The following is a 143,082-nucleotide window of genomic DNA, read 5'->3' as shown; positions in this document are numbered from 1 at the left end:
TTGGAAATCATTAATCCATCCCAAAAAGAAGAAGAAATTTCAGATCCAGCAGCAGCAGCAATATAGCTTAATCAATAATATAATTTAATCAGAACAATTTCACAGTTAGAAGAATAGTTCTATGTTAGAGCACCTGTCCAGCATACACAGTGCCCTGGTTCCAATCTCCAGTACCACAGTAACATAAAATAAAATGGTTTACCTAAGACATTTCAATGGGCTCCCAGGGTAAAAGCCCCCAGCCTTGCACAATATCTCCTGGACCCATGTCAAATCCCTGCATCCTTGTACAATAAATAGGTCTGCTTTGAGATCCCTTCATGTACATAATTAGGTGATGTGTGTTGTTAGTGCACTCATACTAGTTTCGTTTGTCTTTTTCAGACAGAGTCTCACTGCACTTCTAACTTGAACTCACAAAAATCCTCCTGCCTCAGCTGGGATTACAGGCAGAAACTACCAAGCCTAGCTTAATACTCTTTAAAAATTCCCCAAATTCTTGCTTCTGTTGTATTCAACGTATTTATCAGTGATTTGGAATGAAGAAATAATATCAAACTATTAAAGACTCAGAACTTGGAGGAAGAATTAAAATATTAGATTATCTCAGTATGTTTTAGGGATTTCTGGGATAGAATAAATCAAATCAGACATGGAATGGCTTGTCATGTCCAGTGATTGGTCCTGCAAACGTGCCTGGGATGACTTGGGAATAAAGAAGAGATAGGAATATATGCAGAAAAGCTGGGATTGGGTGGACTGTACTTGTTCTGGTGGAGGGCACCTACTATTCAACCTGGAAACTCAGCAGCTAGTATGCTCAGCACAAAGAGGTGGGTTAGCTAGTCTCAGTGTGAGGACTCTGGAGGAGAGCCATCCTAGGCTGTAAACATCTGGGAGGAGGAAGCTGAGACTCACATTTTCTGCATACATGGTCAACATCCACATGGACCAGTAGAAGACTTTGCCATTCCCATGACTCTGGGGAACGGGTTTCCTGACATGGCTGTGCTCCTGTCAGTAACACAATTCACTCAGGACTTCCTCTGCTCCCCACAGCTTATGCTGGATTTGCATAATGAATTCTTTGTCCTCTAAATTGACAGCCCGCCTATCCCTCCCTCTAGGAAGCTGATCTGCCCACTTGTCGCTAATGACTCATTTGACCTGCTCCTCCAACTCTCCTGTTCTTCCTACCCCTGGGCAAGACAAGGACGGTCTTCAGTAATTGGAAAAGGAAATCAAGGGGACCTAGGCAATAAAAATCTGAATGGAAAAGGAAGGAAGGAAGGAAGGAAGGAAGGAAGGAAGGAAGGAAGGAAGGAAGGAAGGAAGGAAGGAAGGGCGGGCGGTGCACTCATCTGGGGGTCCAGGGTCCCTCAGTTTTTCTTTCTCTTTTTTTCTTTTTCTTTTCTTTTTCTCCCCTCACCATAAAAGGCCCCTTTGCCCTCAGCCATGGTTTTGTCCTTTGAGTACCTGAAGGCGCATCATGATGACTCATGGCAATCATCTTTTTTTAGAGGGAAAATGGACACAAAGTATGTCATCAAAAGGAAAACAGACTTGGAGCACTTGCGAAACTATATAGTTATTGTTAGTTCCCGCTGCAGGGGCCAGGCTGCCTCAGCTGCCAAGGTGGTTACCTCAGCACCTGTTGCCAGGTGCCTTCCCACCATCCACTATGAGACATGTGCACCCCTTAAAAGTGTCTATCAGTCACGGTACTCTCTCCTGCTCCTGTCTCTCGTCTGTTCCCTCTGTCTGTCTCCCTCTCCCCTGATAGCCTCTTGCACTAACTCAGCTGTGCATGGCGCGTTCTCCTAGTGGCATTCCTTGGCAGTGCCCAGTGAAGGTACCCACTTCACCTCGTCTTATCCTTTCACTTATCCGGAGTCCTGGGGTCCATGTGCTTGAGTTTCTCTCTTGTGTATACCCCGAAGGGAAATTACTTGGCTAGAGAGTGGAAACATCTTAGACATTAATGATGATACCAGACAATTCTCCAAAGTTACACCAGGTTATATTCCTACCAGCAATGTTAAGTGTCCCATGCCCTAGAGCTGTATCAGTGCTGGGCCTTGTCAGAGCAATGGGATTGCTTATTCTTTTCACTAGTGAGAATAGTAAAGCAGCCATTCTCCAACTGTCCCCCTCTCTTATTTCCTTTTTGGTGATGGAGGCAGGACTCAGGCCTGTTGCCACATTCAAAAATCTACAGTCAATGTGATGAGAACTAACCTGCTGAATGTCAAATAAAGTTGGAGAACTGTCTTCAGAGAAAAAGAAGAAAAAAAAGAAGAAGAAGAAGAAGAAGAAGAAGAAGAAGAAGAAGAAGAGGAGGAGGAGGAGGAGGAGGAGGAGGAGGAGGAGGAGGAGGAGGAGGAGGAGGAGGAGGAGGGGAGGAGGAGGAGGAGGAGGAGGAGGAGGGGAGGAGGAGGAGGAGGAGGAGGAGGGGAGGAGGAGGAGAAGGAGAAGAAGAAGAAGCAGCAGCAGCAGCAGCAGCTTTGGGCCAGTGAGAAGGCTTGGTGGATAAGGGCACTTGCCATGATGCAAGTCTAAAGACCTGGGTTCAATCCCCAGAACCCACATAAAGGTCAATGGAGAAAATTGCCTCCATCATTTTGTCTGTGCTTTGTAGCCTATATTAGCCTCCATCAGGAACATACATAATAATAATTATAACATAGACAAGAGCTGGGCAGTGGTGGTGAACACCTTTAATCCCAGCACTTGGGAAGCAAAGACAGGCAGATCTCTGTGAATTCAAGGCCAACCTGGTCTACAGAAGCTAGTTCCAGGACAGGCTCCAAAGCTACAGAGAAACCCTGTCTCGAAAAACCAAAAAATAAAAAATTAAAAAAAAGGGAGAAAGAGATTGAGCTCATGATGAGGAGAAGACCATTGGGTCTTGAACTAGAGATTACTCATGTTATATTCTGGAAAAATTTTGTCTCTGTCCTGAACATTTTGAAATAGGCTGCATTAAGAAAGAATGAGATAGCTCAGTGGTTAAGAGCACTGGCTGCTCTTCCAGAGGACCCATGTTTAATATCCAACACCCACATGGCAGCTCACAACTGACTGTAATTCCAGTTCCAGAGGATCTGACACCTTTACACCAATGCACATAAAATAAATTTAAATAAATTTTAAAGAAATAAAGAAGAGACTAATTACTTTGGCAGAGTAATTTCAAGGCAGCATGGCATTCAGACTGTTGAATGATTCATTTTTATTTATTTTTTAAAATTTTTTTTTTCTGAGATGAGAATTTCGAGCAGAAAGTGGAACAGAAAGATTTGAAAAATGTGCAGTTTGGCCATGAAAGGTGAGTTTAAATTTGTAGACAACAAACCGGTTCAGATGCAGCTGCTTGCTATAGTGCTAAAGAAATCAGTGCTGTGAACTTTGCCCTGGGACAAAGGAAAATGGTTTTGACAGCAAGACCACACCTGCTCGTGGCTGCAGGGTGTGTAAAACTAAACACTCACTTGGAAGACATTACTTTATAATAGTCTCCTGGTACGTGGAAAAGGCCATCTGGGAAGTATCTTTCTGGCTGCAGCTGTATACCTCCGAAGCCTCTGTGGCTGTACTCCAAGATAGCCCAGTTAGTACTTGAGAACCCAGTAAGAACTTGGTGTTTACCACTTGTTGTTGGTTTTGAGGTTTACAGATTACAGAAATTGCAGAATTATGAAGAACTCAACCTGAACTTTTAAGGACTAGCTAGGAGCATCAGGGATATGCAAATTAAAACTGCTTTGAAGCCAGGTATGGTGGCACACACTGAGGACAGAGAGGCTGGCAGACCTCTGTGAATTGTAGACCAGCCTTGTCTTGAAACATGGTGAGTTCCAAGCCAGGACAACACAGAAAGATATTGTCTCAAAAGAACGAAATAAAAAACCCCAAAAATCTCACTTTGAAATTTCATCTTAACCCAGTTAGAATGACCGAGATAATAAAACAAAAGACAGATCATGCCGGAGAGGATGTAGGAAGGGTGTGGAGTCTTAAACCTGTTGCCACACCCATTGTGCCCTCGAATGTCCCAGTTGTCAAACGTGGAGCTCTAGGATTTAATGCTTGCTCTGCCAAGTCTTGGGCTTGGTCTTACTTTGATCCAGGCCCTCATTACTCTCCAGTTCCAGTTTTGGAACTGGGATGCTCACTCTCTACTACTGTGTATTGGAACGACATAATTTTCTTTGTGAACTAACTGAGGCTCACAGGATATTTTGTCTGTTTTGGTTGGTTGGTTTTGGGGACTTTGTTGTTGGTTGCTTGTTTTTTTTGTTTGTTTTGGTTTTGGTTTTTCTTTCTTTTTAATTGATATTTATTGAGCTCTACATTTTTCTCTGCTCCCCTCCATATCTCTCCTCTCCCCCCTTCAATCTTCCCCCAAGGTCCCTATGTTCCCAGTTTACTCAGGAGATCTTGTCTTTTTATACTTTCTACTTACCATGTAGATTATATCTATATAAGTTTCTCTTAGTGTCTGCATTGTTGTCTAAGTTCTCTGGGATTGTGGTTTGTAGGCTGGCTTTCTTTGCTTTATGTTTAAAAACCATCTGTGAGTGAGTACATGTGATAATTGTCTTTCTGTGTCTGGGTCACCTCACTCAAAATAATGTTTTCTAGAAAATTTTCCTGCAAAATTGAAGCTGTTAATATTTTTTTCTGCTGTGTATACTCTATTGTGTAGATGTACCATATTTTCCTTATCCATTTGTCAACTGAGGGGCATTTAGGTTGTTTCTAGGTTCTGGCTGTGACAAACAAAGCTGCTATGAACATAGTTGAGCACATGTCCTTGTGGAATGATTGAGCATCCTTTGGATATGTACTCAAAAGTGTTATTGCTGGGTCTCGAGGAAAGTTGTTTCCTAATTTTTTGAGAAATCGCCATACTGATTTCCAAAGGGACTGTACCAGTTTTAACTCCCACCTTGGTGGGCTGGCGGTGAGTGGTTATCTTCCCCGACTATGCAGTGTATGTGGCCCCTCTTTGCCCAGTTCAATTGCCCAGGTTTTTTCTCTCTCTCTTTCTCTTTCTTTCTTTCTTTCTTTCTTTCTTTCTTTCTTTCTTTCTTTCTTCTTCCTTCCTTCCTTTTTTTTTTTTTGATTTTTTTGAGATAGGGTTTCTCTGTGGCATTTTGAGCCTATTCTAGAACTAGCTCCTTTGGACCAGGCTGGCCATTTATGAATACTTATTCCCCAGCTTGTGGCCCTGCTTTGGGAGACTGTAGAACATCAGGAGATGGGTCTAGCTGACAGAAGCAGGTCACTAAGGACAATCTCCTTTGATGTGATATTCACCTCTTGATTTGGCCTCTCACCAAACGCTGCTTCTCAGACTACCATATAAGGAGCCCCCGACACTTATTTTGCTACTGTAAACATGGTCAAGCCTTTCCTGTCATGATGGTCTGAAATCATGAGTCAAAACAGCCCCTTTTTTTCCTTCTATTTTTAAAAACATTCCATTTATTTATTTATTTATTTATTTATTATGTATATTGGGTTTTGCCTGCATCTATGTCTGCATGCCAGAAGAGGGCACAAGATCTCATTATGGATGGTTGTGAGCCACCATGTGGTTGCTAGGAATTGAACTCACAACCCCTGGAAGAGCAGGCAGTACTGTTAACCTCTGAGCTATCTCTCCAGCCCAAAACAGTCCTTTCTTTCTTCAGGTTGTTTCTGCCAGGCAGTTTGGTCATAGGAACTCAAAGTAACTAATACATACGTGTATTCTAAATGGTGTTCAGAGTCATCTCCGTCCACCATGGTGTTAGGTCCAAAGCAGGCCACCAAAATGGCAGTACTGGTGATAATGTCCTAAACAAAGAGAATCTAGCCAAGAAACCTGAATTGTCTTGATGCATTGCATTGTAGAGTCAGGGTGCAAACACACTGAGAAGATGAGATGGGAGAGACAAACAGCTGAGTGAAATAAAGCTTGACAAGCAAAATCTTCCTTGCAAATAGGGTTCTAGGCAGCAAAGCACAGGGTCTGGTCTGGAATTTGTACCAATGTTTTACAAGATTCTTTTCCGGATTTGCTTGCGAAACACTCTGTGCTTTCCCTCTTCTTAGTATCTAAGTTTACACGCAAGAAACTAGAGGATCCTAAGTACTCACTAAAGAAAAGCCACCAGTTCTCCAACAAAAACACTGTCTGCTTTTTGTCTATTAATACCTAAAGGGATGGCGTTCTGTGGAACGCAACACGGGAAACACTGGCCTGGGTTTTGATTTATGGTCTGAGTATGAAAAGGACAATACCAGCTTTGAAGCACACCAAGAACGTAGCGGTGTCCAGCGCATGCAGGAAGCTGCACCTGCCCCTACCATGTTGACCTCATAGACACTGACTGAGGGGCGTGGAGAGACTGAGGATTTCCTGGGAGGGCGAATGCACACTGAAGCTGTCCTGGTGCGAAAGCTGACACAGAAAAGGCTTTTCCCTTCCTGTCTGTCTCAATGCAGGATGCTTATAAGGGACGGCAAGGGGAGGTAGGATACATGGATGATGAAGATGCACCAAGCGGGCTGGAAGGGCTCTGGTGAGGATTGGACCTGCTTCTTCTGCAGGGGTCACTGGGAAATGGCTGAGAAACATTTACTGGCACATCTTGGGAAAAGGACCTAAAACATCTTGGAGGGGGACCAGAGAGCAGATTTGAGGCAGAAAGAGTGTAGTTACAGAGAAGGAAGAATATTTTCTGAGTATGCGCACAGCCTGGGGTTTGGTCCCAGAACCACAATAATGAGGACAATAATTTTGTTTTTTTTTTGTTTTTTTTTTTTATTTTTAAAATATTTAAATGGTTGCTGGGAATTGAATTCAGAACCTTTGGAAGAGCAGGCAATGCTCTTAACCACTGAGCCATCTCTCCAGCCCCTGACAATAATGTTTTTTATAATTTATTTTATCTTTTGCCTGTATGTGTGTCCATGTGAGGATGCCAGATACCCTAGAATTAGAGTTACAGACAGTTATGAGCTACCATGTGGGTGCTGAGAATTGAACTTGGGTCCTCTGGAAGAGCAGCCAGTGCTTTTTTTCTTTGTTTGTTTGTTTGTTTGTTTTTGTTTTTCAAGACAGGGTTCCTCTGTAGCTTTAGAGCCTGACCTGGAACTAGCTCTTGTAGACCAGGCTGGCCTCGAACTCACAGGGATCCACCTGCTTTTGCTGGGATTAAAAACATGCGCCACCACCTCCCAGCTTGCAGTCAGTGCTCTTAAAAGGCCTCAGGAGAGGCAGCAGAGTGAGCTCGTCTACATGCGTGCCCTCAGGGTCTATTCACCCTCGCCTGTGGTGAGGGGTGGGAGCCATCTCTCCTGAGTGCAGGGGCCAGCTCTCTTGCTGTAGTAGGCAGCGAAAGGCAAGCCCGGCTTTCCTAGTGTAGCGAAAGGCAGGGCCAGCTCAGCATGACCCTCTGATTTCATCTTGAATGGCCTTCCGAGTTGACACTGGCCATAGACATCAATAGAGACCCCAGCTACAGCTGGACCATGAACTCTGACATGGCTCTCTGCAGCAGCTTGGGCCCAGACACATCCTGGCCCTGGGTAGAAGGGACGGTTGGGAATGGTGAGAATGGTTCTGGCAGCCATGTGGCCAATGGATACCACCAGTGGATACCACCAAGGCCTCAGGCTGCAGCCCCAACCCTGGGCCTCTGTGTGATCTTTGGTGGCAATGCAGGACCAGGACTTCAGCTCAGACCCCAGCCACGGTAGGACCAGGGACCCCCAACAGGGACCTCAGCAATAGCTGGGTCTGAATATCACCACTGCCTCAATGGCAACATGGCCCTGAGACACCAACAACGGCCTTTGATCTTGGGTATCTGCCTTCAATGGTAACAGGAGCATTAGACTTCCGCACAGACCCTGGCAGCAGTAGGGCCATTGACCCTGACATGGCCCGGACATCACCATGACATTGAATAGCAGTACAGAACACTCAGATCTAAATGCATCCTGGTCCATGGACACCAACCTGGACTCAGGTGATTGATCTGACCCCGGAATAAACGTAAGCGGAGAGCTATTGTCAGAAACCTGGGCCTTGTGCTCAAAGTGACGTTCAGGAGACTGGACATCCACAAGGGCACTGAGCACCACGAAAGATCGATGGCCCCTTGGTGAGTAAAGGGCTCAGCCCATGAAGCCAGGAAGTGAGTAAGAAGACAAACCAAAGAAAACACAACCAGAAGCCACTAAAAAGAAAGCAGAAGTCAATACACTGAAAGCTCTGAAATAAACTTGACCGGTCACACCAAATACCCATTCGCTGAAGGAAATACAAAGTAAGTGTCTGTGGAAAAGTGTGAACAGGGACTAGGGATGCAGCTCAGGGTGCAGCAGTGCTCACCGGTGTGCACAAGTTGAACTTCATAAAGCTGGACACGGTGACACATGCTGGTAATGCTAGCACGTACTAGCACGTAGGGGTTGGAGACGGGAAGATCAGATGTCCAATGTCACCCTTAGCTACAGAGTGAATTCGAGGTCTGTCTGGGATGTATGAGACACTACCAAAAAAAAAAAAAAAGCCACTTTGGATGACACAGCAAGTCAGTCTTGACTGCCCCGAAGCTCCCTCCCTGCTGACTAGATGCATCATGCCAGCTGGGAAGGAAACGCAGCAGTGATCTCAGACAGTGCTTGTCCCTGCTGCACTAAGATGCCAACATGTCTGGCTAGATGTGCCCACTGGCGCAATAATGGCATTACAATTATGGGGCAATGTAGGGCCCACAGGGCTACCCCTCCTCCCGGGATCATCTTGAGGACAGTTTCTGGCCAAACATCTTGTTGCAGTTTCCGGCTAAACATCCTGTTTGTTCCTGTGCTCCCTCTGCCCCCACTGGTGGTTAGCTTAGGGGTTTTGTTTACTCTTGAGCCTGGTCATTTCCCACCTGTCTGGGGGGGGATTTCCACTGTGCAGCAGCTAGGTATATAAGGTTTTTTTCTAAGCTTGAATAAATGGCATTCTGCATCCTTTCCTCACGAATGACCCACATCTCTGTGTGTTCCTTAATCTCCTGGCCCGTGCCTGGCTCGCGAACAGTACAGTAGTGTGAACTGTATCATAGAGAATAACACAGGCATTACAGTTGGAGGCCACCAGTGAGATCGGGAAGTAGGAGACCCCTGAGAGATTGCCCTCGGAAGGCTGGCCAGCAGGTAAGATATTGATGGTGAGGGTGAATTGAAGATGGGTGCTAGTAATTCTGTTCAAGTATTGATGGGCCAATTGACAGGCCGATTGATGATTCTTTTAGAGAAGCAAGGTATCAATTGATAGTTCTTTTACAGAAACAAGGCACCGGTATTAAAACTAAGACAGCACAGGAATGCATTGCCTTATTTTCTGAGATAGTTTAGTCCCTGCTTTCTCCATGTAGGGGGCTTTAATATTCCTGATTGGGAGCAGGTAAAAGCTGACCTTCAAAAAGAGTTCAAAGAGCGAGGGCCAGAAGAATTTCCCATGGCAACCTTTTCACTATGGCGTTTAGTCAAAGACTCTTTACAGTGATGGTGTAAAAGTAAAAGAGCAATTAGAAAATTTGGCAAAAACCTTTGAGGAGATTGAGGATGAAGAATCTGTGAAGTCTATCAAGAGTTTTGAGGAGGAGGGGGAAGATTAAAGTATTAAAAGGGATATAGAAGAGGAAGAAAAGACTTTAGAAAGGGAGATTATATTGTTAAAAAGGAAGTTGAACGAAGAAGACATTGAGCGAATAAAAGATGCAGTGGCTTTGATGGAATCCTTTGTGGATTTGTTATGGAGAGGTGAAATGCAGGAAAACTGCACAGATACCGCGTGGCGTATCGCCAAGGGGGGTTTCCCCAAGCATAACCTTGACATGTTAACTGGCGCAGGACAGTACGTAGGCTTAGCAGCACAGATTACTTATGACCCTGATGCTTATGCTCAGATAAATGCTGCGGTCGATAAAGCGTGGAAAGCTCTACCTAATAAAGGAGCAGGAGAACAGCTGTCTAAGGTTCTTCAAGGACCCTCAGAACCTTATCCTGAGTTTGTTGACCGCCTGTTATAGCTGGGAGGTCATTTTGGGGGATGTGGGCACAGCTATGCCTGTCATAAAGCAATTGGCCTATGAAAATGCTAACAAATACTGTCAGGAGGTTATACTTGGCCATAGAAATAGGAGTTTGGGCTGGAGAGAAGGCTCAGTTGAGTGTACTGCCTGCTGTTCCAGAGGTCCTGAGTTCAATTCTCAGCAACCACATGGTGGCTCACAACCTTCTATAGTAACATCTGGTGCGCTCTTCTGGCCTGCAGAACACTGTATACATAATGAATAATACATCTTTTAAAAAAAATTGAGCCGGGCGGTGGTGGCACACGCCTTTAATCCCAGCACTCCGGAGGCAGAGGCAGGCGGATCTCTGTGAGTTGGAGGCCAGCCTGGTCTACAAGAGCTAGTTCCAGGACAGGTTCCAAAAGCTACGGAAAAACCCTGTCTCAAAAATCCAAAATAAATAAATAAATAAATAAAAATAAATTGAACTCATCGGGTTACATTTTTTTTAATAAAACTAAAAAGTAAAAAGATATGGATTTGGAGGGGTATAAGGAGGTGGGGTGGTTCATAGCAGAGTTAGGAGAGGTGGGAGGGTGAGTATTGTCAAAATACAATTGTATGAAAACCTCAAAGAATAAGAATATTACAAAACAAAGTGAGGTCTATATGCTGACAGATCACCAGGCCAGGATCTAGTCCTGGACACACAAAGAACAGGAAGTGACCCGTCCACAGAGAGACTCTGACTCACTGGATGTAAGGGGTACTGACCACATCCCTTCCAGGGCTTCCTTGGAGACCACCAATGCTATATTGGAGTGGGAGCTGAGAAGACCAGAGGAGCAGGTACTGAAGCACCCAGAGCCGGACCAGGAACTGCTAAGCAAGGGGAGTTGCCCCAAAATGTACCAGGCTTTTTCTTTTGGACCACCAACCAGCTCCTAGGTCATGACAGAGACTTATTGTTAGTTTTGAAAGTTCAGCCTAGCTTAGGCACGCTTCTAGCTTGCTCTTTTAACTTTAGACCAATCAGGTGCCTTAGGCAGGCAAGGCAAAACAAATGCAACACATCTTTTAATAATTAAACACATGGAGCACAAACAAAAGCAACACGCCTTACACAGTTAAAGCAATATTCTGCAACATAAACGTAACACATCTTTGTCTAGTTAAAATAATATTCCACAACATCGAAGTTCTAAGCTCTTGAGTTTGCTCAGGTATCACCACTGTGTGCCCCCCATTCCCACCCTGGCACACTCTGGGAACCTCACAGCCTTGCTTAGTCATTGTCAGACCAGTCAAATCCAGTAAACCAAGTAGGTGGCACATCACTGCCACACTGTCCTGCTTCCTGGACGGGGCTGGGACTGGCCAGCCAAGTCCCAAACTCTGGCCTCAGCCCTCTCGGCCAGCCAGGTAGGATGAGTCATTCTGGGAAGACACTGTCTCAGATGGCGGTGAAGCGTTTCTGTCTCCTCCTAGAGCAATCCAGAAAAGGCAATGTGGAGGAGCAAAGAGCATTTCTTTAAAAAACGCAAGTGTTGTTAGGCATGGTGGTGACTCAAGAGCTTGAGGCTAGCACAAGGCCAACCTAGGCTACACAGTGAGATCCTGTCTTTAAAAAAAAAAATCAAAACAAAGCAACAACAACACAAAAATAAATAAATAAAAATAAAATGAAAAAAAAAAAAAACACCCCAAACCATAAAAAAATGTCATAACTCAAACACACCCAGGGGAGTGAACTGTCAGTTCAAGAGGTCATACCTTGAATGTCACTCATGTGGGTCAGCTCTCCTTACCACCTGTGAACGAAAGTACATCCATCTCCCTGCTGACCTTTGTTTCCAGTCCCCTGCCTCCACCTCTGTGGTCCCCTGCTGCCAACCTACACCTACGCGAGTCCCTGTAATCATCTAAGTGCTCGAACTGACTTTTAAATGAAGCAAACGCTGCACCCGTCTCACTTGGACTTCTACAAAAGTGAAATCTGTGTAGAGGTTGTTTGGAAACTATTCCAGAAAGAGGGGAAGTGAGACAAGGAAGGAAAGCGTGTTTACCACCGTGGGACACGGTCCTATTGGGGGTTCCCTCTGAGCAGTCCTGTTGAAGGCTACTCAGAGAGGTCTGATGAAAGGAACCTGAGGTCTGGTGCTTGGTTGAGCGGTGTCCTTGGGTTTCGAAAGCATGGGTATGTCCCAGGCTGGAGGAGTGACCATGTGTTGGAGAAAATGCTGACACTTTTGAAGAGGGCTTCTGTCAGGGGTGTTCCATATCCACCATGGAGATTTCTTCATGGTTGTAAAGTTGAGAATCCACATCTGTATCCCAGGCAGGTAGAAAGGTAAAGATATAAGTAACAGTAACAGCTCTGTCTGTCTGTCTTCCCTGCCCCCACGTGTGTTGCAGAGGTCAGAGGAGAACATCGGGTGTCCTGACCTAGCACTCTCAGCCTGTTCTAGTTTGCTTTCTGTTGCTGTGACAGACCACTCTGACCAAAAGGAAGCCAGGGGAAAGTTTATTTCAATTTCTATGTCGAGGTCACAATCCATCATCAAGCGATGTCAGGACAGAGTCCTGCAGCAGAAGGAACAGAAGAGCCCTGTCTGTTGCCTCACTCCCTAGCTTCTGCTTGGGGAGCTTTCTTATACATTCCTGTGCCCACCACCTAGGATGGTGAGCTGACCTCCTACATCAATTAACAATCAAGAAAACACCCCCACAGACATGCCCATAGTCCAATCTGATCAAGGCAATCTTTGGTTAGGATTCCCTCAGAGGGCCAGGAGGGATGATGGCTCAATGCTTAAGAGCACTTGTTGCTCTTGCAGAGGACCTGGGTTCAATTCCCAGTACCCACATGGTGGTTCACAAGCATCCTTAATTCGAGTTCTAGGGTATCTGATGTTCTTTTCTGACCTCCTTAGACACCAAGCATGCAAGTGATGCACATACATACATGTAGCCAAGATACTCACATAAAATAAGTAAGTGTAATACACACACACACACACACACACACACACACACACATACGAGTCCCCCAGTAAACTCCAGACTGTGTCAACTAACTGAAGCTAACTGAAGCTAACTAGGAGACTGCCTTATTCCTTTGAGGCAGGGGCTCTCACTGAACTGGGACTTGCTGGTAGCCAGCAAGCCTAGCATCCTCTTGTCTCTGCTCTCTACACACTGGGGTTAGAAGCGCACATACATTCATGCCTGACTTTTATGTGGGATCTGGGTTTTGAAGTCAGGTCCTCATCCTCAAGCAAGTGTCTTACTCACTTATTTATCTCCACAGCCTCTAACACTTTATTTTTATGTATTTTCCACCATCAACTTCCACCTACATTCTAACAGCCAGATGTAATTTCATGACCATACTTACCCACAAGAGATACTGGGAAATTGTTTATTTGGTTTTTGTTTTGTTCTTATTTTTTTGGGACAGGGCTTCTCTGTGTTTTCCTGGCTGTCCTGGAACTTGCTCTGTTAAACCAGGCTGGTCTTGAACTCAGAGATGTGCCTGCCTCTGGCCCCTGAGTGCTGAGATTAAAGGCATGTGCCACCACCATGGGAAAGTTTTTATATTCGTGGCCAAATTCAGGTAATCTAATGGTTGAGTTACTTACCCAGCCAAGATTTTATTTTTGTGGAACTAGAGGAAAATAAGCATAGGGCTGTGCCTCCTGTTATACATACCACAAGGCAGTCCCTTTGGGACAACAGGAACATCCACCCCATCTTCTAAAACATTGCTCTCAGTATCAAGGATGGCCAGGAGAAGGCACTAACCAGAATGGAGTTAGGGGTCCTGGGGAGATTCTCATCACTCTAAGGAGGAGAAGCGTAGTCTGCAGGAGAAGAGCAGGAACCCCCTTTGCCTGTTTCCCTGAACATCTTTGGCATTTAATTTGCTCCACAGGAAACTTCCCTACATCTTACAACCAATTGTTTCCTGTTAAAAATGCTCAGGGCACTGGCACATTCATCCTTTTAACACTCATCCCAAATTGAGGGCACCTCTGCACCCATATCAGATATCATCTTCCTTCTTCCTTCTAGAGACCTTGAGCTGAGTCATTTTCTGGGACTTCTTCCTTTGTTGCAGGAATGCACAGTGTGGCCACTGAACCAATTGGCATTCTTCCCTTGATGTGACCTTGACACCCTTACAGACACCCTCTCTCATTTCACCAATCCCATCCTAAGGTTTCCCGGTGTCACTCATCTCTGAAATCCCCACAAGGAATCCTAGTCCTCGGGAGGCCTTGCCCTACAGACATTACCTCCCAAGGGCCTGGATGAGTCAGGAGCTTGAGATCTGCTTGTTCATTGCTTGGTTCTGAACTGTCATTCATCAAATGACAAGAGTACGTCAGCCTTGGAAGGCCATTTTAGGAATTTCAGTTGACTGCTCCAGCTGAGTTCTGCGCAGTTAGCATCAACTGCCAGTCATGTAAATGAGCCATCCTGAATTTGGAGTCAGATCTTCAGATGACTGCTACCCTAACCAACTCCCCAACCCAACCCAAGCCAAGTGAGAACTGATCTAGCCCCATCATCTCCCCCAAACACCATACTCACACCAAGTGTTCAGCAACTGAGTGCTAGTATTCGCAATACAGGAAAAGACTAAGCCAGGAACCGAAGTCTGTCCTAATCACCCAGGAATGCCAGCTCCCCCAGTCTGCCCACCGCCTGCTCCAGGTGCACTACCGGCTGGCAGACGGCAGCTGGTGGTTCCGCTCGTGCCGACGTAAGTGGAAAGCAGGATTTAACTATGGAGTGGGTGAAGATGCAATAGATATTTGCATAAAGAGATTTTTGTTCGTTCCCCTTGAATAACCTGACATGTTCCACTCCCACCTCACTCCTGCCCCATCTCTCTGTGTTGTGTTTTTGTTTGTCCTGTTGCTTTGGAGCAAATGTGGCAGGAGAACAGAACAGCACCTTTTCAGAAGATGCCTGGGCGTTTCTGTTTGTTTCTGTCTTCCAGAAGCTGTTAAGGCCCCATTTCTAGGTGAAAAGCAATGAGGTGATTGTTGGGGGCATGCACACACAGATGACCACATGGGGTGATCGTTGGGGGGCACGCACACACAGATGACCACATGGGGTGATCGTTGGGGGCACGCACACACAAACGACCACATCCTAGACGCCATGGAAATCATGGTGAAACTTCACAGTTGGGAATACATTTGACCCTAGTCATGAGTGAATGGCGCAGTTCAGGAAGTATGCTCCACTGACCTGCACATAGCCAAATCAAGGCAGGGACAATCAACAGAGCAAAGCACAGAGAACAGATGCAGGAAAGGGTGTGGTTCTATGGAGCTGGGGACAGGTGGGATTTGAGTATGGATTTATAAGTACAGTGATTGATAGATACATAGCAGGATGAACGTAGACATTGATACCTGTATTTAAAGAAAGAAATATATAGAAATATAGATGTCTGAGGCGTATACACATTTCTTTTTTTTTAATATTTATTTATTTATTATGTATACAATATTCTGTCTGTGTGTATGCCTGAAGGCCAGAAGAGGGCACCAGACCTCTTTACAGATGGTTGTGAGCCACCATGTGGTTGCTGGGAATTGAACTCAGGACCTTTGGAAGAGCAGGCAATGCTCTTAACCACTGAGCCATCTCTCCAGCTCCTACACATTTCTTAGGTAACTTATCTGTGTCTGATAAATACAAGTATCTTTATAGGGAAAGGATTATGAGAGGGCTAGCAATTTGAAGAAAATTTTAAATTTTCTTTATTGTTGCTATTCTTTCAAAATCATTTATGTGTATAAAGACTTCCAACCTAGAAATATCCCCTCCCCCACACCAAGTTGGTGTCACTATGTAGCCCTGGCTGTCCTGGAACTCGCTCTGTAGACTAGGCTGGCCTCGAACTCAGAGAGTCACCTGCCTCAGCCTCTGGAGTGCTGGGAGGGACTAAAGGTGTGTACCATGACTGCCTATCTTATAATATTCTTTAAATTTTTCATGGGAATATTTTTTTAAAATGGTATGAGGAATAGCATGTATACTATAAATATGATTATGTTCAAGAATATGCCCCATTGGTACTCTAAGAGCACTTGTTACTCTCGCAAAGAACCTGGGTTCAGTTCCCATCATCCATATGGTAGCTCACAAATACCCTTAACCCCAGTTCTAGGGGACCCAATGTCTCCTTCTGATTTCTGAGGGCATCGGGCAAGCTCATGCTACACATACACACATGCAGGCAAAATATTTATGCACATAAAACAATGTCCCATTGGGTATCTATACTGGGGTATAGCACGCAAAAAACTCTTGGGAGAGTGGAATATGGGATCAGTTTATTTAGCAATGTAAATTGTTTTACAGTATTTGTCAATAAACATAATTAAAAAGTGAAAGTTCAATAGCAGGGTGTAGCCATGAGAACCTGTATCCCCAGCTACTGGGGTGGGGGCGAGAGGAATCCCCAGGCAGGAAGGGAGCGTGAGTCCAGAAGGTCAGAGCCAGCTAGGTCAACAGGAATAAAAAAAAAAAAAAAAGCAACAGCTGGCTTAGTACTGTCATCTTCTAAGCGGTCACCAAATGCTACCAATTATCTAGTGCCTGCCCTGGCGGCCACGCCATGGAGCGCCTTCATAAAGCGGCGCTGGACGTGCTGCAGCCCCCATAGTTCAGAAATGAAAACTCTTTATCTTCATCCCGCAAGACACCCCTGCTCTTCACAGCTTTAATGATCACAGTGCCTATCGGGTTGTATTTTACAACTAAATCTTATACATTTGAAAGCGCCTTCGGAATGTCCAATAGAGACAGCTACTTTTTTTTTTGACACAGTTGTTGCTGTTGTTCTGGCCCCGTTTGTCTGTGTGGCCTGGAATGAAGGCTCATGGCAGTGGCGTGGAGACAAACAGGATTAAAGTGAACACCACCTTCTGACAGCATGAAATTTCTTTTTGAATATGTTAAGTACCTCTGGGATATTCCTAATAAATACAGTTTGTTTGAATAAAGTTGAAAGAACAGAACACACGCGCGCACACACACACAAAAAGCCCCACAACCCTTGTAGGGGGAGAGAGAGTGAGAATAATAGTGTCTAAGCTTCTTCTCTGCTGCACATTAACTATAACCAACTGGGGAGGAGGGGCGCATTTCTTCTCACTATTCTGTTCCCACCCAGGTCACACACTGGGGGAAATCAGGGCAGGAACCTGGAGGCAGGAACTGAAGCAGAGGCTGTGGAGGAGTGCTGCTTCCTGGCTTGCTCCTCATAGTTGTCTAGCTCTCGTATACAGCCCAGAACCACCTGCTCAGGGGTGGCACTGCCCCCACACTGAGCTGGGCCTTCCCACATTAACCATTTATTAAGAACATGCCCCCACAGATGGGCCTACCAGCCAACTGACAGAGGCACTTTCTCAGTTGAGGGTCCCTCTTCCCAGGTGACCCCAGCTTGCGTCAAGTTGACAGAAAACTGACTAACTAGCACAGGTACCAAAAACCTTAATTCTGGAGCTGAACCTGAAGGTCAGCCAAGTCTTGGAATTCCATCTCTCTCTCTCTCAGGAAGCTGAGGCAGAAAGATCTGTCTAATCAAAGACAGCATAGACTACTCATGAGACCCCGTCTCAGCAACCAGCTCCAATCTGGATCCACCAAGCAGGAACAGTGCTTACTTTGGAGTTCGTGTTTGTCTGAAGCCCTTGGGAGGCACTACTAGGTTTACCGGCAAAGTTCACAGCAGTGTGGTGGGCAGGCAACTGACTCAGATGCTTTCTGAGTCCTCTACAAGAAATCGGGCCAGAAAGGAAAACCGGAAACCACTAATTGTGTCAGAAATTGAAACAAGAAAGTGCCGACTCATTCGTGTCCTGGTTTCCTTTTTGGAGGCTGATCAGCCCCAGCCATGTTTAGGCTGTAGGAAAGTAACAGACCTAGGCCCTCTGCTGTCTGTTAGGAGCTTCTACACAGCGGGACACTCCCTAGACTCCAGCCTCTTAAGACTGGGAGGTGAAGCCCCTGTGCTGAGCCATGGAGCTGAATGTGAAGTTCCCTGGGAATTCGGCAACAGTAAAAGGTTTCTGAATGCATTGTTGTGATCTGCTGGTCTGTCACCTGGTAGCCATATTTGTCACGTGATTTCTCTCCCACCCTCCTGAAGGTCACGCAGGAGTGCTTTGCTCTGTTCATTAAACCTGGATTTATTAATTTGGTTTGATTGGCTTATTACATCAAGCAACAATGGATAGCCAATAACCAGGGATTCCAATGCATGGTGGCAGGACAGACAGGACTGTTACACAGAGAAACCTTGTCTCAAAAAACAAACAAGACAAACAAAAGTAATGGATTAAAGGGCTGGATAGATAGCTCAGTGGTTAAGAGCACTGAAGGCTCTTCCAAAGGACCCAGGTTCAATTCCCAGCACCCACACGGCAGTTCCCGCCTGTCTGTAACTCCATTTCCAGGGCTTCTGACATTCTTGCACAGACATACATGCAGTTCAAAACACCAGTGAACATAAAATAAACATAAATTATTAACAAACTAAAAAGAGGGCTGGAGAGATGGCTCAGCAGTTAAGAGCACTGCCTGCTCTTCCAGAGGTCCTGAGTTCAATTTCCAGCAACCATATGGTGGCTCACAACCATCTGTAATAAGACCTGGTGCCCTTTTCTGGCCTGTGGGCATACGTGCAGACAGAACACTATACATAATAAATAAATAAAATCTTTTTAAAAAATTAAAAAAAAAAGAGCTGGGAGGTGGTGGCGCATGCCTTTAAATCCAGCACTCAGGAGACAGAGGCAAGCAGATCTCTGAGTTTCAGGACAGCCAAGGCCACACAGAGAAACCCTGTGTAGAAAAACCGACCCCTCCTCAAAAAAAAAAAAAAACTAATAATTTGACTTGTGATTAGGAGAGAATTCACAACAGTTTAGAAACATTTAGAAATGCCCTAAACATACGTCTGTCATTTTATGTTACTAATTTATACAAATGGAATCTCAGCATTACAAAATTAAAATGTCAATCAACTCTGAAAAACACTGAAGTTCTCCATCTGAAGTGCCACTCAGCCAACACTTCCTCCAGAGCCAACCATGGAGACAGAATCACATCCATGTCATTAGCATGTACATTTGCTTTTGTGTTTAATAATAAAAAATGCTAAAATTATATGTGTATCAGAGAAATGGTTTAAAACAAATCTTTGATTTATTATTAGGAGGAGTTTGGTTGGTATCTAGTGTGTGTGTCACCGTACACGGATGGAGTTGTGAGGACAAATTGTGGGGGCTGGTTCTATCCCTCCACCTTGTGTGTCTCAGGGATCCAACTCGGGCTGGTAGGTGGCAGGCGCATCTGCCCACTGAGCCATGGGCCCCTTAATCCTACAAGGCAGTGAGCTTTCTACAGACTTAAGCTATCTCACGTCCCTGATCAAAAACCTTCAAGGTATCCTTGTTGAATAGTCAGGTCTCTTGTCTTAGCCCTGCATTGTGTAAAGTTAACCTACTTCCACCTTGTAATTGTGCAGTTTATTTTTTGGGGGGGGGGGAATTTTCTCTGCCCATGGAGATGGTTCCAGGGAAGCAGACGCAATCCACAGTGGCCAAGCAGAACTCGCCCTGGGACGTTTCTACCTGGAGACCTCAGGGGAGACTTGGCCATGCACAGGAGCTTGAAGCATCCTGAGAATCTGGCTCCAGCCTCCCTGATGTTTGATGACCCGAGAAAGAGGCCAAGCAGCATTGTAACTAGTTCACTCCCCTGAAACAGGTTCATTGCTCTGGTCGTTGTGGCCGTCAGACCCAGACTGACCCATCAGAGACCTGAGGAGGCCTCGGCTCCCATTTCTAGAAGGAAACAGGTCAGCCAGTTTGGGAAGCCCAGGAAGAGGACTCAGAAAGGAGGAAGAACGGCACAACCTATAACCCCTGTGCTCCTAGGCTGTCTGCGGAGAGCACACCAGAGACCATGATACAGGAAGAAGGAGATGCAGACCTAGCCACATCACTCAAACCCTGGGTAGGGGAGGATTCAGCACAGCAGTTCCCAAATTCCCTTGTAAATTTTAGTCAACTGGAACAGTGTTTTTAAAATTTGCACTCTCATGAGTCCTGAATGATTCACTGGTTCTTTTTGGAAGCAGCTGTATTTTGAGATCATTTTCAGGCGTTCTTTAAATATCCTGAATGTTCCACTTTCAAGGGTGAATCAAAAAGAACCCTTTCCGTGGGGGATGGGGAAGGGAATTGGTGTCCATTGAGTAGAGAGCTTGGTTTGCAAGATGAAAAGATTCAGGCACAGAGCACAACAGTGTGCTTAACACTGCCGATCTGTAACCTAACAACGCTTAAGCTGGACCAGCATCATGGCTCAGGATTGACCATCATCCCACAGGAAGGAGGATACTCCTTAGAGAGCTGTCTTTCACCACATGCACAAGCCACAGCGTGCACGTGCACACACATATGTACATGCACAAATAAATACATAAACATATGAATGAGCCGGGAAGAGTTGGCACACCCCTTTAATCTCAGCACTTGGGAGGAAGAGGCAGGTGGATCTCTGAGTTCAAGGCCAGCCTGGTCTACAGAATGAATTCCAGAACAGTCAGGGCTGCACAGAGAAACCCTGTCTCAAAAACAAAACAAACAATAAATGCACACAAAAATAAATATGACTGAATTGGGACGCTTAAAAGTATGTATGTTAAGCACAACTTTAGAATCCTGTAGAATGCTGGCACACACATGTGTCTGAGTTCATCCAACTGTGAAGTTAGAATTGAGTACATTTTATGGCAAAGGAGTTGTGCCCTAGTAAAACCTACTCCCTCCCCCCCCCAAAACAGGGTCAATGTATGTTTGGTTGTTCTGAAACTCCATATGTTGGCCAGGCTGCAACTCAAAGAGAGCGTTTGCCTCTGCCTCCCCAGTGCTCGAAGTGAAGCTGTGCCACTGTGCCCAGCTAGTAAAACGGATTTAAAACATGGTTTCTCCACAGCACACAACCTCATAGCATCCTGTGACAGACATCACACTTCAGAACTCCATCAGGTTCTGAACACCCACTCCCTCACGGACAGGGAATGTTCTGAGGCAGATGCTGTGGGCTTGTTTTGTGCCCCAGAGAATGTTGTGAAAGGACTGGACAGACGTCCAACTGGCTGAGCGATGGACCCACCAATGCGCAGAGGCATGCTATGTCTTCTCTGATTCATGGACTCCTTCTCTCAGCACGCGCTTATTTAACAGCGGCTGGCTTAGAAATCTGAAGTGACAGAAACTAGCGAAAGTCTGTGCTTCTGTGCATTACCTTCTAGTCGGGGGGGGGGGGACACAGTAAAGGAATCCTTGTGATGTCAGAGGGCAGCATTTCCTCAAGTCCCTCTGAAACTCTCTCTGGCTTATGCTATAGCGCTATAGCTTTGATTTTTAGATCGACTTTAGGACCACCTTGCGACCCCTCCCTACTTTTCCTGTAGGACTTTAATTAGGATAGAATTGCAGTTGTAGATAAACTTTTGCTTTAGAAAATTGAGACTTAATAAAGTAACAAAATAATTATTACGAATCTCAGTAAGATTCCATGAATTTCATTAAATGGGTTAAGTAAGTCTCCATTAACATAATCCTCAAGTGTGCTCAGTTTTTGTGAACGAGACTTTGTTTTATTGACTATGGAGACAAGTGTCACCTAGATATCAGCATGCTAAAGGGGAAACACCCTCAGCTTTTATATTCTCATCTATTTTACTAAATTCTCTTCTTTGTGCTGATTTATTATTTTTTAAAAATTTATTTCTAGACAGGGTCTCATGTGGAGGCCTACTTGTCTTGGAGCTCACAGAGATCCTCCTGCCTCTGTCTCTGTCTCCTGAGTGCTGGGATCAAAGGCCTGCGCCAGCTACTAGACTTGGCTCTGATGTTTAAGACATTCTCTTGTTTTTTGAGGGTTATAATAGACTTAGAAACTGTGACTGGATTTTGACTTTCTCTCCCCCTAGGCACTTCTCATTTCTGTGGCAAGAATGAAACTTGCCATGTTAGATGACACAATTTCATTTCCATTATTTTCTGGATCTCATGACCCATTCTTTCTAGCTTAGCAGTGCTGAGGGTTCTCTGCTTCCTTGCTCAGGGAAGAGGTGACGCAGCAAAACAGAGGAAAAGGAAGTCATGTTGTCAAGTCTTTGTCAGATATGGAACAGCAGATGACAGAGTGACCATATGCCAGGCTCCCCAACGTTGACCCAAGTCCCTGAGCTGGTCGTCACAGATATGGAGAACAAGCAAGCCTTTATGAGCTTTCCCAGATGGTGCCACAACCAATCAAACGGCACAATTTCCAGACAGACAAACAGATATCACTGAAGTACAGATCAATGGAAGTCAAAGAGAACTGATTCTCCACCACAGATGGCTTTAAAAGAGCCTCTCTTCCCTCTCCCCACCCCCAAACAGGGTTTCTCTGTGTAGCCCTGTCTGTTCTGGAACTTGCTCTGTAGACCAGGCTGGCCTCCAGCTCAGAGATCCACCTGCCTCTGCCTCCAGAGTGCTGGGATTAAAGGTGTGTGCACTTGGCTAAAAAAGTGCCTCTTAACACTAATGAAATGCCTCTAGATTCTGAGGGGGAAAAATGAGTTAGAAACAAATGTTCAACACTGAAAAATATTGCTGCACCCTATCTTCATGGTCCGGGATTCCAGGCACTGACATAAAGAGATGGTGACAGCGGGGAGGGTTTAACTGTCAGGAGAGAGAGACCCCAGGCAGACAGACAACTGGAATCTAGGGAGATCCATGGCCTTTTCCTCAGCAGTGTCCAAGAGGCAGCAAATCTAACACTTCTTCAAGGAATTAAAAACTATGGGTTCACTTGGGCAGCTGAGCACTGTGCTGGAGGCAGCAGCATGACTTGACACGGGCCTAGAGGGACCTCCCCAAAGCTGTTAAATCCTTGGACACTTGCACCAAGTAGGCACAACTTCTCCTGCATGTCCAGCTGAGAGGCAGAAGCATCCGAGAGACCTGAGAATCCGAAAGAGGATTCTCAGGAGAGCCCAGGGACTGTAGTGATATTTCATTTGTATTTTTAAAAAAAGCTTGCCTGAAGATCAGAGAGTGAAACAGCCCCACTGGTCAGTCTTACAGACCAGGTAGTGGTGACACACACCTTTAATCCCAGTAGTCACACTAGTTGCCATAGAAACAGAATGGCGCACGCCTTTAATCCCAGAAAACGGGAGGAGACAGTTCTCGGGCACAGTCTCATTCTGAGATTCCTGGAGGCAGGATTGATATTTTAGGGCTGAGGTAGAGGTGAGAGCCAGTGTCCGGCTATTTTGCTTTTCTGACTTTCAGGTTGAACCCCAATTTCTCTCTGTGTGTTTTTGCTAATCATGCTTCAAGGGAGCCCCACAGAAGCTACGCTGTGTACACTCTAGACAAGTCTTATTTTAGCAAATGGTAGCCTCAGCATACGTGTGGGTCCTAGCAGTTAGAAGGTAGGGCAAAGTTCAAGGCTAGCCTGGGCTACACACACTGCCTTAAAAATTGTATGAACGAAACAACAAAAGCTCAGGGGCAAGGAGATGGCACAGCGAGTAAAAGCCCTGCTGGCACAAGCCTGGCGGCCTGCGCGTGCCAGACACAGTCCTGTGCGGAGATGAGAGGTACAAACAGGAGAACCACCCAGAACTAGCTTCAGGTCCGCTAGCCTGGACTACACAGCACAGCACAGAGACCCTGCCTCAAAAGGTGGAAGGCAAAAAGCAACTCCCCAAAGTTGTCCCTGGAATCCACACACACCCTGTGACGCGTGTGTACTCTCTGGAATAATGCCCGCACTCACACACACACGTGAACACACAAAGTATTTTTTTTAAGTATTTATTTGTTATGTATATAATATTCTGTCTGTGTGTATGTCTGCAGGCCAGAAGAGGGCACCAGACCTCATTACAGATGGTGTGAGCCACCATGTGGTTGCCGGGAATTGAACTCAGGACCTTTGGAAGAGTAGGCAATGCTTTTAACCACTGAGCCATCTCTCCAGCCCACAAAGTATTTTTTTAAAGACTTATTTATTATGTATATACAGTGTTCTGTCTGCATGTACACCTGCACACCAGAAGAGGGCACCAGATCTAACTATAGATGGCTGTGAGTCACCTCACATGGTGACTCACATGGAATTGAACTCAGGACCTCTGGAAGAGTAACCTTAATGCTCTTAACCACTGAGCCATCTTTCCAGCCCCCACAAAATAAATTTTAAAAAATTAAAACCTACAAACTAAATACTAGTGTAGATGCTCATGGGTCAGGGGCTTCCCCTCTGCGGAGCTCTTGACACTACATGACCTCCTTGTTCCCAAATGAAATGGCAAAGCTTCCATGAAGGGGGATATTCCTTTAATGACCAAGTGGATTTTCATCATCTGGAAGAATGATGACTCGTGACAGAAAGTCAAAATTCAGTAGAATTTTTTAAAATAATAAAAAAAGCCTTTTTTTTTTTTTTTTTTTTTTTTAGAATTTGAGTGTGTGCTCTGAGATTTATGCCTGTTTTGGTCTCATTATGCAAAATGACAGGTGTCTGTAGGCACCATCCCCCCCCCCCTTGCTGCTGATCCTAATGGGAATGCATCTGACATTTTGTTAGTTGTGATGTCTGCTGGTAATTGTTCATGTTTTAGGAGGTTAGGTGCCACCGTCTGTTTGAAGCTGGGTGGGGTTTATTTGTCAATACTAAGTTCAGGATGGGTATTCAGCTTTACCGGCTGCAGACTTTGGTATCTATCAAAACGGTCACACAACTTTCCTGCTTCACCTGTGAAGGCAGGTCAATGTATAATACAATACCCTTGACTTTGCCGACTTATTTTAATCAAAAGCTAGGCTTTATCCTTCCATAACTTATTCATAATCTTAAAATCAATATTTGGAAATTAATTTGGGCAAGATTTTATGAGGGTTATACTAGGTTTGTAAACAGTGACACATTTAAACATTCTTCATGGTCTAGACTCTGAAGTCACCACAGCCCTCAAGGTTTATTAGAAATTTCACAGCATATTATCAACTAGGTCTGAAAATTTAGGGAAGACTTTAAAAAACTATATATATGTATATATAGTGTATATATATACATATATATTTTTGTTCTTATACATATATTTTGTTTTTTTGAGAGAGTGTTTCTTTGTGTCCTGGCTGTCCTGGAACTAGCTGTAGACCAGGCTGGTCTTGAACTCACAGAGATCCGCCTGCCTCTGCCTCCCTAGTGCTAAGATTAAAGGCATGTACCACCACTCCGCAGGTTAAAATTTATTTGCATGTGTGCATGTGTGTGAGGGCGTATGCATGCTGGTGTCCACAGAAGTCAGAGAGACTCAGTCCCCTGGAGCTCAGCGGTCATGTGGGTGCTAAGACCTGAACAAGTGCTCTTAACTACTGAGCCATTTCTCTAACCCTAAGACTTTTTCTTCAGTGTTAGGAATCAGGGCCTTATGCATGCAAGTAAGCATTCTACCAGAGTCACAGTTACAGTCTAGACTGTGTGTGTGCGCGCGTGTGCACACGCATCTGTGTGTGTATAAGGATGTAAGAAGTGTGTATGTGTGTGGGTGTGTGTGTGTGTGTGTGCGAAGAGGACAATCTCAGTGTCAGTCTTTGCCTTCCACCCGAGACAGGGTCTCTTTGCTGCTTGCTGCTTCACAGGACAGGCTAGCAGGCTCCTGTGCTTTCAACGGCCCAGTCTGCTTCCCCTCTTGCTGTCAGGGCACTGGGGTAATGTGGTGTTAAGATGTTTTTGCTCTTTTGGGAAGCCCGCCACCAGATAAATCACATGGAGGCTTATTCTTAGTTATAAATGTCCGGCCTTAGCTTGGATTGTTTCTTGCCAGTTTTCCTTAACTTGTATTATTCCGTCTACCTTTTGCCTCTGGTCTTTTACTGTTCTCTTACTTCTGTAAATCTTAAAACTTACTCTGTAGATAGCTGATGGCTGGCCTCTGATGTCCTCCTCCTTCTCCGACTCCCTCTCCTCCCAGATTTCCCCTTCTGTGTATCCTCTCTGCCTGCCAGCCCTACCTATCCTTTTTCCTGCCTCACTATTGGCCATTCAGAGCCTTATGAGACCATCAGGTGTTCTGGACAGAGTACCACAGCTTCACAGAGTTAAACAAATGCAGCATCAACAAAAGTAACACACTTTAACATAATAGTCCCAGCAGGGTAAAAGACGTGTGCTACCTGGCCTGGCTACACTTGGATTCTGGGGATTCAAACTCAGGTCCTCCCTCATACTTGAGCAGCAAACTCTTTACCTACTGCGACATCTCGTCGGCCCTGGAGTAAGACTTTTAGTTTTGTCTTCTTTATTTTATTTTGAGACAGAGTTTCTCTATGTAGCCCCGGTTGTCCTGTAACTCAGTGCACAGACCAGGCCGGCCTTGAATTTAAGAGATTGATTGTTTTGCCTCCCAAGTGCTGGGATTGGGAGGTGTGCACCGCCATGTCTGACTTGAAGTTACTTTTTAAATATTTTCTTGACTATTTTATTATTTTTATGTGTATGGGTGCTTCGCTGAGTTGTATGTCTGTGCATCACATGCAAGCAGAATTCATGGAGGATAGAAAAGGCATTGGAGTTCCTGAAACTGGGGTTACAGATGTCTGTGAGCCACCATGAGGGTGATAGGGATTAAACCTGGGTCCTCTGGAAGAGCAGCTAGAGCTCTTAACTGCTGAGGCATTTCTATAGCCCCTGAAAAATGATTTTTATCACCTTTTTCAGTCCACCAGAATTAATTTCCTTCAACAGCTGGTCCCTTCGGAGGCAACTGTCAACGAATTGTGTGCATGAGGGCTTTGCTTGCATGTTTGTCTGTGTAGCGGGTGTGTACCTGGAGCCCGCAGTGGTCAGAAGAGGACATCAGGCTGCAGATGATTCCTTTTTGACTCCTGATCAAAGAGCTATGTCTACAGTAGGTGCTCAAACTACAGACATAGAACTTCATGGAAAAAGGTAGAATTCAAGGTGAATTCGTATGTAATTTAAAATCAAAGGCTTGAGATAAAAGCCAAGGTTAGATTAATGCCATGACTGATTACAGTTAAAAATGTGTAAAAGGATCTAGTTGTATGATAGAGTGGACTTCAAAGTTCCTGCTCTGCTTTGGTGGTTAATGTTTAAGTTGAGCTGTTTTAACAAAGAGATATTTTACTCTGAAAGTACTCTCTACTGCCTAGTTTTGGTGATCTGGGGCTTGGTAGGCAGGCAATGCAGGTCCATTCTGCCAATACTCGATATGCCATTATAGACTCTGTACCTGCCTCCTATGGTTTTTCTAGATTGCAAAATCAGTCTCTGCACAATGAGAGATTAATGTCTTTGATGCCAATCTGATAAGACTTTTGGAGACAGAAGGCTTTCCTGCCCTTGCTGGAGGAGAGCTCCGGAAGCTCCAGCACTGCAACACAGTAGACCTCATGATCAATGTTCCGAACAAACAAGAGGCTTGGCCTGACACCAGCACCACTCCATGGCTCTTTGGGTGAATTCCCCATTAAATGCTTTTACCGTTTTCTCATGTTCCCAGTTCAACATAGGCAAGCCAACAATGTACCACATTTACAGAATAAACAAAAAATACTGATCAACCGGGCGGTGGTGGCGCACACCTTTAATCCCAGCACTCAGGGAGGCAGAGGCAGGTGGATCTCTGTGAGTTCGAGGCCAGCCTGGTCTACAAGAGCTAGTTCCTGGAGAGCTAGGGCTGTTACACAGAGAAACCCTGTCTTGAAAAAAAAAAAAAAGTACTTATCACCTTAAAAGATGTAGAAAATTTCCTTGGACTTCCCACAGGGCAAGGAACCCTGGTTGCTCTTTGGGCTGACGAGGGAGGGGGGCTTGATGGGGGAGGGGGAGGGAAAGAGGAGGCGGTGGCGGGTGTCATATTTCTTGAGACTGGAGTTAGACACTGTAAGTCACCATGTGGGTGGATGGAGATGACCCAGGCTCACTAGAAATACAGCTACTGCCCTTAACTGCTAAGCAGTCTCTCCAGTCCTGCAGGAATTTATTCTTGAGCCAAAACTGAGTGACCATGGCCCCTGAACACAGATTTAGGTCGCCCCAAATTCCACATTCCATCGCAGAGGCAGTTTTAGGAAGTTTTTTTTTTTTTTTAATATTTATTATGTATACAATATTCTGTCTGCGTGTCTGCCTGCAGGCCAGAAGAGGGCGCCAGACCTCATTCCAGATGGTTGTGAGCCACCATGTGGTTGCTGGGAATTGAACTCAGGACCTTTGGAAGAGGAGGCAATGCCACTGAGCCATCTCTCCAGCCCTAGGCAGTTTTTATGGTAACGTAAGGAACATCAGTCAAGGCACTATTCAGACACAGTGGTGGAAACACTAGGAAGGTGGGTTATGGCAAGCCAGGAAACCTCACCAAGGGCCTCAGATGCCCTCTGATGCCATTCTGGGCTTTTTCAGTTGGTGGAAACCAGAGTTTTGTTAATATGTTCCGAAGGGTTTTACCTGTTAGTCACAGGATCTTAGGTCAGACACAGAAGTGGGCAAGGAATGCCTATTTAGGGAAACTGTAATTAGGCCCTGGACCTGCAACATTCCAAACTCTCTACAATCCTTGAAGTCCTAATTAGTTAATCAGCCTTGCAGAAGGTTCAGTGGGAGGTCAGCTTCTTTCTGGGAACCTTCATTCCCACATCACACACTGGTTAATACCATAATCTAGGAGGAAATGTTGGAAGGCGTCCCGCTATGACTGAGGAGAAAGTAAGTCTGCCCATCTCCCCACTTCTGAACAGCGCAGTATGGAGAGGCTTGGGGCAGTTAGGCAAGGAGAAGAAACGGGAAGGTGGCGTCCACATTAGAGAGGAAGAAATCAGTCTGTGTGCAGATGCCATGACCTTAGTATAGAAACAATACAACAGCCACTCCCTGAACTACCAGAATCAAACTAAGTCAAGTTTCAGGGTACAAAACCAACACTCATGTGAGACCCTGCCTTCCTACAGCGCTGCATAATAAAAGCGCAGACACCAGAGCAGGTGGCCTGGCATGCCCTGGGGCTGCTCGTGTGGCCACACCCAACACCTGCTTCGAGTGTAAGGCATGCCAGGCTCAACTGTGCCAGGCCATAAACCCTCCTAGGCTGCTGGCGATTCCGCGGCTGCCGCTTTCAGCGTCAGAAGCCACCAGCCTCAGGGAAGCAGATTCTATGAGTTCCAGAGAAAACCTTCTCAAAGGATCAGCTCAGACTGGAGCGTTTACAGCTGGTTTTCTCAAGTTACTGAAAAGGATGGATGAATGGGCTTGTCAGACTCACGGATGAGGAAAACCACTGTCTTCGATAATCAGGACTTAAGTTTGCGAAAGGCCTTTTCTGCCTCTCTTGGAGGGGAGAAACTGAGCAGGCTGCTCTGTCCTCATCTTGGAACTGTGCTGGTTTCTCATGCCTCAGGGAAGTTTTCTCAGAGCCTTTCTACACTGTTTCCCTGCCCTGGCCTTCTGGGAAGCTTCCTCACCTCCCGCTCCATTGGTTTCGGTTAGAGTGATGGTAGCTCAAGAGGGCTACATCTCCCGGATTGTCTCCCCCTCCTAACCACCAGCCTAAGGTGAAGACGTGGAATAGGAGGTGTAGAGGGCTCAGGGATAACGAAAATCCCAGGATCTTGTTACACTGCAAGCTGACGGAGCGCAGGTCCCAATGCTGCCTTCTGACAGTTCCCAAGCGGTACTCCTCTGCTGGGTCCGAGCAAGCTCCTGTGATGGTCTGGATGAGAATGGCCCCCCAGGCTCGTGTATTTGTGACTGGTCAGCTGTAGGTGGGAGCTGTTTAGGCAAGACTAGGCAGTCCATCACTAGGCCATTCCCAGTTAGCTCCTTTCCTCTGCCCTGTACTTGCAGCTCAGATGTGAGCACTCAGGTACTCAGTGCCGTGCCTGCCTGCTGCCATGCTCCTTGCCATGATGGTTATGGACTTTAACCTTCTGAAACTCAGCAAGGCCCCAGTAAACTCTCTTATAAGTGTCTCTTCACAGCCACAGAAAAAGAATACAGTTTCTGCCAGGCGGTGGTGGCGCACGCCTTTAATCCCAGTACTCGGGAGGCAGAGGCAGGAGGATCTCTGTGAGTTCGAGACCAGCCTGGTCTACAAGAGCTAGTTCCAGGACAGGCTCCAAAAAAAAAGAATACAGTTTCTAAGTAGCAAGGGGTAAGACAGAAAGGACTTGCTTCAGGAGGTCAAATGCTGCTATCACACACCTCACCTCCAAGGTCTTCTCTGCAAGGTTCTGGCTACCCCTTTAAGAACTGGGGCACACTGGCCAGGCGATGGTGGCACATGTGTTTAATCCCAGCACTCAGGAGGCAGAGACAGGTGGATCTCTGTGAGTTCAGGGCCAGCCTGGTCTACAGAGTTCCAGGACAAGCTCCAAAGCTACAGAGCAACCTTGTCTCGAAAAACCATTAAAAAAAAAAAAGAATGAACAAACAAACAAAAACCAATAACAACAAAAACTGGGGCACACAAAGGCCCAGCCATATACACTCAAAGGATTACTTCACACCCTCCTTACGTCCACCTAGGAAAGCAGCCCTGCCTCTGGGACAGCTGTCACAGAACGAATGGGCTCCTCAGAAGGGAAGGACGGCAGATGAGTTCTCTGGTGGGCCCTGCCCTCTGACAGAGCGGCCTTCACTTTTCCCAGCAGCAGCTTTATCTAGCGGATGCTGATGTACTCAGTTCTGTGCATGGGTCCCCAAAACTGCTTCCCTGAACTCTGCCAATGCATCCCTAAGGAAATTTATCCCATGTAATAAGTAAGTAAAGCTCAAGGTAATATGTCCAACACCTCATAGCTAGGAGTGCCCTTTCCTCCAATGCATTAAGTCACAAACCACATACCTTTGGGACAAGAATCTTCAGGATAAGATTAAGGTAACAAGTCAATAAGCTAAATGATTGGCAAGTGATACTTCAAAGGCAAGAAGTCACATTGCGGAGTTGCCCTAACACTGGGTTCCTTTGTTGTACACCAGCCGCTCTTCTGAGCTAGATGGTCAGTGTAGACTCTGGACCCACGGGACAAATTCCAGGTGGAGGTCTGACTCATCACCACCGCCAACTGCCTGCATGGCGGCGTGCGCAGGACCACATGGAGAAGTCTGAATTAAGCAGAACCAGCTCACCTACCCAAGCAGCAAAGGAAAACGGAATGTCGACATTTTGACTCTTCATATATATACGAAGACAAATTGTTATTGGAGGGAAATTTGTAGTCCGGGACAAGAAATAAGCAAGTCGTGGGGACTACTACAGTGAATTGGGAAATCCTGCTCAGTTAAAGCTACCTTTACCTGTTCCAGCGTGCTCACCAATTTCCTCTTTAAAAGAAATCAAACGTAACATCACATAACTCTTTTTAAACAAAATGCAAGCCAACAAGTGACCATTAGTTTGCCACCTCTGTCCCTTAGGACCACCCATCTTTTCTTGTTGTCCCTCCAGGAAGAATGGAAGTGATAATTCATGTCTGATATACTGGCCACGGGTGGCACTTGACACCACAGTAGCAATGCTTGGGTCTGGTCTTCACCACACCCACCACCAGGATGCAGCACACCAGGAGTAACTGAGGCAGTGTCTCCTTTGTGTTTCCTGGGAAGTGTAATAGTGGTCACAGTGACTTGTGCCACCTAGTCTAGTCAACAGCCCAAGACAGCAAGCTGCTTTCTGCCTTTGGGCTTTGATAAACGGCCTTGGTCACCACTGCTCCTACTGTAAGGACTGTGCACAAAGTCTCAGCAAACAGTTTAGGGAATGCTTACCAGGGGCTGGAGAGAGGGCTCTGTGAATAGGAACGTGTAGCACTCTTCCAGAGGACCTGAGTTTGGTTCCCATGTTAGTAGCTTAATAACCTGTACTTCCAGCTCCAGGGGGTCTGGCCTTTGTGGGCACCCATACACGTGCCAAATTCTCATGCATATGCATTACGTTTTTTTTTTTTTTTAAATCTTAAAAAAGTTTACCATCGTTATGGAGATCTAGATCTTTTCTATAAAACACCAAAGAATACAGTTATAATCAATGCATCTAAGTCTGATTTTAGCTCAATAAAGAGATATTTGTGTATCTCTTATTAATAAGGCCGGCCACTAAAATGAGATTATTAGTGTGACATGGGACATCAGGCAGTAGTCTTAGGATGATCTGATTATGCACCTACACAGTATAGACTAGTCCACCTTTGACACAGTAAGAGGAGGGTGTGGCTGATGTATAAAGTGTTAGCAACAGTGAGGCCTCCAGACTGCGCATTGGGGGAAATGTGGCTGGGTTCCTTGGGTATATAAAACTGTGTGTAATAAAAAAGACAAAAAGGGATCCCAGAGGCATACAACTGGGCCTGGTTTTGGTTTGCTTTCTTTGAGGCAGGATCTCACTATATAGCCTTGGATGTACTAGAACTCACTAAGTGAACCAACTTGGCTTTGAACTCAGAGATCTATCTGCCTCTAGAGTGCTGGAATTAAAGTGTGTGCCAACTACCATGCCCACCAGGGGCATGTGTTTCTATGCTCACGACTGTCTGGAAAGTAACACAGGGAACTTATGTGGGCCACATGGAGATGAACCCGAACAGATCTTACCCTTGAATTCTACACCCTTCTATCATTTCTTATTCTTTGTAGCATCAACCCTATAATTTCCACCAAGATCTTTGGTACGGCTGAACAGCAGTTGTTTCTTTCTAAGTGTGTAAGTTCACTGGTGAGCTCTAGCCCCATGGCTCTGATGATACTATCCAAACACCGACTCTAACTAACATTTCTGCCTCCAGACAAACCCAATCTGACTTCCAGACATACAGCTCTGCAACTGTCTCCCTCTCCATAACTCTCCTTGGAGGCTGAGCAGACATCTAGTTTCAACACATCCAAAAATTATCTTTTCCCCCAAACTCCCCTGTTTACAATCTTGCAAATCTTAGTTGATGACAGCCCAGACTTCTAGCTGTCCAGGTCCATAACCTCAGAGGAAAAAACTGATTGGAAAGCAGAGTCTGACTCATACAGCCAGTTACCCAAAAACAAAGGCCCTCCTGGGTATTGGGGTTAAATGCACCAAATCATTAGAATGCTTTTCTAAACCACGCCTAAAGAAAATCATTTTAACTCTAGAATTTGAATTATGACACTTTAGTATTTTTTTTTAAATGTCACTTTTTGCAAGCTGAAAACCAAATTTGACCTAATACATTAGCAGGGATCTTGGCCAAGTCTTGTAATACTGAGCAGAATGATGTCATAGTACCAGGTGCCAGCAGTAGGGTTATAAACTCCAAGCACACGTACCTACAGTTTTACTAAGAAGCAGCCCAAGTCTCGTCCTTAAAGACGAGTCACGTACCCTCTTGATCTACGAAAGCAGGCTCACCTGGGTTTTGTGGAGGGTAACCTATGGAGAAACCAGAGGAAGTATTTTGGTTTTGTTTTTTTATTTCAGAGGTCTCACTTGGCAGCTCTGGTTGTCCTAAAACTCCACGATCAGGGCATATACCACCATATCCAGCGAAGCTTACATTATGAAAACCTACTTTGCAGTTTAAAAATTCTAGGTTGCTATCCGTTTTAAAAAAGTCTATTACAAACCGGGAGGTGGTGGTGCATGCCTTTAATCCCAACTCGAGAGGCAGAGGCAGGCGGATCTCTGTGAGTTCGAGGCCAGCCTGGTCTACAAGAGCTAGTTCCATAGTTCCAGTACAGGCTCCAAAGCTACAGAGAAACCCTATCTTGAAAAACCAAAAAAAAAAAAAAAAAAAAAAAAAAAAAAAAAAAAAAAAAGCCTATTATAGATGGCTCACAGATATTTAGTCTTATCAGAATATGAAGGTTTGAAGGTAGAAAGCATATAGGATGAGACAGATATTTTAATTTTACCATGATGTGCAGGTAGAGGAGAGTGTGAGGGATAAGATAGATATTTTAAAAATAAATTACTTAGTAATAAGAAACTATACATAATACATTTTCCATATGCTACAAAAACTGACGACGAGGGCAAAAGGGAGGCTCACCCCGAGGGCAGCACTTTTCACTACGGAACAGTCTGCCTTCCCAGACAATTAGCCTCACAGTTCTGACATGATGCACACGCAGGTGGAGAAACTTGTCAAGCTGCGCCAGGGCCAGCAGATGAAAACAGCGTGTCCTAATTAGCTAATTACAAAGCACGAACATTTTGGAAAAGGACTCATACAATCCGGCCATTGTCTTGCAAAACATCTGCAAACTGTAGACTTCCTCAGCCCTCAGCCATAGTTCCTGCCCCACTAAGTGGGTGCCTTGTCTCTTCAGAAGCCAAGGTGACTGCTAGTCATCAAAGTCTGGAATGTCATCATAGGAGTAACCCCGGTAGCCTTTGGAGGCATAGTAGGCGATGCGCAAATGATAAAATCCGGGCAGGAACACCAAAATGCCAATGATGAGGACAGGAACAGCTCGGTCTGCCCCCTGGTGGCAGAAGGAAAATATTAGTACCACACAAGTTACACCTTTGTATCTCTTCCTGCTGATCATAAATTGTCACCCCCTCTTTTCTCTTATCCGTGCTGGGGATTGAATTAAGACCTTGGGCATGTTAGGCAAGCACTACACTCCCAATTTCCTTCTGATTACAAATTAACCAGCAAATTCAAAATTATAAAAAAGAAAAACTGTTTATAAGTTTAAGGCTTATTTCCTTCTGCGGTTTCAAACTGTGTGTGTGTGTACGAGCAGGTAAGCACACACCTGTGTGTTTGGTGTCTACAAGTGCACTTGTACGCACGTGTGCCAGAGGTTGACCTCAAGCAACTTCCTCAAGGCTCTTCTTTTTCTTTTTGGCTTTTTGAGACAGGGTTTCTCAGTGTAGCTTTGGAGCTGTCCTGGAACTCACTCTGTAGACCAGGCTGGCATTGAACTCACAGAGATTCGCCTGCTTCTATCTCCCTAGTGCTGGGATTAAAAGCGTGAACCACCACCACCCAGCTTTTTGTTTTGTTTTGTTCGTTTCTCTGTAGCTTTGGAGCCTGTCCTGAAATTAGCTCAGACTCACAGAGATCCACCTGCCTCTGCCTCCTGAGTGCTGGGATTAAAGGCGTGCACCACCACTGCCTTGTTTTTCTTTTTTAAAAAGATGAAGGTTGCTTTCTCACAAACCACCACATTCCACTACTTGGCCCCATAGACTTGTTGCCGTATCATAATGCGAAATGTACTAGTCCAACTTCAAAAGTCCCAACAGCCTTTCCCAGTCTCAACAGTCTAAAAGCCCACCAGCTCTTCTGAGACCGACAGTCGTGGACTCTACCATCCCTTGGAACTGTGAGTCCTGACCTACATGCTTTCTTTTATAAGTTACCTTGGTCATGGTGTCTTATCACAGCAATTGATAATCTAGGGCATGTATTATGCTTGTATGTATGTCTGCACCACAAGTGTGCTTAATCCCAAGAGGCCAGTGGATGTCCTAGAACTGGAGTTATAGCAGCCACATGGGTGCTGGGAATTGAACCCAATCTCCTGGGAGAATAGCCAGTGCTTTTAACCACAGAGCTATCCCTTCAGCCCCAAGATTTATTTTTAATTATGTTCCACATTTATTTGCAATTTATTTTTAATTAAGTTACTAAGAGTAGTCACTGGAAGTGGTCAGAAGTTTCAAGTCCCCCTAGAGCTAGACTTACAGGCAGTTTTGGCCAGCCAGCTCTGGGGATATGCCACCTCCACCCTGCAGTGCTGGGTGACAGAAGCATGCCAAGACATCTGCTTTTTATCTGAGGGCTAGGAACCACAACTCAGAGCCTGAAGCACTTTCTTGATGAGCAACTTCCCTATCACTTTTTAAAATTGTAAACACAACACACTCTTGTCCTCCAATACTACTAATATTAAGTAATATTAAATTAATATTACATAAGCTGCACACACCTCTAATCCTAGCACCCTGGAGGCACAGGTAGGAGGATCTCTAAGTTCAAAGGCAGCCTGGTTTACACAGTGAGTTCTAGGTCAGCTAGAGCTGTGTAGAAAAACCCTCTTAAAACAAAAACAAAACAAAACAAAAATACCCCAACTCTTGCTTAGTCTATAATGGCATGTAACATTCCCTGAAATACATGTTCTACAATTTTACTTAACTGTCATCTGAGCAACTGGATGATGCTTAATTTTTGCTTTTTCAACCATAAAACACCAGTAGGAACTGCATTTTTTTTCTAGATTGTGAAAGAATGGACCCGCACTGTGATCAGAATACCTATTCAGGATAACTTAAGACACAGAGTACATAAACATACCCAAGGGGAAGAACTGCCAAGAACCACTTACGCTTTGACTACTGAAACTCAACGGGACTCTGACCAAACCAATGGAAAAAGGAACCCAATTACAAGGTCCGGTGACCACACTCTTACACAGACTCATGGCCTCTCCCCAGACACTGTGCAACTACGATGCACACGACTCCAGCTACAGCCTTGTGTCAGTCTGGAAGCCCGAAGCCAGGCACAGCTGCAATATTCTAAACTGTATGAGAAGCCGGACCTTATAGGAATTATGGAAACATTTGCTCAAAGGGGAAAAGAAACCATGCCTTGTGATTTTAGTAGAATTTAATCTGGAGCATAAAGAGTGCTCTGGCTCACAGATGAGACCCATGGCGCAATCGCACACGCCCGTTAGCTTACCCCTTTGCTGATGTAGCCGGAAAGCAGGAGAGAGCCTATGATTATGAGGAAGGTGCCAATCAAAAACAGCACGGTGGCTAGTGCAATGGCCTTATAAGGGATCTTAGGAGGGCTTTTCTTAAACTGGAAGAGAGAAATAAAAACAATCAACAAAAATGTCAAGGAACATTATGAAAATACCAGGCCCAATGTACTTTAAAGCAGAGAGGGTAACTAAGAAGCCAAGTGGATACTTCCAGTATCTTAAGTATGTCCTAAGTCAGTCTTACGTCAGTGCAACAAAGCAGGGACATGAGTAGATGATGCTCCTGGCATTCTAAACCCCTCATTACAACTAAGGAAGCCCTTTAAAGCTACTGCCACCTAGCTGTATTACTAAGTACATGTGCACGGAAGCTTACACTAACCTGTGGGGATTTCAGAGTGAGCACCATGCTCTGCAGAGTGAAAAGGTGACTTCTGCAACTGAAGGTAACTTAGCATGCAGTCAGGCAAAAGTTTAGAAATAGAATTTTTCAACTTTCCTTTTTTTTTTTAAAAAAAAAAAAACATTCACTTTTTTTAAAATTATGTGTCTATGTGGAGGTATGTACATGCGAGTGCAGATGCCTGTGCAAGTCAAAGGAACTGGATCCTCCAAGAGCTGTAGTTACAGGCAGTGTAAGCCACTGGACATGAATGGTGGGAATCAAACTAGGGTTCTCTGCAAGAAGAGTACTTGTAGACAGGAGAGATGGCTCCAGGGTCAAAGCATCTGCCTTCCAGATGACCTGAGTTCAATTCCCAGCACCCACATGGTGACTCACAACTCCAGGTCCAGATGACCCCACACCCTCTGCTGGCCTCTTTGAGTACTGCATATCCATGGTGCACTGACAGGGGTTTGGTTCCTAGCACCTGCATAGCAGCTCATAACCTCTAACTCTAGTTCCCAGAGATCCAGTGCTTGCTTTTGGCTGCCTTTGGGCACCAGGCACACACATGGTGCACATGAAAGCAAAACACTCCTACACATTAAACATAAATATAAAACATTAAGAACACTAGAAGACTATGCGCTCTTTAACTGCTGAGCCACCTCTCTGGCCCAAATTTCAGCTTTCTCAAAGCACTACATTCTGAGTAAATTCAGGTCAAGGTCAGAAACGGATTGTGGCTAAAATACAGCATGAACACATACGAAAATGTCACAACGAGCCCCATTATTATGTAGAAATAATATATGCCACTAAAAACATTTCTAAAAAGGTTTAGAGGCAAACCTTCTAAGATTTGGCTCATTTCTGAATCTGATGTTAAGTGTTTGGAAGCACGCCAGAGCTATTCTTTTTTTTTTGTTGTTTTGTTTTGTTTTGTTTTTCGAGACAGGGTTTCTCTGTGGCTTTGGAGCCTGTCCTGGAACTAGCTCTGTAGACCAGGCTGGTCTCGAACTCACAGAGAACCAGAGCTATTCTTACCTTTCTTTTTTTTTTAACATTTATTTATTTATTTATTTATTATGTATACAATATTCTGTCTGCATGTATGCCTGCAGGCCAGAAGAGGGCACCAGACCCCATTACGGTTGGTTGTGAGCCACCATGTGGCTGCTGGGAATTGAAGTCAGGACCTTTGGAAGAGCCGGCAATGCTCTTAACCACTGAGCCAACTCTCCAGCCCTCTTACCTTTCTTCAAATAAGTCCAAAGAGTAATTGATTTATTTACATTTAAAAGAATGGATTCCTTCTTGCTTCTTCACCCTGAATTAACTGATAATGACCCGAGTTTACTCAGAATGCAGTGCTTTGAGAAAGCTGAAATCTGGGCCAAAGAGGTAGCTCAGCAGTTAACAGCACATACTGTTCTGGTGTTTTTAATATGAATACTAGAATATTCTATCCTAAGGGAAAGTGGGGAAAAGGAGATGCTATCCTACTTGCAGTCAGGAGAGGACACAAACTTACTTACTGGCTGTCTGCCATAAAGAGTATCTGTAACTAACTGCATCCCATGATATCAGGAAAGAAGATACTTTCTGTATAACGGAATAAAAGTTGTAGCTACACGGCTTTAGCCCTTCAAGTGAAACTGGAAATGGGTAATCATGTAACTGTTTAAAACGGCCCTGCCAAGACCCCTTCTCCAAGCTGGGCTGGAAGGGTCTTAGAAATAAGCTTCCTTTTTGCTAATCCCAATGACAGATACACAGCTGCATGATTTATTTGTTGGTTGGTTTACTTCCAATTGTGTTACCTGAAGGTCAATGTAGCCATCGTCTGTGCTGGCAAGTCTTGAATATTTTACTTTACTACTGGGGATTCCAGTCGCCAGGTTGGTGCGGGACGGCATCATAACACGGTGGCACAGCTAGTCTGGAAGGAAAGACTGTTACTGCCACAGGAAAAATAGTGCATGACGGGCAAGGGCATCAGGTACGTGCACTGGAGCTCTGCAATGCCACGTTCTAGATCACATACATGGCAACTTAGGCTGCACTGCCCTTACAACGACTGATACCTCTTGGACACGCTAAGCACACTTCCTCTATGTATCTGGCTTGTCTTCACGGAATGACACCGAATGATGCATTTCACATAGCATCAGACCCTGCTACTTTGCCACCAATGTTTCCAAATTCTTCCCAAGTCACACAGAGGTGAGTGAAGACTTGAACTCACAGTTTCAACTCCTCCCTTGCAGTACTGCCTGCCCTTTAACTTTCCTCAGGCTCTTATTTTCAAGTTAACCTTTTGTTTGCGATGGGGGGGGGGGGGAATAAGCAATGGTACACACTCACATCTTCGCTTTGTCTACTCTAGATGTGATACCATCCTAAGAGCAAGCGATCCAAAAAAATCTCATCAACGTGGGTAACTTACTGGCTAATCAATACCACACCAGAAACTTCAGAGCCACCTGCCTCTCTGCTCCCATCCCAAGCATGAAACAAGTGATTTTACTTCCCACATCATGCAGCTCCTGAAAAAATGGATTTAAAAAACCTGTTTTACTCAAACTATTCAAATCAGAGAGCAGTAACAAAATCATAACTACTGTATTGTTTGAGAGTAGGGAAGGTTAAAAAACAATGACGTTTACATTTTAAAAAATTTGAAATTTGAGCTCTTACTGCAGTAGGTGACTAATACCAGCTCCTTAGGAGGACAGGTGTGAATTATGAAGTTGGGGGACAGTCTGGGCTGCATAGTGAGACCATATGCTCTCTCCTACCACAACGGAAATTTGCAGATTCTTTACAAAGTCATAAAATTATGTAAGCAAAGCGGTATTTTAATTGCAAAAGTAATTGTAAAAGCTTATATCATTAAGAAGAAAACTAAGCTGGGCGGTGGTGGCTCACAGCTTTAATTCCAGCACTCAGGAGGCAGAGGCAGAGGCAGGCAGATCTCTGTGAGTTGGAGGTCAGCTTGGTCTACAGAGCGAGTTCCAGGGCAGGCTCCAAAGCTACACAGAGAAACCCTGTCTTGAAAAACAAAACAACACACAAAGAAGAAAACTAAGTATTTCGAAAGCCAGGCCTTCACTGGTGTGGTATTTTGTACATCATCTCCATAAAGGCATGTGGTATTCATTTGGTCTTGGTGAGGTGTCAGACACTGCTATTACAGTCGAGCTAAAGTAACTAGCATGCAAAAACTGTTGCCAAATGTTTCTGCCTTTTTGTTAATTACAGTCTAGCTCAAAGCCGAGTATTAAAAAGCGGCAACGTGTTTCTAAAATTGTTAGATCAAGTTGCGTTAAGTACCAAGATTTTTGGGTTGTCATCCAATAACACGCTTAATTCCTTAAACCTGAAAAGTCAAGCTACCAATAAACGAGTTTTGAGGCAATAAACCACGCCTGCTTTGTATTACATGCTACAAAGTTACGTGCTTTGTCATTATAAACTTGCATCAACACAGAAATGTTGGCGGAGTATGACGGGAAAGGAAGATCTGTGCTTTTTTTAGCCAAGGATTCTAGAAGGGAGTTTATCGCATCCTAAATGACAATTCTAAAACTACCAGCCCGAGTTTCTACTATGCTTTTACCGGTTCCACCGCAACCTTCGCCACCCCCCACACCCCCAAGCACCTGCGCGTGGCGCTGTGGGCAGCCTCCCGCCGGGCTCCGCCGTCGCCACCCACGGTCAGGACCCACGCGAACTTAGCACTGACAAAACTGGCTCCCGGGAGCAGCCTCGGTGGCCGGGCGAGGGCTCGCGGATGGCTTCCGGGAGCGCGCTCCCGCCCCCTATCCGCTAGGCGCACTAGCACCGCTTGCCCAACAGCCAACGGCGGTCAGAGCGCCAGCCCACCGGAAGAGGTGGACGAACAGGCGCCCCGGAAGTGGCGCCACCAGGAAGCCACGTCATCACACCCAGCGGCGCAAGGTGGCAGAGTTTCTCCACGTAGCGTTGGCTGCCCTAGGACTCCCTTCGTTAACCAGGCCGGCCTTGAATTCTGAGTTCCCCTTGCTTCTGCCTCCGGAGTGTTGGGAATACCCAGTGGGCCAGCAGTTTGGTCTTGTGCTGGTGACCCTGGCCTGCCACCTCCATACCTAGATAGAGCCCTTTCTACTGGGATGGAACCCACAGCAAGGCTGTTCATGTGGTCCCAGCTGACTCACCATGCCCAAGTCTGTGCATAGCTGAGCCCCCGGGATCCGGAGGGGTGGGCAAAGAACTGACCAGGAACCTTCCCCTACCCTATTCAGCCTTTCACCCAATCCAGTCTGTACCCACTGGAGTTTTTAGCCCCAAATTCTTTTGCTTGTTTCCCTAACCCCGTCCATGTTAAGAGTTCTAACTATCCTCATGGAACAGTGACCAGTCTTCATTAAGCATGCCCATCACCCCAGAGTTCTGTAAGTGGGGTGTTATTTGCAGCCAATTTCCTTCTCTGCGAGTTGGCACAAAACTTTGAATAGTAGTAGCTACTGGGTATGAGCTCTAACTGATTACCTAGAATTAGCAAAGCAAACGGCCAAACACAAAGTACACTGGGAAAACTAATTTGAGAACTGGAGATAGCTCAAGTGTGGCCCTCCCATAAACCCAGACAAGACTTGCTCTGCAAGCCCTGGGTTTTTCACATGCATGCCCACATAAAAATTAGAACGGGATGGTGGGGTAACTTGGATGATCAGTACTGAGTGAAGGCACTTGTCTCCAAGCCTGAAGAACTGCACTCAGCCCTGGAAGCCACATGGTAGTGGGTGTACCAATGCCTATGAATTGTCTCTGCACTCTACATGTGAGCCTCCACACATACACAGTAAATACAAAATATTCAAGTACTCTTTAGTATGTAGTATGTCATGACTTTTCTTCAAACCCACAAGGCCTTTTAAACCCTTCTTGCTTAGATTAAGTATCCACAAGATTCAAATTAGGCCTTCGAGATGGGGGTCTATGTAGTCCTGGCCAGCCCAGGAAGCTATCCACCTGCCCCTTGCCTCTTGTGCTGGGATCAAAGTATTTTAAAAGCTCCACCTCAAACAAGACTGCTCATACTAGAAAATATCTTAGATAACCTAATCACAGACTAAGGCTAAACATCTATTGTCACCTCCATGATGCATTTAACTCCAGGCTGCTTTAAAATGGAAACAAACAAAAAGCCATTACATAAAAGGGTAACTTCCACTGAGTTCAGAAGTCATGCTTCAAGACACTGTTAACTTTTGAAATTCAGTTAACTTTATTTAAATTGGAAAACATTTCCTGAAACTATTTAGCATCAAGATCATTTATAAAAATCACCAGTATTTCTAATGTAAAAAGTTTATGTAAAAAGAACCAGTTTTTACTTTGGAGTTTATTCTTTAAACAAATTGTGGAGAAGAGAAACAAAAAGTAGGTTATTTACAGAAGATATCTACATATGTACTCAGGTACAGACTCGGTGACAGAAAAGACTTTAAAACATGCTGGCATGTCAGAAGCAGTTCTCAAAGGGGATTAGTTTTCTCAGATTCTAGCAATGCCTAAGATCCTTCTTCATCTTCGATCTTGGGAGCCAAATAATATTTTAAGTGTCCCATGTCAGAAATTTTGTATTCTACAACTGAAAGACAGGAAAAGTTAATTACTGAGGAGTATTATAAATACCACACACAAAACAATGCTCAAAGTTAATATCTTACCAAGAGGTACATCTGCAGACATACTGAGTGTTACTGTAGGAGACAGTGGTGTGGCTTTTGTGAAAAAGTTCAGATACCTCAGTGCAAAAGTTAGCTGAACCGGCTCATTCATGTCTATGGTTACCTAGAGGAGAAAACAGGCTCACTATAGACAACATCAAGAAACTTAGATTAATTCATAATACACAGCACAAAGCAACACCTTTAGTTACCACTTTGGAAGGTTTCTTATGAAAACTTAGAGGAGACTTAGGAAAAGAAACGTATTTAGCTTGTTTCTCCTGTAGAACCGTACCCCAAGCAAGCAAAACAAAGGCAGCTTATCCAGGCAAACACTAATCTTGTCTAAAGAATATAGAGAGGAAAAAGAAATGGAATGGTAGCTAACCAGTAAAGCACTTGACTAGTATGAGTACAAGCAAAGTTCTGCGTTGAATGCCTACACTCAACTCCCACCCCAAAAAGTAACCCGGGCTGGAGAGCTGGCTTAAGGGTTAATACTCAATATTCTCCCCAGAAGACTTAAGTTTGGTTCCCAGCATCCACCTCCAGTAGCTCATAACCAAATCCAATGACTCCAGACCCAAGGGATCTGACACCCTTTTCTGACCTCAGAGACCATACTGACAGACAACTACGTCTAAAAATAAGAAAGACCAACAGATTGAATGCAGGCTAAGGGACACGTTGGCCAATTTCCATTGCATCAGCATCAATTTTATTCAAGTCAAACTCAAACTAATGAAGTAAGAATATGTGAATACTGAAAAATTCCTTAATTTCCTTTCTTGTAGTAATGCTATATATCAAACAAAATTACTTAGGAATTAAATGTGTTGAGATCTGAGGTTGACAGGGAAGCAGAAATAGTTCAGCACAGACTGTGTGTGTACATACATATATAGTCTAATTCTTATACATTTATTTTAAATTCATGCAGAGGACAAGTTGATGCTTGTGCCAAGCACTCTAGAATTTCACCATATTTAGCCCTAAAATAATTTAGTTCAGACTGCAATCCTGTTGCCTGTGCCTCAGTCTAAGTTGACACTCAACTCTGCTCAGCCTGCTTCTGCACCATTAAATGGGCTAGCACATGAACCTCCAACTCATAAGCTACTACTAGAACTACATGATCCCAACAGACTTTCACAACCCCAACCATTTTCTTCTGTTCACATGCTAACCCTCACATATTTGTCAGTCACTTCTAGGAAGCAAAACGTTGGACACCTAGTTTTCCAATCCCATCCGTGATAACACATGGAGTTCAAAGACAGCCTGGCCTACTCAGACTCCATCTCAGAAAAGCTAGGGCCAGAGAGCTGGCTCAACAGGTAAGCTTGTACTTCCCTTTCAGACATTATGCAACAACTCTTGCTACTTACAGCTTCCTCCTCTTTATCAACGTTACTTGTTTGTGACAACTTAATGTGTCCATTTCCAAGCTCTCCACTTGCAGAAAACGTCACCCCATTCTTTGCACAGGATATTACCACAGCATCTCCAATATGGCTAAGGTCTCGGCATATGCGTGCAAATTCACCAGAAGGCATCTTCACTACACAGCTGTACTCCTGTTCCTGTAAATCCCAAAGTTAAAGGTCAGTAATGACAAGCGTGAAGACTGCTTCACTTTCTCTAATTTTAGACCGGCAGAGCTTAGTGAAATTGTGCCATTCATTCCAAATCCGACAACCCCACTGTGGAACATGCAGCAGCTGCTATCACAGCTTGGGAAAATACACCATCAAAAACAAGATACTCTGCCAGCACCCAGGAGGCAGAGGCAGGCAGATCTCCATCTAGTCTACAGAGTGAGTTCCAGAACAGCCGGGGCTACAGAGAGAAACCCTGTCTAGAAAAACCAAAACAAGATACTCACAGGGATTCCAAGTTGCTCAACATCTAAGTCCATTAACTTCATTTCATAGTCTGAAACTTTCTCTTGATCTAACAAAGAAAAGCAAATGTTACTGAAGCACATGTTTACAACTATGATGTAAAATTTATAACCATAATAATTCTGATGTTTAGTGTCGAGAAACAGAACATCACACTTTGTTTTCTATAACTGAATTTTAAAGGTGTTAACTTACTTGGTGCTTCAAATACAAGCGCTAAGGTGTCAGCGTTATCTTCAGCCCTCAGTGTAATTATGTCTTCATTGCCAGCACATTTTAGTATTTTGGACATGCTACAAAACAAGACACAAGGCTTAACAACATGGGCTCAACAGCTACGTTCTTAAAGGCAATTTCAAGATGTTACCATTTCACACCCACCCCGATGGAGGAACAGTTAAACAGGCTACTCCAAATACCCTCGGAGTGAAATCTTTAAAGAATGTAAAGAAGTGATACTAATTCATGTATCTGTAGCAAAATTAAGTCACACATAGCCATTGAACACGCACATCCAAGGAGCCGAGGCAAAGCTAAAAACTAAGACTGGCAAATTTTCCCACAAATGATGCGCAGTAAAATTTCGGAATCCAAGACCAGAAACTGTCTATTGTCTCTCTAGGTGGACATTTTCACTAGCACACGTTTAGTAGGCAGCTAAAATTAGCCAGGATCAGGTTGTTTCACTAAAAAGCTGCTGGCATTTAATGAGCAGATCTCTGGAGCGGGCATTTTCCCGCCGGCACCCGTTTTGTGGCTTTGGCGGGGAAACAGCGGGTTCGCGCGGCCGCCAGCGCGGGCTTTTCAGAACGCGCGCTTCGCTGGGCTCCGCCCCCGGTTCCACAAGCCAACCAGAAGGCGCGGATTACCACGCCAGCCAATGAGAGCGCGAGGCCGGAGCCCCGCCAAGAGCCGTGGCGGGAGGGCTAGGGCCCAGCTCCCGCCACCCGCTCACCTGGTGAGGTTCACGCCCATGGCCAGGTTGCGGTCGCAGCGGTACGTGTCGAAGCCTTCGGAGCGCAGAGTGAGCTGCACCAAGGAGACGTGCGACGAGTCCATGCTCTGCAGGTTCACGCCGCCCGAGCTGATGTCCCAGCAGGCCTCGTTGATGAGGTCTTTGAGAGCCTCCAACACCTTCTTCAGGATGGAACCCTGAACCAGGCGAGCCTCGAACATCGTGGCGGAGTCGCGACAACTAGATGCTAGCTAGACACTGACGGAAGCGAGGTCTGGCCGCCGAGCTCTCCCGGTTCGCGATGCAGAAGTGGCAGCGAAGACCCAGAAGGAACGACTGGAGCCCACTGCGCCCGCAACCGTTTAATGCTGCCGCATCCTCTGCGCGCGCTCTTCCCGTGCTCGAGGGTCACGACGTCACCGCGCTGCTCCACCCACCTCCCCTTCCGGACCAATCGTATCTGTGGGTCGCGCAAGGCCCGCCCAGTCGCGCACGCGGAGGCGGGGCTGCGGCGTACGAGCCTGGGTGGCGTGGGGCATCATGGGATCCGCATAGAATGTCGTCAAGGCCCTGCTTTGTGGCGTAGGCTCGGTTGCTTTTTCTTTCCTGGGATGTTTCCGCGCCACTGAAATAAAAGTCACGTACGAAACGAGCTCTGCGCGGCGGCCCGCCTGAAGCCGAAGAATATACCTACATCAAACACTACAAAGCGCGTTCCTTTTGCTACTATGTAAGCGAAAACGCTGCAAAATATCGAGTAATAAAGAGGCCACCGAATCTTAACCCCGATTTCATAACACTTCACTGTGTGCGTTGCTCGGAACTTTTCTCCCTATAGATTAAAGAATACCTTCTTACCGTGAACACTTCTGCAAAGAACCACAAAGTATCACTATCTCGCAGATATATAACCCACAGGTGCCACCTACTTGATTAGTTTGTTGTAGTGCCCGTTTCCCGTATTTTCCTAACTGTAGGTGTTATTAGGTGCTTTCATCTTAATTTGAGGCTGGAGATGAACCCAGCCTGAACTTATCTAAGCCGGGGATGAACCCAAGGTCTCGACAAAACTCTTTGAGCTAGACGCTAAGCACCAATAATCTCATTTTAAAATCTCTTCCCATTCGGGAAAACGTCAGCTATTACAGGTGGAGCGTCTTTCACTGTTCCTGGGCTGCTCCATTTTGTTCTACTGAAATTTCTTTTTCCTATTGATTATAAGGGTGAGGAAAACTGAATGCAGGTCATAGGCACCAGCTACAAACGGATATAAAGCTAATTGTTTTTCTATTTCTAATGTTTTTTTATTTTTGGTGATGGATAAAATATATTTGATGCTTAGTGTAAAATGTTAGTGTGAAACACCACAGCTATTTCAAATGCCTCTTCTAACTGTATAGAAATTCATTGAGTTGTTATAGAGTTTTGGTGTGTGATGTTTTTATTTATTTGCAAGTTTTTAAAATAATAAGGCTTATAAAATTTTAAAAACTTTAATATTTTAGCTGATAAGAATGGTTTACAACTGTAATTCCAGCACACGGGAAGACTGAGGGTGGGTGGTAATGGATTTTAAAGTTGGCTTTGACCATCTGCCTAGACTGACACAAAGGGGAGAAAAGGAATATTTTACATATGATAGTATTAATCAGGTATCTTGTATACGTATCTTTTTCTTGTTTACAGCATTTCTCTTTAGGTCAGTCTTGTTTGTTTTTGCTTTTCCTCTCTTGGAGATCTAGCCAGAAAATTGCATAAGAACTCTTTATCATTGAGTAGAAGAACACTCCTACTGTCCAAAGCCAAAGAGGTTCAGGAGTTTGAGGTCATCCCTGGCTACATGACAAGTTTGCAGCCAGCCTGAGCTACATGAAACCTTGCCCTGCCCCCCCCCAAAACCAAAAAAACAAAAATGAGCATAGTGTGGGGGGGCTGTCAAATGTAAGTTCAAGTGAATATAAATTCAGTAAGAAAAATACTTTGATAAATTCTTATGAGATCTTGCTTGTGTTTTTCTAAACAAATATTCGATAAGACATGAAGAATGACATGACTTTTAAAACTAATATTCCTGCCATTCAGTGGTGGCTCACACCAGGACAGGTTCCAAAGCTACAAAGAAACCCTGTTTCAAAAAACAAAAAGAAACAAAACAAAAAAGAGGGAGTTGCTGTGGTCATGGTGTCTCTTCACAGCAGTAGAAAGTTCAGCTGAGACAGAGGGAAGACTAATGAGCAGGAAAAAAAAAAACAAAAACAAAAAAACAGGAATTGAGGAGGCATAAGGGAATGTGAAGGAAGCAAATTCTTTGCCTGGGGATAGAGGAGACTTTTTTTTTTTTTCTTTTTTGGTTTTTCTAGGTGGGGTTTTCCTATGCAGCCCTGACTGTCTTGGAACTCATTCTGTAGACCAGGCTGCCTCTGCCTCCCAAGTGCTGGGATTGAAGGATTGAAGGTGTGAGGAAGAGGAAGATTTTTTTTTCCTTTTGATTTTTTTGTGCAATCGAAAGAAAGGTATTAAAACTGACATAAAGTACTATTAGCATGACTTCTAGAACTGTTTGAGTAATGAATTCTTGCTCCCCACAATGCTGATTTTAGGTGTGCGTTCAGTTAACCAGTTCAATTCACTACTTGGTGTGATCTGGATAGGTCTGATGATGCTAATTGAGAACTTTGTTCAGGTCGAATTCTAAGTTATTATCTAGTTGAATACACGTTTCATAACTCCATAACTCTGACTTCTATTAATTGGTTTCCAGGTCTTGGTTTATCTTATTTGATGTGTGTGGGTATTTTATCTCCATGTATGTCTGTGTGCTATGTGTGCAGCTGGTGCTGTCAGAGGCAGGAAGAGGATATTGTATGTCCTAGGTCTGGAGTCACAGACGTTGTGGCCTGCCATGTGAGCGCTGAGAGCCAAACCTCTGCAAGAGCAACAAGTGCTCTTAACCTTTGAGCCATCTCTAGCCCTGTATTTTGGTTTTTGAGACAGGGTCTCTCACGTATGCTAGACTGGACTTGAACTCACTATATAGAGGAAGATGTCTTCAGACTTTTGATTCTCTTGTCTCTACCTTTCTCATACTGGTATTACAGATGTGTACCCTCATCACACCCAGTTTGTGGGGTGCTGGGGACTGAACCCCATCTGTGTGGGTGCCATGCAAGCACTCTACCCACTGAGCTACATCCCAGCCCTCTCGCCTTCAACTACATGATTAGTACCCAAAAGGAGAGCATCTGGATAGTAACCTTTACTTGTCCCAAAGATGCGGTCGCTCTGAACTGATGCTCTAAGTTTTTTAGATGCTTTGATAGATAAAGCAGTGACAAATGGTGTTGGTCCAACTGGTGCTCCCACAGACTTCAAAGCATTTACAAGTGTTTTAAAATTATCATCCGTATGCTTATTTTTAGAGACAAGAAAGAGCAGCTTTTGTGGTCTGACGGCAGTGGTATTTTTTATCTGATAAAAGAAAACAAAACCCCAAACCCAACAAAAACAACAGCCAGCTGAGCAGCAAGAGCACCTAAGTATTTGTGCAAAGTTGTTAAAAAGGAAACAAAATTCATCGTTCAGAGCTTCTGAAGTTTGTCTAAGTGTTATACTGCCACTTTGACTCCATTCTTCCTCTTCCTCTTCCTCCTCCTCCCCTACCCCTTCTTCTTTCAAAACAGGGTTTCTCTGTGTAACAGACCTAGCTGTCCTGGACCTCACTCTGTAGACCTGCCTGGCCTATAAACTCACTTGAGATCTGCCTGCCTCTGCCTCCCAAGTCCTGGGATTAAAGGTATGTGCCACCACCGCCTAGCTCACTTGAATCATTTTTAACAGGAATTGAAATATACTCAGAGACCAGTATCATTTATTTATTTGTCTTTTTCAGATACTTTCTGAAAACTCACAACTCAGATCGAAATTGCTAAGAAGAAACTGTACCTCCCTGTTGCAAAGACCTCTTACTGTTAGATTACAATATGTTTTAGGGCTGGGAGCCCCCGATTTTCACCAGGGCAACGCTGGAGCAATACTAGTGTTACTGAGTTGGGGCAGCTAATGGGAACAGTGACTACAGTGTGATTTTGGTAATACACTGGGTTTTAATTTTTACTATTTTGTAGCTTCCAGCTAAATACAGGTTTAAAATCCATTCATCAACTTCTTAGGCTATGTCAGGCATGTAGGGGAGCCATAGAAACATTCCAAAAATCAATTATGGGAGTAGCTTACTCGTAGAATATGTTAACATAAGCTAGGCCTGAATTCTGTCTTCAGCACAAAACAAGACATAGACTTAAGACAAGAAATTTGTAATACTTTGTGTAATGGTTAAATAAAACGGTGCTGTTCCCTCGTGTGGCAGCAGTGGGCAGTGGGCATGAGACCATTCCGCAGGTCCCTGAAGGCAGCTGGTCCCGGGCAGGAAGCCCCTGAGTGGCCCACAGGCCATGAGTGGCAGTGGATCCCAGGCAGGGAGTAGTGTGGTGGGTGAGAGATGGAGAGGGATAGGCACGGCCTGCAGATATTTATTTAGTGGGTTATGGAAGGGAAGGGGAGAGGGAGGAGAGAGAGAGAGAGATATGCAGGAATACATACACACAGATACACACATTTATAAACACACATGCACACAGAGAGGAGAGGAGCCACGGCAGCAGCTACCTCTTTGGGAGAGAGGAAAAGGAGAGGCTCAGACTGGAAGCTGAAGAAAGACCCGCCTGCCTCTGTGGTGGACAGGGAAGGCAGTAGGCGGGGCTTGTCTTGTCTTTTTTTTTTTTTTTTTTTCCTTTGGCAGGGTCTCATTGTGTAGCCCTGGCACAGGCTACATAGATCAGATCCACTTGTCTCTTCACTTGTGCTGGGAAGAAAAAAGACATATGATTTGAACGAGACAAACCAACCAAAGTGATTTCTAAGCTCGGTGCCTAGACGGAATCAATGCTCATTAATTTACTAAGCACGGCTTGACAAGGCAACCTGCGCTTAAGTTTGGGTTTCACCTCTGCTATGAAGCCCTCTGCTCAGAGGTCCACCTGGTCTCTCCATTTGGACTCCAGGCCGAGAGCAGCAAGTGATGGCTAGTTTAGACCGCCGGGGGGCGCTGTCGCCTCCCAATAACGGGTTACATCCTGCGCGGGCACACGCGGTAGGACGCAAGCGCCCATTGCTTCGTTTTGCTCCCCTATCCCGCCCCCTCCTTGTTTTGTCCAATGAGCTCCTTCATCTTCTCGCACCCACCCCCTTCCTTCCCGCTGCCCCGCCCCCTAGCGTCTAGGCTCCGGGGCCGAGATGGCGGCGGTGCGCGTGCGCGCTGGCTCGCAGCTTCCTGGGAGGAGGAGCGAGCGGCCTCCAGGGAGGCAGCGGCTCTGCTCTCCGGGTAAGGGCGGCGGCAGCGGCGGTGCTGGGCGGGGCCGGGCTCGGGGTTAGCGGCGCGGCTGCAGGAACTGTGCGAGGCATTGCGGGGCTGCGAGGCGCTCGGGCCCGCGGAGAGGCCGTGCGCGCTGAGTCGACCTCCGCGGCCACCGCGCTGCTCGTCCTGGGTGACGTCGCACCTTGGTCCCCAGCATGACCGAGCTACGGCAGAGGACTGTCCGCGAGGACGCACCGCCGGAGGACAAGGTAGAGGCGTCGTTGAGTGCGGTGGGCGGGGGGCGCCGGCAGTCTCGTCCTCTGACCTTTGTAGCGGCCCTCGGCACCGGGCCTGGGCTGCGCAGAGGGTCGGCGGGCGTCCTTCGCTCGTGGGGTAGCCGTCCGCGGGCGCGGGGAGTAGCGCGTGAGCCCTGGGGTGGGGGGTGGGGCCCATGCTTTTCCTAGGCCTTCCCGGTGTGGAGACTGGACACCCCACAGACCTTGCTTGGGGCTCGGTGAGTGCGATGTAGGCTCACCGCTCGCTTTAAAAAAGCTGTCGTTAACTGGGGAGTGGGGGGAGACTCAGGCCATAGCATTTGTTCCCTGGGAGATTAAAACCCTATTTTGAACATGATTAAAACATTAAATCTGTTGGGGTCTATCCGGGAGGCGTCTTGATTCACGCGGTGTGCCGTCCAGTTAATGAGCAGGTGTGTGCTCCCAATGGTGGGTTTGTTTACTGCGCCAAGTGTGGGCATTGATGGGGTAAAGGAGGAAGGTAAGGAGGAGGCCATTTTGGCAGGGACACAACCAATGTGGGGAGCGTTCCTTTGAAAGTGCAAGGTTTGTGTGGAGAAGTTGGGAAAGGTGGAGAGTGCTTATGTTACTGTGGACGTTGTGTGGCCTTGCGCTTCTCAGCTTAGCAGTGGTCAGGATCGGTGATGTGTAGAACAGACTGAGGGGTCCTGGACCAGAATGATGGAGATGCTTTCTTAGGCTCGCAAGCTGATACGGAAATAAGGGTTTCTTCTGACGGTTTCTAGCCTGTCTTCGATATTGCAGCATCTGCCGCGTTTCCTCTGATTAATAGTTGACAAGGTTTAATATCTTTTTGTTTGTTCGAGATAGGCTTTCTTGGTGTTGTAGCTAGCTCTGGCTGGCCTGGAACTCGCTCAATAGATCAGACTGGGCTCGAACCTAGAGATCCTGCCTTCCAAGTGCTGGAATGAAAGGTGTGGACCATCATGCCCGGCTTAGTATCACCTCCCCTTTCCGTTTTTTTTTTTTTACATCAAGCCTACATTTTTCCTCTGAACTTTTGTTTGGTTTTAGACAGAATCTCTCCATGAAGCCCTGCTTGCTGGCTTGGACGTCATCCATCTCTGCCTGCCTTTGCTAGAGTTAAAGGCATGAACCATCCAGCCAGCTTGTACCTTTTGACTGTGTTTAAATGGGCTAGAGAGGACATCAGGAAGGAAATAGGCATACGCTTTAGTGACAGTACACCAACCGCAGTTTTACCAGGAAGAATGTTTCAGATGAAAGATAACTTTGTTACTACTGTAGACAGTGGTCAGCAGAGGAGAGCTCTACCCCTTTGGAGAAAGTTTAGGGCTGAGGTCCAGATTTCTTAGTGTCTTGCAAAGACAGAATTTACAGATCTCTAATCCTCCCCCTTGAGTATGGTAGATTGGCCCTGGATCCTCGCTGGTGAGTTTGAAGGCTACACTGTGAGCCCCTGTCTAGTTAGTGGGGGTTCTGGACGCAGGAGGTAGAAGTGGGAGAAGAAAAAAGGCCTAGAGGAGCGGAGTGTGGTGCTGCACCATTCCTTCCCAGCAAAGGCAGAGGCAGGTGGATCTCTCGAGTCCTCTGAGTGAGACCAACTTGGTCTATGGAGCAAGTTCCAGGACAGCCAGGGCTATATAGAGAAACTTTGTTTTTTTGGGGGGTGGAGTGGGGAGCCTAATCTGGTGGATTACAGCAAACCCCCCCCAACTATAATAACTAGATAAGATAAAACGTCTGTGACGTTAGCGGGTGAAGCAGTTTCTACACTCACTGCCCAGCTTTTTGGCTCCATTCCCCAAGCATTATTGAATTCTTCCATTCACATCCATATTTTACATAGAGAGGGTCTGAGGAGCTGTCTAGCCTTAGTAATTACAAGTGCTTTTAAAGCGCGTGTCATGGAGGAGGCTTGTGGTTGTGAGGTCTGTTAGGTGTATGCTCCCTAAAATATAGCAGTTATGCATTCTGTTCAAAAGATTGTTGTAGGCAATTAGCTTGTGCAGGGTAATGATTGTTTATTATATCTAAATCATAATTGGATTTTTTAATAAAATAAAAATATATAAAAATTATTTTAATAGAATAAAATGGGATTTTAAAAATAAAAAATATTTCTAATAAAAAGTACATTAGGAAACATTTAAAGATACATTATTTTCTTTTGATGAATAATATATGTAGTGAGATTTTTTGAGACAGAATTTCTCTTTGTAACAGGATGTCCTGGAACTTGTTTTGACTGATCTTTTTTTTTTTTTTTTTTGGTTTTTTGTTGAGACAGGGTTTCTCTGTAGCTTTGGTGCCTGTCCTGGAACTAGCTCTTGTAGACCAGGCTGGCCTCGAACTCCCAGAGATCCGCCTGCCTCTGCTTCCTGAGTGCTGGGATTAAAGGTGTGCGCCACCACCACCCGGTGACCAGACTGATCTTGAACTCACAGAGATCCACCTGCCTTTGCCTCTGGAGTGCTGGGATTAGACGCATGCACCACCACTGCCTGGCTTAAAAAAAAAAATTAAAAAAGATTTGTTTTTATTTATGTTTCTGTGCCTTTTTAAGGAAACGAATTGTGGAATTTGAACTCTGTTACTTCCTATTTCAAGAATCCAAAGAACAATTTTCAGGTCAGTTTTTTAAGGGGCAATCTTGAAAGATTCCTCTAAATGCTGCAGTTGCTAAACTGTGTTTGCAAATCTGTCTTGTTAGTAGACAATCACCACTATCAAAATAATCTGGAGAATGTGTTTATAAAGGTCAGGAGGTATTTTGATATATTTAGCATCCTAGAATGGAATTCTCAAAGCACGTTGCTAATAAAGGAAATGTTCTCTGGGATCTAGAGTCCCAAAGCAGTTGCCAGACTAAGACCCCTGGAAGTTAGCTTTAGCAGAGTCTGCGCTGCCTAGTCATGTTTTCTCAGCAGAGTTTAGGAAGCAAGAGGATGAAACCTGGACCAAAATACTGAAAACGATTGGTTTGTCATTTCAGGAGATTGTTATTATGTGCTTAAATGGAAGGCTCTGGGTTTTTGCTCTACTTAGATGCTGAAATGGTGTGAAAATTACAGCTTTAGTTGTTTCAAAGTTCCATTCTAGATGGATGAAGTTAGTATAGATAGGCAGCGAGTTATTTATTGATCTACCTGTCTATCTATTGATTTATTTTGAAACGGGGTCTTATGTTCCCTACTGGTACACAGGCTGGCTTCAGACTTGCTTGTGTGTAGCGCAGGCTGGTCTTGAATTGGAAGTCCTTCTGTCTCTGTCTTCCTGGGGCTGGTGTTATAGGTGTATGCCTCACCTGACTAGAAAGGAGAATTCAAGTTTTAGCTGTAGACAATCTACCTTGTGCCTGGGCTCCGCCACTTTACCACTTCAATAAGTCAGTTCATCAAGCCCTAAACTATAGATGGTGAAATTGCAAGGGCTTCTTCCAGTCACTTGACTGGGTTCAGTGTATACACGGGGTATACACTAAGACAGTATGGTGCACTGTAAGAACACGGCAGCTACTGTGGCTGCTGGTTAAAGTAGATTTTTTAAAGGATTTAAATTAGTATTGTTTTTTTTGTCTTGCCATGTGTTTAAACCTTAACCTAAAGTTATGTTTAGAATAATGCTTGGCCTTCTGTGACCTGTTTTGAGTTCATTTCCTTGATGAACTTTTTAGTGCTCAGATGACGCACTTTAATTGTAGAAAGAACACTAGGTGTTAGCATGTGCAGTCTTTGTCTCCTTGGTACCAGGAAAGTGGATCCCAGGGCTTCAAACATTGAGCAAGTGCTCTACCACTGAGCCATATCTCCAGCCCTCTTGTTACTTTTACTTTCTCTGTCATTATGTTGACTAGGCTGGCTTTGAAGTTGAATTCCTCCTGCTTCAGCACCCTGAGAATAGGCAGGCAACAGGCTCGTGCCTCCTGGTCTGGGTTGTAGTTATCTTCTTCCATAGCATTAGCTATGATAAACCTCAAGACTCTCCTGAATAATTAAAAATCTTTTTTTTTTGGTAGATTTTTGAGACTAAACTACTGAAATTTTATTTTAAGATCTGTAACTAGGTTTTCAGAAGCAGAATTACGTTTTTTATTTTTATAATTAAAAAAGATTATTTTAAACGTATCAGTGTTTTGCATGAATGCATGTTTATGTACTACATGTGTGCCCATGGAGGAGGTCATCAGATCCCCTAACTGGAATTATTGATGATTGTGAGCAACCATGTGGGCGCTAGGAACCAGTGCTGTTAACTACTGAACCATGCCTGTGTGAGACGTGCATTGGCAACTGTGGAGGCCAGAGGATAACTTGCAGGAGCAGTCTCTTTCCTTCTGCTTCTTGGACCCTGGAGATTGCACTCAGGTTGTTGGGTTGGCAGTAAACATCTTTACCCATTGAGCCATCTTGCTGGTATTTATGTTGGTAAAACAATATTGTTTTATTTTAAAGACTCAGTTACTTCCCCATTTATTACTGCTGGAAATGACTTTTCCCACAAAACTGATCTTATTAAAAAAAACTGTGTTGTGCATTTGTATGTTTTTCTTCTCTTTCTTTCTTTCTTTCTTTCTTTCTTTCTTTTTTGGTTTTTTGAGACGGGGTTTCTCTGTAGCTTTGGAGCCTGTTCTGGAACTTTGCTCTGTAGACAAGGCTGGTCTCGCATTTGTATATTTTTTTTAAAGTAACTTATCTATTAGATGTAGATGGGTTGATAGTGTGAAGTCATTTAACTTTTTTCTCTCATATTGCATAATGCTGCCTTTAAGGATATAGAATTAATGCATTAATTTACAGTCTTTAGGAGTTCCTGTACTGATGAGTTTTGGTTTGGAAAAAAAAAAGCCTAAATTTTATCTGTTTTTTTTGTTTTTGTTTTTAATTCCTTTATGTTTTTTGGGACAGAGTTAAGACTATAGAGTCCTGGCTGCTCCAGAACTCAATGTGAAGGCCAGGATGACCTTGAACTCAAAAGATCCTCTGCTGGGATTAAAGGGATGTGCCACCACTTAAGGCCTAATTTTCTTATGTAGTTATAAATAAAAGATTGCAAAATCATCTTTTAAAACGTAAAATATAAAAGCAAGTGAGGTTTTAGTGCATGTGTGAGTGTGGGGGTGAGAACTTTTGTTTTGGTTTTTCGTGGCTTTGGAGCCTGTCCTGGAACTAGCTCTGTAGACCAGGCTGGTCTCGAACTCACAGAGATCTGCCTGCCTCTGCCTCCTGAGTGCTGGGATTAAAGGCATGCGCCACCATCGTCTGGCGAACTTTTTTTTTTTTTAAAGAAAAAATACTGCACTCCCTCATGGTCTAGTGGTTATTAGGATTTACACTTTCACCTCTCTTGCCTGGGTTTTATTCCTGGTCAGGAAAGCCTCTCCAGGCTGGGTGGTGGTGGCGGCACAGGTCTTTAATCCCAGCACTGGGGAGGCAGAGGCAGACAGATCTCTGAGTTTGAGGCCAACCTGGTCTACACAGTGAGTTCCAGGACAGCCGGGGCTGTTACATAGAGAAACCCTGTCTGGAGAAACAAAACAAAAGAAGAAAAAACAATAACGAGGAGAGAGACAGACAGACAGAAGGCAATTCTCAGTTATTGGTTCTCTGATTTTTATATTTTGAAGTCCAGCCCTGAGAGTAGCCACTGGGACATCTTTGAGTGGAGCTCCCTGTTTGGCTTGGCCACCACAGAACTCCATTCAGGGCAGTGTGTGAGGCTTAGAGCAAGTGCTGTCCAGGCATGACTAAGCATCAGGACTGTGTGGTCTAGCATCGTCAGTCATCAATGTCAGCAGGTCCCAGAACATTCTCTCTTCAGTCAGCTGTGGGCTGCAACCCAAGGCCTTGTACATGCTAGGTAGATTGTCTACCAACTGACTCACCTATATCACAGACTCTATACCTATTTTATTTCTAGTGATTTTTTTTCCTGATTTAAACAATTGTTTTTGTTTTTGGTTGTGCATGAGGTTAAACCCAGGCTATAATGGTTGCTACTTCAAATATTCTATACTGCTAGCCCTTAAAAAATTAAAAACTAATGTGTGTGTGTATTCTATACCCCTAGCCCTGAAAATAATCTCTCTCTCTCTCTCTCTCTCTCTCTCTCTCTCTCTCTCTCTCTCTCTCTCTCTCTTTCTCTCTCTCTCTGTGTGTGTGTGTGTGTGTGTGTGTGTGTGTGTGTGTATGTAGGTTGGGGGAAAGTTTTGTGAATCAGTGCTCTCCTTCCACTTCTCTTTGTGTCTGAACTCAGGTCACGGTCTCACAGTTCAAGCCCTCAGTGTTTTGAGACAAGATCTCATGGAATTCAAGCTAGCCCTGGACCCTTGATCGTTGTGCTTCTGCTTCCTGAGTGCTGAGATTATGGGCATGTGCCACTGTCCCCAGCTGAAAAACTCAAAGTGAATCTCTGTCATACATTTCACCGTTCAAATAATCATTCTTTGGATTGTTTGAAGCATCTTGTCCATGTGTCTAGTTTTCCTAATTGCCTGCATTCTGGGGTTGTGTAGCCTGAGCAGACTCCTTCATAGAGCTTGTTTACCTGCTTCTGTGCTCTGACAGCGCTGGTCCTCCACTGGCGCAAGAGGCTGTGGGGTTAGAAAAGTCCAGCCACTCCTCCAGTTTGGAAGGACTTGGCTCTTGACAATTAAGTTTGCCAGAGTCTTGTTAAATGAATACTGATTTGTTCCTGGCGTTAAGCAGAGTTTCTGCTTCCCAAGTCTGGCTCTGTAGTAGCTGTGTGGGGAAGTGGTTACACCCCACCCCCACCCTCAATTAGCCACCGTCTTTGTGCCCGTCGCTGATCTTTGACCTCGTGTTTATCCAACAGTAGGGATGGCATTGGATCCACAGAGTGACCTCAAAAAGTTAAATTTTATCATGTTATTTTAAGTGGCAGTGCGTGCTGGGTCAGGATTTGAGGGAAGGGTTACTGTGAGGCTCCTTCCTCCTGCCGGTGTTTCCCCAGAGACACACCCCCTTCCTGAGGGTTGGCACCTGTGGAAAGGCCATGCTCTGTCTTGCCAAGATCAGATGTCCTTTCGATTTGGTGCCTGTGGCATCAACCTCTGTGCAATAGGGTCTCTCCAGAGTCATCTTGAGTGTTCCTGAAGACTTGATTGAGAATTTGAAAAAGTCTTTGGGTCCTGGGATCCACGGATTGTTTTTGAATCTTTGATATGGAGAGATGCCTGTCATGGACTCTTCCCCACCCCCACTAGTGACTCAGAGCTGTGTCTTCCCCATCTTGTGTCCTAATTAGTCTTGTGGATTCACACACACACACACGCACGCACACACGCACACACACGCATGCACGTACGTGCATGCACACACACACACTAAATTATTCTAAATTATTAGAAAGAAATCTGTTAGTCTTGTGTATCTCTTCTGCTCCTCTGCCCAGTTCAGGACTCAGGCTCTAACCAAGCGTTTCCTGGATTTCACCTGCGGCCCTGGCACATTTCCAGTAGTTGGGGACTTGAAGCCTTTACCTTTGTAAACTCTCTCCCACTGAGTCTCGCCTAGCTCTTCAGGATGGGCTCTGCATCTTCTAGGCCTTCTGCAGTTACCCTGTGAATTATGGAACAAAGGCATAGACTCCTTTCTGTCTCCCTGGTGCCTCCTCCTGCTGGGCGCCTCTGCGTCATTGATCTTGGTCCTTGGTTCCAACCTCTGAAATATCTTTTGTTGTCATCTTCTGCCACTTTGTCTTGTTTAAATCCCACTTTCTCACTGGAAATGATCCAGGCCTATCCTGTAGAAACAAATGAATGTGCACACGTCAGAATAAAATCTGTCTGTGAACCCATGAGAGACCCAAACATGGTTCAGCCCCTGTGCAGGTAGCTGTGAGTAACCAGCAGCCCTGAGTAATTTGACAGCTTTCCCTTTGTGCTGATGGAAGCCAGTGCCCTTAAGGTTCTTTGTAAACAGTGTTTCAAATGTATTCATGGTTATGAAGAAACAGATGAAGATAAAGATACTTACTGTAGAAGCACCAAAAAGAATGACAGAAATTCATTAATTCTTAATTCTGCTGCTTAGGTACCACTGTTAATATTTTGATATATTATGTCATTTCATTTTGAACATTTTATACATTCTTGCATTCTGTGTATACAGCTGCTTTATGACCCATGTTTTCCCCATTTTTCTAAAAATAGGATTTGAATATTGGGATTTTTAGCTCAGTATTTTTTTTTTAAAGATTTAGTTAACTTGTTTATTTTTGTGTGCGGGCGCTTTGCCTGCATGTATATATCTGAGTACTATATGTGTGACTGATGCCTGCAGAGGCCCAAAGTGGGTATCAATTTCCTTGGAACTGGAGTTATAGAAGGCTGTGAGCTGTTATGTCAACTCTGGGAACTGGACCTGAGTCCTTTGGAAGAGCAGCCAGTGCTCTTAACCATTGAGGCATCTCTTGAGCTCCTTAGCATCCTTAAAAATAGTTTTTATTATATTTATTTATTTGTGTGTATGTGGCAGAGGTCAGTTTATGGAACTTGAACTTGTTTTTTTTTTTTTTTTCCCCCTTTCTTTTTGTGTGGGTTCTGGAGACTTAATTTTGGCTCCTAGGCTTGGTGACTGGTACCATTCCTTTATGAGCTATCATGCTGGCCCTCACTATTGGTTTTTTTTTTGTTGTTGTTGTTGTTTTGTTTTTTGTTTTTTCTAGACAGTGTTTCTCTGTAGCTTTGGAGCCTATCCTGGAACTAGCTCTTGTAGACCAGGCGGGTCTCAAACTCACAGAGATCCGCCTGCCTCTGCCTCCTGAGTGCTGGGATTAAAGGCATGTGCCACCACCGCCCATGTTTTTTTTTTTAACTTAAAAAGATTATTATTTTTATGTGTAGTTACCTAAAGAAATTAGTGTAGGAATTTGCAGAAGCCAGAAGAGGGTGTTGGATGCCCTGAAACTGGAGTTAGAGGAGGTTATGAGCTGCTATATAGGTGCTAGGAACCACACTCGGTCTTCTTCTAGAGCAGGAAGTACTCTGACCACTTGACCATTTCTCCAGCCCCAGCACCCATCATTTTAATAGCAATAGGCCATTGTGTTGTGTGCTGAGCCTTAGTCTGTTAAACTAGTTAATTTAAATTGTTTTTAAATATTTGGCTATTGTAAGTCACGATGTATGAGAGTTGTGGTTAAAAGAAAAATACAGCATTAAACTCTTATTCATGCATCATCTCCATGGCAGATTCTTTTGTTTAGAATTACTGACTCAGAAAAGGATGTCCATTGTTTAAGCCTTTGATACAATTGATGCATTTCCTTCCACAGGAAGTTCATAGTTTCCACAATGTGTTTGTAATCTTTCCTTCACTTGCTTCTTGATTTTCAAGGGAAGTATTTTAGCCTGGCAAGGACAGTGCAGACTTGGGGGTTGGCTTGCCTGGTTTATACTGCAGTCCTGTACCAGTTTGCCATCTGAACAGTGGACTGGGAATGGTGGCTTATTAATTGTTCTGAGGCACTTTCCTTCTCCACATGAAACATACTTTAGAACAAGCTACCTATTTTCTCTAGAGAATTTTTTACCTGACTCTGGATACATAGGTGAATAAAGTAGATATACAAATCAAACATTTAACCAAGTTCATAAGTTTATTTTAGGGACAGGGACATCCCTAATAGCTTAACCATCAATTTGCTAGCTACATGTGCATGAGGAACTGAGTTTGGTACCCAGAACCCATCCAAACAAGCTAGACATGGTGGCACATCTTGTAATCTACATCTATGGAGGCAGACAGATGACTCTGGAGCCAGCCAGCCTAGCTTACTCATCAAGTTCCAGGCTTATGACAGGCTTGTCTCAAAAACAAAGCAAATGACTCCTTAGTAATGACACTTGAAGTTGACCTCTGGCCTTCACATATGTATATACACATATGCAAACATATACAAGCTGCCACACTAACACATGTGTACATGCATGCACATACAAATTTTATTTTATTTTTTACATTTATGTATGGGGTTGAGCAATGGTGTATATATGATCATAGGATCACTTGTTGAAATCAGTTCTCCCCTTCCATCATGTGGTTTTCAGGGACTCAAACTCACACTGTCAGACTTGGTAGCAACACCTTTATCACTGAGCCACCTCCTCAGCTCCAGTAGTTTTCTTTAAAGTTTCTATACATACAATTTTTGTTCTTTAAACACAAAAGCACATGTATCTGAGTTGGATGCTCTTATTTTTTTATTATTTTTCTTGAGCTATATATTTTTTTCCATTCCCCCCTTTTTTTTCTCCCCTGCCTTCTGCCTTTCCCTGTGATCCCCAAATTCTCAATTTACTCAGGAAATCTTGTCTTTTTCTACTTCCCATGTAGATTAGATCCATGTAAGTCTCTCTTAGGATCCTCATTGTGGTCTAGGTTCTCTGAGATTGAATTGTAGACTGTTTTTTCTTTGTTCTATGTCTAAAAGCCACTTATGAGTGAGCACATTTGATATTTGTGTTTCTGGGTCTGGGTTACCTCACTTAGTATAATGTTTTCTAGATCCATCCATTTGCCCACAAATTTCAAGATGTCATTTTTTCCACTGTGTAGTACTCCATTGTGTAAATGTACCACATTTTCCTTATCCATTCTTCGGTCGAAGGTCATTTAGGTTGTTTCCAGTTTCTGGCTATGACAAATAATGCTGCTATGAACATAGTTGAACACATGTCCTTGTGGCACAATTGAGCATCCTTTGGATGTATGTATGTATGTATGTATGTATGTATGTATGTATGTATGTATACACACACACCCAAAATGTATTGATGGGTCTTGAGGTAGGTTGTTTCCTAATTTTCTGAGAAATCGCCATACTGATTTCCAAAGCTGCTGTACAAGTTTGTACTCCCACCAGCAATGGAGGTGTGTTCTCTTTACCCAACATCCTCTCAAGCATAAGTTGTCACCAGTGTTTTGATCTTGCCATTCTTACAGGTGTAAGATGGAATCTCAGAGTTGTTTTGATTTGCATTTCTCTGATGACTAAGGATGTTGAACATTTCCGTGTCTTTCAGCCTTTTTAGATTCCTCTGTTGAGAGTTCTCTGTTTAGGTCTGTACTCCATTTTTTTTATTGGATTATGTGTTCTTTTGGTGTCCAATTTCTTGAGTTCTTTGTATATTTTGGAGATCAGACCTCTGTCTGATGTGGGGTTGGTGAAGTTTTTTCCCATTCTGTAGGCTGCTGTTTTTGTCTTGTTGACCGTGTCCTTTGCTTTACAGAAGCTTTTCAGTTTCAGGAGGTCCCATTTATTAATTGTTTCTCTCAGTGTCTGTGCTGCTGGGGTTCTATTTAGGAAGTGGTTCCCTGTGCCAATGTGTTCAAGTGTACTTCCCACTTTCTCTTCTGTAAGGTTCAGTGTGGTTGGCTTTATGTTGAGGTCTTTGATCCATTTGGACTTGAGTTTTGTGCATGGTGATAGATATAGGTCTATTTTCATGTTTTCTTCTACATGTTGATATCCAGTTATGCCGGCACCACTTGTTAAATATGTTTTCTTTTTTCCATTTCATATTTTTTGCTTCTTTATTAAAGATCAGGTGTTCGAAGATGTGTGGATTGATATCCGGGTCTTCTATTCGGTTCTATTGGTCCTCCTGACTGTTATGCCAATACCAGGCTCTTTTTGGTACTGTAGCTCTGTAGTAGTGTTTGAAGTCAGGGACTGTGATGCCTCCAGAAGCTCTTTTACTGTACAGGATTGTTTGGGCTATTCTGGGTTTTTTGCTTTTCTATATGAAGTTGAGTACCATTCTTTCGAGGTCTTTGAAGAATTTTGCTGAGATTTTGATGGGCATTGTGTTGAATCTGCAATTAGGGCTCTCTTATTGTCATTAAATATCATGACCAAAAGCAACTGGGGAGGATTTATTTCTGCTTACAACTCTGGTCACACTCCATAACTGAGGGAAGTCAGGCAGGAACCCAGACAGGGCAGGAACCTGGAGGCAGGAGCTCATATAGAGGCCATGAAGAAGTTTTTCCTTTTGGCTTGTTTGGCCTGCTTTTGTATACAGTACTCAGGATTTCCAGTCCAGGGAGAGCACTGTTTACAGTGAGTTGGGCTCTTCCACTTCAGTCAGCAATCAAGAAAATGCACACAGGCATACATACCCACAGGCCAATCTGATGGAGGCATTTTCTTTTCTCTTCTCTCTCCCTCCGTCCCTCCCTCTGTCCCTCTAAGACAGAGTTCTTTGTGTAGCCCTGGCTGTCCTGGAACTAGTTCTGTAGAGCAGGCTGACCTGGAGCTCACAGGGATCCTCTGCTCCTTGAGTGTTGGGATTGATTAAAGGCATGCACCACCACTGCCTGGCAAGGGGGCATTTTCTTGATTGAGATTCCCTCTTCCAAAATGACCTAGCTTGTGTCAGGTTAACCTAACACTAGTCAGCACATTGAACCAAATAGTTGAGTAGGGAAAGTTTGTCTTTATAGGAAGTGGCAAAGGAGTGATAGAGTATCAAGGACTGGGGAACGATATAGATCCGTGGTCAGGCCCTGGGTTCAATCTCCGTTATTACCAAAACACTAATGGAGCGGTTTCAGCCTGGATTGAATTAATGGAATGAGATAGTAATTGTGCTCTCATAGAAGTAGCCAGATATATTCTGTAGCTTCTGATGGAGGAGTGTTCTTAGAAAAGTCCTACTTGCCAGTGATCAGAGCTTTTTGTTGTAAAGACTAATTGACAGGAAATTGAAGGACAGACGAACACGCTGTAAAGCCTGACTGGACTAATGGCTTGGGTGCTTCTGTAAATAAATGCTCAGAAATGCATTGCTTCCCCCCATGAAATCAGGAACAAGACAAGGTTGTCCACTCTCTCCATATCTATTCAGTATAGTTCTTGAGGTTCTAGCTAGAGTAATAAGACACCAAAGGGAGATTGAGGGGATACAAATTGGAAAAGAAGTCAAACTCTCACTGTTTGCTATGATATGATAGTTTACATAAGTGATCCCAAAAATTCTACCAAGGAACTTCTACAACTCATAAACACTTTCAGTAATGTAGCAGGATACAAGATTAACTCCAAAAAATCAGCGCCTAGAGTTCTTGAGGCTTGCATACTGTGGAAGCGGAATATCCTGGGGCAGTGTGAAATGAGGTCCACAGAGCCCCAGCCTCCTCTGTCAAACTCTCAGGACCCTCCAGCCATTTCCATACCATCTTCCCCTGCTTCTGTGGATATCACTGTCCACATCTCCACTGGGTGGCACCTCCTGCCATCTTCTCAGCAGATGGTCTCAGGTTTGCCTCTTAGAGTTCTGCAGCCGCCGTGTGTGTTGGACTCACAGGCCTGATTTTCTTGCAGACTCGGCCATGGACTCGTTTCAGATGGCTGGACCCAGTATCAGGAGGTTGAGGTTGAGTTGGTGCTAAATCAACTGTGAAGATTAACAACTGCTTGGGCAGTGAGAACCAAGCCTGGGATTTAGGGAGGAGTTAGTGAGGAAGGTGGTGTGAAGCACAGAGGAAATTGGCCTGTCAGTGTTTTATTTTAGTGCTGAAGTACCAGGTAAATATGTGTTAATGCTTCATTAACACACCAAGTATTTTATTTAAAAGTGCTTAGGAGTTAAGAAATAAATAAAATCAAGCAGTTCAAATATGCAGTGTTTGGATATACCACAGAATAGTAATTAAAAACCCAAGTTGATAAAAATGTAATTTTGCACATTAATTATTCTTCCTGGGTAGGTTAGTAGGTAAAATTTTAATATTATTTCCAATTAAAATTTACCAAAATGTCTCACATTAATTGAGTTTATTAAATATAAATTCAAAACATAGAATTAAATGAAATGTCCTCTTAAGATATACATCAGTGGTGACATTGACTTAGGTATTTTTGTTCACTCCAGGGGGAGGGAATGGTGGGACCACTAAACCCCACTCTTCCTCTTAGCCTGACATTGCTCCGGGCTCCCCAGTTGTGTGGTAACTTTGAGGACATAGGCCCGTGCTGACTGGCCTTTAGTTGTTAGTAATCTGGTTTATGTCTCCGAGACAGGATTTCCTATTTGTCTCTCACTGATGCTCTTTAGTTTCACATCCTTTTTAGAAAGTCCTTGAACCCTATTGGGAGTTTGTCTTCAAACAGAACCTTTGCCTTATTGGTTGTTTTTCTTCTGAGGATTATTCAGGGAAGTAGGCTTCTAAAAGAGTACATTTGGTACAGGTGAGCCTCACAGTGAATACGGGCAATGGGAAAAGCTGTTCTTCAGAGTGTATCATGCAGGGGTTTAGTGTGGTGCTGCAGGTCACACCCAGGGCCTAGCACATGCTACCTGAGTGCTCTTCCACTGAACTATACCCTCAAACCCAAGATTTTCATTGTTAAAAGGGTGTCTTTTGTCTGCCCCGTCACCCTTGTTGGCCCCAACACTAGGGTTTTCATCTGTGTGTGTCAACTTCCATGTCCATGTGATTTGGGAATAAAAGCTTCACAAAACAATACTTTGCTGGCTCTCTGTAGACCAGGCTGGCTTCGAACTCAGAGGTCTGCCTGCCTCTGCCTCCTGAGTGCTGTGATTAAAGGTGTCACCTCGTCCCTGCTACAAAACAGTAATCTGTGAACATGTCCAAGTTTGCTGCTCTTTGATTTTATCATATCTACTCTTTCTGTAAATCCTTGTTGAACTCTAACAGATGTGCAGAAATGTCCACTCATGGTAATTTCCCAGCGACTTTTCATAAATTAAGCCTGTACCTTCAGCCACATCAGATCAAACAGAACATCCCCAGTCCCTGGGGGTGGGGTGGGGGGCTCCTGTGTGATGTCTTCTGTTTACTCACCTCTCTCCTGGAAGCCACCTGCGTTCTGGCACGTGTGTATGTGTGGCTAGTTGTGACCCACTAAATTAATTTTAAGACCTAGTGAGTCTCAGTGTGCCACTTGAAAAAAATATAGTCGGGCTGGAGAGATGGCTCAGTGGTTAAGAGCATTGCCTGCTCTTCCAAAGGTTCTGAGTTCAATTCCCGGCAACCACACGGTGGCTCACAACCATCTGTAATGGGGTCTGGTGCCCTCTTCTGGCCTGCAGACATACACACAGATAGACTATTGTACAATTAACAAATAAATAAATAAATATTTTTAAAAAAGGAAAAATATATAGTCATATTTTATCTAATTATTCTTGAAATAGGAATTTTCTTTTTTGTAGATGAAAAAGATGAAGTCCAAGATGACTTGATTTCTCCCAGGATCATGGCTTGTGCTGTTTGTCTTGTTCCCATTCATCTTCTTCCCGAGATGAAGAGTGTCTTGTTTAGGTCAGTTGTAGCTGTTCTGTTTTATACTCAGCTTGTCCCTCTTTTGTGCTTACAGAATAGATGTTCATTAGGAAGACAGTTTTCGTGAGTTGCCGATATTAGCACTCTGAGCATGAGTCAGATCCATGTGCATGTTGTTTTGGAAGCTTTCTTGACATCTGTCCTCTGGTCTCAGGATAGCCACAGCTGGGTTCCTTACATCAAATGTTGGCGGTGTTTTTGGCAGTGCTTACCTGTGCTGCGTTGTATGACTTCACTGTAGCCTTGGTTCTGAACACAAGACAAATGCATTTTGCAGTGTACATACTGTTGCATCATGCAATATGACATTCTGCTTGAAATGTTTCAATGCAGATTTAGGACTATCATATGTTATGCACTGATGTGTTTCTGTTGTTGCTTTTTTTTTTTCTCCCTGTACACATAGTTTTCTGCTCTTGTAGAAACATAATGGCTCAGTGGTTAAGAGGGGATACTGCTTGTGCAGAGGACCTGAGTTCAGTTGCCAGCACCAATGGTGGGTGGGTTATAACTGCATAGTAATTTCAACTGTAAAGAAATCCAGTGCCCTCTGTGGGCATTGCACCCACATGGTGCATACTGCCTCCCCTCATCTACCCATAGTTAAAAACAAAATCTTAACAAAAAAGAGACATAATGATTTAATTGTGGGAAACAAAGAATTTTAAACACCTTCTGTGTTTTAACAGAAGACTTATTTTTAATTACATGTGTGAGTGTGTGTATATGTGTCTGTCTGTCTGTATATGGGTATGCACATATGAATGCAGGTGCTCCCGCAGAGGCACAGGATCTTCAGCAGCCGGAGGTACAGATGCTTGTGACCCCCACCAGGCAAGGTTGCTGGGAACTGAATTCAGGTCCTCTGGAAGAGTCTTGAGGTGCATCATTAGGTTGTTTGAGAACTCACTAGTTTTTAAGTGCGAGCTCTCATTTAGAATGGCTGCAAGAGACAGAGCTGGAAGTTTAGCCAAGATCTGATCCTAAGGGAGTTTGAAAGGATTTAGACATAATACTTGGAGACTGGGCTACTCTGCAAGAGGTCTAGGGTGGAGGAGGGAAATGGGAGGCGGTGGCGGGGGGAAGAGTCAGAAATCTTTAATAAATAAATAAATTTAAAAAAATAAAAAATAAAATGTAGCCAAGCCTTTAATCCCAGCACTCGGGAGGCAGAGGCAGGTGGATCTCTGTGAGTTCGAGGCCAGCCTGGTCTACAAGAGCTAGTTCCAAGACAGCTAGGACTGTTTCACAGAGAAATCCTGTCTCGAAAACAAACAAACAAACAAAAGACCAACAATAAAAAAAGATGAATTGTAGCTGAAACCAGTTTGGGAGGTAGCTTTTAGAAATTTAGTGATGGGTGTAAGGATTGTGGGAGAAGTCACATTTCACACTAGGAAATTCAAGGTGAATGCCACCATTTGCTAAGATAAATTACACAGTAGGAGGAGGGGGTTGTAAAGGAACTGGTAGATTTGGTTTTGGACACGTGGAAAATTTTAGGTACCTTTAGGTATTTGGACATAAATGCCTGGAATATAGCTTAGTGGTATAGAAAGCTTGCCTAGCATGTATAAAGCCCTGGGTTTGGTCTCCAGTAACCCCCACCACCACAACCCCCCCCCCCTCTGCCGCCGCCGAAGGAGAAGGACAGTGGAGGCCTGATTTGAGTGAGATTACTTAGAGCCTGTCCGGTGGTAGAACAACTTCCTGAGGGACCCCCAAATTAAGGGACAAGCTGAGAAAGAAGAACTGCTGAAGAAAAGGCTGGCTGAGATAGCCTGGCCAGAGAGGCAGATGGCAGACCAGGAGACTGTGCTGCTTGGAAGCCAGACTTTTTTTTCTTTCTTCTTTTTAATAGCAGTGTCAGAAGCTACTGAGCTGAGGATGGAGCATTCAGAGGATTCAGTGATGGTTCTGTTGATGACCGGGCTTAGATGAAATTGGCTGGCTGTGCTCTGAGGATGGTGCAGCCAGGGACTGCTTTTCCCTAAGGTTTTCTGTGGAGTAGGGAAGAAAGTGCATTAATTGGATGGCCTTTTAGAAGTTGTGTATTGTTGAGCCTGCTTAGATGACTGGGTGGATGGAAGTGGTGAGAAGAGGGAGGAGGGTAAGCAGTGGGGTGAGGCAGTGGGTCAGGCATGCACATGGCAACCGCCCAGTGTAGCTTTCCAGAGCCCCGATGGGATACATGGTCATCAATGCTGTGTCCTCTGCAAACATCCCTTATCCCTTTTAAATAGTTTTGCCTGGATTGGTGAAATGGTTTACAGTCAATTAGGTTTTTAAAAGCTGAATCTGCACACCCTCCCCTGCCTTGATGTTTCTGAGTGCTGTTGCTGGTAAGGAGAGCCTGTAATGACTTTCATCTCGCTGAGTGGACTTTCTGTAATCTCAGTATTGGTTGAGACTTTTAGGAGGCAGGGCATGCTGTGGTGGGGGTGTCTCTGTTAGGGCTCAGAAATGATACCCCAACGTGTGTTTTTTTTTTTTTAAATATTTATTTATTATTATGTATACAATATTCTGTCTGTGTGTATGCCTGAAGGCCAGAAGAGGGCATCAGACCCCATTACAGATGGTTGTGAGCCACCATGTGGTTGCTGGGAATTGAACTCAGGACCTTTGGAAGAGCAGGCAGTGCTCTTAACCTCTGAGCCATCTCTCCAGCCCCCCAACGTGTGTTTTTAACTAAGTCTCAGGACCAGCATCTTTTGGTGCTTCTCTCCTGTGGTCACTCCTAACTCTCCTGACGCCCAGAGGAACTTTCTTTAATGTTCTGGAATGGCCAGCAGAGTTGCAGTTATAACTTTCTCTTCCCAAATTTCTCAGCAGCGAGCTGCTGAACCACATCACAGGAAGAAGGACTTGACTCCATGCAGGATAGACTTGGTCAGTTAGCACCGGCTCTCATTTCCCTCAGAATTGCCAGCGTGCTCGTGAAGAGTGATAATAAGTTTCTGTTTCCTGGGGTCATGAGTGTTCACTGCCCTGTGATTGCCCTTCCCTCTGGAGGTAAAGTCTGTGTGCCGCCTTTCCTGTTGCTCTCTGTAGGGCAGGGAGGAAGTTCTCTTCGCTTCTACAGGTCCAGACTCATAGTAAACTCGACTTTGACCTTTTCTTCAGACATATGAACTTGTCAAATGGGATTAGTATTGAAAAGGGCTAGAAGTATTTCTTTGTTCTCCCTAACAGTTGTCCCCGCCGCCCATACAGTACTCATGTAGGCGTTCATCTTTTTGTCCTGTAAGAACTCAGATGGAAACCTATTGGGCTTTCCCATAGAGGACATGGGGATCCTGACATTCCTTAAGCAGTTTCTCTCCCAGGGTCTTGTCTCATAAGTGGGGGAGTTGATTGTGCTGGTAGCTGGCCAAGGCTTCTTTAAGATGGCAGGGCTAGGTCTTTGCTCCAGGAGGAGGCTTGCAGTTTGCATAGAAAGCAGTGTAAAAGACAGTTTGTGAGTTGTGGAGTCACTTCAGTCGTGAACTTGCGGATTGGGACCCAGAGAGAGGAGAGCTTGGGGAGCCACCACTTGACGTTTCCTTGGGGATGAAGGATGAGAGCCCGATGAGTGGTCTGCTTGTCTCCTTGCCCCAGGTTTTAGCTCTTCTTAGACAAACTAAGGTAAAATGTGAAGTTTTTAGCAAGATAAAAGAGAATTAGTGTCTGGTAAAGAAATGGGGTGTAGAATAGGATGAGTGAGTTCCAGTTACCTGGGTTCCTAGTCCACAGGGACTTCTGTCTTCCTGGGCCCCGTTCACACTTCTTCTAAAGGTCAGAATGTCACATGGGGAGCATCAAAAGGTTGCTGCTTTTGTGAGCCCAAGGCAGTCCTTCATGAAATCCTGAGAATTGAGTGGGAATGAGAAGGAAGTAGGTGTAAGTCAACAACAGGGGTTCTACCTAGAAAGCAGTAGCAGGCATGAGTTAGCATAGGCTGTTGCGGGCTGAGTGAGGTTCCACCACAGCAAAGTCCAGACCTTGACATGAGGCTTCCTTGTTCACCCACTGGCTCTCTGCTTCCTTCCATCATCTCTTTCTGTTGGAGCCAGACTTCTGTGCTGTTCTGAGACTTGTGTGCTCCTGGGCTGAGGGTGAAGAGTCTGGAAGGCTGGTCAGAGGCACTTTTTGAGTAACAGCTTCTCCAACAATGACAGTGTCTTTTTGCTTGGCTCTTGGTGTCCAGGACTCTCCCTGTGTCCTCACTCTAAGTGCTGCTGCCTCTCCCTGAAGGATCTGTGAATCCAGAGGGGCGGTTTTCACTTCCTTGCAGAGAGGAGCTGTTTCCTGTTTACATCAGCATCCCCACTCCTCTGAGACTGGCTCAGGGACTGTGGGAGGATGGGTGGAGGCTGAGGGGCTGCTCTGCTTATCTTCTGCTCTGGGCTCGGGGGAGTAGAAAGGAAGGAAGGCTCTTGGGAAGGAGGAGGGGCCCTGGGAGCAACCTGTTCCTCATGCACTGACCTGTGCCCATCCAGGAAGGAGGCAGGGGTGGGTTCCAGGAGCACCAAGTAGCAATGGAGGCAGGCTAGGTGTTGTCCATGTGAGCTGGGAGTTGGTGAGGGTGCTGTATATTCAGTAGAATAGTATAAGGTCTTGAATGTGGGTTCAAGAGGAACACTAAGATGGATTGTTGGGTGCATGGATTTTACTTGAAGAGTTATTAATTCATGGACAGACAGAAAACAGCATTGCATGGGTTCTGAGGAGAGCTCAGGCCCCAGCATCAGACAAAAACAGCGTGGTGGGCCTGAGCAGACCACAGCACCGTCAGCCGTCCTCTCAGATACCCCACAAGATACTGAGATGCTGACTCCTAGTGACCAGACTCCCAGGTGTCAGGATCTCATCTAGGAAGCGATGCAGCAAAGAGCACTGGTGTCGCTTATCCTGCTCCCTCGTTCCTCCTGCCTCCTGCATGGGACTCTGACACCCTGGCTGCAGCTTGTGCTAGGAAACCACCCATTCTTAGAAACGTAGGAGAGACCCAGGGTCTGGAAAAATGGCTCAGTGGTTAAGAGCATTCGCTGCTCTTCCAGAAGAACCAGGTTCAGTTCTCAGCACCCACATGGTGGTTCACAGCCATCTGTAACTCTTGTTTCCAGAGAATGCAACCGTAGCGTAATGCCTGCTCTATGCGCTAAGTTATGGTTCACTATGCGCTAAGTTATGGTTCACGAGACGGGCAAGGAGCTGGAGATTGAAACACACACACACAGCCACATGCAGAGTCATGGGCCATCCTTGAACAAGAATGCCAAGAATGCTCCCTTGAGTCAAGAATGCCCCTTTATTGTGTTACAGGGCAGATTATACAGGGTCTCCTTGACTAATGGCCACGCTCTAACTCTTCAGCTGCAAGCCCACCAGAAACCACTCTCCTGTCTTGTGCTCAGAGCAGCTGCAAGCACAGGAAAACAAGTTGTTTACAGGAAATTCAGGGTCTGGGGGTCCACAGTCCCCAACATCCAACACCCTCTTCTGGTCTCCAAGGGCATTAAGCATGCATATGATGTACATAATGCATGCAGAGAACAAAACACTTATATGTATAAGATAAAATAACAAATCCGTAGAGGAGGAGACCCTCATTTCTGTATTGTGTACATCCCAGTGGAGAGTGAGCACATACATGTATTGTTGCTTTAGCAGGTAGCCTGCATGTGTTAGAGATTACACACTGGCTTAAGGAATCTTAATTTGGGGGGGGGGGAGGCTGCCTATATGAAATAAGGAAACTCAGCAGGCAAATGCCGCATTCAAATAATTAGTTAGTTCTCCAGCCCAATGTTTTTCTCTCGACCCTTCCTCCTTTGTGTGATGTCCAGGTTGGCCAGGTGTTTAAGGTTCTCTTGCTTCTGAACTGTGTGCTTTGGGCGTGTTACTGAGAGGTGGGCGCGGGAGAGACTGACAGGGTAGCCACAGCAGACTTTCAGCAATGTATGAGGTAAGGGAGTCATCTCCCTATTGTAAGACCAGAGAGGGAGATGCCTGCTAAGTGTGACGGACATGAGTCAGCCTTGCTTCCCAGACTGAAGCTGCCACCTCCTGTGGAAGGTTTTTCTGGGCTTCTGTCTTTCTTGGTATCTCCTGGAGCGCAGCACTTCTGAATTTTTAGTTTGGTAAATTATATTTATTTACTCATTAGGGGGTGGGGGCATATGTGGAGGCCAGAGGATAACTTTTTTTTTTTAAAGATTTATTTATTTATTATGTACACAGTGTTCTGGTGTCAGCAGACCAGAAGAGGGCACCAGACCTCATTATAGATGGTTGGGAACCACCATGTGGTTGCTGAGAATTGAACTCAGGACCTCTGGAAGAGCAGGCAGTGCTCTTAACCACTGAGCCATCTCACCAGCCCCAGCGGGCAACTTTTATGGAAGTCAATTCTCTTCTTTCAGCTTGTGGGTTCCAGAGATTGAACTCAGGTCATCAGCTTGACAGCAGCTGTCTTTACCCACTAAGCCATCTTCCTGGCTCCACATCTGACTTAAACAAAACAAAACAAGAAACAACCAACCCAAAACGTTAAAATTTTCATGTGTGTGCTACATGTATGTTGGTCCCTGGTGAAGTCAGAAGAGGGCGTCAGACCTCTTGCAGCTGGAGTAACACAGATGTGAGTGCTGTGAGCTGACCTTGGGTCCTCAGGAAGAGCAGCCAGCCCTCTTCACTGCAGAGCAAACCCCCCCCCCCCCCCCATTTTTCTCTGAAGAGTGTGCTGCTTTTATTCTGGGCCAGGATTTGGCTCCAGGTCCCTGCCTTCTGCCCACTGGGGAAGCTGCTGTAAGCACTCCATTTCCCTCATGTCCACATGAGCAGCTGCTTTCTTGAGTGGGAGGCCTTTGCCTGTGAGTTGAGGAGAGGCCAGAAAACCTGCAGGCTGAAGGCTCTCACAAGTTTCTTGTCCCTTGGTGAACTTGGTCCTGAGCGCCATGCCTGGGTGTGAGTGTGCGTAGCTGGAGTGGTGTCAGCAATGGTTGTTGGCCTTTTGTCTAGCGAGTACTCCTAGGTGGGGCTCCAAGGTGTTATCCAGAGAGATCCTGAGGTTGCTCATTGGAGGCAGGTGAGACCTAGGGAGTTCCTTTCCTGCAGGCTTGTTCCTTCTAGACCTACTCCATTTCTTAGTCCTTCATTCTAGTCACCTTAGGGTCTTGGGAGTAACACAATCAAAGAACTTTACGATAGTTCTTTATCTCCTTTTACTGACTTGTATTTCAGAACGCCTCTTCTTCTTTTAAGAAGTAGAATCAGGTTTGGGAAGGTGTAGTATCAGGCTTGAGGTTCATAAAAGGCCCATGGAGACTTACTCTGTTTTTGAGACAGTTTTACTATGTATCCTTGACTGACTTGAAGGCCTCCGTCTCAGAGCAGACTCCCTGCCTCAACCTCCTGGGCTGAGATCTCAGGATTGCAGGCGGGTAGGTGCTGCTCTGCCTGACAGAGAGGTTCTTAGCATCCTCCCCTTGCTTCCCCAGCTCTACCTCTGTTTTTGTCCTTTTCTGCCTGGGGACCCAGCAGTCTTTGTGAGTCTCCTTGACAACAGGATAGATAAGCTAAAAATAACCTTGCGCTGGGCTTTCTCTGGTGCTTGGCTCAGTTCCTGGGGCGTCTAGATGCTCCCAGAGTATGTCAGTGAGTGGCTTACTGGGTGGGGGTGCTCATGTTTGGAAGCCTGAGGTCCAGGAATCAGAACTAGATAACACCACATGGCATTGTTATCTTGTCCTCCTTACCTAGTCGGTGGCCAGTGCTGTGGGAATGTAAATGTTAAAGAGTGGAAACTGACTCTGTGACAGTGGAGTAGGACAGAACTCTGGTGGAATTTGCTTCTCTGTCTCCTCAGGGAATACCTATGCTAGACTGGAGGCTATAGAGCAGTGGTAGTAAGGTAGTGTGCCTGCCTGGTATGTGCAAGGCCCTCGGTTTAATCTCCAGGCTGTAAAATAAAGCAAAACAGCACACAAAAAAGGAACTCCCAAGGATGAGGAGGACCTCTTCTGAGCCCCTTTCATAAAATGGACATATAAGGATTCAGAGCATCTGGGTCAGTGGTGACAAGCTGTGGCTTCTCCTCACTGGGTGTGCTGTGTCTGTAGGTCCTTTACCAGAGCCAGCTGTCTCTTAATGACAACAGCCCATGCTAGCCAAGACCCCACGTCAGGGCTGATCACAATTGTAACCGGTTTAGCTGTAGCTGCCTTAGGGCAGCGGCTGGGTCTCTCTGTCACACCTGGGATTAATCCCCCTCCCTTTCCTCCTCTACCCATTAGCAGGCATTTTACTGTGGACCAGGCACGAGGAAACGAGAACAAGATGTCGTGGTCCAATGTTTCGAAGTTGCCCGGGAAACAGTTTTATAAAAGAAGGCTCGCTGTGAGCAGCATTGAGGGAAGGTCCCAGGGTGACGAGAACATGAGGCTGAGTGAGAGAACATGTCTGTGACAGAGTTCTTAAATAAAAAGGGTACATTTAAAACATTTTACAAACTAATAAGACAGAAAGCTCAGAAGAAAAAGCTTACCAATAGCTTGGCAAACATTTCACAAAAGATATAACACTGGTCAATAATCATGAAATTATGTATGGGAGAGAGTAAAATTTATTTAACTTAAAAAGTGACAGTTTCTGTGTCATATTTCACAAGGTTTTGAAGATTTAATAAAATGTCTGTCATTTTTAGTTTTTTTTTTTAATTTCTTGGTGAAGAATGAAATGATTTCCAGACTGAAAGAAAATATAGTGGGTTGAGCATGTTGAAGTTAGAAGAGGTGGGTTAGTATGTGGCACTGGGCACTTGTCTGTAAACGGGGCTGACTGTGTCTCCTTTTTGAACTCACACTGTGTTGGGTTGGAGACAGTCCACAGATTGCTAAGAGCGCTGTTGGTCAGTTCTCAGGGACCTGATTCCCCTCCTCTTCTCACAGCACCCGGACCAATTGCTCCCAAGATGGTTTGTAGGACCAGAATAGTCTGTGGCTGGTGTGCTTTTGTTCCTCCCACTCAGGCAGGGGACAAGGTCAGCGCTGCAGGTGTTTCCTGGAGGATAATCCTGCGTGCAGAGTTTGCTGATGTCCAGCCTCCTGTGTGAGGCGGAGGGAGGGACCCGGTTCTGGCTAGAGCATTGACTTGAATGGACCAGAACGTGGGGCTTTACTCTGGTTGTGGCAGCTCTCACAGTGTATTCTTGTGAGGGTCAGAAGTCTCCTGGGCTTTGGGACATGGCGGTATTTACTAGTCTCTGGGGGCAAGAAGCCACAAATTTGGCTTCTTCTGAGAGCCTGGAACTTATGAGAGTCCACTGCATGCCACGGCACAGGAGAGGCTGCGCTCTCAGGTTCAAGTGCTGGTGGAGAGGGGTTTTCAGAAGTGGAGAGCTGTTTCTGGGTGCTTGTGCCCTGACAGGGATAAGCCTGGGATACTTAGGTAATGGCAGGCCAGGCTCATGGGCAGTTAGTCGCAGCCTCCTCCTTTTTGCATTCTCCGGATACAAGTGAGGCATGTCTGTCTTCTCATACCCCCGCTCCCCATGGTGTGCATGGCACAGATGCCTCTTCTCATGTCAGAACACTGCCAGGATTACTGCGTGCCATCTGCTCTGTCACCTCTCTGTGCCAGGTGCTCTTTGAGCTTTTTTTCCCCGTGGATCTTCCATGATAACCGCTCACTTCTTAGTAGCTAACCCAGCATTTTTGACCTTTGCTCTTCTGTTTTTGCTGTGTAGGAATTGGAGTCAGAAGCGAAGATAGATGGAGAGACTGCATCAGACAGTGAGAGCCGAGCAGAAGCAGCTCCCCCACCAGCCCCCATAGATGACACCCCAGAGGTCCTTAACAGGGCCCTTTCCAACTTGTCTTCAAGGTAACCGACTTAGTGGTGACCGAACCAGTTGCATGAAAGGCTGAGGTTTTTAGGGATTCTGGTTCAAGATTATTTTCTCTCCACATATATCCGCTGTGAACATTTCTTTCAGTTCTCAAGGGAGATCTAAGAAGTGTCTCAGCTTAAGTGAATCAGGGGTAAAACTCTTGACTCAAGAAAACCAGTCCCCTAAACACCAGCTGTGTGTGTATGAGAAGCACAAATCTTAAGACTCCAGAGCATTCTCTGAAAGTGTTTGTGTGCCTTCTGTGGGTAAGGGCATCATGGATCCTGGGTTGAAAGCCCAGCTTACCATTAGCTTGCTGCAGGATCTGTTTTCTTTTCTTTCTTTTTTTTTTTTCTTTCCTCAATTTATTTGTATAGAGTGTTCTACCTGCAGGCCAAAAGAGGGCACCAGATCTCATTACAGATGGTGTGAGCCACCATGTGGTTGCTGGGAATTGAACTCAGAACCTCTGGAAGAGCAGCCAGTGCTCTTAACCTCTGAGCCATCTCTCCAGCTCCCTGTTTCCATTTCTAAGCATAATATGTACAAATATTATATGCTGATTTAAAAATGCCAGTTGAAATAAAACCTATTTAGACTGTTGTGTTGAGAGTTGGGTGGGTTAATGCATAAAGTTCTTATAGATATGCCTGTTGCATGTTTGTGATAGTTGGTACTCTCTTTGTCTACGACAACTGTTATCATTGTGATTTCAGGGCCATGCCATGAAGAAGCCAATTGTAGGGAAAAAAAAAGATTTTAGACTTAGAAATGGCCATGGAAGCCATCCATGTAGACACAGGAGCAAAGGACACTGTCTTACCCACTGGCTCTCCGCACACTGCCCTCAGACTTTGAGGTGTGTGCTCATGTGGCTTCTGCACCTGCTGAGTTTGGCTGTGAGCAGAAAGTGGTGCCGGGTCTTGCCCTCCCCAGCTGTGCCTCTGCTCCTGAGAGGATTACTACCTGCAGGGCCCTGGAGTCTCACTTCCTTTAGGCTTGTGTTCTGGTTCTCCCTGGGCTCCTAACGGGTCTTTCTCTTTCACCTAGATGGAAGAACTGGTGGGTGAGAGGTATCCTGACTTTGGCCATGATTGCATTTTTCTTCATTATCATTTACCTGGGACCAATGGTTTTGATGATGATTGTAAGTACTGTTGACAAGCCATGATAATGCTACATCAGCTTTACCTGTGGGGTTGGCCATCTGCAATGCCTGCTGCCAATAGTGCCTTGTGTTGGGTTGGTTTTGAGAATGCTCGGAGCCCCAAGTTTCTCAGAAGCTTCTGTCCTAGAGCATAGCCTCCTCCTATTTCTTGTGTGCCGGCTGTAGGGTCAGTGGCATGAAGGACCCTGGCTGCTGGTTTGTGTGAGATTCCGGTTTTGTTTCTTGTTTACCCGGGGCTTTACTCACAGACTCAGAACTTTCATTAAAAATTTGCAGTTCACAGGAGTTCAATCTTCCTGCCTGTTTTAGTTTGGCCTTCCGTTGCTATGATAAACACCATGACCAAAGGCAACTTGGGGAGGAAAGGGTTTATATGTCCTGATCACAGTCTATGATGAAGGAAGCCAGGGCAGGAAACTGGAGGCAGGAGCTAGAGCAGAGACAATGAGGAACACTGCTTGGTGGCTTGCTCCCCATGACTTGTTCAGTCTGCTTTCTTATACATCCCAGGATCACCTGCCCAGTGATGGTAGCACCCACAGTGACTGAGCCTTCCACGGCAATCATCAGTCAGGAAACTGCTCCACAGGCTGGCCTACAGGCCAGTCTAGTAGAGGCGTTTTTCTCAGCTGAGCTTCACTCTTCTCAGATGTCGCTAGTTTGTGTCAGGTGGACAAAATGTAATCAACACAGTCATTACAGACAGTTCTAGGTGGTGACAGCTGGGTGCTGAGCAAAGCAGCGGAGCCCCTAACGTATATATTCAAGCTCAAAGTGGGAAGAGGATTGACTGAGTCCTGGAAGGTTCTCGAGTAAAAGGTTAATGAGGACACTAGGACCGTGCATCTTACTATGAGAAATTGTGAAGTAGAGGTCTGTATTACCCTGGGGTGGTCTGAGACAAAGGGGGAAGCAGAATCAGTATAAGATGGAAACATCCAAGTACCATGACTGTGCTGAAGGCCTGTGAAGACCCTAGGAAGAGCTCTCCGATTTCTCTGTTTTTCAGGTGATGTGTGTTCAGATTAAGTGTTTCCACGAGATAATCACCATTGGCTACAATGTATACCACTCCTATGACCTGCCCTGGTTCAGGACCCTCAGCTGGTAAGCTCTCTTGGTCCATGGGGCACTTTGCCTGATGTGGGTGATGTGATTTGTGGTAGGAGATTACAGAGTGACGGTGGAGACAGCCATTGCCACAGACTTGCACGGTATCTTTGAGTCTGTGTCTTTCATAGGCTGGATTGTATGGCTGTCTCTGAGGAGTCTTCAGTAGCTGGTGTCTTCCCTAGAAGAAACAGATGCATCTGGGCCTGAGTCCACCTCAGTAGTAGGATTCCTTAGTTCCTGCAGCCAGGGATGGCAGTTTGTGTCCCCACCTGAGATCAGCGTAGTTTTATGCTGCAACCCAGCACATCACTGGACTCACTGGACTCACTGGGAGCTGGCAGGTTCTGGTGTCAGTGCTGCTGTCTCTGGAACTTGATTTCCTCGTCAGTACAACAGATCATTGAGGCTTCATCTGTTGGAACCATTCTTCCTCTAAGGCACTCATGGTGCCAGCATGGTTATGATCTGAGCTCTTTCAGAGACTGTTTTTTCTTCTCCTAAAAAGACGTGGCTGCCTAACAGCAAAAGCTAAATAAAGAACTGTAGCGCGTATGATTTCTGAGCTCCTTCCTGACCCACCTGCTGTTGGCTCCCCTGTTCTCAGGTGGTGCTATTCTAGCAGAGCTGGGAAGACTCACTGACTATGCTAACTGCTTTGGGACCTAATGGACTGATGGTACTGATTTGTACGTGAGAAACGTGGTGATGACCAGGGAAGCTGACTTGCTCAGCCGTGGTCCACTCTTCCATGTTTCACATCACTCAACAGTACAAGCTGACTCTCAGCCTCCACCTGCCCTTGGGATTGCTCTCTGGGCCACATGTTCTCTTTGTGACAGTTCTACAGTTAGACAGCTGTGTTTTGAATTTTGTTATATACTCAGGAGGCCTGACCCTTGCTATGGTCACTTTGCAAAGAAAGTTTTTCCACACAATGGAAAATAAACCCAGTGTGGGGTTTTTTCGTAATTGAGAGATGGGAAAGAGAAGCTCTTTGGTTTCTTTTGTTGAGGGCTTGAGCTGATGCAGCATGATCCCGTATCCAGAAGCATAATGGAGCTGTTGGTTGTGGCTCCCCCCTCTTGTTTCTCCAGTTGAAGAGAGGATGCAAACAAATGCATAGTTAATGCTAGGTGAAGGATCTGGGTCACAGCCAGGCTTCCAAAGGAGGATATGTCCTGAGACGGAGCCCAGGTGCCTAATGAAGTCATTAGCTACTGCCTGCTATAGAAAATGTGATGTGGTAATGGATATCAGGTCATGCTTCATCTATCTATCTACCTATCTATCTGTCCGTCCACCCATCCACCCATCCACCCACCCATCCATCCATCCATCCATCCATCCAGCCATCCATCCATCCATCCATCCTCTCTCTCAAATACTTAAAGTGGTGTTGGAGCAATGAATGAAAACAATGGATAGATGAAGGGGTGTTCCAAGCAAGGAAGAGATAAAGCAGAACAGACAGTGACAAGGCCAAGTGGGCCACTTTTGACAGAAATGGGGAGATCCTGTGCGAAGTCAGAGTGACCCTAGGGGGTGGGCTGAGGCACACTTTGGAGGGTCCCAAGATTGGCTGTGGGAACACCACAAAGTGGGGGGAGGAGACAGACTTCCAGGTTTGTAATAAAGGGAGAGTAAAGTAAAATGTGCCATAAATTTCTAGATCAGTTCTCAAGGTGGTGGGCTGTTCCCTTTTTGAGGTTTTCTGAGAGCTTGTGGAGGAGGGCTGCACACAGTTCCCTGGCACTGCCTTCTCATCATTTTCAGGTACTTCCTTCTGTGTGTAAACTACTTCTTCTATGGCGAGACAGTGACGGATTACTTCTTCACTCTGGTCCAAAGAGAGGAGCCCTTGCGAATTCTCAGTAAATACCACCGGTTCATTTCCTTTACCCTGTATCTCACAGGTATGTATCGTGTGCTCTCCCAGTTCTCCTCTGGGCATCGTGTTCCTCTGTTTCATTTGTACGAGTTGGTTAAAATTTTGTGATGTCAACTGACCATGCTAGGAAGCAAGCTGACAGCTTGATTATATTGCTGTAAGCTAATTTTCTCCGTGGGCTATGAAATCTCTGTATTGCTTAATTGTTACAAGTAAGTTAGTCAGTAGACCACTTACCTCAGCTAAAGAAAAAGAGGAAGAAATGCAGTGTGAGTCATTTGATCTTCTCTCCTGTCTCCAACTAGGGTTCTGCATGTTTGTGCTGAGTCTAGTTAAGAAGCATTACCGACTGCAGTTCTACATGGTAAGGGGAGTGTGTGTGTGTGTGGGGGGGGGGTATGAATGTGCATTTTATGTGTGTGAGAGAGAGATTGAAATTGATTTCTTGATTCACTTGAAGATCTGCAGAGACTAACCAGGCAAGTTTGTTGGCCTGATGATCTATAGAAACTAATTAGGCCTTTGATGTTCTGTAACAAATCAAAACTTGATATGGCTTGTTCTGTATTCATCTAGAACACAGAGCAGGGAGACAAGAGTCCTGCAGACCAGACTCTCCTTACACCCTCAGAGGTCTTTCCTCTGAAGGTGGGCTCCAGGGAGGGCCATGCTGCAGCCGTGAAGGCACTGCTGCAGAGCCTCCATCTCATTCATTGTTGGTGCTGGTCATTCCTTGCCTCGGCCTGAGACAGTTTCTGTGAGTGGGAAAATGAAATGTCCAGGCTCGAGAGCGGGAAAGGACCCACTCACTAGTAGGAGGCAGACCCTGCTGGTTTCTGTTATTGTTTGATTGGGTATGATGATGTAACTTAGACTGGTCCCACATTTACAATCCTCCTGCCTCTGAAGCGCTGAGATTTCAGGCATGCCTTACCCTTGTCTGACTTAGTCCCTGCTTTGATGGGACAGTCACTGGGAAGGACTATGCTACTCCAGAAACTCGTTCGGTCCTTTTCCCTGCCAGTGAGTCAGGTGTGAAAGCAGGTCTTCCCTGGTTCTCAGTAGTTTCCCATTTGTCCCTTCCTGTTCTTTGAAGCTGCTTTGGAATGCGCTTGGTAGGTAGAGTTCATTCCTTTCTCTTGCAGTTTGGCTGGACCCATGTGACCTTGCTTATTGTCGTAACCCAGTCACATCTTGTTATCCATAACTTGTTTGAAGGAATGATATGGTAAGTAGTGACATTGGGACATTTTTTTCCCTTCAAGGTTGGGGGTTCTCATATACAGGCAGGCTAAGGATCTCTGCCTCCGTTTCTAAGCTTCCCACCGTGAGCACATCAGAATTCTCTGTGGGCTGGTTTACAAAGTACAGTTGATTCCCATAGGTCTGGAGTGGCACCTGATTCAATTTCTAGTCCATTCCCAGGTGAGGTAGATGCTGTTGTTCAGAACTGGACTCCGAGACGCTCTAGTCTAAATTGACAGGTTCATTGAAAGTTAAAGAACCGAAGGTCAAAAACTGTGGCAACAGACTTGATAATGTAGGCTAGATAATCATGATTTCCTACAGCCTATAAACAAGGAAAGTAATGAATATACACATGGAGGCGGATATTTGTCTCCCATCAGCCAGCTCCCAAATAACCACATGGAAGGCTCGGTTGAGAGCTTAGGCCTTTTTTTTTTTTTTTTTTTTTAAGCTCTTACAACTTAAATTAACCCATTTTCATCAATTTTTACTTTTCTGCCTCATGGCTTACTTATCTTTACCGTGTATTGCCCATGCTGCTTCCCTGCTTCCTCCGTGCCTGCCTCGTCACTCCACCTTCTTGGCATTTTCTCCGCCCTGAAAATCTTGCCTAGCTATTAGCTGTTCTCGCTTTTCATTAAACCAATCAGAATGACACGTCTTCACAGTATTCAAAAAGATTATTTCACAGCATACACACGTGAATAGGTCAGTAATTACAGGGAGCTTTTTAAAACTGATAGTTCCCCTTGTGGCAGAAGAAACAGGACCAGATAGGTCAAGAATTGATAGTTACCTGACCCTGCTGAAGATCATACAGAAGGAGAAGGAGATGGGAAACTGATTTCCTTTATGATGAAAAATAAATAATGTGCTAGAGAATTGAATCTGGCAGTGGGTCAGAAGAACAGTATGCTTCTGTGTGATCTGATTTAAGGGCATGGGAACTTGTCTGTTGTTAGTCACGGGCTGACTGGAGAAGCTAGATGCCCTCAGTGGGATGGTCAGGACACAGCTGGTGTACTGTGAGAGATGGTAAATGCTGTGGGTGACAAGCCCACAAGCTTCATCTCTAAAGAGTGCCTGCAAGTGTTAGCTTTATGTATTATATTAAAAACAAGTGTAATGGCCCCGGGAGGCACCCACCAGCTCCTTCCCTGTCTGGGTTTTTGTTAGGTATTTCTTAAGAGTGCTAAATTCAGGGCCAAGCATACCATGAGGATCATTTGTGGCTAATATTAGCCTTTCTAATGAAGGCCTCATCACAGTCTGTAGAATAGAGATGGCGGGAAGCCTCGATGAAGGAAATGCTGTGGGAGCTAAAGAGCCCATCACTTTCAACTCCCTCAGAGTAAGTTGGGAAATACCACAATTTCCATACAGCATATTACACTGGAATAGAGGAACTTAGAACAATATCAGAGTAAGGTGAGGGGCGGACTGGACCAGTTCTGTTGGGAAAGACATATCAGCAGGGGAGGAGCAAGGAAGAAGCATATCGAACCCTGAACTTATTATAACCAGGAAACAGAAAGAGCAAGAGAGAGCGAGAGAGCGCTAAACTTTGAAATTTTAGTCTTTTTGAAACCTGCCCCCAGTGATACACCTCCCCCAGCAAGATCACACCCCCTAATCCTTCTGGAATAGTTCTGCCAACTGACAACCAAGTGTTCAAATCTGTGAGCCATGGGGGTCATTCTCAGTCAGACCACGACAGTCTACTCCTTGGCCCCTGTAGGCTTGTGACCATATCTTTATGTAAAATGTATTTATTTGAACTTCAAAAGTCTTCATAATCTTTGAGGCTCAATAGCTTCACAGTACAAAATCTCTGAGATTCAAGGCAATTTCTTAATTGTAATGCCCTGTAAAATCAAAAAAACAAATTGTATACTTTCAACATACTGTGGCACAACAGTTGTATTGCCATTCCAAGGGAGGAAATGGGGTGTAGTGAGGAAATACTGGACCAAAGGCAAGGCCAAACCCAGCATGGCAAACTCCAAATCCTGTAGCTCCATGTCGCATGCCAGAAGTGGAGATGCTCCCCCCCGCGTTGCCGACTACAGCACACTTCTTTTCTTGGGCTTGTTCCACTTATTGTGTGCAGCTCTCTTTGGCTGGTATCCTACAGCTCTCGTACCTCCAACATTCTGGGGTCTACAGTACAATCCAGTCCTTACTTTGACAGCTTCACACAATGGAGGCTATTATGGGTCTCCATTCAGGGACTCTTCTTGCCACATGTCTGTCCTCAGTAGCTTTCCTTAACCTAGGGAGAAGATTCCAAAACCCCTTTGCTTCTGTATCTTTCATGAATAAAGCCAGAATCACTTGGTTGGATGCTGAGGATGGAAACCGACCTCCTCCTTGAATATCATTTGCATAAGCTTTGATTGTTGTTGCTCTAAGGAACAGGTAATTCCTTAGGCAAAACTTTTCACAAGTTGTAGGTTTAGCTGGGTGATGTCTTACCTTGAGGGCAGCACTCACTTTATCCATTTCTCCTCATCTCTCTCAGCACAAACCTTGGCTCCAACATTAAATTTCTTGGTTCTTTTTTCTCTTCAAACTGAACACTTTCCATTTCTTTTTATCCCACTTTTCCTTTCCATTGAATATCTGCAGAAGAGTGATCACTAGTAACCACAGCAGAGTCAACATTAGGCTGTCCATCGAAGTTTCCTCTGCCAACGAAATTAGTCCAAAACTCCTCAATTTAGCCTCTGGCAAATTCTTAGGATAGGGCAAAAGTAGCCACATTCTTTGTGAAACTATCACAAGAATGGTCTCTGGCTCAGTTGCTGATACTGTTCTCTGAAACCTCTTGAGCTGAGCATTCACAGTCCACAGAGTGCTACTAAGCTCCTATTAGAACTGTCAAGTTAGCCCTGGTACAGCATTCAGCTACTTTCCTCATCCAAAGTCCCAAAGTTCCACATTCCTCCAGAAACAGTGTGGACAGGCCTGTTACAGCAATAGCCCACTCCCTGGGCTTTAGTTGGTCTTAGTTACTTTTCTGTTGCCATGACCAAAACATGAAAGAAAACATTGTATTTGGGGAGAGTCCATGACAGAGAGATATAGATACAGATGGACACACACACACACAGAAGGCTTAGACTTTTGAAGCCTCAAAGCCTGCTTTCAGTGACACACCAAGGCTACACCTAATCCTTCCCTAACAGTTCCACCAACTAATGGCCAAGCAGTCACATAAATGGGCCTGTGGGGGCCATTCTCATTCAAACACATAGAGAATATTAGTGCTAGTAATTAACATGGGAAATTTAAGTATGACTATATGATGTGTATTACTTAAAAACATAAAGATAATTACTAGGCAGAAAAAGATTTTAGGTTGCTGTTTGGAGGAGTATAAAGGGTGGGAAGTAAGCAAATGCCCTTACCTTGAACAGTTTGTTATCTTGCTCATGTACTACTTTGTACTGAAAGAGAGTCAAATGGCATTTATAAAATGCTGTCTTCATTTGTTCAGTCATTCCGTGAACATCTGAATACCAGTCATGTGCCAGGCTCTAGATACAGCATTGGTGTGTGTTCTTCCTCTGCTTTTTTTTAGAGATGGTATCTGTAGCCTAAGCCAGCCTTGAACTTAGAGCAGTCCTTTTTTATCCTTTCCAGGTAGTGTTAGAGGCTTGTACAACCATGCCTGACTTACTTTCTTTTTAAATTTGTATTTATAGATAATCAACTAAACATAGTAATGTATTTTATTATGTTTTCATATGTGTATACAATATATTTTCATTACTCACCCCTTATTGCCCTCTTCCTTCCCACTTCACTGATTCCTTTCTTCTTCCCATATTTATTTTCTTCTCAACTTAAAACTTAAAGAGTTACAAATACACCATGAGTTATCTTGGTACTGAATTATTACTGACATTCTTTGGTAGACTTCTGAGATCATCTTGGTAGAGTTACTCCTCTCTCGGATTTTTTTCTAGGTTCATTGTTCCCATTTCGTGTGTCATCTGTAATGATATTATGGCCTATATGTTTGGCTTTTTCTTTGGTCGGACCCCGCTCATTAAGGTAAGTGGGTCACCTTGATATGGGTTGTCCCAGTGGGTGGTAGTGCTTTCTGTATGGCTTATCAGTGGATTAGGGAAGAAATCTTGTTGGTGTGTATCTACTCTAGTCCTGTCTTTTGTCACTCAGGGGATATGTAAGAGAGAAAAAAAAAGCCCAAAGAGAAATAGGCAAATACTTATTTCCAAAAACCTACCAAATAAAATATTTTTATGTAGACATACTTTTGGGGCTCTGGTTTTTGATTATTATTACTAATGTATATTTTTATAATACAATAAATGTGTAAGTCACTAATGGACTAGAAAGAAAACTAATCTGAAAAACATAGGATAGGAAACAAGGAAAACATTTTTGGAGAGAATTTTGAAAGTGATATGATTAATTGAAGAGGGTTTTTATGTAGAAATACTTCTTGTTTGTATGGTTTTGAGATGGTCTTGCTGTGTCGCCCTGGCTGGTCTAGAACTCACTGTGTAGACCTGGCTGGCTTCAAAGAGATCCTCTTGCCCTCTGCCTTCTTAGACCTGTGATTAAAGGTTTGTGCCATCACACCTGGCTGGAAATACTTTTCCTAAGTAACCAAGCACCAAACTGAAGTTACAGACTTATCCTTTGCTGACAGTGTGTTTTTGTCTGCAGCTCTCTCCGAAGAAGACCTGGGAAGGCTTCATTGGGGGCTTCTTTGCCACTGTGGTGTTTGGCCTTCTGGTAGGTGATAACTACTGTCTGGATGGGGAGGGGACAGGGCCTGACAGTCTTCAGAGGCCTGTGCAGGAGTGGAGAATATGTCTTCCCAAACCAGGGTCTCTTTCCTGCCCAGTGCTGACCTTGCTCAAAAGAACAAGTTTTGTAACTGGCATGGCAGCTTCCAGTTTTCAGGTTGCTGTGTAGGGCCCATGCATACCCTATATGTCCTCTTATGCCCAGGCACCAGGTATTAAACTAAGACGGGGGTGGCAACTGGCAGCTTGGATTAAGGGGTGAGGTAAGAAGTGTTGCTTCCTCTCAAGGTTTTCTTCTGCATATGGCTTGTCCAGGAGTATAATCTTCTAACCCTTTGAAGACACCGTTCCCTGCTGCTGATTCTCAGTCCTTCCCTTTTCTAATGTTGGCTGCCTGTCACTGTACCCTCCCCACCACATCCCTACCATGGCTTCTCTGTAGCACTGACTTTAGAGATTCTTAGCACAATGGGGGCAGGGCTCCATAGGTGGGAAGAATTGTCTTACAGCTCTTTGGTCAGATCTTTCCTGGGTTTTTTTTTTTTTCAAGGTTTGTGTTTGGACATATATGTGTGTGTCCCCAGTGAGACATATGAACCTTTTTGCTTAACAATTCAGGTAAAATATACATGTAGTGAAACACAAACTTTTCTTTGAGCCCATGGCATCCAGTGAGCAAGGTGGGAGGAACTCTGAGAATCATGGTACTGGCCATTCAGGCTGGATGTCTACAGCTGATGTTCCTGCTTGCCCCTCTGCTCTCCATCCCTAGCTCTCCTATGTGATGTCTGGGTACAGATGCTTCGTCTGTCCTGTGGAATACAACAATGACACCAACAGCTTCACGGTGGACTGTGAGCCGTCTGACCTCTTCCGCCTGCAGGAGTACAACATCCCTGGAGTGGTCCAGTCGATAGTTGGCTGGGTATGTGCCACTTACATACTGGGTGGCTGCAGGGAGGGGTTCCCTCCAGAGATGCTAGCTTCCCCTCCTCCCAGAACTCTGAGCTCTGGATCGGGATCGGGATAGAGGAGACCTTTCCCCAACTTCATGTCACTTAGAGGAGTGGTTCTCTTATTGTGTGGGTTCCTAGAGGACCCTGAGATCTCTGTGAAGTCCTGGCTGCTTTCTTAATAATATGTGCCTCTTTCTCTGGGTTGACATCTTCTGATGATACAGAATTAGTGGTGAAAATTTGTGACATTTGGATATGAGTTAAAACTCCAGCCCTGCCTGGACTAGCTCCTGATTGCTTGCTTTATGCTATACCTTCCTGGCAAATGTAGACAAGACAGTTGCTCTTGTGTATGCCCTTGATGGGATTCTAAAATTAGTAACTTCATTAAAATATTTCTGATCCTCGACACCATTTTAATATTCTCTGTACTGAAATGGAAAATAGACAGAAAGTATTTCTGCCAAATGCTGAAGCATAGTGTGTTCCAAGGAAAGAAAGACGTACAGTTGTGTAAGTTGTGAACTCAACTAGCTGCTCAGTTCTTAGTATAGAGTTTTTATTTGAAAAGACTTGGGTATAATGGGACATTTTTCATGAGAAGAATGAAGTAAGCCTGTCACTTCAAAGAAAATGACTGATAGTTGTTACAATGACAAAAATCCACATTTCAGGTGAAAATGAGAATTTTGAAAACATGCACCTGTCATTGTGAACATGGTGGCTTTCTGGCACTTCAAAGCTGTCTGACCTCACATGACAGAATGTGCCCACATTTGCATAACAGTTGCATAACAGTGACCTGGTGTTTCTTAGATGATCGGTGTATGGTGTTCATAGTCATGTCTGGGTACAAGGTCCATCTGCAGTACATTGTAGACCAATGGATTTATGTGAAGAAGCACAAAAATTCATTAGGAAGACTTCAGATTCCACACTGTACCTAACTTTTCTTCTGGCTTTTGTTTTTGTGAGGCAGGATCTCACTATGAACTTGGAATCCTTCTGCCTCCTTGTGAGTGCTGGGATTGTAGGTGTGTGCCACCATCTGGCTCTCAGATATTGCATGAATGTATGTATATTTTTAGATGTCTATATACATACATATGTGTGTGGAGGCCTAAGGTTGATGACAGAAATCTTTTTCAATTGTTCTTCTACCTTATTCTTTTGAGGCAGGGCTTCTTGAGTAAATCATGAAGTTAGCACTATGCTTTCTTGCTAGCCAGCTTATTCTGGGATCCTCTTCAGAGTCTGGAGTTACAGCTGGCAGCCGTGCACACCCAACATTTCCATGAGTTCTGGGGCTCTGAACTCTGGTCCTCTTGTTTGTAGGGCAAGTACTTTAACTGGTGAGCATCTCCCCAGCCTGCTCCTAAGCTTTAAGAAACTATGCCTGTCAAGTTCTGGTGAAAAGATAAAGAATGCCCACAATTCTCTGAGAAGACTGCTAAAATACACATCTTTTTAAAATTATATTCTCTGTAAGGCTAAGACTGGATTTCCTTATATATTGCCTGCAAAACAGCATAGGAAGTTGATTACTTGTTTGTTTGAGACAAGTTCTTATGTAGTATAGACTGGCCCTAAACTCTCTGTAGCTAATGGTACCTTTGAACTCCTTATCCTACTGCTTCTGCCTTCCCAGGGCTGGGATTATAGGCAGGTACCACTACTCCAGGCCAGAATATCTTACTATCTACTATTGGGCCATATGTTAGAAACTTTGACTAAAAACAAGGACCAATCTTTCCCCCCCCCCCCCCCCAGGTTAATTTCTTTTATATGTATGAGGGTTTTGCTTTTAGGGCTGTATGTGTCTGCAGTGCCAGTGGAGGCCAGAAGAGGGTGAGAGATCTGTTGTGGAATTTTTGATCACACCATGAACCCTGAGATTATGTTAATTAAATAAAATCAACATTGAGTTAAGAGGCTGAGCCAGCAACTAGTTGACAGGAAGTAGTGGTAGAGAGTAAGAGGTCAGGAAGATGAATAGAGAAACACACAGGAAGTAGTGGTAGAGAGTGAGAGAGAGTCAGGAAGACGAATAGAGGAACACACAGGAAGCAGTAGAGAAGGATTTTGAGTTTGGCAGCCTTTTTGGTTTGAGACTGTGGAAGAGAAGCTCTCTCTTTTTTGAAGTTGGCTAAAGAGGAGGGTCAGTTGGTTGGTTGCTCCTCGACTTCTCTGAGCTAGCAGGTTTTCATCCCAGCATCTGACTCCAGAGTCTTTATTGATAAAATTGTAAGATTGAGATTTAGTTTGAAAATAAAACAGATCTCCTTGAACTAGAGTTATGGGTGGTTGTAGGACCACCATGTGTTCTAGAAACTGAACCCAGGTTTTGCAGAAGCAGCAGGTGCTCTTAACCACTGAACCATCTCTCCAGCCCTTCAGTCTTCTGATTAATTGAAAAAGAGAGAACTAGTTTTATTAACTTGTTCCAATAATTGTAAAAAGCCAGACTTGCCCATTGCTTGACTTGAATTTCACTTATTCTCTTCAGAAAACAGTGAGGATGTACCCTTTCCAGATCCACAGCATCGCTCTCTCCACCTTTGCCTCTCTCATCGGTCCCTTTGGAGGATTCTTCGCAAGTGGATTCAAACGAGCCTTTAAAATCAAAGTAGGGAAACGCTCCTCTCTATCCCTCACCCCTCACTTCCTTTCTCTGCCCTGCTCCGTCAGCATTTACCACTCCACCATACCAGTTTATGTACCTTGGCACTTAATGTCTGCTCTTCTTGACCCATGTGCTGGACTTGGGGGTCAGTAAGCGAAAGTAAAAATCAGTTTTTAGTTTGTTAGTTTCTTTCAACAAAAGAACATTTTGTAATTTTAGTTGTATTCTGTGACTACTTGAGCATTTGATTCTATACCTCTTTTCATCACCTTGTCTACCCAACAGGGCTCTGTTATGGGGTGGATCTTTTAGTCTGGGATTTGGTTGTTGTGAGGCCAGGCTCACCCTTCTTTTCTCTGCTCCAACAGGACTTTGCCAATACCATCCCTGGTCACGGAGGCATCATGGATCGCTTTGACTGCCAGTACCTGATGGCCACCTTTGTCAATGTGTACATTGCCAGCTTTATCAGGTACGGTTCCCTCCACCCGAACCACATGAGTGGATTTCTTTTTTTGTTTTTTGTTTTTCTCAAGACAGGGTTTCTCTGTGTAGCCCTGGCTGTTCTCTCTATAGACCAGGCTGGCCTCAAACTCGGAGATCCGTCTTCCTCTGCCACCAGAGTACTGAGATTAAAGGTGTGTGCCACCATGCCTGACTGGATTTTTTAAGTATAATGATATCCTCAAATTAGTCTCTTAATTTCAGTGAAATCCATCCTAAGCTTGAATGTGGTTTTTAGTTGTTAATGTTTATGGATTGTCTGAGGTCCCCCCTCTACTAATAGTGAATTTACAGATCAGAGTTCCACTTGGATAACTGGGCCAGCAGAGTGACCTCCCCTGCTCAGTCATGCTTCTTGTTTTGTTGTAGGGGCCCAAACCCAAGCAAACTGATTCAGCAGTTTCTGACATTGCGGCCGGATCAGCAGCTCCACATCTTCAACACACTCAAGTCTCACCTGACTGACAAGGGGATTCTGACCTCTGCCTTGGAAGACGAGTAGTGTCCACCCAGGGCCAGGAGAGCCAGAGCAGGACTGAATGAGAGGGGCAGGTCACCAAGGCCAGCCCAAATGCTGTGACTTAGGTAATGAAAAGCTAGAACTCACTGTCTTTTTTCCCCTCCCTTTTAAATTTGTGAGTTTTGTTTTTTAAAAATCTGTATATACAGTCTGTTTATAGTGTGGGCTGTGAGTAAGTTATAGCTTTGAGTTGCAAAGAAGTCACAGGGAAGAACCATTTGGGTTTCTTAAGTACAGGTATTGAACAACATGAAAGACAGTGTTGCCCAGCTCGGGGTCTGCTGGTGGTTTTAACCCCCACCCATCTAGTTTCTGGGCTGTCTGAGAGGTCATCCGTTGATCTGTGTCTAATAGTAGAGAGACTCTCCCACCTGGCACAGCTTCATGGCCTCATTGCTTTTGCTTGACACCTTTCACTGGGGCTTCTGCAGGCATCCCTGTCTGGGAGCAGTGGAAGGCCGCCCTCTGTAGAACAGAGGGGGAGGCTTACTGATCAGATAAGCTTCTTGTCCAAGCCAAAATCCTGCAGAGGGCACAGGAGCTTTGTTCCTAGTTTGCGTTCACCATACAGACTGAAAGAAGATTTCAGGCTTCATTTTTCTCAGAAAGTGTGAAGAATTGATGAAGTCTGGAAAGAGAACCCCACACTGTAGTATTTCAGGTATACGCAGTAGAATGCACTGTCACAGCCTTCCCCGCCACGCAGGCTCCGAGGACTTCTGGAGGAGGTCCTGCAGACCGTTTCTTTCAGAGCTGAGGCCCTCACATTTGTGCTCTGGGTTTGCTGCTGCTGAGTTCGTCTGGGGACTCATGAGGGGTGGAGAGCAGAGGGCTTTGGTTCACATACCCCTTGCCTGGAAGCCCACTTGTGTTGCTGCTGTGTTGTGTACATAGTACTCTTGAGGTGAATGTGTGTTTATCCGGACTTCTTCACAGAGTCCCTGAGTCCTGCTTTTTTACTACGGCAAGGTTAATCTTCTCAAGGCTTATTGTACACTTCTTATGAAATGTGACCAGTGTAGATGTAGTTTATATGTTACTGGGGACCTCTAGCTGTTGTTTGTGTAAGCTGTGATTGTTCTTTTCCTTCCTAAGCATAAGCTGAAATTGAAAAGTCGAGAGGCTGGTTCTTTGTCAGGCCCAGGAGCAGGTGGCAGAGAAAGAACTTGCCCAAGCATGTCAACACCATGGCCATGGTGTCCCCACTGCTGAGGAGGGCGCCATGACTTGCTTTAAGCACATTGGTCCGTGCCAGTTTGTTTTCAATTAGCCTTCTATCTCCTCGAATAAACAGACAGCTCTCAGAGTGTCTGTCATGCGCCACCATGCGCCCCACATGGGAGTGAGGGTGGAAACGGCTTTTTGGCTCTGAGCTTCGATGTCCACGTCAGCCTTGTGGCTTTTCTTTCTCAGCTCCCAGGGCTGCATTGAACCCCCTGATGCCTTGGGTTTGGGTTGTGTGGCCTTGGCTGGGAAGCTTTGCTCTCAGGGTTCTGCTTTTCTGACTTACCCTGGAAGTTCACCAGTTCTGTAACTATCCAGAGAAGTTCCTGTCACTAGAGGCCCCTGTTGCTATTGAGTCATGTCTTGGGCACCCAAAAAAGAAAATACACTCAGGTGCATTTTACAAATGCTCTTAGGATGAGTCAGTGTCTTCTTAAGATTTTCAGTGGTATTTAGGAAGGAGACTGTACTTTTCTGACTGAACAATGACCTTGGATCACCAGACTAGATAGAGAAGGCACTCCAGTCCCCAGCACCCAAGACTCACTCTTGAGCAGCAGCAGTTGAGGCTTGAGGAAGTGGTTGCTGGTGCTGAAAACACTGAAAGTCGGTGGTCACTGGAGCTGCCAGCCAGAGGTCTGTATTCTTTTCTGAGTTCCTGGGAAACAGGAGACTTTCCAGTCAAGTAGCCAGGAGAGCAGTGCCACCGTGTGTCTGTACAGCATGTTATTTGTCCCATTAAGTAGGCAGGATCCGAGAGACAACTTTAACAAGCACCGTGCAGGTCTCAGTGGCTCACATAACTTGCTTTACACTCATTTTGTCAGAAATAAAATTTTTGTGCCTTCCCTTGTCATGAATTTAGTGTTTGTCACTTTCAAGCATGGCTTTATATTTCCACTTTGTGTGATTGTAAGTATTGTGCAGTTTTAATTTAGAGGGTTTTGTTTTTCTGTTTGTATGCCATCTGTTCCTAGCAGCTTTCTGAGGCCCCCCGAATGAGAGCCAGGGGGTGAACCAGAATACTGCATCTCACAGTTTGTTTGCAGGACAGGAATGTCTAGTCCTTGGCGTCCCTACACCTGAAGTTCTTTAGTGTTCCTTCTCCTAGGTCCCGGGGGTCTGAGAAAGGCCAGAGCCAGTGCTTAGCTATTAGCTTATAACCGGTGATAGTGGGGTCGCAGAACCCAGGCTGACAGACAGAACAAGCCATGGTGGCTCCCTGGTGAGTTTGTTCACGAATGTTCCCAGGAAATGGGGCCTGCCCTTTGTGTGTTATTCCCACCCTCTTAACCACCTCAGTGTGAAAACAAAGTTCATGTTTGTATCTTACTTCTGAAAGTGAAGTCCTGTAAGGAAATTGGAGAGTGTACACACACACACACACACATACACACACAGCCTGTTTCACAATCTCAGCTTTTTAGTGTGTGCTTTATAACCACATTTAAAATGTATTTATTCCTAATGTACTATAGTAAACATGAACTGGTCTTCAGAGATATTAAATCTAACATGTAATCTTATATAGGTGGACTGTGAAACTATTTTTATGATATTTCAGAAGACTCAACAAAGACCTTATGGGCTAATTGCTGGATTGGCAAGAGCCAGATTTGAATGTGTCCCTGAGTTTACCGAGCCCATGGCAAGCTGAGGTCAGTCCCTGTTAAGGAGCTGGGTGGAGGAGTGATGTAAGGACTTAGGACAGGGTATCTCACACACAAGACTGTATGGCAGTCACTTTTCTTGTGAAGTCAGCCTGAGGTAGATCTCCAGGGGGACTTTTCTTCACTCCCAAAGTGGACTAACATAGCTAAAGCTTCTTGTTAGGAACATCTGAGGCCATGTTGTCCTTGTCTCTCAGAGTATTTGTTGTCTGTGCCCACTGTTCCTGTTCACTGGCTCATGTGGGAAGAGGGTGGTTTTTCTTGCCCAGGTCAGGATGAGGAGGGAGACCTGAGCGAGGGTGGCAGGGTAGCTCTGACACAAGGGAGTCAGCTATGGGTGGACTCTGTCTGGAGCACAGGGTACAGAGGGTGCCCAGAAGGAACTGTCAGCTTCCGAAGAGGGGAGGGCAATTCTTGGGCAGCGCTTCAGACTCTCCCTTGTCTTGGGCAAATGAAACTTCCTTTCCCTGTTATCACACTAGTCAGCTGCTCAGCATCCTGTTTGTAAAGAGATTATTAGCGTCCACTTCCTGATTCAGTTTCCCTGGTTGAGGGGGGCCTTATGGAGGGTGCTGGGGTTCGGATCAAGTGGTAGAGGAGGGTCCTTATTTCAGGGCTTTGCTAGGCCCATCTGCAGCATCCTAGATAGGTCCTCACTCACGCTATTCCAGGGTGAGTCCATTCCTAGCTGCTCACCGGTTCTGTTAGAATGTGGCTCACCTTCTGCCTCCTCTAGCCTTCCTCTCTTCAAGTTGACTGGCAGGGACCCTACATGGGCCCTGGGTTCTCCTGTGGATGGAGACTGTTACCGTTGGGTTGCTGCTTCACTGGGCAGGCCACACTGTTGTTTTCAAAGGTCAAAAGACCGTGATGTTGGGGGTAGTTTAGAGGTGTGCTTTGTATGCTGAAGTGTTGGGGTTTTAGGACATGGGATGGTTTTGAGACTAGAAGGGCAGAATATGCAAAAAGTAGAGTTTGATGACTAGTGGTCTTCAAATCCATTGGCTGTCTGAAGACTCTGTCCCCACCCTTCCTCTTCATCAGTACCTATCTGCCCGGCTCTTTATCTTCTTCTCCAGCTGGCGAAATGCAGCAGTGTGTTATTAACAATTGCAAACATATAGTGCTTAATATGCGCCAGGCACAGTGCTAAGGGTTTGCATGTGTTATCTCCTTTACTCCAGAGGACGCTCTGGCTAGGTGTTTTCCCATCTTAAGGATGGGAAAGCGGAAGCTCTGGGTTAGAAATGAGAACAATGTGAAGAAGACGGACCAGAGGCTCAGACAGCCTCCATCTGGCCAGGTTCCAGGCTGCTGGCAGTCTTCACCAAGCAGCTGGCTGTGAGGATGCTTGTGAGGATTTCCTGAGCTAATGCATGTGGTTAGCAAGGTGCCTGGCACATAGTCAGCACTCAATAAATAGTAGTTGCTTTTTTTTATTCTGTTTAAACTGAGCTCAATGAGTGGTTCGGCCCACACTGATTGGCTGATGGGTATTCAGCTCCCATGTTCCCACTGCCTGCACACAGTTTGCTGTTTGTGTCCTATATAAAGTGACCACACTGTCCTCCCAAGAGGAGCACTTCAGCCGTCCAGTGGGAAGAGCCCTATGCAGCAGCTTGCTGTTTCCCATGGCATCGAAGCCACCTTGGCTGAGGGACAATGTGAGGCTGCTTCCTCTTTTCCTGTGGCTGAGATTGCTCACAGGAAGACTGTTTGTTCTGACCTGGGGGTGCCTCACCCTGGGCAGCAAGGGCCTGTCTTGTTCTGAACCCCACTTTCCCCAACTAAGGCCCGCACTCTTGTACAGTGCAGGAATCCATGGTTCTCTCTACAGGTGTGTATTTCAGGAATAGACAGGATAGAGAAAACAATCCTGCTGCTCAGTACACCAGCCTAAAGCCTAAAAGCCCTGCTGTGCTCTTGACACCACAAGCGTTCCACCCTGCGTTTCTTTCTTAAAAGGACAGACTACAGCAGGTGACCATTGAGGCCAGGTGATGTGTTTCTGTCTGTTCTAGATTAACAAAGGATCCCATACACATAATTATTAATCATGAATGGAGAAATATTTAATCGGTTTTCTGAATGGACATGGGGAATTGGGGAAGGAGAGAGAGACAGAGTGTGTATGTGGGTGTGTGTCTTGGACAAGCCTTCCTTTGATTGAATGGCATTGGCTAACATGACCCCGGAGCTTCTCAGACCACGTGAGTAGGAACTTCAGTTCTGACTGTGGAGTGTCCCAGGGTGTTGATGGGACCTGCAGGCCTGTTGCTAGAATCCAGAGACTGGAGCTCCTCTTGCTCTTCTGGACTTGTGTTTGCCGGCCCTGGCCCCTCCTCCTTCACTGTGCCATCTGATGAACCAGGCAGTCCTTTATCTGGAGAGAGAAGTCCAGTGCTGACAGAGGTCCTGGGGCACTGCTTTCCTAGACCGTGGCCATGCCCAGCTCTAGCTCTTGAAGGACTTTGAATGAGTACAGCATCAGAAGGACTTGCCACATGGCCATCTGCCCCAAGGGAAATTTTTAGGTGTTACCTTCTTAGCTACCTCTGCCCCCTTACTAGAATTCCTTTCTCACCTGTTAGGTTTGTGTGTTGGTTTTTCTGGCTTTTCTCAAAGGAACACTGATGTAGAGAAGGGGTAAGAGTGTTTTGCAGTGAGCTGAATGTGCATACGTGTTTGAGTTCTTTGTATGAGGTTTTTCTCATTTCTTGGTTTCTGTCTTGGGACAATAGTGAGCAGGTGTCGAAGGCTGAATAACAAAGCGAACTAGTGGAGGCAGGGGAACCATTAAGACCCTGGGAGGCAGCAACTCTTGGTCCAGTTTAAGGACTCTGGAGAAGTCACAGGTGCAGCAGCAGGACCGGGAGCAGGGGACTGGGTGGGAGTCACACAACCAAAGGTAGACTCAGGTCAGTTCAGTGCCCCTTGGTGGCTGTAGGTATCAGAAATCACCTCAGAAAATCTATCCTGGGATTCTTAGGCTCATTGGCCCCTTCTAGAGTCTGAGCTGAAGATAACACTTTTCCTAACAGCAGTGGGGATCACAGTGGCAGATGGCACAGAGCACCCTAGTTTCTTAGCCCTTTTCATTGTGTGGTGGGACCTGCTGAATCCAGTTGTCCTATACTGCCTGTCCGCTTTCCTGTCCTCAGACGGGGGCCTGGGACACAGCACTTGGTTGTGTAGCATCCATGTGACAATCCTTAGTTCTCTTAGATAGATACGTGCGTGTGTGTGTTCCTGTTGGGTAACTTCTCTAAGCCAGGCTTTACTAAATCAGTGTTCTCACCATGCCCTGCCCTTCTCTCTGCACTTAGGATTGTATAGAACACACGTAGATTCTTCTCAGTGCAGTGTAAGAATGTGATATATTGTATATTGGAAAGTATTTACCTTATTTATATACCTGAATGTTCCTATTAAACAAATAAACATATCTTAAATTCTAGATTGTGTGTGGTTTTTGATGGGAGAAGCCCTTTAAAAATTACTTTATGCATATGGATGTTTTGCCTCTGTGTGTGTGTGTGTGTGTGTGTGTGTGTGTGTGTGTACCACACATGTGCCTTGTTACCTACAGAAGCCAAAAGAAGACAGATCCCCCACCACTGAAATTACAGATGGCTTTGGATTACCATATGGGGGCTGGGAATCAAACCTGGGTTTTCTAGAAGAGCAGTTAGTGCTCTTAATCTCTGAGCCATTTCTCTGTTCCCAAGAGGTTGGCTTCTGTGTTTTGTTTTTAAGACAGTCTTACTAAAAGCCTAGGCCGATGTTGAATGTAATACCCTCTCCCCTCTGCCTCTGAATGCAGGGGTCACATACATCACTGTCAGTCAGGAAGTGTATGCTCTTTTTGGTTTTAGTTTGTTTTCACTGCCTGTGTGTGTGTGTGATACACTTGCATGTATGAGCGTGTGTGTGGAGGCCCCCAGGTTGATGTTGCGTGTCTTCCTCTCCTTGTTTGCACTCTACCTTATATACTGAGACAAGGTCTCACGCTGAGCCCATTGCTCAGCTTTTCGATAGTTTGGTGGGTTCCCTGTCTTTGCTTCCTAGAGTGTGGGATTACAGGCAGGCTGTCATGCCCATTGAATTTTTATGTGAGTTCTGGGGATCTTCACTCAAGTTTATACAGCAAGCATTTTACTTGCTGAGCCATTTTCCCAATACTGGGGGAGTGTTTTTTTTGGTGTTGATTTTTTTAATATATTAAAACTTTAAAATTAGATTCATTCATTTTTTTTATGGGTGGGTGTTTCCCCTCCTTGTTGTATGTGTGTGTAACACTTGCACGCCTGGTGTCCAGGGAGGTGAGAAGATGGCGTATCTATCCCCTGGAACTGTAGTTCCAGATGGTTGTAAAACAACATGTGGGTGCTGGTCATCAAACTCAGGTCCTCTGGAAGAACAGTAAGTGCTCTCAACCGCTGAGCCATCTCCCCAACATCCAGGAAGTTTTGAAGGCCAAAGGTGGGACAGGAGTGTGGTGCCCTGGTGTGTTTACTTCCTGTAACTGGGGGTAGACACTGTGTCCAGCCAGTATTATCTTCCAAGGTGCTGCCCACCACCCCTGCTCCTAGAGCCATCTCTGTCCTTGGTCTTTGTGCCAGCTCTCCTGGCAGTCTTCCCGTCTTTGTGGCTCCTTCTCAGCCTTTCTTCTTTCTAAGTGGCTCATCACTTGTCTGTCTCATGGATGGGCACTCTGCCCAAGCTTCTCCGCTCCCCTCTAGTTTCCTAGGCGTTCCTGTCATTCTGAGGGCTTCAGCCACCACATTCCCCGTAGCTCCCAGGGCCTGCGCTTGCAGGTACTTCTTTCCATGACCAAACCCAAACTCATGGCCTTTTCTAACGTTCTTTCACTCACTGTCTCTGCTCTTTAAGCCAGTAATGTGAGTGACCTCATCAATAGTTGGATTGGCCACTCTGCCTTCTGGCAGGAGCATGTTGAGTCGGGAGGAGACACTGGCAGCAATTGCAGCCCCAGCGACAACTGTACTCCGGGCACAATGAGATGCCGATGGAGAGGGAGTTTTGACCTGTGTTGTTTGATCCGATGTTTCCAGCAGCTGCTAGATGACAAACATACGGCAGAGGGACAAGGGCGGGAGCAGGGAGACAGGAGGGAACGACAGCAATGTTGGAAGGACTCCAGTGCTCAGACCAACAGAATCAGCTGCAAGATTAGATGCAACATGGGAGAGAAAAAAAAAAGCGAGGGATGGCTGTGAGGTTGTCCTTGGCCACCGGAAGAATGGCACCACCAGTTTTGAGCTGTAGAAGCTATGGAGCAAGGAGTGAAGATGACGAGTTTGATATGGGGCACACTGAGGAACGTGGATGGTCCTCACGGGGACGTCTGATCAGGGGTGTGGTCTTTTCAGCACTGAGAGAGTCTGGAGACTGGATAAAATAACCAGCAGGAAGTGTTGAGGTCTGAAGTACTATTTTTATGTAGTGCTGGTCCCTTCCCATCAGCACACTGTTTTTTGCTCTGCCTCAGACAATCCTGTGTTCAGGCTCAGTCAGGCCTGTTTCTGCCTGGCACAGAAGTAGCTGCTAATTTCCACCTGGGGAGGGGCAGGATTCTAGAAGTGCGGTGTTTTCTCCCCGAGGAGGAAGAGTGACACGACCTTCAGTTTTCTGGGAAGGAGAAGAAAGGAAGCAACACAAAAGTCTTCCATGTTTGATGATTCAGAGCAGCCGGGGCAAGGGGACTCTTACGGAAGGACTCAGTCATGGCATTCTGAGTCACAGCCCCTGTCTCCCCATAGTTACCAAAAGACATCGATCGCCAGTTCTGGAATCAACCTAAATTCAGGGAGTTCCCAAATAGAAAGCAAAAAACCAAAACCCAAACCTTTTGGTAGCAAGAGATGAGCAACAGTTGTGGGAGTGAAAGCTCATCGTCAGGTAGAGGAGTTTCAGGACGAATTCCATCTTCCTATGACCAGTAATAGGAACTCTCTCTGCAGCAGGAGGGAACTCTGGGCTTGACCGCACAATCCCGTTGCACTTAGGTTCACAGTACCCCAAGGCTGTGTGTTTGAAGCCAGAGATTCTCAAACTTGGCTGCATATTAAAAATATCACGGAGTTTCCAAAAGTCCAGGTAACCAAGAGCAGTTAAGTCAGAGATGCTGAGAATCAGACTTGTCCACCATTCTCTTGAAAAAGCTCACTTTGGGGGCTGGAGAGATGGCTCAGAGGTTAAGCGCATTGTCTGCTCTTCCAAAGGTCCTGAGTTCAATTCCCAGCAACCACATGGTGGCTCACAACCATCTGTGATGGGGTCTGGTGCCCTCTTCTGGCCTGCAGACATACACACAGACAGAATATTGTATACATAATAAATATTTTTTTAAAAAGAAAAAGCTCGCTTTGTGCTTCCGGCGTATGGCAATGGATGGATGAAAGTGGTTGACTCTCCCCGCAGTGAATGCCGTCTTCTGACATCCTCCACGGTGGCTGGCCCGCTCTGCTGGAACATCCCCAGGATGCTCTGCGTCTGGTGTAGCCGTGCTCTTTGAGCCAGCAATAGTGGCCCATGGTATAGAGTGATGTTTATCTCTGGTACCTCTGCTCAGTCCTTCAGCCGCCTCAGACTCGAGTTTTCTGGCAGAGTAAATGTCTGTAATATGTCCCACCTGTTTCCTTTAGCTTCCTGGTCTTCTTAAGTTTCTCATCTTTATTCTTCATAAAACAGACTGGTCCACAAGTCCCCCAACTGCAGTGCTGGCCAGTGTCGTCTGGATATACATTTACTCTTTTGGGGTTCCCTATCATATCCTGTAGTTGTGTGTGTGTGGGGGGGTGGGTGGGTGTGGGTGTATGCATTGGAGGGGATATGCATGGGTTTTGTGTGTGTGTGGGGGGGGGGGGTGTATGCATTGGAGGGGATATGCATGGGTTTTGTGTGTGTGTGTGTGTGTGTGTGTGTGCGTGTGTGTGTGGTATATGTGGGGGTTCCTGTGTGCCCTGAAGATCCTCAGCGTTGCTTGCCGAGAGGCAGCTGTTCCCTCCTGTACCCTCAAGGGTCCATTCACTTCCCGCCTACCATGGTGGTCACCATACGGAGTAGCCAGGCAGCTCCATGGATGCCAGGCGCAGTCTCCCGTGGATGCCACTGGTTACAAGAGAGCATGGCAGGTCCCTTCCTCAGGTGCAGCTGTTAGCCCTGTGTTTTGATTAGTTCAGGCTTCTAGAGCAATTACAAGAACAGTATGAAGAACACCCTACATTTTAGCCAAATTGCCCAAATGTTAATATTTTGTCATAGTTTTTTTTGTGTTTTCTCATGTACTCTTTATATTTTTTCCTGACCCATTTGAAATTGTGGGCACAGTGTCCCTTTACTGATTTATTCAACTTTCACGTTATCCTAGTGTGTCCTTCAAACTGAAATATGAATTTCTCTTTTGAAAAGTTAGAAGTGTCCCTAGGTGGGGATGGATGGCTTATACATATAATCCTAGCAATTGGAAGGCTGTGGCAGGGGAGTTACAAACTTAAGTCTAGCTTGGGCTACATAGTAGAACTGTTTTTAAAGAAAAACATTGGGGGGCTGGAGAGATGGCTCAGTGGTTAAGAGCATTGCCTGTTCTTCCAAAGGTCCTGAGTTCAATTCCCAGCAACCACATGGTGGCTCACAACCATCTGTAATGAGGTCTGGTGCCCTCTTCTGGCCTGCAGACATACACACAGACAGAATATTGTATGCATAATAAATAAATATTTAAAAAATGATTTATAAAAAAAAGAAAAACATTGGTTTTATTGCGAGCAATAAAATCCAGAAACACAAGATTCTCATTTTAAAGTAGAAGTGTTGCATCTTCTAGAACTTTCCTGTTACTGCACCATTCTTGTTGCTGTTAAAAAACAAAAACAAAAACAAACAAAAACAAAAACAAAACAGCCGGGCGGTGGTGGTGCACGCCTTCCCAGCACTCGGGAGGCAGAGGCAGGCAGATCTCTGGGAGTTCGAGGCCAGCCTGGTCTACAAGAGCTAGTTCCAGGACAGGCACCACAACTACAGAGAAACCCTGTCTCGAAAAACCAAAACCAAAACAAACAACAATTTCCAGATCCCAAATAGTAAATGCACAACTAATAAACACTTTTCTCATGGTTCTAAGGGCAGCCCTAATTATTTTTCTAAATTTTCATTTGTAGTAGTTTAAGAATTATGTATTTTTAGTCGTTTGTGTTTGTGTCTGAGTGTGTCTGGATGTATCTGTGTGTGTCTGTGCTTTTGTGTATGTGTGTTTTTGTGAGTCTGATTCTGTGTTGGTGTGTGTACTGATGTCTACATGTCGGTGTGTCTTTCTGTGTGTGCTTTTGTGTGTCTGTGTGACTGTGTGTGTGTCTACACATGAATATGTTTATCATGCTTTTTAAAAAATCTGGTTTGTTTGATTATTATTATTATTATTATTTTGCCTTTTTGATTTCAAGAGAGAAAGAAAGTTGTGGAGTTGGAAAGATGGGAAGGTGGGGAAGATCCGGGAGGAGATGGGGGGGCATGATGAGAATGTATTGTAGGATTTTGAAGAGTAACTCTTAATGGAAGCCACCTTGTAGAGACACCTGTCTTCTAGGAAGGCAGTCTCTGAATCAACACCTTCGTCTTACAGGGTGAAGTCTAGAGAACTCTGTTGTTTTTTTTTTTTTTTTGTTAGATAAAGAGAAGAGTCTGGGGGTATCATGAATCTCCCTGGGAAGGGGAAATAGAGTAAATTTTGTGGGTGAACTGGGGGTGGATGAAGATGGGGAGAGGGGAAATCTGGTGGGGAGGGTGGGATGGAGGAAGAGAATACAGGGAGAGATGACTAAGTTTGAGCCCGTCACTGGCTGCACAGGAGACCCTGTTTCTAAAAAAACACAAGGACCACTAGACACCCACTTTCCTGTAGAAGTAATATCCCTTTAGGATTTTAATGAACCAAATCACATATTACCAGGAGACATCAAAACCTTGTTTGGGGACTCTCCTTTTAGAGACCTGTCCAGTAATTTCCACGGAAGATAGTTCGTGTGTATATGTCTTTTTCTGGAAAGTTGCCATCTCCCTTCCTCCCTAAAGCACTGTGACCACCTCTAGTCCCTTATTTATAAGTTTGAGTTGACCTAAAACTTTTTATCATAGAGATTTCCTTAAAGTCGTGAATTGTACAAGTTGGCCCCAATAAGGCAGGTGTCTTCAAATGGCACAATCATTGCACAGTTCCACAGAGAGTGTTTAGTTCTAAGAATAAAAACTGATTGGCTTGTTTACAACTGATTTCAATGGTTTGAGGTTTGAATAATTTTATTTTGTTGATAGTAAGGATTTTGTTTACATGCTAAAGGATTTCTTGATTATTCAAACAGAAATAGAGAAAGCAGGAACAGCTGTCAAAAGGAACCACCCAACTTACAGAGGCACAACTTCCACACTGTGATAAGTGGAGGAATTTCAGCATGGGCTTCAAAATGCCTGGATGCACAAGCTGTCTGTCTGTCTGTCTACCTAACTTCTTGGCTTATCTATTTATAATAGTTACTTTTTTTTTTTTGTTTTTCGAGACAGGGTTTCTCTGTGGCTTTGGAGCCTGTCCTGGAACTAGCTCTGTAGACCAGGCTGGTCTTGAACTCACAGAGATCTGCCTGCCTCTGCCTCCTGAGTGCTGGGATTAAAGGCGTGCGCCACCATCGCCCGGCTTATAATAGTTACTTTTGTTTGTTGGATAAAAACCATGCCAAAAGCAACTTACAGAAGAAGTTTATTTGGACTTCTGGTTACAGAGAGATAAGAGTCCAGGATGGAGGGGAGGCAGCAGGTGGCAGGCAGCTGGAGCAGAAGCTAAAGGCTCCCAAGCACAAAACAGAGAGAGGGAATTGGTGATGGCATGTGGGTGAAACCTTACAGCCCACCTCAGTGACATACTCCTTCTAAACCGAACCAAACACCACCACCAATGGGGACAAACATTTAAACATCTGAGCCCATGGTAGGCATTCTCTCATTCAGGCCACTGTACTATCTACCTATTTGTCTGTCTGTCCATCTAACTATCTTCTATCTATCTATCTATCTATCTATCTATCTATCTATCTATCTATCTACCTACCTACCTATCATCTGTCTATCTTCTATTTATCATCTACCTACCTACTATCTACCTACCCACACATCTGTCTATCTACCTATTTATCATATATCTACCTACCTACTACCTACCTATCATCTATCTACCTACCTATTTACTTAAAAATGTATCTGATTCTTAAAAGGGGAGAAGAAACCTGGAAACCCAAAAGAACCAGAGCGACCCTGCTGTGATGAAATGGCAGTGTGACACTATTGTACTTGTTTAATGACGCGAGTGGATGTTTTACAGCAATAAAGGAATTGCCATTTTATTTTGTATGGAGTCCTTGCTACACAGAAGAATTCCTGGGAAACGGCCAGCTTTAATCCTGATTATTTGCAAAGGAGAAGCACACTTGGCAGCGCTATCTCTGAGCTACATTCTCTTTTCTGTATGTGTGCTCTTGTCTGGGGCAATTTTGAGGGGCCCCATAATGAGTTGGAGAACAAGAAATGATCTCCCCTCTTATTCTCTGACTACTCCATATCGCCTTTGACGGAAACACCACTGATCCTGTCCTCTGCTGTTTGAGAGACCTGAGGAAAACACAGTACCTGTTTAGAAATATGTATGTATAGACATATTAGCACGTAGCAACAACTAATGAGAAAAGAGGTTGTGAGTTTGTAAAAGGAGAAGTGAAGTGTGTTGGGAGGATTTAGGGGGAGGAAAGGAATAGGGAAACGTATAAATATCTTTAAAAAAAAAAAAAAAACAACCTTCCCCCCCACCCCAAACAAAACAAAAACCCAAACCAACCAACCAAACCAAAAACGCAGTAGCCATTGCATCCCGGCAGTGCTGCCGTAGGCCCAGCAGAGGGCAGTGGTGGATCAGGGACTAGACTCAAGTGCTCCAGCGCGGGACACAATTGAGTAGGATCTTGGCCCCAAACTTCACTGGCTTTTCCGCCTTGATGAAATTGCTCAACCACTCAGCCTCCTCTGTATGAAAACAGACATAACTGAGAAAATATGCAAAGCACTTGTCCAGTTCCGTTCCTAGCATCTAATAACCATTGTGGCCAGAAGCTTCTGCTTGTAATGCCACCACTGTCGTCTGAGAAGGGAATTTCTCTCTGTGCCAAAGAAAGGGCGGGCGTCAGTATTCCAGGGAAATCGGGGTTGGATGTCGCAGCTGCATGCGCCAAGAAGTTCAGTCGTGGGAACCAAGAGGGAGGCAGATTCTAACTACGAGAGTTGACTTAGCTCCGGTGCCCTAGGGCTCATAGCTTTGAGGGATACAGCCCAACGTGGTGGGGTGGACATGGCAGCTGCAGAGTGGCCATATGACAAGACAGGAGACAGTAGAGGCAGAGACTAGGACCAGAGTGTGAGATAGGGTCCATTCCCACGTCCTGCGTGGAAGCACCACGTCCCAGAAGTTATCTGACCTTTCCAAACGACACCATCAGTTAGGGACCAGGTATTCAAAACAGAACCCGTGGGGGACAGTCCACATTCAAACCATAGCACCACCCCATGCAATGGTAAGGACTGAATGAGCGTCTGCTTGTAAAAGCTTATATAACCTCTGGCACACAGCAGATTTTCATAAACACTAGCCGTAGTCAGTTTCATAAACCTAGCCGGCTGCGGGTGGTGGCTCACACCAGCATTTATGGTATTTAGGAAGCTGAGACAAGAGGAGCCCTCTGTGTTCCAGGAGAGCTTGATGATGCTGAGTTCCAGGCCAGCCTGGGATACATAGTGAGATCTGTCTCAAATATCCAAGAGCCAAAACCACTGCCTCCAGCGAAGCGCTGGTATCTCCCCTTTACTCCTGTGGTCCATGTGGAGAACTTGGCCTTTGCTTAATTTCTTTCTTTTGTCTTTATAAAATAATGTATTTTTATTTGACGTGCACCGGTGTTTTGCCTGCATGGATGTTTGTGTGAGTGTCAGATCTTGAGTTATAGTTATCAGCTGCTATGCAGGTGCTGGAAATTGAACCCAGGTCCTCTGGAAGAGCAGTCAGTGCTTTTAATTGCTGAGCCATCTCTCCAGCCCCCTTAGTTTCTTTCATTTCGATGTACCCTACAGGCTCAGCTTTTCGTCTTCTCTCCTACCCACCCAGTCAGGGTTGCTGTCACCCAGTCAGGGTTTTTGTGTAGCCCAGTCTGGCTTGAGTACACCATATTTTTGCTCTAGTATCATAAGTATGGAAATGCAGTTGTGCACCCCACGCTGACATTAGCCTTCCCTGTCACCTTTGAGAAGATCCTGTTGTGGGCAGGGAGTAAGCCCCAGTCTGGACCAGTGTGCTCCCAAGCAGCATTCCCATATGACAACACAGAACTCTTCGTAGTGGCCACTCTGTGTTATAGGACCTTTGACCAAAGACTTTCTCTGTGTTGTTATATGCTGTAATAGATATGTAAGTGCCAAGGAAATGATTAAAAAAAAAGTCAAATGACTCCAAGCCAGTAAGAAGAGGGACATTTTGTCCTGTGGAATCCTGTAAAGATTTGTCAGGTTTAATAAATACTGATTGGCCAGTAGCCAGGCAGGAAGTATAAGCAGAGCAACCAGACTAGGAGAATTCTGAGAAGAGGAAAGACTCAGTCTGCAGTTGTCACCCAGATGCAGAGGATGCAAGATGAGGATGTCTCACTGATAAAAAGGTACCAAGCCACGTGGCTAACACATATAAGAATTAGGGGTTAATTTAAGATGTAAAAGTTAATAAGAAGCCTGAACTAGCAGGCCAACCAATTTATAATTAACATAGGCCTCTGTATGTTTCTTTGGGACTGAACCAATATGGGATCAGGCAGTACAGAAACCTCTGCCAACAAATGGTGCCAACGTGGACAACTACATCCACATAAAACCTGAGAGCTTGGAAATAGTTCTAGACACAAAAGAACAGTGTTAAGCATGGCTTCTTGGTAGCAGCATTTTCTCAGGTGAGCTGTTTGCTAGAGGCAAGTGTATCTCATTTAAGAGAGGCTTCCTGACTCAGCTTTAGCTGTAAAAACCTTGCAGCTCTTTCAAGAGACCCCACCACCAAGCGCTTCAATTGTGTTTATGAATAGCCTACAGCATGCTTCTTGGTGATGGCAGGGACATTGAAATTCAGAGAACTCAAGAAACTAAACAACAAATTACCAAATAATCCAATTTAAAAAGTAACTGGAACTTAGTTGGATCCTCTGACTTTTGTTTGAGGTAGGAACACATCTTCTCTATTCCTGAAGAACAAGGTCTGGCTATTAGCCACACCTGTTGACTTTGAGCGAGTGGAGCTCTCTGACCCACCTCTAGGTGGGGCCTTTGTTTGAGGTAGAAGCACAATAGTTTCAAAGGAACCAGAAGTAAACTCCAACTCTGAACTTTGGTCAACGTGGAAATAGGCTCATATTTTTGGGCCTTCACAGTGGTACAGTTACTCAGTGGTAAAAAACAATGACATCTTGAAATTTGCAGGCAAATGGTCAGAACTAGAAAAATACATCCTGAGTGAGGCAACCCAGATCCAGAAAGACAAATATAGTAGGTACCCACTTATAAGTGGCTATCAAACACAAAGCAAAGGATAACCAGTCTGCAGTCCACAACCCCAGAGAAGCTAGACTCCTCATCCAGAAACAGATGGAAGCAGATGCAGAGAGCCAGAGTACAATCGAAGAGAGGAACAGATGATAATATGAACAAAGGGGCCAAGACCATGATGGGGAAACCCACAGAATCAGTTGACTCTGGACAGACAACTGGGGAACCTGCATAGGACCAAACTAGGCCACGTGAATGCAGGTATTAATGGTGTGGCTTAGGCAGTATGTGGGGCTACTGGCAATGGGACCAGGATCTACCCATAATGCGTGAGCTGGAGCCCATTCTCTATGGAGAGATACCTTGCTCAGCCTAGGCATGAAGGTGTGGGGGGGAAGGGGATGGCTTGGTCCTGTCTCAGTGAGGTATTGGGGCAGACTTAGTTGACTTCCCAAGGGAGGCCTTATCCTCTCTGAGGTGCAGATGAGGGGGGAGGTGGAGAAAAGGGAAAGGTGAAGGGAGAGGGAGTAGAGGAGGGAGGGGGAACTGGGACTGGAATGAAAAAAAAATTTTTTTAAAAGTATGACCTGACCTATCAATCAAAACAGAAAACCAACCCCATGTGCTCGTTAGTAACCAAACTTGTCTTTCTCTTGGCCCTATTAAAAAAGGCCTCAAACACAGAGACAGGCGGATCTCTGTGAGTTTGAGGCCAGCCTGGTCTACAAGAGCTAGTTCCGGGACAGGCTCCAAAGCTACAGAGAAACCCTGTCTCAAAAAACAAAAAACAAAAAACAAAAACAAAAACAAAAACAAAACAAAACAACAACAACAAAAAAAGGCCTCAAACAATGACTGGGGCCTTGGGTGTCTTCACTCATGTGTCCTGATCTTCCCTTGCAGCATCGTCTGATCTTTCTGTTGCCTTGCTTTAAATAAAGTCCCTTGCTGTTTTTGCAAATCTGTATAGATTTTTATTTCAACTCCTTAAGTAAGAGACCAAGAATATGGACGCACCTGACCTCAACCATGGTAATAGTTACTGGGATAAAATACCCTGATGGAAGCGACTTAAGAGAGAAGGGACTTATTCTGGCCCGCAGTTCAAGGATACAGTCCTTCCTGGTTGGGAGGTGAAGGTGCTGGAGCTTGAAGCAGCTGGCCAGTCACATCCACCATCCGGGACAGAGAGAAGTGAGTGCATCCTACAGGTCTCTTCCCTTCCTCCACTTACACAGTCCAGGACTCCATCCAGGAATAGTCCAGTCCCGTGGGTGAGAATTCCCACTCAGTTAATACAAGAAAACACCCCAAGTCCTCTTCAGAGGCTGGCTTCCAGTTGATTCCAGGTCCTGTCAGGTTGGCAACACTAGCCAGCCAAGTGATTGAGCAATGAGAAGCCTGGTGGGAGGAAGAAACAAGGCTCTCCTGTGAGTCACCAGCCGAATCCTGTCATCAAGACACTGAGGCTGGGACATTTCAGTTGGTGTTGATGCTGATTCTATGTCCTGGGAAAGGGAGGGTAGACGCTTCTGAGAACAAACCTGAGGCATTTAGGGAGAGGGAGAAGCTACGCGCGTAGAATCTAGCCTACTGTTCGCTGGGTTTAGAGATGGTTTCTCTGCCCTTCCCTTCCTTTCTCTTCCCTTCCCTCCCATTCCCCTTCCCTTCTCTCCCCTCCCCTTCCCCTTCCCTTGCCTTTTTGTATATCATGGATGAGGTAAGTATAAGGAGCCTTGGTCCTCAGGCAGTGACAGGAGTCAATGGCCTGGAATTGTCCTTTCACTTATGAAAATAATAAACAGAGACAAATAAGCCATCCCTTGGTTCTTATTAATCAGAAAGATAGATGGTCAAATACACCATCACAGGACTGGGATGTAGTTTAGTAGTAGAATGTTTGCCCTGCATACATGAGGACCTGAACTGATAACATAATAATTATAACCCATTCCAGTACTGTGTGGGAAGGTTCATTAGTAGTAGGTACTTTGAAAACTCTCTGCAATGAACCTTATTCTGTGACTAAGATTTTATTAGCACCATTTTGTTTACTCCCTACAGCACCTCTGAAAGTGAAACGTGACATTATAACATTGAGTCAGAGGGTTTAGTTGTTTATGACCCCAAGAATCGAATATCACTTGTCAGTTAGGGGTGGTGGCTCACGCCTCTGATCCCAGTGCCCGAGAGTCAAGGAATAAGGATTGCTATGAATTTGAAGCCAGCCTGGGCATCAAGGTGAGAGCCTGTCCCGAAAACAAGACACTCAAAAGCAATGGTTGATAATTCTTTTTTTTCCCCCAGAGACCACTTACAAAATTGGTTCCCTTTCCACGTGGATTGAGCTGAGGTTGACAGGCTTGGTGGCAAGAGCCTTTTCCCCACTGAGCCATCTCACCTGTCAGGAATAATTGCTTCTTTTACTGCCACAGTATCTCAGGTTGTTTGAAGCCTGAGGCTAGTTAAAATTCTGGCTGATGTGATTGTAATGATTCTGACATGATTGAGTACTATTTGAAGTTGAAGTGTGATTGATTTTTTAAAAAATTTTTAGGGCTGTGCTGTGTGATTAAGGAGGATCCTTGGTAGCTATGCCCCAGGGCATCATCTCATCAATGCCACGTTCCTGCAAGAAGAAGGTCCAAATGGCTGCAAATAGAACAAACCCAATGGCTGTCTTTTGTAAAGTCACCTGAGGCACTGGAGGAAACTGCCCGTGTTACAGCCACATCAATGGATTGTGAAATGAAAAGAAAGAAATCACAGGGGAATTAGAAAATGCTTCAAGATGAAGGAAAACCAGAACAAGGAGCGAAGTCAACCTAAATAAAATGGAAAGAAGAGAGCAACAAACATTAGAGAGGAAAATGGAGGCTAAAAGAACACGGGGAGAGCCAGGCAGTGGTGGCGCACGCCTTTAATCTCAGCACTCGGGAGGCAGAGGCAGGCACATCTCCGTGAGTTTGAGGCCAGCCTGGTCTACAAGAGCTAGTTCCAGGACAGGCACCATAGCTACAGAGAAACCTTGTCTTGGGGGAAAATAAAAACCACCGGAAAAATTACTAAGACTGAATGTTTTGTTCTTTAGAAAGGTCAACTATATTGATAACTTTGTTTTATCAAGAACCAAGCAAGAAAAAAAAGACTATTAGCCCTCATTCTCTAAAAGAATAGGGAATTAATATAATATAAGGATTAAGTACATATGGGATTTATCAGACTGACTTACAGAATGTGGTCAGTGTAGTTCAACAATCACTGTCTCAGTCCGTGAGACTGGATGTCTCGGCAGCCCCATTCTGGTGCTGAAGGCCTGGAGGATTCCTGGAGAGCTGCTGATCTTCAGACTAGGAATGATTAAGTTGGTTCTTATACTGGTCAAGGAATGCCATAGCAATGGGATAGATGAACTTGCCAGCAAGAGTAAAGTCAAGCAAACACAACCAAAACTTCCTTATTCCATGTCCTTTATCTGAGCTGTCACCAGAAGGTACCATCTGCATTTAGGGTGAGCCTTCAGTTTTAATAGTCTGATAAAGAGAATCCTTCACAGAACTGGTTGGGTTTTAACTGATGCCAGATTCAGTCAAGTTGATAACCAAGTTTAGCCATTACAAGTACTTAAATAGCCAAGGCAGGAATGAGAAGATAACATTACCATTTTTACAGAAATAAAAAGGTTTATAAGAGACCACTGTATGTCAGCAAGTTAAATAATAAAGTAGATAGATTCATGGGAAAACTCACAAACTATTAGAACTTACCCCAGAGGAAATAGAGAATCTGAACAGACTTGCAACAAATAAATTTAACTAGTAACTCTCCTTCCCATGCTGGAAAAGGCCTAGATTAAAACTCTAGTTTTCCACAAAATAGAAGACAGAGCATTTTCCAACTCATTCTGTGAGGTCATTTTTGTGCTTCTCTAAAACCAGAAAAATTAGTATGAGAAAAGAAAACTATCGGCCAGTAGCTCTTATGGAAATAGATACAAAAATACCTAATCAAAGTGCTAGCAACTTAAGGCCGTACAGTCATGTATTGCTTAACAGTGGGGGATACTTCTGAGAAATTCACTGTTGAATAATTTTATCATTGTGTGAGCATCATAGAATGTACTCACACAAATTGTGATGGTTAGATATAACTTGGTAATAGAATCTGTGGAGCCACTATCACATGTATAGTCTATAGTTGACTGGAAATCTTGTTAGGACGTGAATGGCTGTGTAGTCAAGTGGGATTTGCCCACTGAATGTAAGGTTGGTTTAGCGACTGGTAATCAATTAACACAATAAACTATGTGATTATCCTAATAAATGCAAAGGAAGCATTTGACCAAATCTAAAACCCTTTCAGGATTTAAAAAAAAAAAAAAAAACCAATCAGTAAGGAAGAGAAGGGAGACTTCCTCAGACTGGTAAAGGCCAACATCAACTCACTGCTTTCTGAAATTGGAAACAAGATTGGAAAATCTACTCTCATCACTTCTATTCTACATTGTGCTGAAGATCTTAACCATCCACACAAGAAAGAGGAAGAAAAGGCACCCAGAATGACTATCTCAATTTGTGATGAGACAAACCTGTACATACAAGACTCAGAGGAACTCACTAAAATGCTAGTAAAGATGAAAGTTTTGCAAGATATTAAGATTTTAGCTCAGTGTATAAAAGTTGCTTAGCATATTCAAGGTTCAGGGTTCAAAACAACAGCAAAACCCAATTGTGTGTGTGTGTGTGCATGTGTGTGTGTGCATGTGTGTGTGTACACATATAAAGACAGGGTTTCTCTGTGTAGCCCTGGCTGTTCTAGACTGAACTGTATTTTTGTGTACCAGAAGTGAACTATCAGAAAAGATATTTTTTAAAAGCCCTACTTAAAACAGCCAAAATATTTTGGAATAAATTTATTCAAGAAGGTGAGAGACTTGTACACTGTAAACAAGTATTGATGAAACTACAGAAGATGTAAATAGATAGGAAGACTCCCCATATTTATGGATTAGAAAACAATCCTGTTATGATGTCTGCACTATCCAAAGTTTTTTTTTTTTTTTTGGTCAGATTCAATGCAATCTCTGGCAAATTCTCAATAGCATTTGTTGTTGTTGTTGTTGTTTCGAGACAGGGTTTCTCTGTAGCTTTGGAGCCTGTCCTGGACCTAGCTCTTGTAGACCAGACTAGGTCTACAAGACCCGTGCCTCATAGACTAGGAAAAGGAGTCTTCAAATTCCCTTTGCAGAGAAGGGCAGAAGTAGCCATTGACACGCAGGATATTGTAGCCCTTTGGAATGGAGGCTGATGGTGGCTTGGAGAGTTTCAGCTACAGGGAGGCAAAGATTCCCTGGACATATTTTTGATAGAGACCCCATGGAACTTGTCAAGGAATTGAATGAGGGTGGTGAAGTAAAGAGGTATCAAGAACCAATGTTAGTGGGGTGTGATGTGCATGCCTCCAATCCTAGCACCCACGAAACAGAAGCAAGAGGACTACATTGTTAGCCAGGCAGTGGTGGTGCACGCCTTTAGTCCCAGCATTTGGGAGGCAGAGGCAGGCGGATCTCTGTGAGTTCAAGGCCAGCCTGGTCTACAAGAGCTAGTTCCTGGACAGCCAGGGCTAGTATTATACAGAGAAACCCTGTCTTGAAAAACCAAAAGAAAGAAACAAACAAACAAAAAAGAGGACAACTTGTTGCAGGAATTTTCATCACACCCTTACAAGAGTTAAATAACATTTATCTGGAGTCAGGGGACAGAGCTAGTGACTAGCTGACCTGAATTGGCCATGGAGAAGCCAGCAATTTGGATAGAGAAGATGTACAGAAAGGAAAGGGCAAGGACTTGGGTGTGGCTCTTCCTTTTGGTTTTGGGATGAATGAAGAGGTAAGTTTCTTGCTGGCTAAGAAGCAAGGTCAGCTGGTTGCTTCTCAGCTTCTCCGATCTAGCAGGTTTTCACCCCCACATCTGACCCTTGAATCTTTGTTGTTAAGTAGAACAATAAATAGAGACTTACTTTAAGCCTACATACAGCGGCCTCGACCAGAAGGCCTTCCAAGCTACGACCTGAGTGGCTGGTGGGGTGTTGACTGTGAGGCTGTGGGGCTGTGGGGCCACAGACAACAATTACAATAGCACTAGATTCATGTGCAACTGCTAAGCCGACAGAAAAACATCACTACCTCAAATCCAAGACCAGCAAGTTCCAGGCCAGCTGGGCTACAAGGCATTTAATAAAAACCAACCAAATAAACAGAAAACTCAAGTCAGAAAACACTGCTAAGTTGTTTCCTAGCCTCTGGCAGGTGGATAGGGCACCATTTTTTCCCTTACAAAGTTCTTGCACTTCATTGAGGATTGTTCTGGAGGTAAGGACGGTCTACAAGGGTGTGAGCCAAGCTGGGTGAAGGCGGTGAGGATGTTGGAGAGGAAGGATACAGGAGGAGGGGAGGGTGCTTGCTTCTCCCTTTTCTCTCCTCACTTTGGAGATCAGAGCTGCTTCAAGCAGAGGCTTATCCATCTGGGGCTGAGAGCATTTGGTGGGGTTGATTGCTTTGTTGCGTTTTTCTGTAACCTGTTTCGACATCATCTTTTCCGGTATTTGGTGAGTGGGAGCATATTTTGAGTGGCGGAAGTCATAAGTTTTACTCTGCTCTCTGAGTGGGATTTGCATAGTTTAGATTCCTCTATGAATAATCACTTCTTTGTCTACTCTGGAGGCTGAAGAATGAAAGCTGAATCTAAAGGCAAACAAACAAACAAACAACAAACAAAATAGCAACACCAACAGTAATCAAAAGATCTAAAGGCAGAATCAACTCATCTAGTAAGCGCTGGCTTGCCTGACAAGGCTGAAAGCGGTTTGTGTGAAGGGATGCTTGGAAGGGACCACAGAGGAAGCAGGGAGACAAGACAGTGGAGTGTAGGATGCAGCAGTTTGTGAGGCTCTAGGGAGCCTTCAGAGTTGCCAGCACCAAGAGTAAGACCCTTCCTCCAATCTGCTTCTGTTCTGGAATCTTTGGCATACCCTACCCTCTGCACTTACTGCTGAGAGCGTCCATGGGACCAGAGAAAGTTCTTGGGTGCTTAGTCACAAGTGCTCACAGCTGGAAGCCAGTGAAGGCGCAGGAATGGTTAGCTCCAAGGGAGCTGTTGGTCCTGCCACTGACTGTTACTACTGGCTGCTTTCTGGTATGATGGAGGCTGTCAGATTGGGGCAATGCCCACAGAGCACACAGACTATGACACCAGGCTTGGCGCAGTGGATAACGTTGTTGGCTGTGGCGTTTTCACGGCTTGAGATCCTTATAACTTATAAATAGTAGAAGGATTTCCACAACTGACAAGGAGTGGCAGGAACGCATGCGTAAGAAATCTGGATAATTGGCTTTAACTGAAGGGTGCTTGGTTCACGTGGACGCAGACTGGAGTTCTGTGGTGCAGATCCTGTGTTACACAGGGTGTCCGGGGCTGGTGATGTGTGTGTGGGGGGGAATGTAGTCTACTCCGTTAGCTAAGCCTTTCTTCCTGTAGGAAGCCAAGTCTGCAGGGTGTGCCTGTGGATTTGCACAGTGGCCACTGTTAAGTGGACAAGCTGAAAAGGAGGCACGGATTTAGAAAAGAATGATTTATAATCGCCGTATGTCATTAGGGAAATTGTCAGGTATATTACAGGCACTGCATTAGTGTTCGGAGTCACAATCAGTTCTAGACGCTGCCGCAAGGCTTCCTGAACACACCTTGGTCTTTTTGAGGTCATTTAACTATTATTAGCCCGAAAAAGACTGCATGGAAAACCACAGGAATCATTTTTGCTTAAACAAATTGAGAGAAAGCATCCCTTAAGCAAATTTACAAAACAGTGTTCCGGGAAGCATCACTTCTACGTCACCAAAAGGGCGGATGGCACTGAGAAGCAGAGAAAACCCCCCTGTGAACCAGCATCGGGGTAGAAGCGAGGCAGCGCGGCTTCGGAGCCCCTGTGAGTCAGCGTGCAGCCATCACAGTTTGAATTGGCTTCATGTGGTCTGTAGGAAAGTTGCCATCTGAGCCTCAGCTGTGGGCACCTCACAGGGGTGGTCGGTGAAAGGCAGCACCAGAGACAGCTCAGTGCAGGTCTTTGTCGCTAGGAAAGAAACCTTGAGAAAAAGTCGGAATGATCGGACACCATTCCCTCCCTGTTTGTCTCAGCTCCACAACACCCAGGCAGCACTGATGCCAGGCTCTTCTCCTGCCATTCGGGTTGTGATAAAAATATATCACATAACACTTGGGCCAGGCAATCAGGAGGCAGAGGTAGGTAGATTTCTGTGAGTCCAAGGTCAGCCTGGTGTAAAAAGTAAGTTCCAGGACAGCCAAAGCTATAAGTTTTTTTTTTTTTTTTTTTGAGTAATATAGTTGAATCACACAGTTATACTCTGTCTCAAAAAAACAAAACAAAACAAAAAAGTCACTTGTGGAACACATACGCTTTTTTTGTTTGTTTGTTTTGTTGTTTGAGACAGGGTTTCTCTGTAGCTTTGGATCCTGTTCTGGAACTTGCTCTTGTAGACCAGGGTGGCCTTAAGCTCACAGAGATCCGCCTGCCTCTGCCTCTTGAGTGCTGGGATTAAAGGCATGCACCACCACTGCCCAGCAAAATATACATTTTTTTTTAAATTGGACATTTTCTATTCCAACATTTCCAGTCCATCTGGGTAGGAAGTGGGGCCAATTCAGCCTAGAATGGCTTTGGATGAATGCACAATGAGCCAAACTGTCCTCTGAGTGAACTTTAAGGGAGAATCCCTTATTTACCATTTTATGCCTATGCATAACTGAGTGTGCATATGATTAAAATGTGGTGCATATGGGAGGCTGCATCAAGATAAAGAACTGTACACGCAGGGCTGGGGAGAGAGCACAGTGAATAAGAGTTCTTGCTGCTCTTCTGTAGGACCAGAGCTGCCAGTACCCACGTGTCAGCACACAGGTGCCTTGTAACTCCAGCTTTGCAGGCACTGCACACATTCCTATGCTGAAATTGAAATATATTTATTAAGGGGAAAGAGACACACATGTTAGCTACATCATTTAGCAACCAAGTTCTTCCTTCTCTCGAACCTCATGAAAGAGCCCCAAACCACAGCGGGGATCCCTTATGCTGTCTCATACACGTGGCCCACGGCTCTCACGCAGTATGTTCTGACCTGCCCACCGCTTTGCTTAGAATCAAGTCTCTTTGGGGGCTGGAGAGATGGCTCAGAGGTTTAAGAGCACTGGCAGCTCTTCCAGAGGTCCTGAGTTCAATTCCCAGCAACCACATGGTGGCTCACAACCATCTGTACTGAGATCCGGCGCCCTCCTCTGGCGTGCGGGCCTACATTGAGGCAGAATGTTGTATACATAATAAATAAATAAATCTAAAAAAAAAAAAGAATCAAGTCTCTTTGCTACGCTGTGGATTTATGTCTACTCATTTCAGTACTTTAACTATGATGCCAAGAACCTGCAAACCTCCAGTCTGAACCCCGACACCAGTAATGCTTTTGCTTGAACCTCCAGCCAAAGCTGGAATCTTTACTCTGCTGCCAAGGTCTGGTTTCATTTCCTCCCACCCCCTTCACTTGCTCAGAGTAGACCACCCTGGCCTCCTGTGAGTGCTGGCACATGCTCTTCTCTTTCATGTACCGTTCACTTGCACAAGCTGTTTTCTTGTGTGCTCTGTCCTCTTGCATGCTCTATTTGCATGTATGCTCTACTCACTTGTGTGCTCTGTTCTCATGCATGTTCTATTCACTTCACTTGTGTGCTCTGTTCTCATGCATGTTCTATTCACTTCACTTGTGTGCTCTGTTCTCATGCATGTTCTATTCACTTCACTTGTGTGCTCTGTTCTCATGCATGTTCTATTCACTTCACTTGTGTGCTCTGTTCTCTTGTGTGCTCTATCCTCTTCTTGCATGCTCTGTCCTCTTGCATGCTCTGTCCTCTTGCATTTTCTGTTCTCTTGCATTTTCTATTCACTTGTGTGCTCTGTTTTCTCACACATTCTGTTTTCTTGTGTCCTCTGTTCTCTTGCATGCTCTATTCACTCTTGCGCTTTGTTCTCTTGCATGTTCTATTCACTCTTGCGCTTTGTTCTCTTAGTGTGTTCTGTTCTCTGGCATACTCTACTCTCTTGTGTGTGTGCCTTTAGCACATATCTACCTGGTTGCTGCTTCTCCGTAAGCTCCGCTCTTCTCAGCAGGCTACCCATCCAGCTGTGCCCGCATTGGCATTCCTGCTCTTCCCTTACCTCCTTCCCAGCTGTATTTCCTTAGCATTTGGTGCTCACATACTGCACATTTTATTTCGCTTTTGGTTTCTCATTTGTGTACCTCTAAAAGGTAAGACACCTGAAGGGGAATCCGCTTCCTAGGTGCTTGGGCCATGTGTATCAGGCAAATGTGTAAGTGAGTCCGTGTAACGAGTGGGACCTGGAAATGCTCCCTATGAATTGTCAACAGCAATGCCCACAGGCCACTTCCCTCACAAATTTCCAGATAACAGAGGATCAAGTGGTCCAGTTTGCATCTTGGTCTCAGTCTCTGACTGTTGTGTATGCACATACAGACTCCTTTGAATGCTCTAGGCCAAAGCTTCCAATAAAATAATGGATTCAAACCAAATGATTGAAATTTCCTAAATTATAAATTCAGTTCCCTAAATCTTTGATTTTTTCTTTTCTACCTGCGACTGGATTACATCAAAGCTGGGCCAGGGATGCTCTCTGGGGAGTCCCAGTTCCATCTGCTTAGAATAGTTACCAACCCCCAAATTCTAACTCAACATTTCAGGACATGCCATTTACATCCTATGGCAAATGCCTGTAGTTTTCTCCCTTGACCCCCCCTCCCCCCCTTTTGCCCAGTGATGGGCAGGCTGGAAGGGCTAGGAAGTGTGCCAGGGACTGGCTTCCAGCCAGAGATGCATTAAGTTGGTAGATGAAGGGAAGGGCAGTGGGATAAGGAGATGAATAAAAAGATAGTTACGTATAAAAATGCCATAGTACAACACTTTGTGCACTAACTTAAAAAGACCATTGTCTTATGGGCTGAAAAAAAAAGTTGGTTGATAAATAGCTCAGATCCTCTGTCTCATGCTGGGCTATCTTTCATGTGTAGTCTATGTTGTCTTAGTTACTGTTCACATTGCTATGACAAATACCTAACTAAACAGCTAGAGGAAAAATGATTTCGCTTCACTTATACTTCCAAGGGGATCTACGCCATCAATGGGGACCAGGGAAAGGCTTGGCAGCAGGAGCCTGAGGCAGCTGGTTACAATGAATTGGCCATCATGGGGACCAGGGAAAGGCTTGGCAGCAGGAGCCTGAGGCAGCTGGTTACAATGAATTGGCCATCATGGGGACCAGGGAAAGGCTTGGCAGCAGGAGCATAGCTGGTTGGTCATATTGAATTGGCAGTTAGGAAGCAGAGAGAGAACAGAAAATAGAGCTGGCCTATGTCACATTAAGGCCCATCCCTAGTGACATACTTCCTTTAGCAGGACTCCAGCTCCTCAAGGTTCCATAGCTTTTCTACAGTGCCATGGGCCGGAGACAATATGTTCAAACACGTGAGCCTACGGGGAACATTTTACTTTCAAACCTTAACATATACTGTCTCCTAGAGTTCTCCAGCAAGGTGGGCCCAGTTGCCCTGAGTGGCGTCATGCGCCCTTAACACTTCCTGTCATCCAAGATAACTCAACAACCTCTCCTCACTACTCGCCGGGATTGTTTCCCTAATAATTTGCTTATATGCCAATCCCTGTCTTAGGCTAATCTTCAGCCCTCTGCCGTCACCTGCACAGAAACCCACTGAGTATCTCATGCTTTTTCTGGCTGGAGTCATGTCTCTCCGGGATAGATTACGGTAGAGGCCTGTTGTGTCAGCTTCTCCTGGGGACCAATGAACACACGTCCACGCATCCTAGAGAGAACACCAACAATAGACCAAAGTAACAACTTGATCCAAGTCTAGCTTGGTGAACCAACGTGCATATTGGCTGTATTTGCAGGATTTGGGGTGAAATGTTACTTAAAAGAGTGTGGGTAACCCCCAAATAGTCACATGACTGAAAAGTCTCCCACCAGCTTGGATGGTGATTCTCCTATAGATGCATCGATGAAGTCCCATACTGTATACATTCCGGCAAACATGCAGCAGAATCATAAACAGCTGACAGAAAGGCACAGGAAGGAGTAGCTGAAACATTAAATCCTCACTTGAGGATTTAATGGCCCCTTCTACTCCTTCCTCCTGTGAAGAAATATCAACAGGCTTATCCGGAGGGTTGAATGGGAATAGTCATGGGTGCTCTGAAGATGATAATGACTGGTGTGGCCAGAGGACATCTCATTCCACAGCATAGCCCCATTCTCCCATTGCTTGCTAGGCATGTCCTTTTATAGATGCTTTCCTCCACCCACTCCTTTCCTCCCGCTTCCCTATCCTAAACCAAAACTGTCACACAGAACAATTTAATTATTCTAGATCATCATCGTCTCTGTCCCTAAGCTGTTCCCATGGAAATTGTCACCGTCTCCTGTCAAGGTTCTTAATAAGCAAAATAATAGATCTTGTCTGTGTATTGCTTATATGAGTTTGAATGTTGCTCAGCCTGCAAACGGGTGAGAAAAATGCATTTTCCTTGTCATATCAGACTCCATGAGCACAGGATCCAACACCATTACAGAGCAAACATGCTCTAGAAACAGAAGACAACAAGCATGGCTAGTTTAATCGTGTTCTCTCCCACTGTAATTTAAATCACCCCTAATAAGGGGGCTCTCAGATGTATAATTCATAGCAAAATAAAGCCTGCTTCCAGTTGTATAAGCTGCCCTGAGATGGGCGTGGGAAATGTACTAACGAGATGTTTGACTGAGTTTTAGTAGTGGTTTTAGCAGCCACAGTGAACCAGGGCAAATTGTGTTGAAACAGGAGCGGTGGCAGGGCTGCGTCCCCGGCACCCGGCCGCCCGCATGGCTAGCTTATGCCCAGAAATAATTACACGGAAACTGTATTCTTTTAAACACTGCCTGGCCCGGATAGTTCCAGTTCCTTATGGCTAGCTCTTACATATTGTTCTAACCCATTTCTAATATTCTGTGTAGCCCACGAGCTGGCTTACCAGGGAGGATCTTAACCTGCGTCTGTCTGGATCGGGAGAACCATGGCGACTCCTCACACAGCTTCTTTTTTTCAGCATTCTCCTCTGTCTACTCCGCCTACCTAATTTTCTATCCAATAAAATGGGCCAAGGCAGTTTCTTTATTAATAAGAAATCACTCCCACATCAAAATTGTACTAATAGCCTCTGGGCATTGGGAATAAGAGAGCACAGTGGGCAGAGTTTCCTAGCAAGATTACAAAGAGAGACTTCCAGCCTAATGGGGCATTTTAATTTCAAAAATTACATTAGTCTATTTTGTATATGGGCATGTGCATGGCATGCAACCGCGCGCGCGTGTGTGCGTTGTGTGTGTGTGTGTGTGTGTGTTTCTAAGTCAGAGGATGACTTGGAGGAGTCAGTTCTCTCCTTCCACCATGTGTATCTCAGGGATTGAACTCAGGTCATCAATCTTTGTGGGAAATGCTTTAACCCATCTTGTGGGCCCACAATTTAAGTTTTGGATAATCTGTTGGTATGGGTCATTATAACCTGACTCCTTTCTCTTTCACTCACCTATCACCATCTGTAGAGGATGCTGTCAGGTAGAGGAAGCTGTTGGTGTTCCATTTGATAGGGAGCTGGGAGAAACTTTGCTTTAGATCTGCACAAGGACCCGATTTATCAGTCAGCACAGATGGCAGTCAACTAATGTGGACTTTGGCTTCTAGCAATTCACTGTGCAGACCTTCCCTTGGTTAGGGTCCTTGCTCAGGAACCTCCGCCTTCATACCCCTCACCCCTCAGCCACAGTGAATGACTTACCGATCTGATGCTACAAAGGGCCAGTCCCCTCGCCCTAAGGGGAGTCTCACCTAGAAGCAGCCAGACCAGCACGTCCAGATACCAATGAAGCAGAATCTGACACAGAGTGAGATGTCAGAATGGTGTCTTCTGCCAGCCTCGTCCCCTTTGACAGTCGTGTGAAGTAGCCATGACCCTTTACATGTGTAATTTATGAATTCTCCAGTACTTCACATTGACTGTCTCAGAGGTACACAGATCGTGAGTGCTGGAGGATCCTCAATCAGGTCTCCAGAGGTGTGAGGAGTTGCACTGTGTTCCACTCCACTTTCTATCATTGTGACGGAGACTGTGATCTAACTAACTTGTAAGGAAAGGGCTTGTTTGGTGTTTTAGTTACTGTTCTGTTGCACCAAAAACCGTGACCAAGGTAAATTATAAAATAAAGCATTTAACTGGGGGCTTGCCTACAGTTTTAGAGGGTTAATCGATGACCATCATGGCGGGGATCATGGCAGGAAGCAGGCAGGTATAGCACTGGAGTGGTAGCTGAATGTTCACATCTGATACACAAGTCGTAGGCAGAGAGAAAGAGTGAGGTTGAGTCTGGAACGCGCTTTTTGAAACCTCAAAGTCCACACCTAGTGATTCATCTCCTCCAACAAGGCGCCCCCTAAACTTCCCTAAACAGTTAACCACATGGGACCCAGACATTTAAAATACGGTCCTATGAGGGCTATTCTCATTGAGACCACCACATATGGCTTGTTTCTTAACCGCAGTCAGTATTGAGGGAAGTCAGGAGAGGAGCTCAAGCCGGAGCAGGGGCAGGAACTACAGAGGAGAGCTGTTTACTGACTTGCTCCATGGCTTGTTTAGCTTGCTCTTTTATACTGCCAAAGCCCACCTGCCCAGGGGTGGCACTGCCCATAGTGGGCTGGGTCCTCCCACATCAATCAGTCAAGAAAAAGTCCCATAGACTTGCCTATAGGCTTGCTGATGGAGGCAAACCCTAACTAAGGGTTCCTCTGGCCAGGTGACTCTAGATTGTGTCAGGATAACAATAACAAAAACCTAGCTAGCACGAATGATGTCCCTCCAAACTGTATTGAAGCTTTAATAGTTGGAACTTAAGAATGTGGCTTTACGGGGCTGGAGAAATGGCTCTTCCAGGGGACCTGGATTCAATTTCCAGCACCCACATGGCAGCTCACAACTGTCTGTAATTCCATTTCCAGGAGACCCACACCCATGGCAAAACACCAATGCACTTTAAAAAAAAAGAACGTGGCTTTATTGGAAATTGGATAATTGCATATATAGTTAAATAGGATAATGTCATACTGGAATATGGGACCATTAATCTGATATCGTGAGCATCCTTATTAGAGGAGGAAAGAGACAGAGAGGGAGATCAGAGAGCAGGGTGGGACCCCTGTAAGCAAGGAATCAAAGGACTGTGGGGAGATGGGAAGCTAGCAGGATGCATCCTTCTGAAGCTTTCAGAGAGTGTGCGGCCTGCTGAACCTCAGCTTCAGGCTTCTAGCTCCAAACTGTGAATATTATCCTGTTATTTTAAGCCGCCAGGTGATGGTCTGTTGTTATGAAGATAAGCCCCTCCCACATGTCTACCTTGGTGCATTATTCTAACCACATTATTTTAAGGTAAGGGCATTTCCTGGTCCCATTTCTCTTTCCCTCAAAGGAGGAAACCAAGTCTGGCCTCAATTCAGTGTGCACAAAATAAAACTTGAATAAAACTCTCTGTCTCCATCTGGACTCTTTGTCAAGTGCTTGGTTTAGAATGGCAAGCAGGAGAGGTTCTGAATCACGAAGGGCTCTACTGCAAAGTGTTGAATAGCCCTTAGCCCAGCTCATGAAAACCCAGGAGAACGCAATAAACCAGACTCTTGGAGGAACCCTAGCCTGCTATATAAACATCCCTGGGCCATGGTGCAGTTGCCCCCCCCCCCCAGCCCGTGTGTATGTGTGTGTGTGTGTTTTTCCTTTTCTTCCTGCCCAGAACTGTTCCTGAGTGACAAATTCTTTGTAGATTCCTTGTTTTATTTAGTGGCTATTGCTACTCTGCTTCTGCCATTTCTGCTACAGGAAGAGACCAGCGGCCCAGGCGTGGCCTCTCCACAGCTCACACATCCTCCTCCCCACAATGGTGCGTCACTGCATTTGGGTTCCATGTTAGCATTAGACTCTTCATCCTCCTTCTGGTTCAGAGCCCAGATGGTTATCTCACTTGAAGCCATTTCCAGAGGCAAACATAACCACACAAGGCTTTCACTGTGGACTCTTGTGAGTCAATATAAAATTATCATCCCTGTTTTGATTTGTTTTGTTTTGTTCTTTGAGACAGGGTTTCTCTGTGGCTTTGGAGCCTGTTATGGAACTAGCTCTTGTAGACCAGGCTGGTCTCGAATTTACAGAGATCCACCTGCCTCTGCCTCCCGAGTGCTGGGATTAAAGGCATGCGCCACCACCGTCCGGCTGTGTTGTTTTTCTTGAGACTGACTTTCAGCATGTAGTCCCAGCTAGCCTGGCGCTCACTGTGTAAAGAAGACTGGCCTCAAACTCACAGAGAGATCTGCATGCTTCCGTCTCTGCCGTGCTAGGATTCGAAATGGGCACCCCACACATGGCTTCAATCATTGCTTAACTCATCAAAGCATAGTCTCCCAAGACAACATTCAAAGCTAGTGAGAATGGAGGTTTTCTTTTCCTTGTTTTTTTTTTTTTGAGGCTTTAATATCTTATTCAAGTTTTATTTTAAGTGATGTTAATTACATCATGTGAAGGGGAGGAGCTAATTCCATAAAAATGGAAGATTCTATAATGTACCCATTAAATTACTAAAATACAGAGTGGCGAGGCTTTAACAGAGGTCACACAGGCGTGGACGTGCTTCACAGCAGTTACAGTCTTGGGAAGACAAGGTTGGTTAGGAAGTCACAATTTCACCTGTGGACTAGATACAGATTTACAAAGGGCCAGCTTCCACCTGGGGCCTGTCTCTAGAGGGCTCCTCCCAGCCCTCATCTACAGCTAAAAGGACCCTTTCTGGAATGGGGTTTTCTGCTGTACCTCTAAAATGGCAAACACCCTAAAGCCAAGGCATCCTTAGTCTGGAGCTCTAATGCAGTATCTATCGATTCTTGCATCCCTAACGTGCATTAAAAGGTACACTAAATCCTGCAGGTAGCTGTGCTGCAAAATGGCTTAAAATTAACGATTGTACCATCTTTATTTATGCTTGAAATTCCAGGCTTAGATCAAGCTCATGGCTTCCTGCATTGACGTTTTTGCCATCCCACGGAGCTGACAGCGTCAGTTTGATACCTGGCGTTAGGGCATGAGTGTACCCTAAGTTGACCAGGCTGGAGTTGTTGGATCACTTTGGCCCAAAAGCGGGCATCAGGGTCGACCTGATACTTGGCTGTGATTCCAAAGTGAGCGTTACTGTTTCCTGCTACCCAGGAGAGATGGACAGTGACCTCCAACTTCTTGTTTACCTTCTGGTAAATGGAGCCACCAAACTCTATGCTGCTGTTCACCTTAGTATGAACCTCAACCTACCTGTCTTGTAGCCAACTGTGGAGTTGCTCTGGGTCACTCAGCACTTCAAGGTCTCAAAACTCGTTGGGTACCCAGCCAGTCAGCCCTCATAGCCAAAGGGCCCAGGGAGGTCAAAGGCTGATATGGTCTCTCCTGTACCCTGTCTTTTTTTTTAGCATCCCCCCACCCCTGCCCAGTGTTAGGTGAGAAGGAAGAATCAATGTTCAGCTTCGGTCCAGACACGAACTGCTCTTGCACGGTGATCTCTGGGCCCATGGTGTCATCTGTGTCCCACTTCTCTGTAAAGGTCAAACTGGACTCCATATGTGGTTTCCAGACTGCCGTTCACTTTGGTGGTCCCTGTGTTTGCTGAGCTTGCAAATTCCAGTCTAGTTTCAGATTTCGTTTTTAAATCAACTTTTATTAAGAAAAAGCGTAGCCCTTGGTGACGATATCCTTGGCAGGCTTGCCAGGATCGGCATATGTGGGAGGCAGAGCCATGTTCTCAGAGGAAGGGAATGGTGGGATAGGGGCAGCTATAGCGGGGGCTGCGGCTTGGCGCCTCAGAAGTTTTTTTTTTTTTTTTTTAAATAGCTGTGATTTTTAGAAACAGAATTCTTCCAGGTCTTCGTAAGACAAAATAACAAATCTTCCTGATGACCCATCTTTTGCTTTGTCATTCTTCCAACGATGACACTCAATATGAGTCTGCATTCCAGTCTTTCATTGAGTGTCTAAGGAGATTTCTTCCTAAGCAACTAGCACAAAACGTTATTTTCTTCCATGAGGCCCTAAGGAAAGAGTGTGTGCTTCCAAGATGGTGAGGTTGCCTGTGGCATCCTCTCTGTGGTATCTGTGTGCCTCCAAATAGATTTATTGATTACACACTCCCCGTGAATGAACAACTTTTGAAAGGTCACAGTGAAGAAGTCACACATAGTTAAGTGACTTAACTAAGCCAGGCTTGGTGGCAGAGAGATTATGAGTTCAAGGCTAGCCTAGGCTACGTAGGAAAGACCTGTCTTAACAACAACAACAACAACAACAACAACAAAACAAACAAAAACAAAAACAGAAACAAGAACCTAGGGAGAGGATATGTGGCAAACATCCTTCAGCAAACCACCTGTGCACATTCTGTGTCTTCCCCGTTTCCAGCAAAGCTGCCTATGTACAGTGCACGCGCTCGCCCACCCAAGACAGCTTTTCAATTTTGTTTCCTGCTCTTCTTTTAATTACCTTTATTGCATCAGAATAAGAAAACCATTAACAGGGTCATATATAGGTCTCTACCATTTTTCTCTTAAGGAAACCTGGGAAAGGTTTTGTATGGATTATGAAATGTTGTAAAACGTTCTCACATAGCAGGGATGATAAAAAATAAAATAAATGTTGCAAAAGTCTAAATCAAGCTTAAAATGACTTTTAAAACCAGACAATGAGGGCAGGGGCACAGCTCAGTTGTAGAGCATTCACTAGCGTGTGCAAGGCACTCGATTCTCAGCGCCACAGAAAGAAAATTTTGTGACATGAAACCGATGAGAAAGCGTGAATCTTTGTTCCTCCATCTCCGTTTCTCTCTCTCTCTCTCTCTCTCTCTCTCTCTCTCTCTCTCTCTCTCTCTCTCTCCTCGTCCCCCTTCTTCCCTCTCCCTTTTCCCCTTCCCTTCTATAACCCACTAAATAAATATCCACTTTCTCTGCATGGTGTGCCTGTCTGTCTCTGTCTTACCTGCCACAGCTCCTCATGAGTCTGACTGACCCTCCTATCCACCATGCGGCTCCCTGCCTGGGACCCGCTGCCCCTCGTGGCCCACTGCCCCTCGTGGCCCACTGCCCCTCGTGGCCCACTGCCCCTCGTGGCCCACAGCCCCTCGTGGCCCACTGCCCCTCGTGGCCCACTGCCCGCTGCTGCCCCTCAGGGAATGGCACCATTTTATTTTTACCATTACATGGACCACACATTTGTGTGAAATAGTGCTAATCTGTGCAGGGTCAGATGATATCATTTGATTTATAAGGATTCCTCAGACCTTCTGAAGCTTTACTGTTTCTCTGACTCCAAGGTGCCAGGAACACCTTGTCACTCTGGAGTTCATGAGACGTGGTTTTTATAGGCCCCAGGATCCCTGGGCATGAACACAGCCTTCTCTATGCCTTCTGCCTCTACGGAGTAACATGGTTTGTCCAAATGCATCCTAACTTCTCTTTTCCAGTGCTTCTGTCTCAGTCTGCTAGTGTTGTGATTATATCAGTGAGTCCCTACATCTGGCTGTCTTCTCTCTCTGTCTGTCTGTCTTTTGTAGTACCAGACATGTACTCCAACACTGAGCTAGAACCCAAGGCAAGACTTTTCTGTATGCTTGAAAATGTTTATAACAGTATCTTTCATAGTAAATCATAAATTAACAAGAACAATTTGAATCAAGGTGAGAATGATATTTCAGCATTAAGATAGAAAGTAAATGGCTTTTGGAATGAAATACGTGAAGTGAAATTGAAATACAAGGGGGTCACCTGTCAACTCTCTCCTTTTAATACTCTGTTTTATTTTTAAATTATGTATATGTATGTGTGTCTCTGTGTGCACACATGCAGGTGAGTGCAGTGAATGCTGATGTGCCCAGAGGCCAGAAGAGGGCATCACATCTCTTGGAGGTGAAGTTATAGGCTGCTCTGAATTGCTTGACACGGGTGCTGGGAACTGAACTTGGGTCCTCTGGAAGGGTAGCAAGAGCCCTCATCCACTGAGTCATCTCTCTAGCCCCTGGTTATACTTTTGAAAAATTGGGGGGGGGGTGGTAGAACCCAGCATGCAAATGGTAAATTAAGAGCAGATATTGTGGTACACATTTGTAATCCCAGCTGTTGGGGAAGTGGAGGAAGGAGGATTAGTTTTCATTCCCTGTACGCTTCCATGACCTCACTCCCCCAAGAAAGAAAAAGGCAAAAATAGGTGAATGAGTTCACATCACACTTCCGTGTGTGGACGACTATGACAGGATGATGACGTATCTCATGCCAGGGGAAATAAGACGGTCACAGAAAGATGAGCAAAACACAATGCCATTGCGCTCACGTGGGTGTCCTGCTCAGTCACATCCCTGGAAATAGGTAGTAGAAAGTGACTCCCTACTTGGGGTGGAGCAAGGAGGCAAACGGCGCTGTTGTTTAATACGTACGGAGCTCTAGGTTTGTAAGATTTAAATGTTGGGAGGTCTGTCGGACAACAGTATGAATATACTTAGTATCACTGAACCATAATTTTAAAATGATGAAGATGATCAATTTTATGTGCTGTATTAAAAAACCCATACGGGAAGAAATCACCTAGGGACAGAGAATTATCGAGCTGATTTTAAAGCCTCCACAGGAAGTGCTCAGTAGATTTTGAAATGAAACATTGTGATATATATATACATATACATATATATGTATATATACATATATATATATACAGCACTGGCTAGTCTGAATCAAGAAACTTGAGTTGCAAATTTCACCAATAAATCTTGCCTAACTCTTAGTGGGAGAGATGAAAAAAATGAATGCTCCAATCCAGGGCAGCACATTTAGTGAAGCCCTTACTCTGTACTTTTTAAAATTGAACTTTTTAATTTTCATTACTAAATTTTATATGTATTTTGTGCGTTTTCTCTTCTTGTGTATGAATCTGTATTGGGGGGAGGATGTATGTGTTAGATCTACAAGGCAGCCTAAAGAGACAGGACTCTAATGGTTCAGCAGACGGGACTGTGTTTCTTGGACACACAGTGAAGGCGCAGACTCTTTCTCAGGGGAAGCCGAGTGGTCTGCCGGAGGAAGAGATAGCTCTTGATGTTTTTCTTCTAATTCCCTTAATGTTTTTCCTTTTAATGCTCTCATTCTTGATTTTTTTCCTTCTAACTCTTTTTATTATTCCTTATTCTATTTTTTCCTCTACAGCTTATATACCCCAAGAAAATCTTTTAGGCAATATACAAATTACAATATGTTGTTATATTCTGTTTTTCAAGCGTATGAGCACAATGAATATAGATATAAACATGTTTTTCATCTTCCTTACATGATTAAAACAAAATTGTCCCAAGAATTCACATATATTTACATCTAAGTAACTTGTTATAGATTAACAGAGTGTGAACAAACAGGTATTTTTTTTTTCCGGAGCCATTTCTTTTACTGGCAGGCTGCATATTGCGGTTACAAAGAAATAATCAATTACTTTATTTCTTATCTTGGAAGGTAGTCTTATAAGGAATCACAAACTTAAAGTTTTGTACATGAAAAAAAGTCAGTCAGCTCTACTTTAAATCTTTAGGGTGTTTACACAGTTTTTTCTATCAGGAGCTTGAGGGCAGAAATGAGTACAAGGAATTAATCATCTTCTTTTATTACCAATCAATCTTAGCAAGGAAAGTATGTTGGCTAGTAACAATTGGTCTGCTTTGTACTTTTGATTCTAAAACAATGAATCTGTAACTCAGCTAGGTATCCTTATGAACTTTAAGTTTTTTAGAGTTTTTTCCATCTCAAAGCTATTATCAAAATATCTAATCTAGCCTGGTTATTTTTTTTAAGATTTATTTATTTACTTATTATGTATACAGTGTTCTGCCTGCATGTATTCCTGCATGCCAGAAGAGGGCACCAGATCCCATTGTGAGCCATGATATGGTTGCTGGGAATTGAACTCAGGACTTGTAAAAGAGTACCAGTGTTCTCAACCTCTGAGCCATCTCTTCAGCTCCCACTAACCTGAAGTTATTTTAAGGCTTTGTTTCAGCTACAATGCACACTGAAACCTGTGAATGCATCTTTCTTCATTCATTCATTCATTCATTCATTCATTTAATTAAGATTAAAAGAATTCATGCCAGCCTAGCTCCTGAGATTCAATTGTTTTCCTTAGTTATAAACCTGAACTGCAATCTATGCAGCCCCTTAGATGAAACTCATAGGCCCTCGCTCTGTAACATTTTCTTGCATATGTTTTTAGTCATTAAAACTCTACTTAAACTAACACTATTTTTATCGATGAGAGAGTACAGCTTAAGAAATAATCTTCATAATAATCCACAGGTAAAAATGCCCACTAGAACAGGATGTTTCTATGAGATGAACACCCATTCACACCATGCCAGATACCAGAGAAAGATGGGAGCAGCAAACACAAAAGACATTCTGGAGTCTGTGGTCTCTCTACAGACTTGTCTATGGAGGGGCCTTGTCTTTCCGAGATCCACCCATCCAGGATTCGCCTCCTGGTGGGCTGACACCTCAAACTTCAGTTGCCACCTGCTGCTCCTCTGACGTGGCCACCTCATACTCCCTTGAAGAGGGGTCCTGTGGTGACAGCAGTTGTAGCTTGATCAGCTGGGATGTATCATGTGACTGCTGTCCTGCATTCCTGGAGACATTTGAAAAGTAATTTTTTTTCAGGGCTGTAAGCAGATGTTTTGGTTTCAGTGTAAAACTGAGAGATTGCCCAGGAAGGTGGAGGAAGGGGAAGGGTGGAGGTAGGAGAGACAGAGTGAGCCAGTGAGAGGAAGTGGGGATAGAGCTGGTTAAGGTGACAATGACTAGTCCCGTTGCCAAGGGTGCTGTGGAGAAACGAGCCAGCAGAAGCATCGGGAGCCACAGAGCCTTGAAGGAAGGGATGGAAGAAAATAGAGGACTAATGTAGAGAATTGTATCTGGCCTGAGATGAAAGGGATGAAGGTCCACTGTAGCCAGAGATTCTCCACAGCATCTAAAAAGTCTTTGCAAATGTATCAGTAGCAACTGGAGCTGTCGTAGGGTGAGAGCCATTGGGAGAGCCTACAGGAAACATTTTGTTTGGGTATAGGGGAAGTTCAGTAAACGCAACATTAAAAGACAGTGTGAAACTTAAGGATGGGGATACCAAGCAGGAAAGTGATTAAGTGGAGGAGTCAGAGTGGGAAGGAACCGGAGGCCCATACGTAGGAGGAGGCTTATGGTTGGATTTCTGTCTGGTCCCTGTGTCCTTAGGCCCATCTCAAACCAGTTAGGATGCAGAGAACAGAGGGAGAGAATGATGCAGAAGGTCAGAGAAGCAGAGAGGAGTGTTGAGCTGAGAACTCAGAGTTCCAAGAGTTACTTATCTTTAGCTCTGATGAACCTATACAAAATTCTTACTAATTTTCTGTTCTTTAATCCCTGCCCCTCTATCCAGTTTTCTCTCTCGTCTCTCCAGTTTTCAAAACTCTAAATTCTTTTTCTAAAGTAAATTAACAGTTTTATCATCTTTTTTTAAAAGATACTTTAGAATTCCAATTAAAGTAGGCTGCCCATTCACGATCTTTAGTTTCATTGCCCAGATTTTCAGTTTGGTGTGTGAAACATAAAACTGAACTATTTGGGAATGTTGCGCACTTAAAAATATTTGTGAGCTAAATTATCATAATTATCAAACATACTACGAGCTGGAGTGCCAATTGGTGGGTTGTTCCCCATTGAGTGTCTTTCATTTTCCAAGTTGCAACCTCCTTTTATCAGTTGGAGGAGTTTGTGCTCAGGTCAGATCCAGGCACTGAACGTGAGAAGGCCCCCGTGGCTCACACCTTCAGACGACTCCTTTCACTGTAGCCCTGGTTCATCCTGCACATTTGCGGGAATGTGAGGGCTTTAAGGCATTGGGTGTCAGCCTCTTTTGTGTGTCTACCTGGTTGAACCAATAAGATTCCTTGTAGTCTAGGTATGCTGTCTTGGGCTTTCCGAGAGGCCATTGCACACCCTGGGAAGTCCCCTCTGATATCCTCCCCCGGTTGGGCTGAAGAGAGTAAATGCCTCTTCAGTGTAGGGCCCTGGTCTCCCTTATTCCTGGGGTGCATTGGCGGGACAGTTTGTTATTTGTTAACTAAGCTTCCTGTGTGTTTCCGTACTATCCCTGCCCCACCTGGTGATTTAGCTGCAGGCAATCTTCTCCATTGTTAACTAAGTTTCCTGTGTGTTTATTTCCCACCTCCCTGGGTGGTGAGATCTTTGTGCTGCAGTTAGGTAGAAAAGGGCTTCCCCAAGTCTGAATAAACGGCATTCGCTTGATCTCCTATCGAATGACCCTGGTCTCTGTGTCGTGAGTTCAATCTCCAGGCCCTTGCCCGGACTCGCATTCGGTACAGCTGCGCGCGAACTGTACCGAGGGTGTAACACCAAAACCGGGTGTTACACTTCAGCATACTTACAATCGGGCCTCAGAGCATTTCTAAACCAAAAGAATCAACTTTTGATAGACAGGAGAGGATCCAGAAATAGAGAATCAGATACTGAAGGAGTGGTAGGGGAAATGTCCAAATGCCGGCAAATAAATATACGTGCAACACACACACACACATACACACACACACACACACACACACACACACAGAGAGAGAGAGAGAGAGAGAGAGAGAGAGAGAGAGAATTTCTAATAATTCAAAAGTAATCAATGGATATTGACCAAATCAGAAGAAGGGCCAGGACCCAGAAAGACCTCACCAACTTCTGCCTGAGACAACAACACAGACAGCTGAGTATGAAAGGCTCATACTGACACAGTGTCACTCTGGGTGACTCACCTGGTACATGGAGATCATCCTTGGCACCACAATTCAGACCCCAAAACTGTTGAGAGAAACATAACTTTCATTTTAAAGGGAATAAAGTAATTTAATCTGAGCCAAATATGAGTGTTCATGTCCCAAGAACATGGACTCAGTTTACCTGAATAGCATGTTCCCACATGGAATTGGTTACATAGACCTTTATAGCCACAGAACAAAAGAATAAATCCAAATGTGTAAAACCTTACACTGGAAAAAAAACTTTTTTTTTTTTTTTTTGAGTTTTTAAGCTTTGGAGCCTGTCTTGGAACTAGCTCTTATAGACCAGTCTGGCCTTGAACTCACAAAGATCCAACTGCTTCTGCCTCCCAAGTGCTGGGATTAAAGGCTGCACCACTACGACCCAATTGGGAAAAAGGCCTTCTCAACCTTCTGTTCAAACTGGACTAAAGACCTCAATTTAGAACCAGGAACACCGAAGCCACCAAAACAAAGCACTTCGGGATATGGGTATACACAGGGTTTTCTTTTTCTAACCTGTTTTATTAGCATATATGAATTATATAGAACAATGTGTTTGATTATGACAGCTTCATACATGTCTATAATGTGTTTTGATCACATTCACACCTCGTTATCCCCTTTTGTTCCCTCCCACTCTTACTGATCCCCGTCCTCTTCCCAACCCTCCCTCTTCTACTTTATTTATGTTTTCTGGCTGAGTACATTTAGTTAGGCTTGATCGCAGGAGCATGGGCACTTTTAACAGCAGCTACACGCTGAAGAAAATGTCCTTTTCTCTCTCTACCAAACATTAACTGTGTATAAATGTTCTGGGAGAGTTAAGATCCCTGCCTGCTCATGACAGACAAATTTTCTGTACATCTTGTGCAATGAATCCTAGCCGCTATGAGCTCAAGAGTGCAAGAGGCAGTCAATTCCAGAGGTCAGCGCTCCACAGTGTTGCCTGCCTTCCTCTGGTTCTTCTATTTCGTCTGCTCCTCTTCTGTGATGTTCCAGGAGCCTCGCGGCAGCTGATATATAAATGCCCCTTTTATAGCTGAGCACCCAGCAGTCCCAGGTGCTCTACACTTGGATCAGCTATTGAGTCTCTGTGGTTACAGCTGAATCTGCCAACAGGCTTCTCTAGCCGAAGCTGACAGGGCAGAAGGACAGGTTTTCAGAAGGCAGCTTGATGGGTGCATCGTTCCCATTTAGCAAAACCACATCAGTAGTTTCCCCACTAGGGTCTATGAGCTCCCCCATTGAGCAAATTTATGGTACCAGGCCTGGCTCCCTTCTTGTGGAATGTGCCTCAAATTGAAGCAGAAGACACTGGTTACCCCATAGGAGCCTTGCCATTCTTCCATCAGTCTCCAGCAACAGCATCTTACCATCTGGTTCCTGTGGGAAGCCAATAGCAGTGCCCGGCGACTGGGGTAGACCAAGAACTTTCTGACTAGGCTCCAATAGCACAGGCTCCAATAGCACCAAGAATCGGCAAATGGGCCGGGCGGTGGTGGCGCACGCCTTTAATCCCAGCACTCGGGAGGCAGAGGCAGGCGGATCTCTGTGAGTTCGAGACCAGCCTGGTCTACAGAGCTAGTTCCAGGACAGGCTCCAAAGCCACAGAGAAACCCTGTCTCGAAAAACCAAAAAAAAAAAAAAAAAAAAAGAATCGGCAAATGGGATTATGTAAAATTTAAAAACTTCCATGTAGGAAACAGTCAATCAAATGAAGAGACTCCCTACAGAATGGGGGAAACCTTTGCCAGCTGCCAGGCTTTGGAAAAGAGGTTAATATCTGCACTATACCAGACCTGCAAAAGTCAAACTATGGTGATGTTTTGTTTTTGATCTAACAAATAAAGCGTGCCTGAAGATCAGAGTGCAAAACTAGCCACACTAGTCAGCCATATAGGCAAGAGAGTGGTGGCACACACCTTTAATCCCAGAAGCCACACTAGTTAGCCATAGAGACCAGGAGGTGGTGGTGCATGCCTTTGATCCCAGAGGAATATAAGGCGGGATGAGACAGGCACTCACTCTCTTTTCAGTCTGAAGATTACATAGAGGTAAGAGCTCTCTAGTGGTCAGTTGCTTTGCTTCTTTGATCTTTCAGCTTTTCCCCCAATATCAGGCTCTGGAATTTTATTATTAAAAACCAACTAGAATTCATGCTGTATCTGGTGTTCAATTTTTGGGATACAAATTCACAAAAAAAGCTGTTTGCCTGTGACTTTGTAGGCACAGTCATAGGCCGGAGCTACACACAACAGGAGTCTTCACCCTACTGGCTAGGTTTTTCTTTATGTTCTCCTGGTGGGCTTTCCCTGAACCCCCTTCTTGGACGATGGCCAAACTAGGTAGCTGCCTTGAAATACAGTCAGGTTTTTTACAACAAGCTTCACCTCTTCATCATCAGCAGTGGCAGATTTGGTGAGAAACTTGGGAATTCATAAGTAGTTAAAAGGGAAAGATTTTTCCACATTAAAAAAATGGAAGACACAATTATGATAGAGAAAGTTAGGTCTCTGTATGATTAGTAATGAATGATTTAAAAATGGAACAATTAGTCTCTGCTTCAGGTCCTGTTTCTAGGTTTGTGCCCTGAGTCCTGCCTTGATTTCCCTTTGTGATGGCCTACAGTTGTAAGCTGAAATAAAACTTTTTTTTCACGCCAAAAAAGGAACAATTAAATGAAGGGATAACCAACACAACTGGGATTGACATAATATTAATTATCATTTTGGTAATCCTTGTTGTTATTTTGATAATTCTTGGTTTATCTCTTAAAAGTTGTTTGATTTGACTGCTAAGGTAGAGGCCTTAGAAAAGAAAATAGATCATATTCAGATCCAGATAGAGGAATTTAGTAAAGAACTAATTTCAGCATCACATTATAGGGTTAGAGAGGAACTGCCTAAGGTTTTCAAACAAACAACCTTAATATATCCAGTAACCTTACAGGAATTGCCCAATGATGGAGGCTCTGTAAGAGCTAATTGGACTCCTGTGCCAATGTTAGATTTAAGGGGAGTCAAGGAAGCGATAGTCTCATATGGCATACATTCACCTTTTGTGAAACAAATGTTCAACTTGTGGTCAGTTTGTAACAGAATTACCACTAAAGTCTGGATAGACTTGGTTAAAGCTGTTTTAGAGCCTGGCCCACAATTACAATGGAATACCTGGTTCAGAGAAGAAACTAAGACTATAGAACAAGGGAGTAAGGCTAGAGATATGGAAATCTCCCAAGATCAACATCTTGGAGAAGGAGTTTATGCTTCAATAGAAGGCAAATATGTATATTTCCATGCAGCAGATGTATGCCATGCAGCAGGTTTATCCCATGCAGCAGATTTATGGCATGCAGCAGGCTTGAATGTTTGGGACAGAACTGGAGAAGTAGGAAAGAAAATTAGTCATTTATTAAAGTTATAAACATCTCAAAGGAAGCCTTCATGAATTTCTTACAAAGATTGATATCAGCAGTAAACAGAATGATACCAAATTCAGAAGCCAGACAAATAATAATTGAATCTCTGGCTTTCAAAAATGCCAAGTCTCTATGCATAAGGATAATTAGTCCATTAAAGGCAAGGTCAAGCCCTCTTGGAGGAATGGATCCAAGATACAATCAATATTGAATCTCATGACCATAATGATGCTTAGATAGGAGAGATGATTTCCAGAGGTTTGAAGAAAAATCAAAATGTCAAATGTTTTAATTGTGGAAAACAAGGTCACTTTAAAAGGGATTGTAAGCAAGGCATTCCTAGAAACAATATTTTTTCTAAGCATAATCCAAACAGAATACCCCTCCCTTCTCAATTGTGCAGAAAGTGTGGCAAAGGCAGGCATTTGGCTAATGAATGTAGATCAACAAGAGATACCCAAGGTAACCATTTGCCATTGGAAAACTCCTTCAGGGGCCTCTCACAGGCTCCTATGCCACATCCGGTCTAGTTGTTTTCTGCCATCATAGAGGAAAACTCCTTCCCAGAGCAATTAAGGAACCTAATGCTTCTTGTAAGGAACCATACTGCTCTGGATAACAGAAAAGTTATAGAAGAGAGAGAAAAAATTCAGGAGAAACCATAAAGCAAGTAATTTGGCAAACTTCTATAAATGAACAAAGACCAAAATTCAAAATACAAATAAATGACATTGTTATTGAAGGTCTGGTAGACACAGGTGTGGATGTAACAATAATCTCACCAGAATCTTGGCATCCAAATTTGGCCTCTATAGGAGGTAAATGTTCAACTTTTCAGGATTGGAACTTAATCTCAGGTAAAACAAAGAGTGAGATGGGTCAAATTTATAGGTCCAGAAGAACAGAGGAATATTAAAGCCATGTGTGGCTAATATAGCAATGAATTTGTGGGGATGTGATTTGTTTCAACAATGAAATACTCAGATTAACATTCCCCCAATCCTAGAAACAAACCATAAATTAACATATGTTACTAGGAAAAATATTACAAGATATTATAAAGAACAGTCACCAACCATTCAGGTTGTGCAAGAACAGGGCACCACAGCTGCTGATATTCCAAAGGCACCAACAGCTCTATCTTTAAAATGGTTGAGACACAAATCTGTATGAGTTGCGCAATGGCCTTTAACAACAGAGGAACTGCAGGCTTTTTTTAATAGCTTGTATAGGAGCAACTAAATACTCAACATATTGAAGAATCAAAACCCTTGGAATTCTCATATATTAGTTGTTAAAGAGAAATCTGGAAAATGGAGAATGGTAACAGACCTAAGAGCTGTTAATAAAGTGATTCAGCCAATGGGCTCTCTATACTCTGGAGTTCCTTTGCCTTCTCTATTACCAAAAGGATGGCCTCTTATAGTTATGATTTAAAAGATTGTTTCCTTGCTATACATTTACAAGAAAAAGACAGAAAAATTTGCCTCTATAGTGCCTACTTATAATATTTCTCAGCCTGCTAAGAGATATCAGTGGGAGATTTGACCACAAGGAATCTTAAATAACCCCACCCTGTGCTAATATTTGTAAGTCAGCCATTGGAAATAATACATAAGCAATTTCCTCAATCTATAGTTTATCATTACATGAAAGACATCTTACTAGCTGATTCAAACACAGATACTTTAGAAAGTATGTTTGAAGAAGTAAAGAAAATCTTGTCTTGTTGGGGATTACAAATTTATCCTGAAAAAATACCAAGATGGGATTCTATTAATTATTTAGGCTATGAAATAGGTTCACTAAAAATTAGACCTCAAAAGGTACAGATTAGAAGAGATCGATTGCAGACTCTTAATAATTTTCAAAGATTGTTAGGAGGCATCTCCAATCTATGGCCCACTCTTGGAATAAAACCCAATGAACTGACTAATTTAAACAAAACTTTTGATGGTTATAAGGGCTTAAATAGTCTCAGGAAATTATCATCTGAAGCTGAAAGAGAATTGACTTTGATGGAAGAGAAATAAAAGAAGACACATATGGATTTGAAGCTTAACTGTATTCTGGTCATATTGCTCTCTAAACATTATCCTATAGGAATTTTAATGCAGAAGGAAGATATTATCTGAGAATGGATCTTTTTACCATATAAACTGAGTAAAAAATTAAAAACTTATATGAAAAAAGGTCTTTGAGTTAATTCTAAAAGGAAAATTGAGACTTCATCAATTAGTAGTAATAGTCCCAGCAGAAATTATAGTACCTTTTAATAATGATGAAATTGACAAATTATGGGCAGAAAGTGAATGCTGGAAAAGAGCTTGTCATAATTTTTTGGGAGAGATTAACAATAACTGTCCAAGAAGCTGGAGAATTCAACTTATAAAGAGAGCTAGGTGGATTCTTCCTCACATTGTATGGGAAACACCAATAACTGGAGTCCCTACATTCTATACTGATACAAATAAATCAGGAGAGGCAGGTTACAAATCAGAAAATTTAAGTAAAGTGGAACAAAGCCCTTAAGATTCTGTCTAAAAGTCAGAATCATATGCTATTCTCAAGGTACCAAGGGATTTTTAAGGACCCTCTCGACATAGTTGCCAATTCACAATATGCAGAAAGAGTTGTTTTGCATATTGAAACTGCTGAATATATACCAGATGATACAGAATTGACTTTATTATTTATTCAGTTACAAGATATAATCAGAATAGGAATCATTCCAAATACACAACACACATCCAATCCCATATGAGTCCTCCAGGTTCTCTAGCACAAGGTGATGCAAAAGTCGACCAATTATTGATTGGAAATGTGCCGGAGGCCTCAGAATTTTATAAAAACATCATGTCAATAACAAAGGTTTAAAAGAAGAATTTTCTATCACAGGGCAACAAGTCGAAGAAATTTCAAAGAAATGTCCTTCTTGTTTGTTACACAGCCAAAACCACTACTTGAAGGAAGTAACCCAAAGGATATTCAAAGGAACGAAATCTGGCAGATAGACGTGTTCCATTTTGTAGAATTTGGAAAACTAAAATTTGTACACCACACCATTGATACCTATTCAAGTTTTCTGACCTTTAGGTTGAATCAGTTTCTGTCTCTGGGTTTTTATTAATTGTGCTACACTGAAACTTGTTATATAGACCAGGCTGGCTTCACACTCACAGAGATCCTCCTGCCTCTGCCTTATGGGTGATGGTATTAAAGGTGTGTGCACCACCACACCTGGCCTTTCTGATTTTTTTTATGTGGGTGTACAGAGCTATAAACCTCCTTCTTAGGACTGCCTTCATTGTATCCTATCAATTTTGGTATATTGTGTTTTTATCTTCATTGTGTTCCAGGAATTTTGTATTTTTTTACTCCTTGATTTCTTCAATGACCCTTTTCATCATCCAAGACTGTGCTGCTTAATCTCCATGTTTTCTGCATTTTCTGCGTTTCTCATGTTGCTTATTTCTAGCTCTATTTGATTGTAGTCAGATAGAATGCAAGAAGTAATTTCAAATTTTCCATATTTGTTAAGACCTGCTTTGTGTCTCAATATGTGACTTATTTTCAAGAATGCTCCAAGGGATACTAAAAAGAATGTGTATTTATATAGAATATTCTTTATATGTCTGTTAGGGTTATCTGATCTTTGATGTCATTTAGCTCCAATATTTCCCTATTTTTTTTCTCAGAAAGCCTGTTCTCTAGTGAGAGTGGGGTATTGATACAATCTACTTTTAATAATGTTGGGATTAATCTTGCCTTATGTTTAGTGGTTGTTGTTTTATGAAACTGGACTCACTTGAGTTTGGGGTATGTGTATTTAGAATTGTAGTATGCTGTCAATTGATTGCTTCCTTGATCTGTATGAGATGACCTTTGTACCATCCATACTACTACATGTACTACGACGGTACTACACCTGTAGTGCGAAGCCTGTACTACAGGACCATTCCCGAGCCAGGCAAGGGCCTGGAGATTTAAACACGCAAAGACACACAAACCGAGACACGGGTCATCCTTGAAACAACAATGCCCCCTTAACTGTATACCAGAGCCATTTATATATGGATCCTTAACTAATAGCCACGCCCCAGCCAAACCCACCAGAAACCATCCCCCTGCAATCAGGAACTCCTGAGGGTCTCATGCTCAGAGCAGCTACAAACACAGGAAAAACAAGTTGTTTTGCTCAGAGCAGCTGCAAGTATAACAGGTTGTTTACAGGAAATTCAGGGTCTGGGTCCACAGCCCCCAACAACCTTTATATCTTTTGATTAGTTTTGGTCTGAAGTGTATTTTGTCAGATATTGGATTGGTGATACTTGCTTGTTTTCTGGTTCTATTTTCCTGGAATTCCTTTCTCCATCCTTTCACTGTAAGGTAGTGTCTGTATTTGAAGGTGAGATATTTCCTGTACATAGATCCTGTTTTCTAATCCAATCTGCTAATCTGTGTCTTTTGATTGGGAAATCAGGACCATTAACACGAGTTATGACTAAAAGGTGTGCATTTATTCCTGTCATTTTGAAGTGTTTTTTTCTTTACCTTCCCATCCCCTTTGCTTAACAAGTGCCACAATGAAACTTTTATCTCTGTAGCCTCTTGGATGTGTTTTATATCCTTCTGCTTAGTTCAAATTATTCCTTCCACTGTTCTCTGCTTGTATGGTTTGGGCATCATAAATTCCTTTAGTAAGCTTTTATCATAGAAAATTTCTCCTTTTGTTTTGCAAGGTATAATAGTCCAGTTGGCATGTCTGATCGTTCAGAACTTGAAATATAAATGCTCCAAGTCTAAAGTTTCCAGATCAGAAGCCATACTATCTCAGGATCCATGAAGAACTCATCTCCAGGTCTTTTAAAGTTTCAGTTGGAAATTCAGTTGTGGTTTTAATGGGGCTATCTTTATATATGACGTGTTTCTTCTCTCTTGCTCCTTTCAAATACTTTCTTTTTTCTGTATATTTAACATTCTAACTATAATATTATATGAGCAATTTCTTTTATGACCTGTCTATTTGAGATTCTGTATGCCTCTAATACTGATACCTCTTACCCTAGATTTGGAATTTTTTAAATTTTATTGAAAATACTTTCTATGTCTTTAGTATGGAATTCTTCTTATCTATATAATTTAAAGATTTTGCCTTTTCATGGTTTCTGAAAGATCTCACATGTTCATTTTATGGGTTTAAAAGTTTGTTTTTTTTGATTCAATCCCTTTATCTTGTCTTGAAACGCCAACATTCTGTCCTCATGATCCATTCTATTGGTGAGGCTTTCCCCTGAGTTGTTTTTTTTTTTAATTTGACTTACTGAGTCTTGATATCGTTTCATTTCAGTTTGGGTTTTCTTCATTGTTTTCTCTTTATTGAATTCCATTTTCATGTCTTGAGTGATCATCCTTATTTCATTCCTCTATTTGTTTATGTTCTCTTGGAATTCATTGAGGAGTCTATTCCTGTTCTCTTTAACTTCATCCAGTAGTTTATCTGTAACTCTCTGAAGTCTTTGAACACATTTATGATGGTTCATTTGAATTCTTTGTTTGGAGGTTCACCTAAGTTCCCCTTTGAGGGACAATTACTATGGTATTGGTGGTTTGGGGAGGATAAATGGCTTAGTTTCTCATGCTGCTTGTATTTTGTGGACACTTGCACATCTGAGGCTAGCACATTGTTTATGGATTTTGGTGTGAGTTTATAACCCACTTGTGTTGAACGGGGTTTGAATCTCTGCTAGCTGTTACCCTGGCTTGGCTGTTTTGGGATTATCTAAGTACTACTTAAAGTTTAGCCTTGGGAAGTATACATGTGCTTGTGCGTGCATGTGTGTGTGTATGTGTGTGTGTGCATGTGTGTGTGTATGTGATGTGCACCTGAGATCTCTTTTGGAAAAAATTTAGCATTCAATACAATATTACGAATTATAGTCATTTGCATTTATTAGATCTGTAGACTTAAATGTCCAACTATGGCTTTGAGCTCTCATATACATAGAGGCCCTCATCTCTCCCCTCTCCTTGTCCCTGGTAATCCAAATTCCACTCCTATTTCTGTATACTAACATGTCCCACTTCTGGACCTTACTAATATTACAAGTTCTCCCACTGCTATGACCCTTAGTTCCCTTATCTATAAAATGAACAAAGGAGATCAATGGGAAGGTCGTGTGGGTTAACATATGTGCCTGACAGTGAGTGTGGGAACTGTGGCACGGAATCATCATAAAATAGAAACCTGGTTCCCCTTTCCCCAAGCTATGTTTCTAGGAAGGCTTGCCAGTTGCTTCATGAAGCAGCCATCCTGTGATTTTGGCGAGAGTTGTTATGGCAACTGTATTTTTAAGTCACTAACTTGGCAATGAATACAACAACATTGGAACTGTGCAACAATGCTGAAAGTTAGGGACAGCACAGAAAAGAAGAGAAGGGCAGGAAGGACACACAGTAGGTGCAGAAGCACAGACTAAGGGCAGACATTTGGGTGAACTTCTCTGAGGGGATGTGAACCCCCGAAAGGACGCCAACAACAGATCCAA

General features: G+C 44.5%; 3 protein-coding genes, 1 long non-coding RNA gene and 2 pseudogenes across 5 annotated transcripts; 2 read left to right on the top strand and 4 right to left on the bottom strand.

Moving 5' to 3' along the window:
* Positions 1 to 15,565: 15,565 nt before the first annotated feature.
* On the top strand, positions 15,566 to 24,065 carry LOC126496623 (vacuolar ATPase assembly integral membrane protein VMA21-like; annotated as a pseudogene).
* Positions 24,066 to 34,054: 9,989 nt separating this feature from the next.
* Tmem230 (transmembrane protein 230) lies at positions 34,055 to 41,149 on the bottom strand. Of its 2 annotated transcripts, XM_050134102.1 has the most exons (5): positions 40,947 to 41,149; positions 39,731 to 39,830; positions 39,105 to 39,223; positions 36,872 to 36,994; positions 34,055 to 34,655 (listed from the first exon to the last, which is right to left on the bottom strand). In XM_050134102.1, exons 3-5 carry the CDS (start codon positions 39,201 to 39,203, stop codon positions 34,515 to 34,517), a joined length of 363 nt encoding a protein of 120 aa, XP_049990059.1. In that variant the 5' UTR covers positions 39,204 to 39,223; positions 39,731 to 39,830; positions 40,947 to 41,149; the 3' UTR covers positions 34,055 to 34,514. The 2 variants fall into 2 exon arrangements, with proteins under 2 accessions (XP_049990059.1, XP_049990058.1); XM_050134101.1 differs by lacking the exon at positions 39,731 to 39,830 and having other exon boundaries at positions 40,947 to 41,147.
* Positions 41,150 to 42,529: 1,380 nt separating this feature from the next.
* Positions 42,530 to 46,256, bottom strand: Pcna (proliferating cell nuclear antigen). Its single transcript, XM_050134100.1, has 6 exons — positions 45,858 to 46,256; positions 45,098 to 45,195; positions 44,884 to 44,951; positions 44,387 to 44,581; positions 42,999 to 43,122; positions 42,530 to 42,919 (listed from the first exon to the last, which is right to left on the bottom strand). The coding sequence occupies exons 1-6, from the start codon at positions 46,076 to 46,078 to the stop codon at positions 42,840 to 42,842; spliced, it is 786 nt and encodes a 261-aa protein (XP_049990057.1). The 5' UTR covers positions 46,079 to 46,256; the 3' UTR covers positions 42,530 to 42,839.
* Positions 46,257 to 51,195: 4,939 nt separating this feature from the next.
* Cds2 (CDP-diacylglycerol synthase 2) lies at positions 51,196 to 97,849 on the top strand. Its single transcript, XM_050134097.1, has 13 exons — positions 51,196 to 51,479; positions 76,554 to 76,690; positions 77,748 to 77,844; positions 78,875 to 78,972; positions 80,752 to 80,891; positions 81,172 to 81,230; positions 82,012 to 82,094; positions 86,086 to 86,173; positions 86,813 to 86,881; positions 87,668 to 87,820; positions 90,358 to 90,477; positions 90,843 to 90,946; positions 91,348 to 97,849. The coding sequence occupies exons 1-13, from the start codon at positions 51,426 to 51,428 to the stop codon at positions 91,478 to 91,480; spliced, it is 1,335 nt and encodes a 444-aa protein (XP_049990054.1). The 5' UTR covers positions 51,196 to 51,425; the 3' UTR covers positions 91,481 to 97,849.
* On the bottom strand, positions 69,502 to 71,038 carry LOC126496624 (uncharacterized). The gene is made up of 3 exons (XR_007590393.1): positions 70,807 to 71,038; positions 70,540 to 70,671; positions 69,502 to 70,445 (listed from the first exon to the last, which is right to left on the bottom strand). It is a non-coding gene; the product is annotated as an uncharacterized lncRNA (long non-coding RNA).
* Positions 97,850 to 125,226: 27,377 nt separating the features above from the next.
* On the bottom strand, positions 125,227 to 126,035 carry LOC126496621 (voltage-dependent anion-selective channel protein 1-like; annotated as a pseudogene).
* Between the last annotated feature and the right edge of the window lie 17,047 nt (positions 126,036 to 143,082).

Source organism: Alexandromys fortis, unplaced genomic scaffold (assembly GCF_014885135.2).
Source record: "Alexandromys fortis isolate MF-2015 unplaced genomic scaffold, M_Fortis_MF-2015_v1.1 scaffold_6, whole genome shotgun sequence".
NCBI lineage: Eukaryota > Metazoa > Chordata > Mammalia > Rodentia > Cricetidae > Alexandromys > Alexandromys fortis.
Note: the sequence above shows the minus strand (reverse complement) of the source record. Positions and strands in the feature narration are given on the sequence as shown.

Bases quoted from the DNA above. Each gene is read 5' to 3' on its own strand.
- Tmem230 (XM_050134102.1), bottom strand. From the start codon at position 39,203: ATGATGCCGTCCCGCACCAACCTGGCGACTGGAATCCCCAGTAGTAAA. The intron at 36,995-39,104 runs GTAACACAATTG...TCTCTCTTCCAG, and splicing joins ATGGCTACATTGACCTTCAG to TTTAAGAAAAGCCCTCCTAA. The intron at 34,656-36,871 runs GTAAGCTAACGG...TTCTGCCACCAG, and splicing joins CCGGCTACATCAGCAAAGGG to GGGGCAGACCGAGCTGTTCC.
- Pcna (XM_050134100.1), bottom strand. From the start codon at position 46,078: ATGTTCGAGGCTCGCCTGGTTCAGGGTTCCATCCTGAAGAAGGTGTTG. The intron at 45,196-45,857 runs GTGAGCGGGTGG...CTTGTTTTGTAG, and splicing joins ATGGGCGTGAACCTCACCAG to CATGTCCAAAATACTAAAAT. The intron at 42,920-42,998 runs GTAAGATATTAA...CCTGTCTTTCAG, and splicing joins GTCTGCAGATGTACCTCTTG to TTGTAGAATACAAAATTTCT.
- Cds2 (XM_050134097.1), top strand. From the start codon at position 51,426: ATGACCGAGCTACGGCAGAGGACTGTCCGCGAGGACGCACCGCCGGAG. The intron at 51,480-76,553 runs GTAGAGGCGTCG...TTTGCTGTGTAG, and splicing joins ACGCACCGCCGGAGGACAAG to GAATTGGAGTCAGAAGCGAA. The intron at 80,892-81,171 runs GTATGTATCGTG...GTCTCCAACTAG, and splicing joins CTTTACCCTGTATCTCACAG to GGTTCTGCATGTTTGTGCTG.